At 42.4% G+C, this 103028-nt stretch overlaps 3 protein-coding genes across 7 annotated transcripts; 2 read left to right on the forward strand and 1 right to left on the reverse strand.

The window, feature by feature from the left end:
- Positions 1-18234: 18234 nt before the first annotated feature.
- Positions 18235-71375, forward strand: LOC142951478 (uncharacterized). Of its 3 annotated transcripts, none has more exons than XM_076093031.1 (48): positions 18235-18328; positions 20164-20258; positions 26635-27659; positions 29856-30054; positions 30152-30510; positions 31259-31384; positions 31466-31663; positions 32240-32380; positions 33756-34016; positions 34929-35109; positions 35222-35388; positions 35505-35648; positions 35795-35973; positions 37422-37594; positions 37765-37989; positions 38107-38216; positions 39788-40003; positions 42067-42190; positions 42270-42468; positions 42608-42755; positions 44235-44412; positions 46451-46628; positions 48379-48505; positions 48644-48763; positions 49290-49440; positions 49529-49641; positions 50299-50449; positions 50617-50859; positions 51496-51708; positions 52880-53061; positions 53226-53409; positions 55748-55890; positions 56957-57138; positions 59097-59356; positions 59470-59707; positions 59784-59964; positions 60981-61107; positions 61365-61451; positions 63297-63482; positions 63637-63920; positions 64119-64267; positions 65684-65768; positions 66647-66761; positions 68341-68472; positions 68565-68792; positions 70087-70219; positions 70343-70496; positions 70578-71375. In XM_076093031.1, the coding sequence occupies exons 3-48, from the start codon at positions 26646-26648 to the stop codon at positions 70989-70991; spliced, it is 9102 nt and encodes a 3033-aa protein (XP_075949146.1). In that variant the 5' UTR covers positions 18235-18328; positions 20164-20258; positions 26635-26645; the 3' UTR covers positions 70992-71375. The 3 variants fall into 3 exon arrangements, with proteins under 3 accessions (XP_075949146.1, XP_075949148.1, XP_075949147.1); XM_076093033.1 differs by having other exon boundaries at positions 30155-30510; XM_076093032.1 differs by lacking the exon at positions 18235-18328 and adding an exon at positions 19158-19459.
- A 136-nt stretch (positions 71376-71511) lies between these two features.
- Positions 71512-85241, forward strand: bsk146 (brain specific kinase 146). Its single transcript, XM_076093037.1, has 5 exons — positions 71512-73559; positions 82442-82707; positions 82822-83024; positions 83217-83408; positions 83489-85241. The coding sequence occupies exons 2-5, from the start codon at positions 82479-82481 to the stop codon at positions 84209-84211; spliced, it is 1347 nt and encodes a 448-aa protein (XP_075949152.1). The 5' UTR covers positions 71512-73559; positions 82442-82478; the 3' UTR covers positions 84212-85241.
- A 2810-nt stretch (positions 85242-88051) lies between these two features.
- Positions 88052-101719, reverse strand: LOC142951480 (uncharacterized). Of its 3 annotated transcripts, none has more exons than XM_076093036.1 (6): positions 101549-101719; positions 97810-100520; positions 94465-94558; positions 92945-92994; positions 92775-92842; positions 88052-90089 (listed from the first exon to the last, which is right to left on the reverse strand). In XM_076093036.1, the coding sequence occupies exons 2-5, from the start codon at positions 100513-100515 to the stop codon at positions 92795-92797; spliced, it is 2898 nt and encodes a 965-aa protein (XP_075949151.1). In that variant the 5' UTR covers positions 100516-100520; positions 101549-101719; the 3' UTR covers positions 88052-90089; positions 92775-92794. The 3 variants fall into 3 exon arrangements, with proteins under 3 accessions (XP_075949151.1, XP_075949149.1, XP_075949150.1); XM_076093034.1 differs by having other exon boundaries at positions 92945-92997; XM_076093035.1 differs by lacking the exon at positions 101549-101719 and adding an exon at positions 100914-101511 and having other exon boundaries at positions 92945-92997.
- Between the last annotated feature and the right edge of the window lie 1309 nt (positions 101720-103028).

Consider the following 103028-nt stretch of genomic DNA (forward strand, 5'->3'; position numbering starts at 1 on the left):
ATTATTTTTTCAAGACGACCATTGACACCTTGCACAAGGAGGGCAAGACACAAAAGGTCATTGCAAAAGAGGCTGGCTGTTCACAGAGCTCTGTGTCCAAGCACATTAATAGAGAGGCGAAGGGAAGGAAAAGATGTGGTAGAAAAAAGTGTACAAGCAATAGGGATAACCGCACCCTGGAGAGGATTGTGAAACAAAACCGATTCAAAAATGTGGGGGAGATTCAGAAAGAGTGGACTGCAGCTGGAGTCAGTGCTTCAAGAACCACTACGCACAGACGTATGCAAGACATGGGTTTCAGCTGTCGCATTCCTTGTGTCAAGCCACTCTTGAACAACAGACAGCGTCAGAAGCGTCTCGCCTGGGCTAAAGACAAAAAGGACTGGACTGCTGCTGAGTGGTCCAAAGTTATGTTCTCTGATGAAAGTCAATTTTGCATTTCCTTTGGAAATCAGGGTCCCAGAGTCTGGAGGAAGAGAGGAGAGACACACGTTTTTAAAATGCAAAAAGTGAAATAGTAATTGCAATTCTAAAAAAAGAGGCAAATTTACTGTATTGCCTGTGGAACAGTTTTACCTCAGCAATGTGACAGAAAGCAGGGCTCACATCATGATGTGTGTTATAATAAAAAGAAAATATGAGCAGGAGTGATGTTGACTACCCGCCAAATGTCCTAGAGCAGAAAGAGGGAGCAGTAATGAAACAGTAACGTAATCAACCAGGGTTTATCAGCATACTTGACTTTATTGAAAACGTTGCATGTTAAAGACTAACTGAACTTTGTACGCTCTGTAACAGCCCTGCAGCACCAGCATCATCCTAAGCAGTCAATCAAAATGCCCAGAGTGGAGGTAGAGTTCCTCTCCACTGAGCTTTTATAGGATGAGTAGAAAAAAAACAGTTTGTGCTGCAAATGTCTCTTAGGCATAATTTCTGAAGAACTTTATCTGGCTTGTTCTCATCTCTTTCAACTGCCCTGGAGTTGTATGTGTGTTTTGATCTGACAAATATCCACATGTAGTTTAAAAACTACTCTTGCAGATGTTTCCTGTTTCCTCATCTGCATCCTCACAAAAACTACACATGTAAAAGAAAAAAAGCCATTGACCGATTTGGCAAAGCTGAGTAATTATTCCAAATCAAAAATCCGCCAAAGGACAGACACAGATACCTTTTTGCAATTGACGAGCCACAAACAACTAAGTCAACAACAGAATGTCCAAAACACTCACACATCACTAATACACATGCTTACTCACTTAGAAATCTCTCCTCACTTCTCATGTAATGACAGTAGTTAAGGCAAATAATATCATATTAATGATAATATCATATATTATCATATTATCATATTTATCAATATGCAGACTAATCTCTGAAACAAATCTGACTGGAGCTGTCTGGAAGAGGTCAGTCAGAAAATAACCTGCTAATATTAAACCAAAGGCGGCAGCATCGCTGCATTGCAGTGTATTAATGCAGAGTTAGAACTTTAACCTTATGGACACACGCTGCATTTCTGCTGTAATAGACCATTGTTTGACAGCTATGTGTGTGACCTTAACACGTTTGCACACTTCATGTGTATGTTGAGGTGTATTAAGAGGGGTTGTGCATGGACAATCTGCTTAGAACATAACAAGGAACTTCTTGGGGCCAGATCACATTTGGTGATGTTAGTTGTTGATAACCTATATAGTATATATGTCCATAAATATATGTGTGTAATATGCATAAGCAGCATGTCCTGTATGTAAGGAGATAAATGGTTTTAGATGGTGCTTTTCCAGATCTTCACTTTGGTACTGCTGGTTAAGCAATGCAGCGCATTTCCAATGCAGTGATCCCGACAGAATCAGATGTGTTTGAAAGATGACTGGCGCCCTCTAGCAGTCAAATGAATGTGCACAGATACTGTGTGGGCATCCATGTTGTTAGAATTAGTCACTGTAACGACACACAGAAGGCCTATTTAGCAGGTGAGGTCTCTCTGCTGGCTGTGAGGGAGACACATCATCATCCCCCATTACATTCCTATTTCCTTGTCAAAGGCCTGGCATATGGCAGAGAAATCACTTTGAGCCATGAAGGGCTTCACTGAAGGAAATCCATGTAATCTGATGCGTCTTCCATTTAATCACAGGGCTTAATAAATCACGAAATTATTCAACATAGGTTGCAGTTTCAATAAGGTGTGGGGGTCACTGCTTATCAAGTGCCATTTAGATAAGAATTTTGAAATGATTACACATGGTCAAACCATAAATGAGGTAGAACACAACCGAAGAAGAGGGGGACATTTCTATTGCCCTGGCTTGTGTTATATTTCAGACTGCAAGCATTTTGTGGGCGACTGTGGCTAAGTGGAGAGCAGGGTTGTCCTTCAATCAGAGGGTCTGATAGGCAGTTGTCACTTAGCCCCTGTCATCAGTGTGTGAATGTGAATGGTGACAAGTATTGTGACAACGCTTTGAGTGGTTGGAAAGACTAGAAAAAGCGCCGTACGAGTACAGTCCATTGTTTCGATAAATATTTGCATGTCTTGACACATCATTAAGTAAACTTAATATGAATTTCAGTAGCTAACAATGCTTACACAGCCTCTCCAACCGAGCACAGTGAAGCTTCTCAAATGGAATAGTTTCTACTGTGTGTGTTTCACTTTCAGTTGCCCGACATTTTTATTTGATTATTAAACGATGCACTACATCCTCTCCTCATGAAGTAATGCTCAGTTGTATTGTTATGGTTGTGCATTGTTTGATACTGCAGGTCAATTCACCGCAGTGGGCCCCAAACCTTTCAACTTATAAAATAAATATCAGTCACCTGTTACGTCAAAGCTATTAAACCTTCTGATTTCACAACATTCGAACTTGACACAATGTTTTAAAACATCATTATTGTAACGGTTGTTGGATTTTTTTTTTTCTAATTAACTTTTTGCCACTTGTGCTTCATATGGGAAGCATTCTAACTCGTGTTTTTTGATAACATTTGCTAATTAGCACAAACCCAACGTACAGCTGAGGCTGAGGGGAATGTCATTAGTTTTGCAGGTGTTTGGTCATAAACTTAAGTATTGGACGAATTAAAATCTTGACCTGATGGTGGCGCTAGATGAAAAGGTAAGGGATCATCAAAGTTATTACAATTCATCCTGAGGGGAACATGAATGTCTGTATCAAATTCATGGCAAACCATCCAAAAGTTGTTAAGACATTTAATTTAAAACCCTAAATGTGAAACTCATGGTGGTGCTTGGAGAAAAGTTAGGGGATCACCAAAGTCATTTGAGAAATGTCTGGACAAAATGTCAACCATTTACCTCAAAACTATCTGAGAAGCTGTTTCAAAGGGGGCGGGGTCTTATGAACCAGCTGTCAATCAAACTCTTACTGAAGCCAGTCAGAGAAGAATGAAAACATGCTTTCCATCTAGAAAAGCCTTCAGTGTCGTTCTTTGCTCTTCTTTCAATAAAGACATACTCTCTAGTTCTGAGAGAAGTGTTGCTTTAGCAGCATCTATGCTAACCTCTTTATGTGCCGCCATTGCTTTAGATCAGGGGTCTTCAACGTTTTTCAGGCCAAGGACCCCCAAACTGATAGAGAGATGGAGCAGGGACCCCCGACTATATATATTGTATAAAATTGTGTTTTATATTGAACTGGGCCTAGTGCCATGTATAAACATACATCTTCATTGTGCATTCAATACTAAGCTATTCAAATAATACACAGGTTCATATATTCATGTTTTTATTTTAAACATGTGCAAGGTACAGTGAGTAGGGAGGCCGTGCCACTGCCATTTATAAACACACCTTGTCAGCTGATACCAATGCCAACATCAACATTGTCTGTCAATTGCATGATAATCATGCATACAAGCTATTGAAATTGACGTTTTCATTTTAAACATAAATGTGGAAATGAAAATGAGTGATGGCCTATTAGTGCCACTGCTATGCATAAACATACCTGTTATCTTACATACAATACTGAACTATTACAAATAATGGACAGATTCATGTTTGAAAAAAAAAATAAAAAATTGTCTAATCAACCACAAATTTCGCGGACCCCCTGTTGAAGACCTCTGCTCTAGAACAACCGTCAAACACACCCAAAGCACTCCCATAGCTGTCAGTAGCTCCTCAGTGTATGTCGACGATACCACTGAGGACATTGTAGACAAGTTATGCAGGTTGGTCCATAGGTTTATATATGGTCCACCTGTTAATTTAACATGGGCGTTAACCAAAAAGGAAAGGGAACGTGCTTTTTGTATTTCATTATGCAGTTTTGGTTAGTTTCCGGTTAATGGTGATGGGCTATCGAAAGCAACACGAAACTTACACAATCCGGACACAAACTTTCACTTGAAGCCTGACGTGATGAAACTTTGTGTGATCTTGTGACCCTGTGACTCTCGCGTGATGTCGCCATAGTCCCGCTGCCATGCCGGGAAATATGATTCCGGACGTCTTAACTATTTGGTTACAGCAGACTACAATATGTTCTGACCTTCTGAGCTCTATGAGCTTCCTGTCACCGCCCACAGTGAATGAAGCGGTTTGGTTTGGCTATAGGACCTCAATGTGGACAATTTTCACGAGTACTGTTTTTTCAGCTCCAATAGAAAACAGTGATTTTGGACAAGTGAGCCCTTCACATATTGTTAATGAACTTTCTACATATTGTGTAAGATGTATGCTGAGTCATAGACCGTGTCCACCTAAACTTGAGAGAACGGTATTTTGTTGTTCCCGCATGAATGAGTCTGTAGAACGTGGACTAGTGAAATTTACGCCGTATAGGCTACAATTGATTGCAGCATGTTGATATGAGATCCCCTGGTTGCCCACCAGATACAGTGACGTAGCTGAAGGGCGGGGCTGTTCACAGGTGAATACCGCACAGGTGGAAGTTGGAGAAATGTGCGTCCTGAAAAACAAGTTCTCCTCTCTCCTCCGGTATGGCCCACAGCTTCGTGGGGAACTGCGCGCCGTTATTCTTCCTCGCCGTTGTTTTTGATGCAGCCGGTCTGGTTGTACTTCTGGTCGGGATTTTCGGCAACCTGAACGTGGACGGCCGCTTCTATGGGGATTTCCTCATCTACACGGGCTCGCTCGTTATTTCCCTTAGTCTGATGTGGTGGGTTCTGTGGTACACGGGGAACGTTCAGCTGTACACGGAGGACAGGACAGGCTCACTGGAGATCAGCTTTACGCAGTGGGCCAGGAAACTGTCCGAGAGGCTCTCCAAAGGCGGCATGAAGCCTCTGGAAGCCCGGGAGGAAAATAAGAAGAAGTGCATGGGGAAGGAGTTGAACGGGACTGTGCGTGTTGTTGCCCCGTGTCGAATTACGTGGGAAGATGACTGCCGCAGTGGAGCCGTGTCGGGTCACGACAACAGAGGGTTTGATGGATGGACCGAAGGCAGGTCTCCAGCTGACAAAGACGTGGAGCTGGGGGTGTTGAAGAGATCCGACGTGGCTCTGCAGGCGGCGTATGGCAAAGCAGAGAGGCTTCTCTGACAAGAGATGGTGCGTATTTCTCCTCATCATCATCACCTAACCCGGGGCCCCCTCAGCATCCTCTCTGTCCACAGGCTGTCATTGTAACTTGCTCACCGCTGTTAAACCCACTCAATCTCCTGACTTTAACCTGTTACTGTCTCTAAAAGTTAAAGCAAGCCTCTGGAGAATGTATGATCCTCTGAAGGTCTGGGCCGGTGGAACCAGCAAACAATCATAGAAATCCATAAATATTCAGCACATTGCCCTGCCATCACCCTTTCTGCCAGTCTGCTGCTGTCATTAGCTGCTCACTGCCACAGCTGTAACTCTTTCATCATTGCTGTTGGCATCCTTGCACGTTTGCATGGCAGCCCTCCCTCTGCTCTCCCCCCAGACAATGTTCTTACATATCTCACATTATTGTCAGTGGTCAGATGACACCCACAATGAAGCCAGTCCTGAGGAACGGGCACCCTCTCACAAACAGGACCCGGCTTGCTCACTCTGCTCATGAATATACCTCTAATAATTTTTTTTCCTTTCTCTGGCTGCTGTGAAAAGATCTTCAGTAGCCCGTGGCAGCTTTTAATTAATGAGCCTGACCCTTTCTGCTCACCTTCACAGTTCTGCATTATTATAGCCGTCAGTTTGCTTGTAACCAAGTGGCCAGCCAGACCCCCTTTGGGCCAAAAGGCGCAATTGCATTTTAATGGAACTCAGCAGTGTGTATTGATCCAGTGGAATGGAGTGCAGTAGGTAGGTATGGCTAGGCCTCCTCTCTCAGCCACATAATGCAGGGATCATAAGTCTGCTTCATGCACACTCCTCCCATACACTAGTTCCAGATAGTTCACTTTAATGGGCCCACGCCTGATTCCCATATAATCTAAACTGGCTAGTGATCTTAAGATATGGAATTGTGTGAAATGACGTCGTCAAGAACAAACAGTGCGTCGTGAACAATGAGGCTGTGTTAAATGTGAGACAAAGACGCACTGAGAGCAAGGCTGTAGCTGCAATGGAGGCCACTCAGGTCAAGTCATGTTGTTTTTGAAGTCCTGAGACGGAGTTGACATTCTGTAATCACACATTTCAAATGCTGACTCTAAATGACATGTCTTTACATTTGACTGTTTTTATAAAAAATAAAAAAAGATTCATGGCTGTGTCCAAATTCGAGACATTCTATACTTAAACTAAACTTTATAGGCAATACTATTTTTGCAGGAAGAAATGAACATACTTTGGTCAGTTTACACAAATGATGAAAAGATACAGTATGTGTACCGTAGGATGTTAATCAGATGGCGACTTTAGAATAACATTAGGAACGAAATGTGGAGACCCAAACTCTTCCAAACATTGAATCTGTTTGTTTTTATTTGTTTTAAAAGGTTTTTCTGAAGATGTCTCGCTACACTCATTGTGTGTGGAGGGAGAATAGTGCACACCAACATCAAACTCCCAAACATGTTGGTTTTGTTTGTATGCATGCAGAATTGTTTCAGTATACTTAATTTTGTCTTACATCAAACCTGCTGATATTTGGTATGGATGGAGTTGGGACACGGATTGTTTTGGGTGGGTGGTCGAAAAAACGAAATAATTTGTTAGGAGGTGGGGCTAAACTGAGGAAACTGGATCTCCTGTGTTTGTAAAATCCTGGCTTCAACCCCGACTAAGAGCACATGATGTTGAGGGTTTTATTGCTGGACATTGCTCCAATGAACACATGCCTCCACCTAAGGACAACATTGCTCTTGTAGCAGCCACCTGCCTCTCTACATTATGAGTCACAAAGGGACATGTTAATCAATCCGATTTGAAAGTGGATAAGTAGCATGGAGAGAGATTAGGTCCTGGTTTAAGTGATGATTGCCTTATCTGCACATGCATTCATGTTGTTCTGGAATGTCAACATGAGGCTGTAAACTGGTAATGAAGGAGGGATTGTATTAATGTTTCACAGCAGTATTCAGCTTAAACCTGAAGCAGAAACGTGTCAGTAAAATGAACTTTTAGACTTATAAGCCTCTTTCAGAGAGTTAGATGAGAAGATTAATACTGCTCCCATGTCTGTTGATTGAATATTTATTTATGGTGGCAGAAGACGGGAAGCAGTGGGAAACCGATCACCAGTGCCTGTAAAGGTGCAATGTGTAAGATCTGGCAAAAACATTCCAAAAATCCATCACAGTTTCTTGATTGGATTAGATCCAAAGTGACAGAAATGAGAAACGGCCTCTCTCTCTCGCCTCGTCCTCTCTGCCGCCAGGAGGCTGCTTCACATTTATATTGATATTTTTGATGTCATTTGCTCATTGCAACCTGTACAAATACACAAAAACCCTTTCTGTCCTTCTTACAGGTGATGTCCGGCTGTCCTGGTGCTGCTTTCCAAAGACTCCAACAGACTGAAAACATTGAGTTTATGAACTAAAGTCACTTTTTTTTTCTTTTTTCTTTTTAAATGAGAAGACAATTTCTTAATCAGGGAAAAGCCACAGTAGGCAGAGGGGCTGTGCACAGAGTAAGAAAAGGTCTTTAACATGTACATAGTAAATTTCTAATCTAATGTGCTCATTTTGTAAATATTTTTTCCTGGGAATAAAGTTTACATGAAATCTGATGTAGTTGTTGTTCGAGGGTGTTTCTCAATACAGGTGACTGAATGAGCTTTGGTGCTAGATAAGAGCACAGTGACGCACGCACATACATGTTGCACAAGAGATAGTTTCTCATCTCTTCCTTGTCTGGGTTCTACCTTTTTATTGTTAAAACCTTAACCACACAGGAAGCTGTTTTTTCTCTCATTGACTTAACCACACAGGTTTGACTTTTTGAAATGTATAAACACCACCAGGTGCACAGGTGTTCTCTTTCTATTTTATTCCAAAGCATCAAGGCCAAAAATACAAGGCCAATATTTGTAGCTTTTCCAAATCCACCTAGGCTTGAGATAAGACCTGGATCAGTGGATGGGGGAATGTAACATGTTCATGAAATGAAGCCACATCCAATGATGTCGGAAATTCTCTTGACATCATTAAGGCAACATAATGCTCCTGTCAGACAGTGTCGTGAAAACAATGTGAGATGGAGAAAGGAATGTGACCTGAGCGTTGAAACTCTTCCTCCTCATCAGCTTCATCTCAGACTCACAGGCTCCCAAGATGTTTCACATGTCATACAGATAAACTGCTAAAGCTGTGAATGCTTGCAGCACCTGTAAGCGCAGTCACTTTCTCAGGATTATACCGGCTATCTGGTCCGCTGCCTGCTGCTTTTCTTCATCGCCGTTCTCCTGGATGCAGTAGGCCTCGTCCTCTTCTTCATCGGGGTCTTTGCTCCCCTCAGCTTCTGGGATTTTCTGACAACTGGTGCTGGAAAATGTAAACCAAGGGTACAGCTACAGATGCAGATCTCCTCATTCAAACCATTACACATTCAAGCTTGTTAAGTGAAGGATTTTCATTTAATAAAACTCTGTTCCTTTCTCCGTAGGGTCAAAATTCTTAACTTATGCTTGATCTGGCTGGTGAATGTTTGTGTATTTGCTTCAAAAGTGGAAAGGATAAACTCACCGGGACACGGTTTCAAAGGAGGGGGCACATTTGTAAAATGATATGAAAAGACTTTCATCTAAAACCCTGTTTATTGGCAATCTGTACATTGATAATAGATACATGATTTATTTATCATTCAGTGCAACAAATGAATATCAACTATATCAAAATAATATCAATAAATAGTTGATATTCGAAACTACATATAGTTTACAGCTGTGGTCTTTGTGATCGTCTTGCATTTCTATGGGGATTTTGACCTCTTTTTAATCGTTTTGTATCTCTTTGTAGCCAAGGGCTATTCTACATTCAATTTAAATTCAATTCAACTCAATTTATTTTGTATAGCCCAAAATCACAAATTGGCCTTAGAGGGCTTTCTGTACACATATGAAATCCTCTGTCCCAGGACCCTCACATTGGAACAGGAAAAACTCCCACAAAAAAAACTTTAACAGGGAGAAAAGAGGAAGAAACATAAGAGAGAGCCACAGAGGAGGGATCCCTCTATCAGCATGGACAAAGTGTGATAGATGTCATGTATACAGAATGAACAACATAACAGAGTTCTTTAGTTTCTTCCCTTGTCTCTTGTCTCTTGTTTGTCTTGTTGTTGAAGCTCTATCACTGTGGTCCGTGTTGTTAAACCTGAGGATTATTCTGGTGTTAAGATTAAATATCAGCCACACTGTAAATAGGTGTGTTTACTTTAACAGGGAAACAAGTTGTGCCACTTACTTGATGTAAAGATAATACAACAGCACATATCACAACTAAATCTGCATACACAACCTCCGACAGTTTGATTCCACTATACTTTTTATATGATGTTTCATAGACTGGAAAATGTTTTTCCCTTCCTCCTCACACAAACCCATTATTGTAAAATGAGAGCACTCCCTGTAGCTAATGGACCCAGTTTGACTGGTTTCTGTTGAATAGGTTGAGCGACCAATACTCAGATTTCACAACGGGAAATCACCACAATCAAACAAAATATTTGCAGCATGGACATCATGACCAGGCAGTCTGATCAGAGACAGGGTCAGAGTGAGAAGGTGATAGTCTTGCATATGACAGAACCACGGCAGGAGGCAAGACCAGGGTCCAGGTATAACCACTATCCATGGAAACCTGTGAGATGAGAAAGCACAGAGACTCTGGTGAAGGAGCAAAGTCAGTAATGTGCGTTAATGGTGTCGGTGACAGAAATAATAATGTTAATAATAAAAAAGAGTTACAAAATTAACCATTTCTTAGAAATAGGTTGACTTTTAATTGCTTTGGATTTGCTAAAACACACAATGTTTTGACATGTTTGAATCATCAAATCAATGGATTGGAAAATGTATTTGGGGAGTGGATAGCCTCCATTACTCTGCTCTTCATTCTCTTCTCAAAAGCTGCAGTGTTTTCAGGAGTAGGCACACACTGCAATTTAGCCTTGCACAACTCTTCATTACTAATTCATAACTGCACCCTAATGTCCCAAACAGCTCCAGGAGAATTACGGTCCACATGTGATTCTAAGGTGTCACAATCCCTCTGTCTGTCTGTCTGTCTGTCTGTCTCTTTGTCTGTCTCCAGGGCTTCAGGTTGCACCTCACACCTATTGTGCCTTTCCATTACTTGTTGCAAGCCTGCTGAACAGTGCATGTGTGCGCACACACAACCACTCCACACCTTCCCTGGGTCACGGGAACATGATACTGTTAAAGGGGACAAGGATTAAGTTAAGTGTAGTGTTTGCTCTTTGTGGCTCCTGCCAGCACTTCACACTGCAGCAGCACTGTGTTGGCATTTGATGTGATGGAGAGTCAAGTCCAGTGGTGGAAAAAGTATAGAGATTTTATGAATACATGAAATACCACAGTAAGCAAATAACTACGTTTAAGTCTTGCATTTAAAATCAACATTTAAAGTAAAAGTGCATAAAGTAAAGTAAAGGTTTTTCTGTATCCTTTATTTAACCTTAATTTAACAGAAAGATCCCATTGAGATGCAATATCTAAAGTAGTAAGTAAAAGTATACCCATGCAGAATTTTATAAATATATGCTATACGTATATATATATATTTTTTAAATAATGCTCATACTCACGTACTGTACTGTAGAAGTATTACTCTACCCTCTGAAATATTTATTTAAAAATTCTACCAAATTTTAATAATGGCCTTTTTTAGGGGTTACAATGATATTTGCACTCACAGTTAAATCATGTGTCTCAAAACTGTTTCTGTTCAATTAAACAGGAAATACAACCAAACTTTATGCTGCTAAATACCCCTAAAACTCTTACTCCTTGACACTGGTTTGCTTACAGGGATGATATCAGAGCTTTGTGAAAGTCTAAACAACAGACTCATTTTCTGAAATGTAACAGAAGTTGTTGTTTTTCTGCTCGGGTACCATGTTTCAGAGTTCTCCTTCCATTTCTCCGGAACAGGTCTAGAAACTTTTGAATGTGTAACAGATTCAAAGGGGGGGGGCACATTTGAGAAATGACTTAAAAATGTGTTAAGACTCACAACTAACTAAATAGTCTCACATTTGTCTGCTGACCACTCACTTTACACTACATGTCATCATTCAGCAGCAGCTAGCATAGCCACTTCCTTTTGCAAGCTCAGCTGCCGCGGAAAGTTGTGGCAGCTGCCACAAACAGTGGCAACTGCTGCGGCAAGTCGTAGCAGCTGAGCTTGCCACAGGAACTAAACTAAACACTAAACTAGTATATAGATGTTTGGGGTCTATATCTCTGATTGGTCATCTGTGGTTTACAATAGCTTTAATGATGTAGATCAAGCTTCATGTGATAAGGTTATTCTTATTGCCTCCCCTAAACTACTGTCCTATTGAGACAGACAGGACAAACAGAGAAAATAAGTTATATAAAAAATATACATATATACGCACGTATATACATATATACACACACACACACACACACATATATATACAGTATATATGTGTGTTTTGAGTCTTTTTGTAGTTAGTTGCATCTCCTTGTAGTTGTTTTGAATCACTTTGTGGTCGTTTTGAGTCATTTTGTAGTCGTTTTGCATATCTTTGTGGTCTTTTGATTGACGCAACCAATAGGCTAATGTTAACGTTCAAGTCACTTCATGATAGTGGAGTATCTATTAATATCGCATTCAACAGTTGATAATATGGAACGTGTAAATAAAATGACATAAATTCATTGGTTTTATATTAGATACCTAAATACCTCTACAAATACAGTACTGGTAACGGTCCAAAAGTAGTGGTTAGAGCTGATTGAAAGCTTCTGTATGACAATAACAAACAATAACAGCAGGTGGCAGCACTGGACTGATGTTTCACTGCAGCTGAGGTCAACTCAAGCACTACCATAGAGTCGCCTACTCCTACTACGAAGATTACTACTACTAATAATAATAATAATAATAACAATAGTAATAATAATAATAATAATAATAATAATAATAATAATAATAATAATAATAATTGTATAGAGAAAATGAAAAATTGGAACACATGTTAGGATCCCAGTATGTGGACATTTATGTGGAAAGGCTGAAGGCTCACAGCATGATAAACTTCACGAGCACCTATTCCAGGTGAAATATGTGACATGCTGCAGACACATCAGTTGAAAAGTTCTTTATGGTACACTCATGGATGTCAGTTTATCTTTTCATATAATAATAATAATAATAATAAATCAATTTTCGATAGCGCTTTTCAAAATACCCAAAGACGCTTTACAGGGCAAAGACAAACAGAACAAACAAACAACAAACAAAAAAGAAAGACAGAGGAGCAAACAAAACAAACAAACAGAACATTTTGGTAAAAAGAATAACTGGAGAAGCTGTGCTGAATGGGAGGGTAGGGTGCAGGGGTTAGCAGGTGAAGGCGAGGTTGAAGAGGTGGGTTTTGAGGGCTTGTTTGAATGATGATAGGGAGGGAGCCTCACGGATGTGGATGGGGAGGGCGTTCCAGATGGGAGGTGCAGCAGCTGAGAAGGCCCTGTCACCCCAGGTCCAGCGCTTGTAAATAAATCTTATAAATATGAGACGGTACCTTGAGACAAAGGTGATATATGAAGCTTAAACTTTATCAAACCAAAGGACCATCTGTTTAAATTATATGTATATTTTTAACATATTTTTAGAGATATATTATTTTATTAATAATCTTATTTGTTCGTATTTTTTGCAATGATTTATCTTTTTTTCATTTCTACAGTTATGTAAAAACTAAATATTATTTTTTTTTCTTCTTTTGGATTTTGTATACAATGTTAGAATACACGGGCACAATGGGGGCACAATTACAAATAGAAAACCGAACCAACACAGATTTGTTGCATCACGCTCTAGTTTATATATGTGCTATATCTATTTATGTATATTTGGTAATAATAATAATAACAGTAATAATAAGAAGTAGAATATATAAGAATATTACTCATGACGTGTTTTTCTGTTCACATCCATGAGTGAGACAAGCAAAGGGCGGGTTTCAATCAAACTGTACTGCGAGAGTAGCAATGTATGATAGTTGTGACGGAGGATTATATTTGAGAAGATAATGCTGTCTGAGGTGAAAATAGGATGGAATAATTACAAAGTGAGAGAATTTGCGACCATTAAGGTACTTCAAACCCCAGAGAATGAGACACACAGCACAACAATGTAAAGGGAAGCAACGGTGTGCAAAATGTGGAGGTCAACATGACCATGGCAAATGTGCTAAGGATGCCAAGTTGTGGAGGTGAGCACAGCGCTGCGTAAGCTGGATGTGTGGTACTGAAACAAGCAAAGAGAGTGCAGAGGTACAGGATTGTAGGGGAGAAAGAGAAAAAATAGGAAGAAACCTTAAGGAGAGCAACAGAGGAGGGATCCCTCTCCCAGGATGGACAGAAGTGTGATCGATGTCATGTGTACAGCATGAACAACATAACAGAGTTACAACACATTCAATGCTGACAGAAATTATTCATATAATGAGAGAAAATTATGACTACTAATGATAACAACAGAAGTGGATATAATAGAATAACAATGATAACAAAAGCATAAATAGTATCGGCAATAGCAAAGTGACTAATAATAATAATGATAGCAGACCAGGGTCCAGATATGGAAACCTGTGAGGAGGGAAAGCACAAAGACTCCGGTGAAGAAGTTAGTAATGTGCATTAATAGGACATTAATTCATACAGAAGGAGAGAGAGAAGAGGAGAGAGGAGCTCAGTGTATCCTAGGAAGTCCCCCGGCAGTCTAGGCATATAGCAGCACATCTAGGGGCTGGTCCAAGGCAAAACTGAGCCAGCCCTAACTATAAACCTGAGCCAGCCCTATATAAACCTGAGCCAGCCCTAACTATAAACCTGAGCCAGCCCTAACCATAAACCTGAGCCAGCCCTAACTATAAACCTGAGCCAGCCCTAGCTATAAACCTGAGCCAGCCCTAACTATAAACCTGAGCCAGCCCTAACTATAAACCTGAGCCAGCTCTAACCATAAACCTGAGCCAGCCCTAACTATAAACCTGAGCCAGCCCTATATAAACCTGAGCTGGCCCTAACTATAAACCTGAGCCAGCCCTATATAAACCTGAGCTGGCCCTAACTATAAACCTGAGCCAGCCCTAACTATAAACCTGAGCCAGCCCTAACCATAAACCTGAGCCAGCCCTAACCATAAACCTGAGCCAGCTCTAACCATAAACCTGAGCCAGCCCTAACTATAAACCTGAGCCGGCCCTAACCATAAACCTGAGCCAGCCCTAACCATAAACCTGAGCCAGCCCTAACTATAAACCTGAGCCAGCCCTAACCGTAAACCTGAGCCGGCCCTAACTGTAAACCTGAGCCAGCCCTAACCATAAACCTGAGCCAGCCCTAACCATAAACCTGAGCCAGCCCTAACTATAAACCTGAGCCAGCCCTAACTATAAACCTGAGCCAGCTCTAACCATAAACCTGAGCCAGCCCTAACTATAAACCTGAGCCAGCCCTATATAAACCTGAGCTGGCCCTAACTATAAACCTGAGCCAGCCCTATATAAACCTGAGCTGGCCCTAACTATAAACCTGAGCCAGCCCTAACTATAAACCTGAGCCAGCCCTATATAAACCTGAGCCAGCCCTAACTATAAACCTGAGCCAGCCCTAACTATAAACCTGAGCCAGCCCTAACTATAAACCTGAGCCAGCTCTAACCATAAACCTGAGCCAGCCCTAACTATAAACCTGAGCCAGCCCTAGCTTTAAACCTGAGCCAGCCCTAACTATAAACCTGAGCCAGCCCTAACTATAAACCTGAGCCAGCTCTAACCATAAACCTGAACCAGCCCTAACTATAAACCTGAGCCAGCCCTAACTATAAACCTGAGCCAGCCCTAGCTATAAACCTGAGCCAGCCCTAACTATAAACCTGAGCCAGCCCTAACTATAAACCTGAGCCAGCCCTAACCATAAACCTGAGCCAGCCCTAACTATAAACCTGAGCCAGCCCTAACCGTAAACCTGAGCCGGCCCTAACTGTAAACCTGAGCCAGCCCTAACCATAAACCTGAGCCAGCCCTAACCATAAACCTGAGCCAGCCCTAACTATAAACCTGAGCCAGCCCTAACTATAAACCTGAGCCAGCTCTAACCATAAACCTGAGCCAGCCCTAACTATAAACCTGAGCCAGCCCTATATAAACCTGAGCTGGCCCTAACTATAAACCTGAGCCAGCCCTATATAAACCTGAGCTGGCCCTAACTATAAACCTGAGCCAGCCCTAACTATAAACCTGAGCCAGCCCTATATAAACCTGAGCCAGCCCTAACTATAAACCTGAGCCAGCCCTAACTATAAACCTGAGCCAGCCCTAACTATAAACCTGAGCCAGCTCTAACCATAAACCTGAGCCAGCCCTAACTATAAACCTGAGCCAGCCCTAGCTTTAAACCTGAGCCAGCCCTAACTATAAACCTGAGCCAGCCCTAACTATAAACCTGAGCCAGCTCTAACCATAAACCTGAACCAGCCCTAACTATAAACCTGAGCCAGCCCTAACTATAAACCTGAGCCAGCCCTAGCTATAAACCTGAGCCAGCCCTAACTATAAACCTGAGCCAGCCCTAACTATAAACCTGAGCCAGCTCTAACCATAAACCTGAGCCAGCCCTAACTATAAACCTGAGCCAGCCCTATATAAACCTGAGCTGGCCCTAACTATAAACCTGAGCCAGCTCTATATAAACCTGAGCCAGCCCTAGCTATAAACCTGAGCCAGCCCTAACTATAAACCTGAGCCAGCCCTAACTATAAACCTGAGCCAGCTCTAACCATAAACCTGAGCCAGCCCTAACTATAAACCTGAGCCAGCCCTATATAAACCTGAGCTGGCCCTAACTATAAACCTGAGCCAGCCCTATATAAACCTGAGCTGGCCCTAGCTATAAACCTGAGCCAGCCCTAACTATAAACCTGAGCCAGCTCTAACCATAAACCTGAGCCAGCCCTAACTATAAACCTGAGCCAACCCTATATAAACCTGAGCTGGCCCTAACTATAAACCTGAGCCAGCCCTAACCATAAACCTGAGCCAGCCCTAACCATAAACCTGAGCCAGCCCTAACTATAAACCTGAGCCAGCCCTATATAAACCTGAGCTGGCCCTAACTATAAACCTGAGCCAGCCCTATATAAACCTGAGCTGGCCCTAACTATAAACCTGAGCCAACCCTAACTATAAACCTGAGCCAGCCCTAACCATAAACCTGAGCCAGCCCTAACCATAAACCTGAGCCAGCTCTAACCATAAACCTGAGCCAGCCCTAACTATAAACCTGAGCCGGCCCTAACCATAAACCTGAGCCAGCCCTAACCATAAACCTGAGCCAGCCCTAACTATAAACCTGAGCCGGCCCTAACCATAAACCTGAGCCAGCCCTAACTATAAACCTGAGCCAGCCCTAACTATAAACCTGAGCCAGCTCTAACCATAAACCTGAGCCAGCCCTAACTATAAACCTGAGCCAGCTCTAACCATAAACCTGAGCCAGCCCTAACTATAAACCTGAGCCAGCCCTATATAAACCTGAGCTGGCCCTAACTATAAACCTGAGCCAGCCCTATATAAACCTGAGCTGGCCCTAACTATAAACCTGAGCCAACCCTAACTATAAACCTGAGCCAGCCCTAACCATAAACCTGAGCCAGCCCTAACCATAAACCTGAGCCAGCTCTAACCATAAACCTGAGCCAGCCCTAACTATAAACCTGAGCCGGCCCTAACCATAAACCTGAGCCAGCCCTAACCATAAACCTGAGCCAGCCCTAACTATAAACCTGAGCCAGCCCTAACCATAAACCTGAGCGAGCCCTAACTATGAGAGTTATCTAAAAGGAAAGTCTTAAGCCTACTCTTAAATGTGGTGAGTGTGTCTGCCCCCTGGACTGAAACTGGAAGCTGGTTCCACAGAGGAGGAGCTTGATAACTGAAGGCTCTGGTTCCCATTCTAATTTTTAGGACTCTCGGAACCACAAGTAACTGAATTCAGAAGGTGCCAGGGTTACTTGTGGTTCATAGGCTATCATTGCCATAGCCTATGTTGTACTAGCCTTGCGTTACAAACTGGAGTAGCCTACTTGATGTTGTCTACGAAGACACAATGAAAGTATATAAATATAAATTGATGGGATTGAAATACTTTTAGGTTTGTGATGATGTGTAGACATAAGTGCCAGGAAAATAGAATATAAAAGACAGCAGGTGTTGGTTGTCTTGAGCAGATAATTCCTAATTGGTCAAAATGAGTTACCCTGCTTTCACTAGAATAAGCAGTTTGGGACCTTTTTTTGTTTGTGTCTCTGCAGATATCCTTTGACAAACAGACCTAAATGAATTAGTGCCTCAGACAAATAGATTAACCGTAGGTCATGAAAGACAGGCAGTATGCTGCTGCTTTGGATTGCATCATGTTTGCATCTTATTATTGCTTTGCCTGTGAGACAGGCATAACCATTTCCAGGAATATGAGAGTGTGGCTGTGGTCACAAAAAGCCATAGACTTGAATGAGCTTGCCGGATACTTTCAGTTTCATTTCTCTGTGGCTTGGCTCAGAACGAAACTCAGTAGGAAAGGAGGAGGTGGGAGGAGTTTAAAAGCTAAAACAAGAAGGTTGGTGGCTAAAACACAGCAGTTCAGCCTCTGGGAGCGATGCGCAACAGACCTAGTCATTTGAAAGTATAGGTAAGATCTGATCTCTCTCTTACTTTACATGCAGCTTTGTACTGTTGACTTTTATCCATGAGCTATATATTCTCATATTTCCTATATAATGTTCATGCCATGGTCTAACTTAATACGATTTTATTTTTGACAAGCTGGGGTGGTATGGGTTGGCAAGTGTAAACCTGTTCAACTTGATGGTATCAATGCAAACATTATGTCTGTCAGAATCAGCTTTATTGGCCATGTATGCATACGCATACATGGAATTTGACTCCGGTTTTGTCCGCTGTATAGTCATAAATAGACAACAATGATTCATTGGGTGTGCCTCTGTTGGAACAGAATATAATCCACCGTGACCAAGAGCTGTCCTCTCTTAGTCGATTAGTCGACTAATAAGTTGTTTTGGTATTAGTCCAATAAAATGTCTCCAGTAGGACAGATGTTCTTAATGCTTTTTTCATGCTGAAGGACTTATATCCAAGAAATGTATGAACACATCTCTGATAAACAGGACATTTAAAGTGGTGCTTTTGTGGAATTATTTTGTTTTACAGATCTCTCGATTATATCAAGTTATTGATAAGTCAATAACTTGACTTGACAGCAAATATTCGCGAACAAACTGACAAGACAAAACCCCAATCATCAAGAAGCAGAAAGCTGGGATAAACAATTCCTCTTGGCTGACGTAAATGATTATTGTTGAGCAATTTTTGTATATCAACAGTTTTTTTAGAGTAGAAAATTCGGATTTACTATCTTTGTCATAGAACTTGAATGCAGCACACGCTAGCTAGGTTGCCGGCTAACCCAGTAAGATAGTGAGCATCTTATGAGTTTCACTTCTTCATTTTAGACCATATTGCACTTAATTGCAGCTGTGTTAACATTGCGAGACTGTGACACTGGCTATTAACACTCGTTATTAATTGACTAATATGATTAATTTTGAGTTACATTACATCAGGACACTTCTGGTATTATTTGCTAACGTTAGCTGGCATAGCAGGTTCGCTAGCTGTAGTGAACATTGGATCTACATTGCCATGTTTATCTGCTTCAGCACAGACACGCAGGGTGTTGTATATAAACGAAGATGTCCACTCGTCAACTGCAACTAAAGGGAATTGTCTGGCACAATAACAGGTAGCTGGATAGTCAGTCAGTCGTGCTTAACCAGCCATTTCAGTTAGTGTTGCTGCTATTGAGTTTGCTTGAACATAGTTGGTGGTAACAGAAACTAACGTTACGTTTGTTTCTTTAGATGCATGCGCTTTCTACTAGGCGACGAGAAAATAGTAACTTCCATAACTCCCCCACATTTTACAATATATTAATGCAACCGCTAATGTCAGAAGTGGGACATTCTTACTAACATTACGCTGTCATCTTAGCTGTTAATGGAAGACAAATGGAATGAAATTGAGTTGTATTTTCCACATTTATTTTAGAGCAAATACAATCTTTCACGGCTATATATAATGCTTCATTCCGACTGCTAAGTACAGTTTTTATTCAACGTTACATGTGATATTGTTAAAGTTACATTTAGTGTGTGACTTTTCACCAGGAAGCATGGGAGACAGTAGGCATATAATACATGCCAAGCAAAATCATCACTGCCTGCTCTCACTGTAGGTGGGAAACGTCTGTGTGTGTGTGTGTGTGTGTGTGTGTGAAAGTAAAATATTCTTGGTCAGTGGGTGTCACAAGCCTGTGTTGTAGGAAGTTCAACATGTTATTGAACCTTGTGACCTAATATTTTGACTGATTAGTTGCATTACTGATTAAGGCCTTCTGTCAGTCACGTTCTCATCACTGTTCTCTCATGTTCTTGTCCTCGTTATCAGTTGCAGTGCTTTTCCCATGCTGAAAGCTGCAGCCCTAGCTGTGAGGAGAGAGGAGATGTGATGCACTGACCACATCTCAAACTGAACAACATACGGTATGTTGTCAGTGGCTGTTACCAGTGACCATAATCCTTCAAGATGGGGTTTTCTTAAATGCACACAGCTGTTTTCAGTGGACTATCTTTGTAACTCTGGATGATTTTGTCTTGAAGCAGAATAGTTAACCTCATTGTATGAAATCAGTGTTCAGAGACTGTGGGTCAGAGTTGCATGTAATACAAGAGAACACTGTGCAATGTGGAGTCAAAAAGAAGGTGGCTTTACTATTATAGCTATAATAATAATAATACATTTTATTTATATAGCGCTTTTCAGAGTACTCAAAGACACTTTACATTAAAATCATCATATATCAAAGCTATACACTAAAAACATAAAACACACAATAATGGTCACACATTAAAAGCAGTTTTGAAAAGGTGGGTTTTGATTTGGGATTCGAATATGGAAAGGTCAGTGCAGTCTCGAATGTGTTTGGGGAGAGAGTTCCAGAGGGAGGGGGCAGATATGGAGAAGGCTCTGTCACCCCATGTCCGGTGCTTGGTCCTGAGTGGAAGGGACAGGAGGTTGGCATCAGAGGAGCGGAGCCGACGGGATGGAGTGTGGTGGTGAAGCAGGTCGGTGAGGTAGGAGGGGGCCTGATTATGGAGGGCTTTGTGAGTGAGGAGAAGGATTTTGTATTCGATCCGTTGTGGGATGGGGAGCCAGTGGAGGTTCTGGAGAACAGGGGTGATGTGGTCACGGGAGCGGGAGTGGGTGATAGCTATACGATAACTATTGTGCTGTGAATTCCTCAGTGGTACAGAAGTCAGTCATTCTGCTCAGTTGGCAAGAAGGAACCAGCCAATTACCCAAATAACTGGAGTGGTAGATGTGCTCACATGTGACTGTTGTCACAACACAGTTATCCAGGGATTAGAAGTGCCAAAGTTACATTCTTAAGGTCTGTTTTGTTTCCTCAGGAAATTTGTTTTTACAAGTGACTGGGCAGTAACTGTATTTGCACACATGGTTTATTACACAGCAGTTGATGAATCAGCTGGGTCCAAGCATGTAATGTGAAACTCAAAGTTAGTTTCTTTCCCCTCCCTTTACCAGTCACATCACCCCCCAGGCTTCTCTTGTTTTGTTTTTCCTTCTATTTTGTCATTGATGTGCCCTTATAAACCAGTTTTACTTACTTTTAATTACCGTGTCTTCTGGTAAATATTTGATCAATAAGTTTGTGTCTCTGCAGATATCCTTTGACAAACAGACCTAAATGAATTAGTGCCTCAGACAAATAGATTAACCGTAGGTCATGAAAGACAGGCAGTATGCTGCTGCTTTGGATTACGTCATGTTTGCCTCTTATTATTGTTTTGCCTGTGAGATGAGGCATAACCATTTCCAGGAATATGAGAGTGTGGCTGTGGTCACAAAAAGCCATAGACTTGAATGAGCTTGCCGGATACTTTCAGTTTCATTTCTCTGTGGCTTGGCTCAGAACGAAACACAGTAGGAAAGGAGGAGGTGGGAGGAGTTTAAAAGCTAAAACAAGAAGGTTGGTGGCTAAAACACAGCAGTTCAGCCTCTGGGAGCGATGCGCAACAGTCATTTGAAAGTATAGGTAAGATAGAGCTGATCTCTCTCTTACTTTACATGCAACTTTGTGCTGTTGAAACCGACAACAATAGACAACAATGATTCATTGGGTGTGCCTCTGTTAGAACAGAATATAATCCACCGTGACCAAGAGCTGTCCTCTCTTAGTCGATTAGTCGACTAATAAGTTGTTTTGGTATTAGTCCAATAAAATGTCTCCAGTAGGATGGATGTTCTTAATGCTTTTTTCATGCTGAAGGACTTTCATCCATCCATCCATTTTCCTCCGCTTATCAGGGGTCGGGTCGCGGTGGCAACAGGCCAAGCAGGCCGACCCAGACTTCCCTCTCACCGGCAACATGTTCCAGCTCATTCTGGGGGATCCCGAGGCGTTCCCAGGCCAGCTGGGAGATGTAATCCCTCCAGCGTGTTCTGGGTCTTCCCCGGGGTCTCTTCCCAGTTGGACGTGCCTGGAAAACCTCCAGTGGGAGGCGTCCAGGAGGCATTCTAATTAGATGCCCGAACCACCTCAGCTGACTCCTTTCGATGCGAAGGAGTAGCGGCTCGACTCCAAGCTCCCTCCTGATGACCGAGCTCCTTACCCTATCTCTAAGGCTGAGCCCGGCCACCCTACGGAGGAAGCTCATTTCGGCCGCTTGTAGCCGCGACCTTGTCCTTTCGGTCACGACCCAGAGTTCGTGACCATAGGTGAGGGTAGGAACGTAGACCGAGTGGTAAATTGAGAGCTTTGCCTTCCGGCTCAGCTCCCTCTTCACCAAGGCGGTCCGGTGCAGCGCCTGCTTTACTGCTGCAGCCGCACCGATCCGCCTGTCGATCTCCTGCTCCATCTTACCCTCACCCGTGAACAAGACCCCGAGATACTTGAACTCCTTCGCTTGAGGTAGGCACTCCGTCCCCACCTGGAGGGAGCAATCCACCGGTTTCCGGCAGAGCACCATGGCCTCAGATTTGGAGGTGCTAACTCTCATCCCCGCCGCTTCACACTCTGCTGCAAACCGCCCCAGTGAATGCTGGAGGTCACGATCCGAGGAGGCTAACAGGACCACATCATCTGCAAACAGCAGAGAGGCGATCCCGAGACCCCCGAACCTGATGTTCTCCACCCCCAGGCTGCGCCTAGATATCCTGTCCATGAAAGTCACGAACAGGACCGGAGACAAAGGGCAGCCCTGGCGGAGGCCAACACCCACCGGGAACGTGTCTGACTTATTGCCGAGAATGCGGACACAGCTCCTACTGCAGTCGTACAGAGACCGGATCGCCCGTTGTAATGGGTCCGGCACCCCATACTCCCGCAGCACCCCCCACAAGAACCCCCGAGGGACCCGGTCGAAAGCCTTCTCCAAGTCCACAAAGCACATGTAGACTGGTTGGGCAAACTCCCAGAACCCCTCCAGTAGTCTTGCGAGGGTAAAGAGCTGGTCCACTGTTCCACGGCCGGGACGGAATCCGCATTGCTCCTCTTGAATCTGAGGTTCGACAAACGGTCGGAGCCTCCTTTCCAGCACCCTGGCATAAGCCTTCCCCGGGAGGCTGAGTAGTGTGATACCCCGGTAATTCGAGCACACTCTCCGGTCCCCCTTTTTGAAAATGGGAACCACCACCCCAGTCTGCCAGTCCATGGGCACTGATCCCGACTCCCATGCGACATTGAAGAGGCGTGTCAGCCAGGACAGCCCAACTATGTCCAGCGCTTTCAGCATCTCAGGGCGGATCTCATCCACCCCCGGCGCCTTGCCACCAAGGAGCTTTTTGACTACCTCAGCGGCCTCTGCCAGGGATATGGGTGAGCCTCCCCCTAGATCTTCAGGCACTGCCTCCTCTGCAGAGGACATGTTGGTCGGGTTTAGGAGTTCCTCAAAGTGCTCTTTCCACCGCCCGACGATGTCCCCTGTCTGGGTCAGCAGTCCCCCCCCCCCCCCCCCCTGCTGAGAACAGCCTGGGGTAAGCCCTGCTTTCCCTTCCTGAGCCATCGGATGGTTTGCCAGAACCTCCTTGAGGCCAACCGAAAGTCCTTCTCCATGGCCTCCCCGAACTCCTCCCATGCCCGAGTTTTAGCATTCGCGACCACCGCAGCTGCAGCCCTTCTGGCCTGCCGGTACCTGTCAGCTGCTTCGGGAGACCCCTGGGCCAACCAGGCCTTGAAGGTCTCCTTCTTCAGCTTGACGGCTTCCCTCACCTCCGGTGTCCACCACCGGGTTCTCGGGTTGCCGCCACGACAGGCACCGATGACCTTCCGGCCACAGCTCCTAGCGGCCGCGTCCACAATAGAGGCTTTGAACATGGTCCATTCGGATTCCATGTCCCCAACCTCCCTCGGGATGTGTGAGAAGTTCTTCCGGAGGTGGGAGTTAAAGACCTCCCAGACAGGGTCCTCCGCCAGACGTTCCCAGTTCACCCTCACTACACGTTTGGGCTTGCCGGGTCTTTCCAACCGGTTCCCCTGCCATCTGATCCAACTCACCACCAGGTGGTGATCAGTTGACAGCTCTGCTCCTCTCTTCACCCGAGTTTCCAAGACATACGGCCGCAAATCAAATGAAGGACTTATATCCAAGAAATGTATGAACACATCTCTGAAAAACAGGACATTTAAAGTGGTGCTTTTGTGGAATTATTTTGTTTTACAGCTCTCTCGATTATATCAAGTTATTGATAAGTCGACCAAATTCAATGAGTGGAAGCAGGGTAGGAAATTTACATATTTTTTGGGGGACAATTTTTGCCCCCACTGACTGAAATCCAGGGGCATTTTCAAAAAATTGGGGGCATTTTTTTAAACTTGTGAAATAATATTTAACCTTTGTTCAAAATAATAAATATACTTATTTAGGCTTACAGTATATGAGCAATTGTCATCAAATGGCAATAATAAGACTATTAGGCAGTAGTCTACAGATTCAAAGTGTTTTCTTAGATTTTTTTAACAAAAAACAAACGTAAATCAGACAATCATATTCAATTTTATTCTTATTTCTTTGTGGTTATTTATTGTTACTACTTGTTGGCATCTTATTCTGAAAACCGGATGTTCGTCTGAAGAAACCGGATGTTGTCTCACGTTAATCTTTCCGTTGACTTTCAAAGTCCTTCGCTCGCTCCCGATCTGTGCTGTTTGAATGAGTTTACCGTGAATTTCAGGATAAAGGTGCACTACAATTTAAGTGTCTGCTGAGTTGACCGCAGTCTCGCAGTCACAGGTCTGACACTGAAGCGCTCCATTTATTTATTCATTTAGAAAGTTCGGGGGCATTTTTTGCCCCTCTCCTAGTGATATCAGCGGCAAAATGATATTTCTTAGGGGCGGTTTTGCCCTTTGCCCTCGTGTATTTCCGATGCTGAGTGGAAGTCTACTAGAATTCTTTGGTGGAGGACTGCCCTAAACCAAGATACTGTATATACTGAGTGAGACATTTTGCAGTTGAAAAACAAAATTGGCAATGCTCGCTGGAGGTATGGTGCCACTGTTACTACAAACATATATTTACCATTGCTGTGCCATAATTTATTTTTACCGATCAGGTGGCATACAGTATATGCTAATATTGGCCGATATATAGGCCCAGACATTAGACTCTAAATGTCACCAGTACATTTCAAACAATACTTAGCCCATTCATATACAGTGTTTAGGTATCTGCCTCCTCTTCTTCTCTCTCTAACAGTAAGGATCATTCTCTGTTGAATTTGTGTGTGTTTTAAACACACTACTTAAACCCAGTGGCGGGCCGTGCATTTTATACCTGGGCCTTCTGTGCTGTCCTACTACAGTTGAATTACCTCCTAATAACCTCATTATGACGCAACAGCTACGGGTTATTATTTGTTTTGTGTAAAAGCCGCATATTCACATAACACTGCAACATTTGACAAGTGAAATAAAATGTTACATGAAGCTCAACACCTACAAAACACTAACTGCAGAGTGCAGATACATGAATACGTGCATGACAGGATGCTTCGTCATTAACGGACAATGCATAGTCAAAATCAACATAATTAACATAATGACAACAAACTCATAAGAACCAGTCACATATATTTATATGACAACAAAGCATGACACATCAATCCAGCAAACCTGCAGCGGATCCACGCATTCCACCACACAAGAGCACGAGACATTAATTATTATTCATAAAAACGACACGATAGACAAATGAACAGTAGTAACGTTACTGCAGATGTAAAAAAACAAACGCAGTTTGTCACTTACCGAATGCTGTTCACTGAAAGACAAAGTCCATCCTCCTTTCTTTGCTGACAAAGAGTTTAATCCTACGGTTGTACAGAACATCGTTTCAGTTCCAGTAAGAAGACCTTCTCGATTCATGGACAGTGACAGTCGAGCCTCCCCAGTTGTATTTCGCCGGTCTGCGGCGGCCGGTTCGATCCCGGCCGCGGCCGGTGAAATACAACTGGGGAGGCTCGACTCCAGCAGGCATCGGGCCTCTCTCCTTACATAGAGACATAGGGGCTGAATCTGATTGGATAAAAGCTCTCCTTAAAACAAGCTGCACTGGAAGCAGAGCAACTGAGGAAGACAGGAGCTGTGCAATGAGAAAATAAGCTAATGGGAAAAAAATTATAATACATGTAGTGTATTTGTGAAAAAATATTTAATTATAAAATAGCTATAACTTTGTGATTCTGTTTAGGCCAGCAGAGAAGGCTTAGCTGGCCCTGACGCCCACCACTGCTTAAACCACATGAATTGCATGGAGCTTCTTAGTAAGAGCACATGCTACTGGTATACTACTTTTTAGGGTTTTTCTGTAATTGATGGTCTCTTTTCTCCTTTGACAGCATCACACAAAATGGAGAAGGTTCTGGAGAATATAGTGGCCATGGTGAAGGAGCACCCAGCTGGGATCCCCCTTAAAAAGTTGGCTGTGTTTTACAGCCAGACATACCGCAAGAACCTGACTTTAACCTCCCTGGGCATCGACTCCATGGCTAGCTTGGTGGCCTCTCTGGACAGGGATCTGGTTGTGGAGGGGGAAGTGGTTCGTCACAAGACCCACTGCCGTTCAAGGCGGGCTGGAGCCGGGGCATCGACAAAAGCTACAGAAGACAGCAAGAATATGGAGAGCGTTTTGGAAGATATAGTGGCCATGGTGAAGCAGCACTCAGCTGGGATCACCCTGAAAAAGCTCTCTGTAACCTACAGCCAGACATACCACAAGAACCTGACTTTATCCTCATTGGGCTTCGACTCCATGGCTAGCCTGGTAGCCTCTCTGGACAGGGATCTGGTTGTGGAGGGGGAACTGGTGTTTTATAAGTACCGTCATCGTGATAGCTGTGCTGGCGTTGGAGCTGGAGCTGGGGCATCAGCAAAAGCTACAGAAGAGAAGATTGAGAAGGTTCTGGAAAATGTTGTGGCTATGATGACAGAACACCCAGATGGGATTCCTCTGAAGATGGTGGCTATAGTCTACAGTCAGAAATACGGCAGAAACCTGGCTGTAGCCTCTCTTGGCTTCAAAACGATTTCCTGCCTGGTAGCATCTTTAGAAGGAGATCTAGTTGTGAGGGAGGAAGTGGTGTTCCATAAGATCCACCAGCCTCAAAATCAGCCTGTAGCTGGGAAGCCAGCAAAAGCCACCGAGGACATCAGGCCCGCTACACCACAGAGAACTGAAACACTTATTGGGAAGACTAGCGCTACCCCAAGTGCTACAGTACCTCAGGTGGATACCAGCCCTTATTATGTGCCTCCCACCACCTCTTTATTCTCCACCCACTGTCTCCCGGTTAACCCACTCTTTACTGCGTCCAAGCCAGCGGAGAAGTTGACCCAGCAGCAGCTGTACCAGAGGGTCATAGAGGTCAGTTATGAAGACAAATATATGCACCACAGAGTATTTTTCTGTCAGGTTGTGTACTCTGTTAGCATTGGTTTCTAATGTATATCTGATCACATTTGACATGAAAGCAACAATAATGCAATAGCACTCATTTAACTTTAGCTAGTAATGACCCGGACAGCTCATGTTTCATCCGAATGTGTTGCTAAAAGTCGACATTTCACATTGGCTAGACATGGGGTCCAAGATGCTACTGAGGCTGGCGCTAGCTTGTTAGCAAGTCAAAGTCACAATCCAAATGGAAACCCCACAACCAAAAACCTTTAAGTCTTTAAAAGGGTCAATAATATATAGTTGAATTTGTTAAAAAGGCTCATTAATATCCCAAACAGCTGGGCACTAGTTTTAGAAAACATTACTCTGTAGGAAGTTGTGTATTTGTTCGGGCCTATTTTCAGTCGCAGATTAATACACATTTGGTGTATTAACCTTAAGTATTAGTATGTAGGACTGGATCAAAATAAACTCTTGAGAATTCAAAATTCTACCATCCTCATCCTATATCTAATGCCCAATAGCACGTTTCTGCCCTCGGCCCACTCTAGCAGGATAAGAGTGGGCCAAGGGCAAAAACGTGCTTTTGGGCCCCGACAGCGTCGGAAATACACGAGGGCAAAGGGCAAAAATGCCCCCATAATTTCCTCTAATAATAATGATAATTTAATGAACTTGTCAAAAACATCGTAGCCTATATGACCCAGTCCAGTTGCCATAGAATGGTTTTGATTTTCGCCTTGACTGATGTTGCGTGTGCGTGAAGAACCAAACTTTCTAAACAAATAAATAAATGGAGCGCTTCTTAATCAGACCTGTGACTGCGGTCAACTGAGCAGACACTTAAATTGTAGTGCACCTATATGCTGAAATTCACGGTAAACGCATTCAAACGGCGCAGATCGGGAGCGAGCGAAGCGAAGGACTTTGAAAAGCTAGCGGAAAGATTAACGTGAGACAACATCCGGTTTCTTCAGACGAATATCCGGTTTTCAGAATAAGATGCCAACAAAGTATACATATTGCATAATGGGAATTAGATTAAATGAATTATATTCACATAAAGTATAAAACATGCTACCTGCATCTCGTGAGTTAAAGGGAAAATACACCTAAATTGTGCGCAAAGTGTCTTTATTCTTTGATTTGAGGGTTGCTAATGAATAATACCTGACTGACAGTCAATTAAGATATTTTACTAAGTAAAAACTCTGAACTGAATTTGTACCTTCAAATGGCACATTTTTTTAATTTTTAAGGTGCTATAAAAATGTTTTTCTCAAAAATTCCACACAATGACTAATGCATATGTTCAGGACAAAAATGGGTAATATCACAATATTTGAGGTGCTACAAAAATATCTTTCTCAATAATTCCATACAATGACTGATGTATATGTAATCAAGGCATCGTTGACTTAATAATTGTTAATAGTTGTTTAAAAAATGTAATAATAACAATAAATAACCACAAAGAAATAAGTATAAAATTGAATATGATTGTCTGATTTATGTTTGTTTTTTGTTCAAAAAATCTAAGAAAACACTTTGAATCTGTAGACTACTGCCTAATACTCTTATTGCCATTTGATGACAATTGCTCATATACTGTAAGCCTAAATAAGTACATTTATTATTTTGAACAAAGGTTAAATGTTATTTCACAAGTTTCAAAAAGTGCCCCCAATTTTCTTTAAATGCCCCTGGATTTCAGTCAGTGGGGGCAAAAATTGCCCCCTAAAAAATATGTAAATTTACTACCCTAGGCCCCGATGCCTAAGAACCATTCACTGGTTTTCTGATAATGTTAATAATGTAATGTGGGTGACATAACATTTCCGCTACTTTGAAATGTTGTGGAACATTTTGAAACAAAAGCTTTAAATGTCTTAAGTCAAAGCAGTTCAGTTAGAAGTGGCAGACACAGACAGATTGCTAGAACCGGGGGCATGGTGTTAATACTTAAAAAGGTCAGAAAATTAAGATTTGAGAAAAAAAATATTAAGCTAATAACTTGTATATAGTGGATGTTTGAGCATATCTTTAACATACTCATCTAAAAACTGACCCTTGACATTTACAGCATGGAAAATAATTGCCACTGTCTACCTTTGTACTGTATGCAAACCAGCTGGCCAGTAAAAGTTTCTTTATGTGTTCCAGGTGATTAACAAGTACCAGTTGAGAGCTCCATCAATGGACCATTTACAAACCTGCTATTTACAGCTGTTTGATGCACAGCTTCCTATCACACAGTACATGTCTCTGTATGACAGCTTGGAAGCTTCTTGCTCTAAGAAGCTTCCCACTCAATCTGAACCAACAGCAGATCCCGAGGCTGTTGTATTGCAGTCAACTGCAGGTAGCCAATCATGACAACATTAACTTTCATGCATTAAAACAAAGATTGTCACTTCCGTACTTCTAAAACCAACATGTTTTGACATATCCTTCCACAGTAGCACAGGATCTTACGAGAGAGCCTGAAGTAGAAAACCTGCAACAGTCCATTGTGTCCAACTTCCTCTCTGGCTCTGACTTCCCAGTGCTGGGGGCAGATGTGAGCTCGACCAAAGAGAAGAAGAAGAAAATTAGAGATGTAACCAAGAGAGAGGGCAGTGCCGCCATCTTTAGAGAAGCCCATCATGCCCAGCTGAGAGAGGTCCATGGTGCTAATATGAGGGCAGTACAGGCTATGGAGGAGGATGAGCTCACAGGGAGGAGGAACAGAGTCCTGGATCAGGATTCGGTCAACAGTCTGATGGAAGATGTGATACGAGACATCGCCGCAGAGGGAGAGCTGGTCACCAAAGAGAAGGTGAGGGGGAAGAGGACACATCTACTGACTGCTAACGCTCTTCTGTCTGTATGTTAAATATGAAGCTAGAGCAAGCTTAGCTTAGCATAAGGAAGAAGCACGGGGAAACAGCAACCCTGGTTCTGTCCAAAGGTAAAAAATATATCAGCTCACCACCACTTCTAAAATTTAACTAATTTAGTTTAATTCATTCAACAACTCGTACAACAACTTAATCCTGATGTCTTTGTTGGTTGCCTGGCAACTTCATAGTGATGACAAGAAAGGAAGTCACTGCACCTGGCCAAGAGATAGTTCCAGCATGTTACTACAGCTTTTTATACTCGCCTCCTGTCTCTAGTGGTATCTATGAAAACGTGTATTGTTTACATCCATGATTGTTCACTAGCAGTCACCTCTTTCCTTTGCTGTTGTATTATAGCACCTAATACCGTCAGTGAAAACTGTCATTGCGTAGCTCATGTGCTCCTGCGCATATGTGTGTTCTTTTGCAATACAAACACTACAGTGACCCCCTCCCAAAAACATTGAGTGATAAAAAACTTCACATTGTACCGTTAAGTTCAAGTTAATAGCTACAAGACTAATGGTAGCTGATGGGCAGATTGGTGACTGTTCTGGGGATCTAACATGGGCCCTTTAGCTACTAAAAGGTAGCTCACGTATCCTATCTACTTATTTACTACTGAAGTGGCTAAACAAACTAATGCAATGTATCTAATTTCCTCATTGTCCTCGCTGTATCCAGGTGATATCCAGGGTGTGCAGGCTGATGCAGATTCCCTCTTTGGATGCAGGCAGGATCAAACCCTGGATGCTTCCGGCTTTAACAGATCTTCAATACGTCATGAGAGAGATCAACATGTTCATAGAGGTTGGCACACATGCATTTCCTAATACTTGTTTTGACATGGATGTTTGGTTGCTATTGAAGTATTCTCTCTCTTTCTGTCAGTCTAGTCTAGCAGTGACATCCATCTGTACCTTGTATGAGCTGGGCCAGTCACTGGCTGGACTGAAGGACAAGAAGCGTTATGAGGAGCTGAACCTGGGGCCCCTCTGCAAACTCCCCCTCATCCACCGCATGTTCAAGATAGACAGTAACACTAAGGATGATGACATCAACCAGATTGAGACGATTGACATCCTAAAGGTAGGACTCATATTTGATGAAACTGGTACTAAACATTCACCAACAAATATAGTGTAGATTATACTTTGTTAGAGCTTTGCATTCAAGCTTTACAGTTTTATATTACATAATCTGAGTCCCTTTTTGTGTTTGGACTATTAACTGTTGAACCAACAATGTTCTCTGCTGGAAAATGAAAACATGTTATTTATCACATGCACCAAATCAGTAATACCCAACAACTCAGAGAATAGGAAAATAAAGTATAAAAAAGGGCTGTGTTCCATACTTGGGTTAGTAGGCAGCACGGGCTCATTTCATTAAAGCAGCACAACAGTCTCAGAGGCTTTCCCCACACATGTTTCTAACCAAGTGTGCCATGATGAGTCCACAAGCACTCTTTTTACACCTCACAGAGGTATACAGTGTCTGTTCTGAGTATGTCCTCATGCCTCTGTGTGGATGGAGCCACTTCAAAGTCACGTTTGCAGGCCAGCTATCTCTGCATGGTGGAAAATTCGGGTCAAGCCCTAGTTCTATCTCGTCTGAACTTTTCATTCTTTTGCCTAATGTGTCTACTCTGTTTCCATTGTTTAGCAAATTCGTGTGTTTAGGAGGCAGCAGAACAAGCCAAAAGTAGACCTGGCTGAGTTTATGAAGTATCTGGCCGACCACTACAACTGTGACTCTCCCTACGAGCTGGGTGTCAGGATACACAGCATCGGGCTGCCCATTGCGGTAAGACACACAACCCACTGCAACCTTCCGGGGTAGTTTACTCCTGAGTTATGTAATTGTACCACAACAGTGTAACTGGTATCTTATTTCACCTTATGAGTCTGTGTGTGAGTGACAGAATGTGATCCTGGAGGTGTTTTTCTGTCTGTAGACAGATTTTGTCACCGTGACTGTATCACAACTGTGCTAGATACAGTTGAGACAATCAAAGGGGTGTAGTTGAGATCAAAACGATGCAGAGTTAGAAGATGTGTGTGGTCCAAGTGAGGGTGCTGGAAGGTAGGAAGTGGGGAAGGGGCTGAAGCAAAATGGTCTCTAATTCATCCATCCATCCATTTTCCACCGCTTATCCGGGGTCGGGTCGCGGTGGCAGCAGGCCAAGCAGGCCGACCCAGACCTCCCTCTCACCGGCAACATGTTCCAGCTCATTCTGGGGGATCCCGAGGTGTTCCCAGGCCAGCTGGGAGATGTAATCTCTCCAGCGTGTTCTGGGTCTTCCCCGGGGTCTCTTCCCAGTTGGACGTGCCTGGAAAACCTCCAGTGGGAGGCGTCCAGGAGGCATCCTAATTAGATGCCCGAACCACCTCAGCTGACTCCTTTCGATGCGAAGGAGTAGCGGCTCGACTCCAAGCTCCCTCCTGATGACCGAGCTCCTTACCCTATCTCTAAGGCTGAGCCCGGCCACCCTACGGAGGAAGCTCATTTCGGCCGCTTGTAGCCGCGACCTTGTCCTTTCGGTCACGACCCAGAGTTCGTGACCATGGGTGAGGGTAGGAATGTAGACTGAGTGGTAAATTGAGAGCTTTGCCTTCCGGCTCAGCTCCCTCTTCACCAAGAAAATTGATTTTTCTCGTTTTTTTTTTAAAACTCTGCAGTTATTTTCCTTTTCACTATATCTGATTGAGTAAATCCCTGCAACAGCAGTACTCTTATTCAGTTACATAAAAAAAATCACACAGTCACTTTAATCAGCAAGTGGCAAGGAAGACATGGGAACTTAGCTTGGGTCTTAAGGAGTTGCTGCATTTATTAACCAACCAATAGCCTGAACTGTACACACACAGCACTGCTACGTTCAAAGCTATAGTGTTATGCTAACTTCATTCTCACTGCCACACACAAGCTCTCGCTCTCTTGATCGCACACTCGCTAACATTACACACACAACCTGCGCACTGAGTTATTGCTTAAAGGAGTTTGATACTTCTACAACACATTTTGGTTCAAAAAACATAGAGACATTTTCCCAATGCTAAAGCCAGACAGGGAGTCCACTTAGGTACAGCGGGCCGCCGGGCTTTCAATAAACCCTGCTTTGTTTTTATAAAACTTGAAACTCTCAGCTTGTTTAACAATCCTTCTCTGTCCCCTTCAGACCATACTGAAGGTGAGTCGATGTGAACACTCCATCATGGAGCAAGCCAGGGAGCTCATCCAGAAAGAGCTGGAGGAGGAAACCTACGAGCGGCTGAGAAAGATAAAAAAGAGCGTGTTGGAGCCGGTGCAAGGAGCAGGTTCCTTCTCCTCCACAGGCAGCCTAGACCTCAGGAGACATTACGCCTCCATGCCGGCAGCCGAGGTGTCGCTGGCAGTCTTCTCAAACGCAGAGGGGGTGTTCAGTCCCAAGATGGCTAAGGTGGGTTCTACACACTGACAGGTGTATTCTGTTAATTTATCTGATGCTTGTTCAGCAGCATCAGACACGGTGGCTCAGTGGCAATGTGGGGTTTTTGTGTCGAGGCTTTTGGGAGCTCATTGGTTGGTTCTGTGTCCTTAAATTGCTACTTTAAGCTGCTGGGTGTTAATTCTGCTAAGCCTCCCACCATGAGCCTTGAGGGGATAACAAAGAATTACAGAGCTCCTCTCCAGTTCAACAACAAAATGTCATCCTTAACCCTGCTGCAGTAGTTCAGTCTGTGGGGACTTAGCTTGGGAACCAGAGGGTCACTGTCGAGGGCACTGAACCCTCCAACTGCCTGTCCAGCCCCCCCGCTCTGACATCTCCATTAATTCATCTGCATAGTTCTTGTTTGTGCATGTGTGTGTATTTCAACCCTGTGTGTGTGTGTGTGTGTGTATAATGTGTAAGTAAAAGTGAAAGTGATCGCCCTCGTGGATCAATAAAGTGTTTCTTCTTTCTTCTTAATCGTTAAGGAATTCAAATAAAAGGTTCATTTTATCTAATAAATTCTGGCTCGACATTAGATTTGTGGGTTAACTCTTTATGACAGTCGTCTACTTGTACATGTTCTGAAATTATCTTTATCCAACTTATCAAACATAGTAGGCATTTTTAATAATCATGAAGATGGATGGATGATGATCCATTCGTGTATCCCCCTATCTGGAGGTTACACCATCACGAGGAATCCAAATTGTCTTTGCTGACCTAGAAGAGTTTTGAACATAGCTAAATAATAAGAAAAGAGAAAATACAGAAATACAGACACCACTACACACTTCTAGTGGGTCAGATGTGATATTTTTCTCAAAAGTCATTTGTAATGCCATGTCTGTGACACATACCTTTGTTTAATTTCCAATCCAGCACGTCCAGAGCTTCCTTCTGCAGGTGTCAGGTAACCGGCTGGCAAAGGCTCTGTTTCAGCTAGCCATCTGTGGAGGCTCGCTGGCCGTCCCACTGGACCTGGTGCCCAAAGACAAGGCACCCAACACCACAGAACAAACTAAGAGTGAGGACAAACCCACCACCTCCCTCCCCAGTGAAGGTATTAATGCAGGATATAGTGTTTCTGCCCCACATATGAACTAATCTGATAATGTCCTCTTGATGTGTCTGGTCCAGACTATGATAGTCTATGATTTCTTTGTGTCTCTCAGCCAAAGTGAAGCAGTACCTTAAAGACAGCCTGTCCTCTCAGAACACAGCCATCACTTTGGCCCACATGGCCTCTTTGGAGAGAAAGTTGACCAAACACTTCCAGGTCAAAGATTTCCTCTCTTTAGAGCAGGGCAACTTTCTGGAGTTCCTGGTTAAACACGTTCAGGTACAAGTTTTTTCATCTCAAAAGCCTTTTATTTTGTTTACTGTCAGACTGTTAGATCTCCTGATTTTGTCCTCAGGGATATGATTCTAATTCATCCTGTCTGTGGTTGTGTGCAGCTGCTGCAGGACACACTGGGCTCTACTTTGCTTCTGGGCAGCGGCAGCATGGAACTTACTGGTAGTGGTTTCAGACCCACCAGACAAGATGTGTTTGAGTTCATCACACAGTGTGGGGACATAACATCCACTGATACAGATGAAGTGAGTCATTTAAAGGCACACACGCAGCTGTTAAAACATATACCTTTTAAGTACTACAACAAAGCTCTTCATTTTCTCTGTTTCCCAGTATAATAAATGTTCTAGCAGGTGACAGGAACATTAAACATTCACCTTCCTTTTCCCAGCTCTCCCACATTGAAACAGCACTGAGAGCCCACTACAGGGTCCGGGACAGTCGGGACCTCGGCTACGGCACTCTGCAAATGCTGGCTGGCCTGGTCCAGCGTCAGAGAGGGCTGGCTGGAGGAGGGCTGAGCCAGGTCTACTACGAGTCAGCCCTGTTTGCCAAACACAGCAAATTGAGGTTAGCAGTTTTTTATCAGACGGACAAAATAGGGAGGTACGCATGGGACGATTATCCTGGTTTAAATATTTGTGATTAACGATATTATCCCGATAATCATCAAAATATGTTGCTCTAAGACAAACAGCAATCGCTACACCTTACAATTTTCATTAAGGAACTAGTATTGTTATTGCATGTGATATATATCTTTTAGGAGTGAAAATCCTTTTTTTTGGAAAACAAACAATCTTAAAGGTGATTACAAGTCTCCATGAATAAATACAGGGTATATAAGAAATGCTGGGATTCAGTTTTTTCTTACATGATAATTCCTGTATTTTATACGATGCAGCATTTTCCTAAAAACAACAATATAGAGGTTCATACAAAATAATCCCTCTCAATCAATATCTCAATCTTATTTTGCTGTGTTGGTTTCTGGGCAGTGTGTATGACTCCAGCCAATAACAGCACATCTGAGGTCGGGACTTTATCAAAACGTAGCGATCAGGTCCTAAAGCTATTTTTTTATTGCGATCCACGATAAAACCGTATATAGTACCATCCCCAAGAGAGAACAATGATGAGTCTGAAATTTGTAATAAAGCGTAATGCACTCTGATGCACATGGTTTAAAAGCAGCATGATGATACAGAATATCTTCATGGTCAAGGACAGACATGAAGGTTGATGGACATCCTTTAATTCTATACTAGAAGCCTAGTTTGATTTTTACATGATGAGTCAAACGTTGAATATGAATCTTGAGTTTCTGCTGTCCAGCCAAATTCGAATGACTCAGCAAGAGTAATGTGAGTGCCATTTAGAGTTTTAATGGCAGGAAAGTCAGTGTCACTGGTGGAGGTGGAAAAAACAATGTTCTTTGTCAGTTCTGCATTTATAAGTAGTCTATGATTAAGGAGTGATAATTGGAAAGCATCAAAGTCAGACTGAAGATGAGTCAGGGCCTGGGCTACTTATGAATTTTTATTTATTTATTGTTGACAGACTGACTGAATGAATGTGTATCTCGTACACTGGAAGGTGGCTTTTATTTTGATGTCAGTTCTTACAGTCCCTCACAGTAATTCCTAGTATATACATGTACCGCAGAACAACGTGGGTCTAGTTTGACACTCTTTTTTTAAAGTAGAGACTGCCGTCTTCTATTCCTGTTTCCAAACTCAACGCGTAATCTCGGTTTGGCTCTTCACTCCTTTCGCTCTCTCTAGGCTCTTTCCCTGTTCCCTGCTCCAGATACAAAAACACACGCCTCATACGTCACACACTCGCCCACTTCTGTTGGCAGCTTAAAAGAAAATTCGTGAAAATTTGTATTTGAAGTTTCCTGGACCAGGCATACATCAAGAATATTCGATTTATCAGCCTCCCCAACATATAACTGAACATCCAAAGTTTTGTCCTCATCTATGTACTCCTGTCTCCCACATCCCCCCTGTGAACAGTGCAGAATGTGGGGGTGAGGCAGTGGGGCGCCTAGGGGAGATGTCCAAGGCCCAGGCCCTGGCCAGCTTGCTCTCCTGCCCTCTGCTGGAGGATTTAAGTGAGTGGAGTCAATGGGAGCTGATCTTCAAACCACTTCATGGCTCCCTCAGAGATTTCATCGAAAGAAATGCAGGTAGGATGTGGCTGGATCATTTCTAGATAAATGTACTACACCTCTTCCTGCGCTGTGAAATTTTAATTCTGCTCTGTGTTCCTCAAGCATGCCCATTTGATGGAAGAAAAATGTAGTAAATGTTTAATGTTTTTGTGGGGAAATATGGTTGTTTTTATTTACTAAAACAGCAAATACAGGCCTGGCAGCATTGGAGGTGACACCAGGTTTGCTCCTCAGGATCACCACACACACAGGTGACAAGCATTTCTCCAGTGCCACTGTGATCCTCGACCCCGTCGGCACAGCCGGCCACCTCCTGTCCATGGTAGTTGCTGATGGGATCGTCAATGCTCCCACTGCCCTCCTGGCCAATCACATGCAGAGCTCCCTGGCAGCAGCTGTGGCTAAAGAAGGTAGTGACGCATCAGGACTGATTTAAGTTCACCTTGTTTAAAGCTGGAATAATGCATTGTATTTTGAGTGCAGCATGTGTGTGTCATCATTACTGATATAATATTTGTGTTCCTTAGATTTGTCCCAGGCTGAAGAGGATGTGTCATGTTACACTAGAGTGGCCAAATTCCTCTTGGCATGTTTGACACGAATCCCCACTAGAACCTGCCAGGCGCTTCTCAAGCAGGTCAGTCACACTACACTGGAGAGTTCAGGATCTAATCACATAGCTTTTGTTTTACCATTTACCATGTTAAGTTAATCCCCTGGCTCCTTAAAGAAGGCTCAACAAGAAATAGTTTTTTTCTTTTTATATATGTCGATACTCAGAGTGTATAAGTAGGAAACATTCTTCAGCAAACAGATCTTTCTTCACTTTGTTTATTATTTTTCTCATTTAAGAAACATTATAGACAAGGTGTGTGTGGTAAATACATTTTATAGCAAATGAACAATACAACAAATTCACAGCTGCTCAAGTCTATATGTTATGAAAGGTTGCCATTCACTGCTTAGATTAGGTCCTCGTAGAGCAAATCTTACCTTCAGCTTCAAAAACTGTAGTGTATCTCTAATCCGAAGTTGAAAGGAGGAAGGGGTAGCCTGCTTTCAATTGCGTAAAATGAGTCTTCTGGCTAAAAGAGTGACATGAGCGATGCAATTTGACTGTTCCTCAGGAAGATGATCAACCAAAAATGGCTGTAAGAGGAGTTAGATCGATTGGTCTATCAAGTATCTTGGATAGGGCATCAGAAATGGAGGACCAGTCACCAGTCAGTTTTCTACATTTCTACATCTATTCATCAACCGGATACAGAGATTTCAGACTTCAGACAGATGAAGTCTGTGTGCCATCTTGAATTGAATCAGGCCATGTCTGGCATATACTGATGAGGAGAGTTTATCTGACCATCATCTGTAAATTGTACACTCAGATCAGCCTCTCTCCGATGCCGTCTGCTTACATGAATGTTTCATATATAAAACAGACATTGTGTCTTTGAGAGATGGAGCTGTTGGGAATAAATAATTTATAGGCTGCTTTTCAGGGATTGCAGGAAACGATCCTGTGTGGTTACGGGCCCGATCCAAAAGCAATTCAAAATATATATATATTTTAAATAGTGCTCTCTGCATATCAAATTTAGATCCTAGCTGATCAAATGAGGCAAAAACTTCTTCTGTGGGTACACCCACCTTCTGCTATTTGACGGTGTTTGTCTCATATTTGTATGCATTTTGAACACTGGATTAAATGAATTGACAATAAGCATGGGTTATTTAGGTGGGTACCCATTAGGTGGGTACAGATCCGTAAATTAGACAATACTCTTCTCATGCCAGACCTAGAGGGAGCCATTATGAAGCGAGGGGGGAAACTGATGATTTGCTACAATCTGGGCACAGAGCGAGCCAGCCCCCCAGCCAAAATGTTTCTATATACGTAGAGACTGACAGACTTGGTGGTGGAAGTGTGGTGCGAGATGGAGCACAGCTTTTAACAAACAAACACAAAACGAGTGGGCAGCTTTAGCCTGTCAATTTAATCTGCTCGCCTAAATTGCTGAGGTGGTTATCAGTCTTACGGTTGTCATGTCAACTGTTTTTTTACTTACTGCAGTTTGTGTTAAAACTCTCCTCTTTACATTAGACACAGGATTAAAGCTAACTCCTTTCACAACATAATTGTCGCTATTGCAATTATGACAACATACTTTCGGTAATCCTGATCTTTGACATGATTCCTGAAACTTCCAGGTGTTTCTGGAGCCTTTCTCTCGTGTCTTGGGCCAGGCCAAGACAAAACAGGTCCTGATCACTGTGGCCCAGTCAGACCCGAGGCACATGAACTGTCTGCATCGGCTGGGGATCCTCCTGGGCATCACGGACTGGGTCAAAGACTACCAGAAAAAGCTGAAACCACCACAGAGCCAAAATTGTACCACGTACACAGCACCTGTAGAACAGGCCAAGGTCAGAATACAAGTCAGAAAAAAAATTGAAAAACAGTACTTTTTATGCTTTTAATGAGTCACAATAAGTCTCCAATTAACGTTAACTCCATGAGTAGATTAACGATTTGCCAAAACGAAACTTGGCTGAAGTCTGGTTTATAGGGCTATCCACAAAAGAAATGTTAGTGGACTAAGACCAAAATGAGCATTTAGTGGATTTATGGACTTATCGGAGGCAGCCCTACTGGCTTGTGTGCTCCCTTTAGCTGGTGTCTATAGTCAGCCAAAGACACCACAGCACAACAACGAGTGGAATGTTTTGGGGTTCCCACAACACAGAGTGATACGTTAAAACAATCTTGGCATTCTTCCAGTACAACTTTCATTCATATCACACTAATAATTTAAGCTTATCGGATGAATAGTTCTGAATCAGGACCTAAGAGTATTTGGAGAAAGTTACTTGTGAAAAATCATGTGTGCCAAAGCCAATGGGCTACTGTCATTTCCATGTGCCAGATACTCAATCAACATTTCATATCCTCTGCCTCTTTAGCAAAACAAATGAGCTGAAGGTTGTGAACATTAATAAGGCCGCCACCGCAAACTAGTTCTGTCCTCTGGCCCTACATATTTCAGCTGAGTCTTAAGAGCTGTTATTTATAACTTTAATTTGTGTTCAAAATGCCTGGCAGAGCTTGCTGAGTTTGTCAAAAAGCTCCTTGACGGCAGGGTGCCGGGGGCATATGAGACTTGCCCTGAGATGCCTCTTCAGTGTGGCATGGAGGTCGGGGACAATGCCTGTGGATTGGCAGACCGGGGTGGTGGTTCCCATTTTTAAAAGAAGGGCCAGAGAGTGTGCTCCAATTATTGGGATATCACACTGCTCAGACTCCCAAAGCAAGTTTATTCTAAGGTGCCAGAAAGGAGGCTCCGATCCAGGAGGATTCTGTGCTGGTTGTGGAATAGTGGAACAGCTCTCTGCTCTTGCTGTGCTGTTGGAAGGGTGATGGGAGTTTGCCCACCCATTCTACATAGAGTTAGAGAAGGCTTACGACCTGTGTGTGGGGGTTACTGCGGGAATGTGGAGTACGGGGCGGGTTGTAGCTACGAGCCAAAGTGAGAGCTGGGTCCGTATACTCGGTTGTCTGGTTTGGGGACCTTAGATTTGTGTCTCTGCTCTTTTCAGATGATGTAGTTTAGTTAGCTCCTTCAGAACGTGACCTTCAGCACGCACTGGTGTGGCTTGCAGCTGAGTGTGAACCGGTCGGAATGAGAGTCAGGACCTCCAAGTGAGGCCATGGATCTCTGCCAGTAAAAAGCGGTGGATTGCGCCATCACTGCCCAAAGTAAGGGAGCTCAAGAATCTCAGGGTCTGGTTCACGAGTGAGGGTAAAATGTAGCGTATCGGACTGTTGTAAGGCCAAGCTGACTTACGAGACCATCTTCGTTCTGCCCCTCACCTATGGTCATGAGCTTTGGGTTGTGACCGAAAGAATGACATTGTGGATACAAGCGGACAAGATGACCTTCATTAGCAGAGTAGAGCTAGGGGTACGGGCATCTGATCAGGAGGCCTCCTAGACCCCTGTCTTTGGAGGCTCTCAGGGCACATCCAACTGGTAAGAGGCCCCTGGGTAGACTCAGAACATGCTGGAGAGATGTTGTATATGGGGGACCCAGGAAGAGCTGGAAAATGTTGCTGGGGAGATGGACGTCTGGAATAGCTTGCTAAGCCTGCTGCCCCCAAGACCAGGCCGTGGATAAGCGGAAGATAATGGATGGATGGTTTCTTCGAAAGTTGAACACTAAACCCAAATGGATTCAGTTTTAATAGGAAGATTTAATACTGAAATCAGATTCAGATTCTGTACTGGATTCAGATTGGAGACAAAGCCTAAGTGATTAAGGAAGCACTATGCATTCCTGTCCTTAGTCAGTAATCTTAAGTCATCAGGGATTTAATAGTTTGATCTGCTTGTCCCTGCATCTTGTGTACACTGTATGTTTAATGAAAAACAAAACAAACAGATGTTTTAATGTTATTGGCTTAGCTTCTAAATATTTTTTTTTGGACTTCAGTCTGATTTGATAGATTCTGAGAGCAGCAGTCTGTCAGCTCTGAATATGAGTGAAGAGGAGTATCTTGAGAATAACACAATGGACAGCTTTGCCTCCTCCCATCTCAACCAGAGCCTACAACAAGGTGAATTTTCATTTTAGACTGAATAAGGACCTTACTAGTTTTCCTTTGATTATTTTAATTACTAAATGTTTTCTTCTAGTTAATGGTGAGCAAGACGTAGTAGTTGAGGGAGAGGATGAAGAGGAGCTGTATGAGTTGTCTGCACTGCCTAACGGAGAGACATCAGACGTCAGCAGTGAAGCTGAAGGAGGCCAGGAAGAGGAGCTGTCAGAAATGTCTGATTCTACCAGCTGCCAATCCACATCAGATCTCCAAAGAGCCATAATTGAGGACATCAGGTTTGTTTTCATACCACCCTTTACAATGACCTACGCAATGTCCACTGAAGTTCTATGATTTAGTTTTGCTAAATATGGCACCTTCAAAGAATTGTTGATCTATACTTTCTTCTTCTGTCCCTTATTTGTTTCCTGACAGGAAGAGTGAGTTTGGTATTGGTGTGGAATTGACCGCTGAAGGCCAGAAGTTGATGCAGGTCCATCAGGACAGGCTGGGCCGCAGCTTAGACCGCCTCTCTACGGAACTCTACAGCAAAGACACACACTTTGTCCTGGAACTCATTCAGGTGAATCCTCTAATATTTACACCCATAAAGATGACTAAATCTTTATGCCTCTATGACCATTGGTGGCTGTGGGTAGAGCGTGTTGTCCATTGACAACACGGTTAGTGGTTCAAACATCGGCTCTTACTGTCTGCATGCAAGTGTCCTTAAGCAAGACACTAACCCCAAGTTGCACTTTACTGTACCTAATGATCCTAAAGGCTTAGGTTGGATAAATCACAAATTTGCTTCAGAGGGAATTACACTTTAAGTTCTTAAAACACTTTTAATAGACTGCAAACCATTTTATTAACCGCAGGAGTTTTCCTCATTCATTCTGGTCGGTATTTAGATATAAACTTTATTCATCCCCAGGGGGAAATTAGTTTGTAGCAGCAGTGATTTACAGAGTAAAAAATATTACGTATGGAAATGCACAATTTATACAGTACAATAAATAACAGAAGATATTGACTCTGTGCATAAACTTGACAATTACATTAAGTCTTTGACTCTTAAGAAATGCTTGTAATTATACTTCAGTATACCATAGTAACATCGGACAAAAAGATCTAAAAACACTGAAGCAGCAAACTTTGTGAAAACCAATACTTGTCATTCAACACTTTTGGACCACGGGTATACTCGCCAACTTGCCAATACACGATTCAGCATTTTATTGAAGGCATTGCCGATACTGCTATCGATATTGGAACAACACTCTAGTTTATAGCTTTGTTTAAAAGGCCAATTCACAGTTTCTGTACGGAATCTGTGTCGAATAATAGCACGGGGTTAGAAAAGAGGATGGTTGGTTGCATGCAAGACCTTGTGTCTATCTGAGGTCACAACAATAAAGCTCAGTGAATAGCATTAAACCAAATCAAACACTTATACTGTACAATGGCAAAGGTTAACTAGTGCTGTGCTTAGCCGTGTCCTGTTATGCTAAGCTAAGGCCGTGCTATGCTAGGCCCAGTTCCATGACATTAGGTTCATGGATGAAGAGGTTGGTTGTGGAAAAGTTGTGGTTCTTGTGTCAAATGATGTATTTTTTGTGGAGAAAACATGAAAGAACCTGCGGAAGTGTATTAAATGGCTCTGTAGCCATTTTGTGTGGGCTCCGGGCCTAAAAATGTTTTACTTACTGATTAAAGAATCAAGTTTTTGGAACGTTTTCATCCTTTATATTATGATCAGGTGTGATTCAATTCAATTTATTTTGTATTGCCCAAAATCACAAATTTGCCACAGAGGGCTTTACAATATGTACACATACAACATCCTCTGTCCCAGGACCCTCACATTGGTACAGGAAAACTCACCGCCAAAAAAACCATTAACGGGGAGAAGAAAAAAAATTAAAATTCTGTAAAAGTAAAAAGACACTTGAGATTTTTTATTTACTCTGAAGATGGCTCCCAAGAGTTTCATGTCTTATAGTTTAATTTGAAATATGTCTAATTCTGACCTTTTAACCTCTTTGTTTCCTTTTTTCAGAACGCTGATGACAACAGTTACCCATCAGAGGTTGGTGTCGTTCCAGCACTGGCCTTTGTGGTGGAGAGAGACAGCATCACTGTTCTCAACAATGAGACGGGCTTCCAGGAGAAGAACATCAGGGCCATCTGTGATGTGGGTTGCAGCACCAAGGGCAAACACAAATATGGCTACATAGGTAAGTATGTACATGATGCCTTCTAGGAGATTAGAAAATCTAAATCAAGGCTGAATGAAGGTTGTCCCTGGGATGAAAAAAATAGGAACGTGGGACAAATTTGGGTTGAGAATTAAAAGAAAAATACCTAGCTAACGTTGCAATGGTAACGTTAGCTAGGTAACGTGAGACTGTTTGATGTTAATGATAACGTTACAGGTAACTCTAGCTAACCAGTCAGCAGCTGACATTTACAGTGAGTGAGCTGACAATAACGTTTCGTTAACTACGAGTATTCAAAACAGTTCAAATCATGTTAACTACCTACTTTGTTACACTCTCCTTCCAATCTGCTGCAATGAGATCTCTGTATGGCAGTTTGTCCTCTGCAACATGCTCTGCCTCTCCCCATGACACGTGCATCTTGTCCAGCAGCTCCTCAACTTAGCTTAAAGATGCTCCAGCTAGCAGGGTTTTAGTGGGTCCTATGCAAAATCATTTACTCAAAAAATAATTGAAATTAGCTGCATTGTTAACATCAAAATGCAAATTATAAATTATTTTTAAATATTAAAAACAGTTTTTTATAAATTATAAACAAATAATTTTTGAAGTTTTATGCATGTTTAAGGTCACTTTGAATGATTTTAACTAATGATGGTGTAGGAAAACAAAGATATTAAAATTGGGACGTTCCACACTCATTTGGGGACAGTTTAGGTTGTTTCATAAAGGTTTTGAAAAAAGGATTGTGAAAAAAATGTATTCGAGAGCCCTAATCTGATTTAGATTAGCTCCATATAAGCCTCGCTTTCACTGTGCAATTTTGTCTGCCACCGAATACGATTTCTCGGGAAAGTGAAGGCTCCATTTAAATCACAAAGGAAGTGCGTCAGCTATTGCGCAATCAAACGGATAGCGCCTTTGTTTTCACCATCCCGGTCTGTCAGCGACGGGGGGCACTCCGGTGTGGAAAACAAAGGATTTCAGAATCTGGTTAAAGTGCTTGAGCAACGCTAAGAAATCCCCTCACGCACCCACTTCAGTATGAAGATCGTTCCTCTATGAAAAGGAAAAGACCGCTCACTTCATCACAATGTAGTGGGAGATTCATGGTGCAGGTACTGACAGAAGCAGCAGAGTGGAAGCTAGACAGGCCCAATAGTAATATCTCAGTCACCACAGAAAGGTCTACCCTCTCCCCAGACAATGGAGATATTCTCATCTTTTTTTAAAACAAATGTAAAGTTGTAGACTATTTCACAGTAATGGTAAATATTATTGCAGTGTATTTGAATGACATAACCTGACAGGAAGTAAACATAGACCCAAGCAGCAGAGTGGAAGCTAGACAGGCCCAATAGCAACATCCCATATCAACATACCTCATGTTGCACTTAAACTTAACAGAATTGAGTATTCTTGAATGTTTTATTTATTTATTTCATTTTGTTTTTATGTAAGACTATAGCCCAAAGTTCTTTGCTTTAAGTGTTCTTGAAGTTCTTTAATTAATGAGTGGAAAGCAAAATTATATTTGACTCCTCTCCTTTTCTTTGCTGATCCGAACCGTGATCTGAACCGAACCGTGAGGTTTGTGATCCGTTGCACCCCTAATTTCAATATAATATATTTGTTGATTTTTCCCTGATGGTCTGAATAAGTTGCTAGTAGAAAGCTCTGAGAAAATACTGAACGCAATCTGGTTGTCTTTGCGTCACCGACGGCAACAATAATACCACTTGGTAACACTAGTGGGGGAGTTGAAAAGTGATCTATTGCAACTTTAACGTGGTCTGGTAAAGGGAAAATATGCCACCTTTTATGAGGACTGGTGGAACAAAGACTTCCACCAGTTGGTATTTGCTCTCTGCCGCTCAGGTTCTGGAGGGTCCCCACTGCTCATATCCTACCCGCTGCAGCTGCAGCCTCAGGCAGCCTCTCTGGCTGAATACGGTTCAATATCCGAGTCAGCCAAAACCCTCTAAAAATCCTTGTCCATGCCATGAAAATGGGCAAATTTTCCAATTAATGATCCTGGTTGCTCTACTCATCATAGGTCAAAAGGGCATCGGCTTCAAATCCGTGTTTAAAGTGACAGACTGTCCTGAGATCCACTCCAATGGTTTCCACTTGCGTTTCGACAAGACCTGCGGCCCCATGGGATACATCCTCCCCCACTGGAACGAAGATGAGAGGCCTCTGGACACGCAGCTGAAGGAAATACATCAGCACAGGTTGGGTGATAAAGAAACAGTAGGCAGTAGTATTAGACATTTTGATTGGCCATAGTAGGACAAGCATGTGTTTCTAATAAATGATTGATGACTGTTGTATAGACCTAATCACAATGTTTGTTTACAATCACTTCCGGGTAAAAAAAAAAACAACCTGCGCTCACACATACAATAAAACGGCACTGTGCAAGCGGTGATGAGGAACAACAGATACTCTCAGCTGAAGGGACTCATCTAAAGTGCATGTGTGATGCTTTCATAGCTCATTGATAACAACATTTACCTAACAGACCAAAGAAAATGACAGCTGGAGTTTACCAAAAACTAGCAGTTAGTCAGACCAGCGGTGAGATGTTGAGTCGATTTGGTTTATCAAAGACGCCAGCAAAGCAACGCGGTACATGAAGTAAGCGCCTTGTTTAACTGATTATCTTTAAATGTTACAGCTATGCTGGAAATCACATAAACAACAGAAATGGACAAGTTAGACAATTTCACATACCTCCACAAAAAACTTTGGCCAGTTGTCTTCCCATAAGTGATTGTTGATAGAGCGATGTCTGGGTGATTCAGTCTCTTCAAGTGTCCCAGTAAGCTGTGACAGTGTGAACCAGCATGCACAACACCGGGACCCTAAAACTGAAGCAGCTACATTAAATGGAATTCAGTCATCATTCATTTTATTATTTACTTCTGTGATTTTCCTATTGTGACATGTCAAAATGTCTTCTCTGAAATAGGGCTATTCAACTCAAACACACTTTAATATTGTTCAATTGGGAGTTCATATACATAAAGATGCAATCCATATTCCAAATCTATCCAACTCTTACTGTTTAATTCTGGTTGTAAATGTACTTCAAATATAAAGTACATTGCCAAGTAAATTGGCTTTTATTAATGCTAATGAATTTAATTCAACAGAAAAAATATTTTAGAAATATTTAGCAGATGTTATATTACATAAACATTTGAAAGCGTGTCTCTTCCATCACAGCAAAATTAATGCATTCTATTGGAGCGTTTACATTTATCTTTCAGCGTCTGATGGAATACATAATTAAATGCATTTGTCATAAAGAAGAGTGACATCACCTTATAAAGCTGATGTGTAATTCGGTAAGGAGTTGCCTAATTAGCAGACATGAAGCAGCATTCATTATTTGTCATGTTTCTGTAGTGACCAAGTACAATATTCACTTTTGTTTTAGGTCTGTTTTGGCTCCACTCGCCAAATTTCTGATCTGTTTAGCTGCTAAATGCTCCGCTAGGTTCACAAGCTAGTCGCTAACTCTGTCTCATTGTCACTTGGTGCTGTGCAGGTAGAGTACAGTGGGTTTAAAGCTTTTTGGCTGTAAACTGGTTGTTGAGAGGAGTGAGAGTGAATCAAAACTGTGTTAAGCTGTGGGCCATTAAACCAAAACAATGAGCTGAAAAATACTAAAATGCACTCCTTTTTGTTTGGTATTGATTGGTGCTGCTTTAAAATTATAATAATAGTATAGTATATTACTAGCTGAGCTGCACACTGCCAATATGCAGAATACTAACTTTATTCACCAAGAGTCACCTTCAACTGGGCAGCTAAAATGACCAGTGATCCCTCCCACTCAGCCCACCACCTCTTTCGATCCTCCCCTCTGAAAAGCGCTACAGGTCCATTTTGACCACTACCACTCGGTTCAAAGACAGCAGTCCGAACACTTAATTCAAACTACTGGTTTTCTAAATACCTCTGTTCTCTTTACAGCTGGACCACTAAGATCTGCCTTCCTCTGCGCTCAGAGAGCCATCAGACCAGAAACCTGTTTCATGACGTGCACCCCTCCCTGCTGCTCTTTCTGCACCGCCTGCGCTCCATCTCCATCTACAATCAGGTAGGTCTTGCACTTCTACATTTGCTCACATTCATGCAAACATACATAGTTTACATCATTGATTTAATCATAATACAAGCCATGAAAACTCACCTGTTCTCCATACCTCCACCACCTGCTGTGTCCGTCTCCCTGCAGAGTGAGAAGCGTCTTGTGACCATGACTCGAAAAGACCTGAGTCACAATGTGTTAGAGGTGGAGCACACAGAGGGCATCGAGCGCTGGCTCGTAGTCAAAACTACGGTGCAGCCCAAGAAGGTAATGCAGACACACTAACATTCAAATCTCATTCTGTTGCTTCATTTTCAGGCAAATGAATCATATCTGGATTTCAGAACAAGAAGTTGACGTCTGTTCCATCCTTTCGGCGGAATAAATAAAATTCACTAAAGCTTTCCCTTCAGAACTGTTCCTCGTTCTGCTCCGTAGAAGTCTTTTCCTTTCTGCATCTTGCCAAATGTCGTGAGAACTCACTTATTAGGCAGACTTTTTGTTCCCCCATCAAACAGAAATATATGACAAAAAAAATCCAGACACAGCACATCAACGCTACCAAACAGATTTAAATGTTGTGTCAGTCTGAAATTACGCTATAGTCTGTACTACTCTCTTCCTCCATTTCCCAGAGGCAGCTACCCCCTTACATGCAGTCAGGTTCCAAAAGAGAAGAAATAGACACTGTTTGCCAGCAGCCATTTAACCGGCACCAATATCCATTTCTGTAAAAAGTCAGCTTGTTGTAAGCTGTTGCATATAATTTGACATTGATCTGTTTCTCCTTCAGATCAAAGGGGATGTTGAGTCCACCGAGCTTGCCCTGGCATTCCAGCTCGACGACAACATCACAGAAAGCGACATTGTCTGCCAGCCACAGAAACAACCTGTGTTTGCTTACCTCCCCCTTCGCAGTTTTGGCTTCCGTTTCATCATCCAAGGTTAGAATGGAGTTTAGAATTATCGAACTATCCCAACATGGACCCAGTTGGTGTAATGAAGCATACTATTCTTCTTCTTCTTCTTCAGGTGACTTCGACATCCCTTCCTCTCGTGAAGATGTTGACAGAGACAGCTCATGGAACCAGTGGCTTCGATCTGAGATAGCACAACTCTTCCTCCAGGCCATGGATGTCTTCACTGTAAGACTCTTTTGTATCAGCAGAGCCGTCTGAAAACTGTTACTAAAGGAAATGTTACTCTAGTGATCCCTGCTAGGAAACCGGCTCATTTGCCAATACAAAAATAATGCAGTATAGAAGCAAACAGGTGGTATAAAGCTTTCAACTGGGACAAAGCGAGGAAGTAGAATGTATTACTGAAAGTACAACATATGGATAAAAAGTCAAAAACATTGTGAAGGGTGGAAATTAGCTGGGATGTAATTCCAGTGGCTGTTTTTTCAAGTGATTAAGTTATCATTGATGGAGCCCAACACAAGTTAAAATGTTAAGAGGGATTATGCCCCTTTACACCACTAAAATTACTAAAGGCCCTGAAAACCTGGTTTCAGATATTAAGCTTTTCTCTGTAACATTGAATATTCATGACTGAATAAGCAACGATCAAAGTAAAAAAAAGTAAAGAAAAAAACACGTTTAGATAATATCTATTAAGAGTTTATTACACAAAAATAAATAAACATCAGGATTGCTTGGACGTTTTTGGCCACTATTTGAGAATATGGGGAAGTCTAATATTATGTCTAAAACATACTACAGTGATAACACTAATATCACTGATTAGTCCTTGGCTATTGTCTGTCTTTAGACCAGTGTCCTGTTCTCTCCTTATTCCAGGCTCACCCAGAGTTCAAGGGGCTGAAGGGCCTCTGCAAGTTTCTGCCATTTGTCCCCCTGCCTGACGAGGTGTTGGACTTCTTCAAGCCTGTTGCCGGGCAGATTATTCAGATGCTCAAGGGCAAGGCGTTCCTGCCTACACTCAGCTCAGGTATTACTCACACATGTAGGTTTTGAAATTTTAAAATCACAAACGAAAACAAAATAAACAAAAATCTTTCTAGTCTACCGGTGCTGTGAGCTCAGCTTTGGTATACCAGCAATACAGAGCATTGAATCTAACCCTGTAAATGTTCCTCTCCATGCTTTCTCTACCAGATGGTAAGGTTGTGTACAAGCTGCCTTCCCAAGTGGCCATCTGTCAGGACGCTGTGATCCGCGACGTGATTGGCAGCGATGAGCTAGAAAAGCATCTGTCTCTGTCTTATCTCCATCCGGGTTTCAGCCCTGCCCCACCCACCTCCCTGCTCACCCACCTAGGAGTTCGATACTTACGGGGATCTGATGTTACCACGGTGACCACAGCCATGGCCAAGGAGCTGGTGGAAGGCATCCTTTCAGGTGTGTGTGGATGGGAAGAAGAAGGAGAGGGGGAAATCTGATGTAAAGTCCAACCATGTCACTTTAAATTATGGCGGAGCACAATGCATTATTCATTACGGCTGACAGAATAATAGATAGACATTTTATTCTAAGCACAATAACACAAGAGACAATCAACGATAGAAACTTTGCATTCCTATATATCTATGATAGCGTCAGATGTTTTAAGATGTGGGGAGATTTAAATCCTTTGCTGTAAACCATCCCCTATTAAACACATGTTATGACACCTATGTAATATGTGAAAACAAAGTATGGCCGTGTTCAATTATTTGTTAATAATGCACTGCTGTAATTGGCTTCATTATTGACCTAGTTGGTATAGCAGGGTCTGATTAAAGTATTATGGTGGGATAATTGTATAACTGTAGTTCAACCCCCTCTTGGTCCTACTTATAATTGTTCAAATTAATTATGAAAGTAAGATAGATCTTCATCAGTCATTCTTTAAAAAAAGCTCAAATTAACATGCTCATATCGGTGTGCTCATTGGGTACACGTGCCTATGTAATCCGTGTGTAATCTGAAAATTTAACTAATTTCCATGTAATTTCAAACTCAGTAAATTTTTGACACCAACCCACTGTCTTCTAGATGACGGCCTGCGTCAGCTGGCCAAGCTGCTGGTTTGCAACTTCCGAGCTCTGGAGCATGGCTACGGAGAGGCGGACTCCATCTTGCAAACCCTCCGGGATCTACCCATAATCCCACTGGCTGACGGACGCGTCGTGGCACTAAACGGGGAAGGAGTGTTCTTTCCAATGGAGGAAACCAAGACCAACAAAAAGAAAGCTCAAGCTCAGAAAGGTAATTTCACGTCAGTGTAGACTCTACTGCAATTATAATGACTGATGCTTGGTGTTTTCATTGCAAACTGAGTCTTTGAGCATCTCCAACTGACGAGGGCAAGTAATTGCCTCCCAAATAATTATTATAATTATTTCTGAATTGATTAAGATATACAAGCTGTATATTTTTTAATGACATGATGGTAATTCTGCTGTCTGGTTCCCAGTACTTTTTTCTTCATGACAACATTTACACAGTCTGCCTAAGGTAAAGGTGACAGTGTGAGTACACTTGTAAATACTTTACATTTGAAGGTTTTTCTTTGCCCATCTTGGGACATACGTTTTCTAATCAAATTAATTGCTGAGATCTCCGAACACTGCAGGACAGTATGGAGGACACAGATAATAGTGGCAGTGCAGCAATGGGCAGAGTCAGTTCTGCAGGTTTTCAGGATCTTAAACCTGAAGAACCACAAAGCAACAGAAAACATAGCTCAGTCCAGAGCTCTATCACAAACCTACACAAACTAAACTATTTCAGGCGGGCCGCTAGCCGACTTACCTGTCTTAGTTCTCTCCCCCCTGGAGATCTTAGGGAGGGGCGACCCTACTCCTCCTGCAGCATGTTCTCCCCTGAACAGCTTGCCTGCTTCACATTTCTTCATCTCCCTGAAGAGGAGATGAGCTCCAGGTGTGTCTTTCCCCACACCTGATCCCAATGCTCTCCTGAGGGAGTGGGTGGAGCCTGGACCCTAGACCTCTGCTCCTTACAATATTTATTCCAAAGAATCTGCTAAGAAGAAATAAAAAAAAATGCATGAAATTCAGAATGAATTGTACATTTCCCACATTCAAGTCAAAATGAGTACATCAGTACTAAAAATGTTTTCAACAAAATAGTAAAACAGCCTTCTTCTGCTTCTCTTAACTTGTGCCTATAAAGGGGATATAAATTATGAACTGGACTGGAATAACTGAAACAATATTTCGTATCACAAGGCTTGGAAACTCAACATTGAAACTAAAATATTCACCCAAATATATGAATGTCAATTGGGTTATATACAATCCAATACTATTCAGTACAACTGCACTGTAACAAAAATTGTCATTAGAAAGTTAAAAATGTCACTCTGGCAGGGAAGTGATAGTATTTAGCTTTCCTCTCATTCATTGTCTTTTCATAGGCCCTCTGTCTGCATTGTACAAGGATGTAAATGTAGTTCAGCCCTCTCTGCTGAGCTGTGTGGATCCTCTGGAAAGTCAACAGATTCGGGAGCTGCTGAGAAGACTGGGAGTTCATGAACTGGAGCCTCAAGAGCTACTGGAGCAGCACATCTACCCGTCAATACAGAACAACAAATGGAAGGTACCAATCTGGATCTACTGTCACAAATATGATTTAATGCTCATTTTACAAAAACAAGTCTTATGCTTTACAAAAGTATTGCTCATCATATTTGGCATAAATATCTCTCTCTCTCTCGTCTCCCCCTGTTTCCTTCCTATCTCCCTCACTAATTCCACCACCAGTTAAAGCCTGAGGCAGTGGTGGTGAGTTACTTGGTTTTCATCAAGCTGCATTCCTCCTCCAGCCAGGAGTACTCCAACACTGCAGTACCCGTCCTCACCAGTAGGGGTCTACTGTGCCCGGCTAATGAAAGGGTGCACTTCTCTGAAGAATACAGCAACATCAACCTGCCGGAGAAGCTACCTGGTAAGTAGAAACCCACAGTTCTTACTGACAGACATGCACACGCACTGTGTTTGTAAAAAGGTTGAGGCAACTGAACATGAACCTTGTGCTCCTCCAGCCATCGTTCTGTGTCCATGTTGACCCCATGAAGCTAGAGAAAATATCCAAAACAATCACCAGTGCTGACCAAAGTGTATGACCAAAAATGTGTACCACGGTATTTTTTAAGATTCTGGCGGTTTCACGGTATATCACGGTATTTCTTTTTTTCCTTGACTGTGTTTTTATATAGGTTTATAGTGGCTTACTCTACTGTCAGAAGTACATAGAATATAAAAACATTTGAATGTCATCATGTATAAAGGCTTTGCTTAATATAGGGTTTGTTCGTATAAAGTTGGGATAGCAGTTTGGCTGAAGTATTGTCGTATTGAAGTATTGTCGTAAGACATACCTTGAATCCGGTGTTTTAATCATTGCTCTGAGTCTTTCTCGACCATGTCTTTGCATAGCTGGATCATTATTGCGTTCGTAATGTCGCTCCACCGCTTGCTTTTCTTGTCATATGCAGTGCTTCAAGCAAATGCCTCTTCAAGCGATGTGTGACCCTTTGGCTTCACTGTTTCACTCGCGCTAACGTTACCGGTTGACGCCCGAAATCACACTCTTGGGATTCCAACTCATGTTTTCTGCTGAGGTGATGGAGAAAGTTGCTTGTGTTACCAGTACCACCATCGTCAACAACAGTGGCTCGACACACTTTGCAATATATAGTCTTTTGGACGTTGGACTTTTTAAAACCAAAACACTTCCAAACAGCAGACCCAGCTCCTCTCTTGGGCACAGACTATATCGGTGCATCTCCGGTCTGTCTTTGTTCATCCTGCATCGCTCTTTTCTGTTCACTAATGTAACTTTACTGTAGTGACGGAGCCTCTCCCAGCTGTTAGCAGACTGTTGTGCTAGCTGGCTAGCTAGCGAGCTGTACCCAGCATGCCGTTCGGTGGTGTAATTTTATAAATGTACAAATATACCGCCCAGCACTACACCAGCCCTTCTCTTCTGGGGAAATTTGGACATTTTTGTGTGCGTGTGTGTGTGTGTGTGTCTGTGTCCATTTAAACACAATTGGGAGCACTTTCAGCCTGTCGTATTGCTAAATTATTGAGCAGACTTGCCATTGTGCTCTAGTAGCAGTGTAATTGTTAACTAGGGACATCCTGATAATGTTTTTGTTCCCCTGGTCAAGATCTGAAGCCAATAACACAATTGTGCATTGCACAGGTAAAGCACAATAAATATAATGACATCAATCCGATTTTGAAAAGTGATGACAGCCCTGCATTACACAAATAGTCACCTTCACAGATTTCTGTTATTGATTTTAAACTTCTAAAATAAACAAACTATAAAACATGCCATAAATAGCCCTTACATATATACAATTCTGCTCCGTTTTATATATAAGAATAAGAACATTATGTTTGAATCTTCTTTCTTAAAATCGTTTTAACTATTGAATATCTATTTTTGAGCATTCTGTCCATGACACCGTGTCCTGACACAGCACTGCACAGCACGCCGTTTTGAGCTGGGCTTTTGTCGGACGCCCTGTTTCTATTTATTCCTAAAGATAGCAAGTACTACTCCCCCATCTTTAAATGATTCCGTCTCCAGTCTCATTGTTTACATAACGGAACACAACCCTTGCTGTTAGGACACAGTGCCTTTCTCTCGAAAGCCGAGTTCTCTGACATCATTACGGTTGTTGTTAAATTATTCCTCGCTTGTTCATACATTACGTTGCATCTCATTTTCAATCAATGAAAGCGACGTTCGTGACTCCATCATGCACTAAATGCAGTGTATTCAGTGCATTGAGTACACGCGAGGAAGCCAGGGTAGTGCTGCTTTTTTTCATAATCCGATATTCACTTCCGTATTTTTATATTTTTTAAATATTCTATTAAATATATATTTGAATTGACAATAATCGTTGACAGCCCTACTGTATATGCTTGAACACACCTAATGCTCCACTTAAAACTTCATATTTAGTCTTTTAAAAGATGTCTACTTTCATTTTCCATCTTGTGTAAACAAACAGCAGACATTTTAGGTGCTTGTTGATAACATATAGTGTATGACTGCTGATCTAGGATTTTACCTTTTGGTCGTAACGCAGTGCAGCAAATTAAACTAATTACACTAATCATTAACTGATATGAAAAAGTCAACATTGCACTGTAATCATCTCTGTTCTATCTCAATCTCCTCAGCCATGTTGATGTGTCTGATACAATATTTCTTTATTGGTCCTCCTGTAAACACTTGTCCTGTCTACGTCTTCTACCACCAGGCTGTGATTGGGTCTTGCTAAGTCCCTGCTATGTGCAGACAGATGGTGATGTAGCAGGATGGAAAGCACTGTTCAGCAGCCTGGGAGTCAGAGACGGTCTCATCATCCGCAAAGAGAGACAAACACTCACTGCTCAAGAACTGGTGAGGAGGACATCCCTGAACTGTTACCTCAGCTATTTAGGAATCACACTCCACTCATGCTGCAAAAAAAGCAAATAAGATAAGATAAGATATTCTTGATTGTCCCACAAGAAAATTTGTCTTGGGCTCCAAGCCGCAGCATCACACAATACACTTACCACAATCCACATGCACGCAAGAACATAGATCATACATACACTCATGCATAAACATGCTTGAGTACATATGTCAACAATAGTTAAGAATTATTAAATACCATATTACCAGGTGTGATCAACACCTGGTAATGATCCAGTGTGTGATCCAGGTGTGATCAACACAGATGATAAGTATTCAAGTCACAATATATTATTCCCAATAAAATCATATCATGTAATATGTAATACTAGTTTTTGCTATTTAATAATTTGATGGAGGATGAAATGAATGTATTTTTGTACTGACTCAGCCTGCAGATTGGCATTCTGAACCGTCTGCCTGATGGCAGCTGGGAATTCTGGGTTCAGAATATGTGTTTTCAACATATGTGCTCCCTGAGCACAGATTTTTCATACAAGGGCTGCAATTACACTTACACAAAAAGACCAGAGCGAGGTCGTGACAGCCCCACCAGTGAGCCCTCATGATGAAGGGCTATGGATGTGTTGTGTAAGGACACAATATTTACTGGTTGCATGGACACTAGAGGCCGAACACAATCTTCCTGAAGCACGTTGCATTAAAAACAAACTGACACTCATGATGAGGAATACGGGAGTGATTAAAGGATGAAGATAGCAACCATTGTGAGTCACACTAGGACTAGAGAGACAATAGCTGCTTTGAGGATCAGCAGAAAAAGCAGGTGACAGATGGGACCCGTCAGATATTCCTGATGCCAGATTTAGCCTGGGCTTCAGCAAGCAGGGATAGTATGTTGATATGTCACGATCACGCCTTCATGTTATATGGGAAAGATTGTACTGACATTATTCCGGAATCAGATGCAGATACTTGAGAATTATCTGTAATAATTCATATTAATTGCAAATGAACCAAATCGACTCTCGTCCTTCTTCTCCCCCAGGCCTCCAGTCCCTGGTCAGTGGAAACTGCAATGTGGAACCAAAATCCTGGAGGGGGCTTTGTGCTAGATGACTACCCCTGTGAGGAGTTCCATGCCCTGGCCACAGCCCAGCTTCCTGGACACCTCCTCCTTCAGCAGAGGACGGCTTTGCTGGAGCTTCTGACAACAAACTGGGATACAGGGTAACACACACACACACACACACACACACACACACACACAGACGGACACACCCTCACTTACATATCTCTGCTCCCATGTCATGTTCTGTCGAGTGAAGATTGTCCTATTTGAGAAGCAGGTGCATTCACCTGCTTCCTAACATCCTGTTATGTTAGGAAGACCTCATGGCAGAGATAATGGCTGGGTTAATGGATTTGGGGATTGTCATGGTCAGCTAGTAATCCCTATCATTTCTACTGTGGCCAGTAAGTGATTACTGAGGTCAAGTGGGGGACATTGTGTGACAATTAAATGTTATTTTCTGCCTGAGAGAAAAGCAGTGAAACATCAGAGGTTTGTTTGGGTTTGATGTCCACAGAGAGATCAGTCTGGGCATTAATATATCTGAGTTTAGTTGTCTGTAGCTCTGCCCCGTGTGCTGACTTTTGTGTTGTAGATGTGTGTGGGTAGAAGACAGTTGTCCAGGTAAGGAGGTCAGCAGAGCTCACAAACTCACACAGTGAACACTACCAGAGCAGTATAGAAGTTAAAGGTTGAATAAGGTTGTGTGGGACCCTTCCCACCAGCCACTCTGTTATATCACAGTTGGATGAATACTCATCGCATCACACTGTCGCGTTTGCATAATTTATTAATTCTACTTAACACAAATGCAAACCATTTTCCAAAGCATGCCATCAAGTTTTCTACTACAGATATCCACATTATATTATTAGTTTATGAATGCAATCCTGATCAGCCACAGTGTTCTACAGTATAGTGGTGCCCCAAATACACCGTACTGGCATATGATTCAAATCAGTTGACAGTTTCATCTGTCTCACCATGCTGCAATCACATAACAGAATAACAAAGAAATAGCCATCATTTTCACATTATGGATTATTATCTCAAGCAAGATTTTCATATATTAAAAGGAATAGAAACCATTGGCGATTTGATGCACGTCTGGAAAGCAATGGAGCGCAAAACAATTAGCTCTACTGCTAAACTTGAAATATTATTTTAAAGTAAAGACACTTTTAGAACGCAAGAGTGCATTTATTCTGCAATAGAAAGGTTGAAAGTGAGGAAATATTGATCAATGATAATGTCATCAGCAATACAAAATTATGTTTTTGCTAAAAACCTTTTGACTAGATTAAGGCAGGAAGCAGGAAGGTAAAACTTTGTGGAAAAATAAGAGGCTGCTCCATTGTGGTGCTGAACAGAGACTTTGGTGCGACCCAGTTTGTGAAAAATCAATTATTCGTAAATATCCCTCAACATGTGTTTTTTTTTCTTTTTGGAAGAAAAGCAATGACTTAAAGTAACATATGTAGGGCTCTAAGGAGAGACATAATCTGTAACAACACTATAACTTAGAAACCTTTCTTACATTTCTATGATCTTGCATTGTAACAAATAAAATCTATACATCCATCATTTGTATACCTACTCTTACTTACAGGGTAATACAGTAGACTGAAGGCAAGAAACACTGAAACAGGTTGCCTGTTAATCATAGGGCAAAAACAAAATCTTGTGTTTTCTTTAAACACAAGATTTACTCCACATGTGGAGTATATATTACACTATATTATTATATTATATTATATATTGTATATTACACTATGTTACACTGGTCAGTTTGACACAGGTAGATTTCTCTTCAGAGCGTAGATGAGAATTTCTCAGTGCATTTAACTCTGAGCATTAAGCATGTGCAGTCCTGCTGAGGGCTGTATATTGTGCAGAAGAATTCAGGTCACATAGTTCTGCTACTTTGTTGAGCACCAAGATCACTGAACTACAACTGAAGAGGATGTAATCCATGCATTGTAGTCATAGTGAAGTTACATGATCATATATTACATGTATCCTGTCAACCACATGACATTGTTATTGTTTGCTCAGAGGCCTTTGAAAGTTGACCTAATCCAAACATTATTTATTATCACCTTTCCCATTCTTCCAGACACCGCTACTCTCAGTACCTCACAGCTCAGGTGATTGACAGTGATGGACAACCAATCAAAAGCACCAAGTCCTCCTTCAGCCACTTCTTGAGTTGTCTTGAATGGGTGCCGGCCTATCGCCCACTGAAAGGAGAACAGCGAGAGAGAAAGTACCTCCGTCCAAACTCGGTCTACCTGACCTCACCTGAGGTCACCAGCCTCCTGGGGACTCATGTCTGTTATGTGGACATAGACCCCAGCGAGTTTAGCAAAGCTCTAGGTAAAATGTGCATGCTATAGTGTAGATCTCTGTTGTCCATAGCTCGTGTTTGGTTATCCTTTAATGACCCTAAAACAGACAACCTGTGAGTCACTGCCTTTTTCCTCTTTTAGGAATGAGAGAAAGTATCTCAGTGAATGCTCTGATAGACTACCTGAAGGAGTGGTGTGTCAAACCACAAGCAGATGACCAGGAGCAGAGACTACCCGAGGATGAGTTAGAGGGGGCCAATTTCACTTCCACAGTTGAGCACATCCACAACATCTACAACTATCTTGATATGAACTGTCCCCAGAGCAGTCTGAGGGAGCTGTTTCATCATACCCCTGCTGTATTCATAGAGTACAACAGGTAGGTCCTCAGCTGTATCAGCATACCTTTTCTGGTTAATGTCTACATTTTTTCACAAATCAATTTTTTACCCCAGGCGAGATGAGTGGTGTTCAGGACGATTCTACCACCTGAAGGAGGTGTGCTGGAGTGACCCGACGGCGGTGTTCCAACGCTACAGACAGCTGACTCAGGCACCAGACAGCTCTGTCCAGCAGCCCATAGTTCTGTTTCCCTTCTACAACCCGCTGGATGGCATGAAAGCCTTCTTCACCAGAGTAAACTATATGATAATATACTATTATTTCCCTACACATAGAAAGTTTCTTGACATGTTGTTTCATAGCCTGTTACGCAGAGAAACATATTTGAAATGTTAAACTATATAATATTTAATATTATAGATATAATTACATTGTATAGGCACTCTTTCTGTCTCTCTGTCTCTTTCTCTCTTTCTCTCTCGCTCTCTGTCTCTCTCTCTCTCTGTCTCTCTCTCTCTTATGTAATAATTTCCAAAATTCACAACATGTTTTTATCTAACAAAATATTCCACTTTAATCCAAATTTGTTGAAAAACAACATTTTCACTGCAGTGAAAAAGCTGCCTGCTGTCCCGCACACATCTGTATCAATGGGGGTCATTCAGAAACCTCCATCTGCATGTTGTGTAGCAACATACGCCTCCTAAAAAAGGGTCCTGGGACAGAAGATGTTGTATGTTGTACAGATTGTAAAGCCCTCTGAGGCAAATTTGTGATATTGAGCTATACAAATCAATTCAATCACATTTGAATTGCATAAATCTGAACCCAGAATGCTGTCAAAAGCTGCATTTATATTTGACAACGCAGCCTTCATAATTCTGGACCAAGGAAAGAGGCAGAAAACAAAAAAACGTCCGAAAAAAATACGACCCCAGTCAGGTAGCGATTAGTACAAGACCAATATCTTCACATGACCTGTGTTTGGCAAAATGTAGTAAATTATTTGTGGTAAAATGTTTACTTGACAAATTCCGGACATGGTAGATTAAGATCACAGACAACCTCGGCAGTTATTACAAATGACTAGATATTCATTCGTTTAACCCCACAAACTAGTGTAGTTAGTTATGGATGTGCTCCTTGGTTACTTCTAATAATGTAGTGTTGAGGACATAGTATCTTGTCTGTCACCTGTTATTAGTCTTACTATGAAAGCTCTTCTGCTGTTTTACTTAACTGACACCATAGACTACACCATAACTAATGTAAACTATGAATGCATCTGTGATTACATATCTTGTGTGTAGCTGCTGAATGTGGATCTCAGACCCAATATGAAGCAGTATGTCGGCTTGTTGGAAGTGATCTGTTCATCATCTCCCTTACCAACTGCTGAAGTGCTACAGGATGTGTCGGTGCTCTATGCCGTACTCGGTAAGGACATTTAGATTTACAGTCTTTAGCTTCATCGAGTGTCTCACATTCAGTGACGCACACATTTCCATGTTCTGTATGTCCCATCTGTTTGCACCTCATTAACTCTCTGCTCAACAACTGTTATGTTTCCTTCTTGACAAGCTTGATTTGTTACATCTTCCCTCTGACTTGAGGTGCTATGCTATGCTATGTTATGTTATTCTATGCGATGCTATTATATTTCATATTACAGCATACATTTCTGTTTTCAACAGCTCAAAAGTGTAAAACTAAAGTATCTGGTGACCAGGAAAACATCCCTCACGCCAAGCTCAATCCCAGCTACTGTTCCACCTTGAAGGGTAAGTAATGCATATACATTACCTCTTCAATCTTTGTGTCTGTTCAACTTCCTATTGGCCTGACTATTTACTGCAAAGTATTTGCAATAAACAAGCATCATCAACACCTGTCAGTGCAGCACATGATTGGGATTTGTTGCTGCAGTCTGGAATTACTTTACACCAGAGACTGATAGCAGTAATATAGCTTACTGCACTGTCTGCAGTGTAAGTGCTCATAGGTGTGGCAGCAGCACAGGGAACTACAGTACTAATGTTAATTCCTCCTGATAAGCAGGTGGCACCTTGTATGGCAGCCTCTGGCATCAGTGTATGCCAGAGGCATTCACTGATGCTGAGTGTGTGTGAATGTGTGAATGCTGGCTTGTGTTGTTAAGTGCTTTGAGTGGTTTCTAAGACTAGAAAAGCATTATATTATGCTGTTTATGGAACAGTTACTTCAGGAAACCTCTGAAAATGTAGGAGTTCTCACCGATGAAAGTCCTCAAGAGGTCTGCCGCTAAGCAGCAAACATAGGTTTTTAAGTGACTTCTAACGGCTGACCAGTTTCTACCAATAGGGGAAAAAATGTAGTTTTAACAACGAGATCCTCCTTTGCAAAGAAAACAGTGAGATGTACATCATGGTAACGGTGCTTGGTAATGCCCTCTGCCCTGGCATAAAATGTGCACAGGAAAGTTAAAAGTGGGGACACAGAGGGGAGACGTGAGGCAGAGATACTGCGTGAGGTGAAAGGGACAGGTGCATGCAAGTGTTGTGAAAACAAAGGGAAGTTATTGTAGTTTGGCTGCTGATTTGTCCTACTTACCAACATGGTCGTTGACTGGAGGATATGGCACTTTAAATCACTAAGCACCTGATTGCCACTGCATCATAATGCATCAAATCTTAGCACACAGACATGATACACATGTTTTTTACCCTTTCCAATATGTCATTGTCTCCAATGTACGATTAAAAGTCCATATATCTGTTAAGAAATCATAAAAAGATGCTCCTTTTTACTTAACATCAATGGGTACATTGCAAAACAAAAACTGCAAACATCTAAGTTGGTATACTTTTAATGGTGCCCTTTAGCTAAAACAATTGGGCAGGAGCTGTAGGTCACAGCGTAAAACTTTGCAGCACAAACTGACCGATATTGTACTTTTTGTTATGCCAATCCCAACACCAATTATTAAGAGTTTAAAAAGTTGATATTCCTTTTTCAACATAAAAGCAAAACCTAAACATCTTTGATGATGACCCCATCAATTTGGTTATAAAGAGCTGAGACCAACAAGTTAGCACCTTACTGGTGAACAACCATGTAATGGCAGCACTGATTTAGATTGAGCTCTAAATCACCTTTAACAAATCTTTGACATTTCTGTTTCTTTCTTCTTTTACAACAACAGAGCTTTTGGGTGGCTTTGTGAATTTGATTTAGATAAATGATCAATTTGATCTGTACATAATTATTATTGGGTGCTGAGAAAGGTGATTATGTTTTTAGGGGAACAGCTTTAGAATAGGGAAGAATCTGTCCTTTAATGGTCTGCCTCTTAATGGCACCCTGTAGCGTTTCTGACCAGTAGTAAGGCTATGGAGCAACATGTGCAATACAATGTTTTTACAAAGCAGGATTTAAGATATTTCAAACATTGGAAAACTAAATGTCATTAGGAAATACATACAGTGTTGGTCAGTGACAAGGACAGCCACAGTGTGGTTTGGTAATAAACAGTGAATAAAAAGATAACTTTGTTAACAGGAAAACTAGACAGGTCACTCTCTATGATCAAGCATCAGTAGATTAAGGGCCTTCACTGACCCTGGCTGTCCTTTTTGCCTCGTGTTCAGGTATGGTGTCTGATAAGAGGGTCTTCCCCACCAAGGATAACAGCTGGGTGACTCTGGCACACAAACCCATGATTGCTGACAACAAAGAGGTGGAAAAGATCTTTAAACCTCACAAGCAGATCTGTCTGCTCAACCTGCCACCAGCAGAGAAGAAGACTGCTCCCAGGAGCAAGACTGGGAACTTTGGTACGCTGCTGCTACTGTATTTAAATATGTTGTCAATGTTAGATTTGTTAGAGATTACTCTTCACAGTACACAATGAGAATTATGCCCCAAACTACACAAATAGAACCCAAGTTAAAATGAAGATTCTGACTATCGTTGTGTAATTGCCTGCAGGTCAGACCGTGCCGGGAGAACGATCCAACACTGTACTTGCCTTCAACGAGATGGACCGATCTTTGTTTCTGGAGATCTGCGGGATCCGTCCTCTGTCCCAGTGTGTCAAGACTGAGCCTCTGACTGAGAGCCTGAGACCCTGTCTGTCCATGCAGGCCATGGTGCACTCTGTGATACCCTACATCCAGAGGTTCCTGTACCACCACGACGAGCTGGCTGAAGTCTATACAGAGCTGATTGACAACAACATTGGAGAGAAAATCAAGCGACTTCACTTCGGACAGGTCAGAAGATCACATCTAGTTGGTTGAGAGCAGTTTAAAACCTGGAGAAAGTCCATTATTTGGTTGTTTTACTAAAAGCATACTGATTAGACTGAAGCCTCGTTGAGGGAGAATCTCTTACCTTAATCACACCCATCTAAAGGAAATATTTATACTGAGCCATTTTCAACATTCTCCCTTCTACATACCTGTTTACAGGTGGGTAAGCTGTACATTCGCTACCAGCTGGACCTTGCTGATAGTGAGGATGCATTGGTGGAGGTGCAGGATGTTATCTGTCTGCTGAAGGATGAGAAGGAGCTCTACATTCAGAAAGATCACCTCCCAGCCAAGCTGGACATCTGCAGGTTTGTATATGATGGATTGAGTGCCAACACTCACTTTCGTCCTTTATTTCCTCCAAAATCATCATCTTCCTATTTGTTTAACCTCCATTAAATCTATAAATATTGACGGCAAACATGAGCCTTTTCTCACAATGCTTTAACACATTCAGACCACACAGACTGGCCAAAGTCAGTATGAAGTTTTTGGTAATATCTAATATAATATTCACTGTGTGACAGATTAAAACTTGTTTTAATTCCAAAGTGGGACAGTTGTTGTGTTGTAAGTTTAATAATAGGAAACCAACGGCAGGTTTTTTAATACATCTTCAGTTCTTATCTTTAGGACTAACTAGTGGGTAACAGGATTTTTTATTGGTAGAGGATAGTGTGTGTGTTTGTGTTCAGTTGCACCGAGTATCAAAAACTGGCAAGTACACAGAGTGTCAGGTGCTCATTACAAAATTCAAAGCATATCTATTGCCTCTCGTCGACTCTCAATGGCAACTTCTGAGCCGGTGGGTTGCAGCTAACATTGCTAAAATGTTATCAGCACTAACAGTGTAAAACACAGCAACAGTGCTAACAGCACTAACAGTGTAAAACACAGCAACAATGCTAACAGCACTAACAGTGTAAAACACAGCAACAATGCTAACAGCACTAACAGTGTAAAACACAGCAACAATGCTAACAGCACTAACAGTGTAAAACACAGCAACAATGCTAACAGCACTAACAGTGTAAAACACAGCAACAATGCTAACAGCACTAACAGTGTAAAACACAGCAACAATGCTAACAGCACTAACAGTGTAAAACACAGCAACAATGCTAACAGCACTAACAGTGTAAAACACAGCAACAATGCTAACAGCACTAACAGTGTAAATCACAGCAACAGTGCTATCAGCACTAACAGTGTAAAACACAGCAACAATGCTAACAGCACTAACAGTGTAAAACACAGCAACAATGCTAACAGCACTAACAGTGTAAATCACAGCAACAGTGCTATCAGCACTAACAGTGTAAAACACAGCAACAATGCTAACAGCACTAACAGTGTAAAACACAGCAACAGTGCTAACAGCACTAACAGTGTAAAACACAGCAACAGTGCTAACAGCACTAACAGTATCTGGAGAGGGACTTCACTCTCTGCTCAGGTAGACATTACTCTACTACTCTTTACATAGATGGTAGTTGTTAGCTGCTCTATTAATATTCAGAAAGTTGTATAGAACCTTTTAAATGGTACCTCTTCTTATAACTGATATGGTCCTATCAACAAGAAATCAAACATCATAAATCATGAGCAAAGGACCTGTGATCAAATCCATTTGATGCTTACTGCTATATAATGTGTGCATTATCTGTATGTACACAACTTATCTTGTTATAACTTGTAATCTTGTGTGTATGTGTGTGTTTCAGGGAGCTGGTGAAACTCTTCTGCACAGAGAGCAGCCACAGAAAAGAGCTGATGCATTTCCTGAGCGGCCTCATAACCTCTCTCAACGTAAGTGGTATCTGATCCTTCAAACATTGATCCACATCCAGTGATCCTGGTCTTTGCTCGCTCTCTGTCTTTCATCCCGTGACTCTCTCTGTCTTTTCAGTCACACATACACACTGACTGCTACCACCACAGAGCTGACCGTAGCTAGAACTAATAGGCATTTTCCCTGGAGGGAGTCACGTTTACATTACATGGCAACTTGCTCTCATCTCTGTAGAGCAGTACAGCAGCCCGAACAGACACTCTGCAAAGCTCACATCAAGCTTCAACTTTGATACCCTCTCTGTTGAATATCTTATCTTTGAGACATGCAGCAGAACTAGGCTGCATTATATAATCAATATTGAAATCTAAATAAGACAGTTTGATTAAGTTCTATGTCAGGATTTGCCAAAGTAAATAAATGGGATTTCTTGTCTGTTTGATTAAAGGGTTTTAGTGATGTGATTCTGAAGCGTTTAATACACTCAGCCAGATGCAGATATGAGAGGCTTAGGAGAAATTGTGTGATCTGCCTCTCAACTTATTATGCCCGCTTATTACTTTAACTTTTATATTATTCCAGGGAATTGATCAAGTACATATTAATTAGGTCATTACCATTTAAACAAGATGAGACTCTCTGAAGAAACAAGGTTGGGAACATCTGCCACTTCCTCTGTTGGCAACAGAATCTGAAAGGAGAAACCGCAAATCTACTCAGCTCTGGTCTTCATGCATTCAGTAGTTATTTTTGTTAATCCTGACTGCATGTCAATCCTCAGTTGTGGAGTACTTCAATTCACTATCAAAGCATTGGAAAGTCTTTAATATAATAAACAGATCTTTTTCTTTGCTGCATAATGTCACCACAGTTATAACTCTGTTTGTGTCTGCAGGACCAAGGGTCTCTGAAGAGATTCTTAGGCAAGGAGGACATCAGAGACCTGCCCAGTGAGGAGGAGCTGTGGGAGGTCCCAGAGCCTCCCAAACCAGAGATGAACCTGGAGAGAGGTAAAGATGGCCTATACACAAAGTTAGCACATTAGCCATCAGTGCACCTAAAGCATGTTACAAAAGAAAAAGCTAACACTGTGCCTCATAAGGAAACATGTTTCCTTCTCGTGGTCTCATTTCAAACTTTCATCTCATGACTATGCCAATAAAGCTGATTCTGATTCTAATTAATGGAACTGAGTCCAGAGAATGAAAGAACATGAAGGAAACTGTTCTTGTACCGTAATTCACTGATCATCCTGTAATTGCCACTTGCAATAGTTACATAGTGTCTCTGAAAACCCTTGCCCAAGGCGGGTGTTATTCATTTCTTCCATTATTAACAAATTAAATAAAAAAATTGTTAGTCTATACTTTCCCACTTCTCTACCCCATCGGTTTGTTTCTCCTGAAGACATACTTCTCATACGTCTCAAAAGTTTAGTAACATTTTTTTTAAAGGATCAGTCATTTCCTCAAGAAGCTAGGCACTGTAGCTTTTAGCAAACATTACTCAAGCAGGAGAAAATGGTGCATGTAGTGGGGACTATTTTATGTAGCGGAGTGCTTAAAATAAAAGTGCTTAAATCACGTGTTTGATTAATACATTGATTATTGTTTTGGTGGAGCTGCACCATCCTCATTAACATTGTTAAAGTGTCCTCAATGTTTGGAAAATAGACTGGATAATACATAGTCGCAGTTTGATGCAGAACATCAGTATGCACCTCTCTCATGTTAAAGCGCTGCTTTCTCTGCGTCTGTGTTTGTGACTTCTCACATCTATACTTTCTCCAATTCTCTCTGTGACTCTTGCCTCGATTTCCATTATCATTTCATACCAAGTGTTTTTCCTCTCAGTCCCTGCACACACACACACAGTTTATTTTTTACCAAATATAGATATCCATCCATCCATTATCCAAACCGCTTATCCTGTTGAGGGTCGCGGGGCGCTGGAGCCGATCCCAGCTAACATTGGGCGAAGGCAGGGTACACCCTGGACAGGTCGCCAGTTCATCGCAGGGCACATATAGAGACAGACAAACATTCACGCTCACATTCACACCTACGGGCAATTTCGAGTCTCCAAATAACCTAAGCTGCATGTCTTTGGACTGTGGGAGGAAGCCGGAGAACCCGGAGGGAACCCACGCTGCAACGGGGAGAACGTGCAAACTCCACACAGAAGGACCACCCGGGATCGGGGGTCGAACCCGGGTCCCTCTTGCTGTGAGGTGACAGTGCTAGCCACTACACCACCGTGCAGCCCCAAATATAGATATATTATATATAAAGACATAGATAACTGGTGTATGTCTTTATGCTAATTCAGGTTTGTTCACTGTTGTGTGTGGAAACATAAAAGAGCAGCTGTTGCTGGGGCTTAAAGAGCAGATTCCTCACTGCAGCAGAGAGCGCACTCACACAAACACATACAGGGATTAATATGATCAAAAGACATTTTCATTACAAATCTGTTTTTATGGCATAACTGCGCTGAATGAGGCGCAGTTATGATTGGTGCTTTACAACTTTGATCCAATCTTTTCTTCTTCTTCTTTGGTTTTAACTCCTTGAAAACGTTGAACTTCAGGGCTATCAAGGAGTTACTCCTCCATCAGCTCCCCAGAGGAGCCGTCTCGCCCTGCACAAGAAGATGGGGAGCAGACGCTGGTTTGCTGGCCTCCTCGAGCATCTATAATGAATACAGGACCCGGTCGCACTGGTCAGTGAGAAGGATATGGTTGTTTCTGCATGGTAACGCTTCACTGTGGAAAACTACATTTCTCATTCCCCACAACTTCTATGGACCAACAGGTCAGGCAGGTAGCAGTGTGGTAGAAGCCGTAATGAAGCTGTGGCCACCTCCAGCTGGGCCTAAAGACAGAGACCCAGAAAATGATGCTGTCCCCAGAGGAAGCAGCCATGCCATCCCCAAGAGTCACAGCAGCAGCTACGAGGAAAACCAGCCACTCGGGAGCAGCAGGAGACCTGCAGACCAGTCTCACCCTGCTGCTGTGACCGCCAACACACCACCACTTTCAGGTGACACATTCAGCAAACCTCTGTCTCCTACTGCCATTCTTCATACTGGTATCCAGATACTTAGGAAATCCTGTAGTTGTAATAGTTGCAAGCATAATATTGAATTTAAAGCTGCACTAATCAATATGTTTATCAATTCTAGTTGTATTTAGAATGGATCAAATCACTGTCTTTTTTAAGAGGGCACTTGTAGGGATCAGGGGTGTGATTTTTCTGGACTAATCCAGATTTCCGCAGTGTCTGACTTGAAAACATGAAACACGTGAATCGGGTAGATCCGTTAAAAAACAACATTATTTGGCATGTAAACACACAAATTATGTCTCCCCTCCTACTATTCAGTCTTGTTTGTGATTGTGTAAAAGAAAAAACCTGGGAGAGTGATGGGCTTTTGTCAAATCAGATGTTGTTGTCCACGATCTATAAAACTCTGCAGCCAATCGGATCCTTTTGATAATAAGCTCAGTACTCGCTCATAACAGACCACTGTAGTATATCACAACACTGCTCCATATATTTTCACTTTACTTCAGCTGCAGTTGTTCTCAGTGCTGATTCAAGGCTTTTAAGAAACTGCCAGGCCAATGAAGACATGTGGAAGATAGCTATCTAGTTTTAAAAAGTATGTTGCTTTTTGGACAGTTAAATGCCTTAATGACAGATCCACAGAGTGATAGATCCACAGAGTGACAGATCCACAGAGTGACGGATCCACAGAGTGACTGATCCACACAGTGAAGGAAGCCTCACAGTGATGGATCCACAGAGCCTCACAGTGATGGATCCACAGAGTGATAGATCCACACAGTGATGGATCCACACAGTGATGAATCCACAGTGTGATGGATCCACACAGTTATGGATCCACAGTGTGATCAATCTAGAGAGTGATGGATCCACACAGTGATGAATCCACAGTGTGATGGAGCCACACAGTGATGAATCCACAGTGTGATGGATCCACACAGTTATGGATCCACATTGTGATGGATCTAGAGAGTGATGGATCCACACAGTGATGGATCCACAGAGTGATAGATCCACACAGTGATGAATCCACAGTATGATGGAGCCACACAGTGATGGATCCACAGTGTGATCAATCTAGAGAGTGATGGATCCACAGTGTGATGGAGCCACACAGTGATGGATCCACAGTGTGATGGATCCAGAGAGTGATGGATCCACACGGTGATGGCCATGATCACACAAGAAATCTGCACATTTTGGCTTAATTTTGTAATATTCAGAACATCCCTTGTTAAATTTTTCCTTTTGGTCTTATCTCTGACAGAGCGCAGACAACAGAGTGAGAGCACCAAGTGTGACAGAGCTCCGAATGGAGAGGAAAGCCTCACAGCTCCCAGACCAACACAGAGTCTTCCATCTGCACAGCCTGCGGAGACACAATCCGCTCCAAACAGCCTGTAGGCTTCTTCTCCTCATCCACAAAAATCTGAAAGATTTATGTAGAAAACTAATGTTGACTTTTACTGCTCCTCAATACATAATCCCCAATTCATCTACCTTTTCCTCTCTTTTGTCATCAGCGTCCCTGAGGCCGTGGTGCTTTCCAGTATGTTTCAGGGGGGTGCAGAGACCCAGCGTCCTCCTCTCAACCTGGACTTTCCTCCCTGGAACAAAGTGCAGCCTCCACTGGCCACACTGGAAGACATGGAGCTCACCTGCCAGAGACCCACCACAGTGAGTACATAGAAAACATGGGATGTTTTCTCAGGGGTTGATCTTTGCCAAAATTTGCTAAATTGTACTATGCTTGTGTAGGTGGTGTTATCTGACGACCCGATGGACGTGGCAGTGATTGGTGAGTGGGGGGAGCAGCTGGTCAATTCCTTCCTGTGCCACTGGAGAGACAGTGGCGACCTCGGACGACCCGCACACATCCTGTGGTGCAATCAGAGCGGAGAGAGCGGCCAGCCCTACGATTTTAAGCTCACTTTTGGACCTGCAGGAGGGCCGGTGGTAGTGTACGTGGAAGTGAAGTCAACAATAAAGAAGGAGAAGTCATTCATCCACCTCTCTGCCAACGAGCTGGACTTTGCACTGAAAGAGAAGGAGCGCTATCACATATTCAGAGTGTACAGTGCTGGAGACGCCCACAACGTCCGCCTGTGTCGCATTCAGAACCTGGCGCAGCATCTCCACACCAAAGACCTGGCACTTTATCTGTTTGTATAAGTCCCTTATACTTTTGTGGAGATATTTGCACTATACTAACTCACACCACAATGAGTTAGTATGAAACACTAAAAGTGTTTCATATATAAGTTTATTTTAACTGCACTGATTTAAGTTGTTTTAAATGTACTACTGAGTGTATCTCCCGTCACCCCTCCCCATTTATTGTTCTTGCTAATCAGAAAAAAATGACATTCCTTTTTAATTGATCTGTTCAGAATATTTTTATTGCCACACGTAGGTGTGTGTTTTCTAGTATGTGTACAATTTTAAAGTGGTCAGTGGACATACTGAATATTTCTTAACCTTTTATAATTCCCCTACCTCACCTTTACTCTAGCATTCCTTCTGAATAAAACCCTTCTGTAAGTTGAATGAATTTGACTCATGGTAGTGACACGCCCTGTTTTTATTTCTTAAATAATCTTGCAGACGGTTCGAGTACATCATTAGTAATGAGGGATTCTGTCACCTTAACTTCACTGACGGATGAAGTGATTATAGCTGAGGGTTAAGTTAAATCAAGTGGAAGCGGAGCTGACTGGACAGGTCCCTCACAGGCTCCCATCATTCCTGGTAACTACTCTGTCACAGTGAACACATACACACACATCTATTGGATGCTCACACAGAGCAACGAATCTTGAACCACTTACAAGGCTCTTCCTGATACAATTATTACTCTTGCAAGAAAAGGCCATCTGACATTGTGCCCAGTTACACACTGAAACGCAGAAAGCTCCCAAATCTGAAATAAGGTAAAAAGGCAATATGTGGAACTTTAACAATGCAGAGAAAGCAATCCAGCATCATCTTTTTTTCCGTCATACTGTGTGGGAAAAAAAATGATACTTCTTATTTGTCTGGCCCCTGGTGGTCCCTGAAACACTATTAGAGCCACAGTCTATGGACGTGCTGTTTGATGGCTTCTTACTCATGTGATGAGTGTTGGTGGAGGGATCAGAAACTGCCTCTGAGGACAGCACCTCCCTATGTTCATCCTGTGAGGCAACCTCTTGGTAACCAGAGGGCTGCTTTTTCTTAACGGGTAATAGGTTTAGGTTTTTACACAAAAAACACATCTGTATTAGATGTGGGACTATTTTTGCATTGCATAGGAGCCTCTTCTGGATTTATGAGGCATTCATGTACAGCTTGTAAACTCCATCTTCAGAGCTTTTCAGCCGTAGATATGATTTTGGATTGGAACAACAACAAAACAAAACCTTTGAGTTGAGTTGGAATATTAACACATTTGTATTTATTTTTATCAAATTTGTTGTCTCATTGAGGTTGGAAGCTCCTTTTGCAAGGGAGTCCTGGCCAAGACCGCTGCATACAAAGCTGCAGACAAAACATAATAAAATCAGATGACAGACAAAATAGATCATGATTCTAAGATGAGGTTTATAGGATTAGAGTCCAAATGGACTCTGTAATTGTCTTGAACTGCCGGAGAAGTAATTCCCCACTTTAAATGTATTTTGCAGATGACTGTTCCGTGTTGCTTAAAATAAAATGACTCATCAAGGTAAAAACTTCTATTTAGGTATTTATAATAGGCAACAACTCCTATTATCCTCCTCTAAGCTGTAACAATGTCCACTATGTCTATTGGCTCATTCCTAGGATTAGAAAAATCTGTTTATCTGCATTCAGCTATACGATGCTCTGTCATCTGCATGACTATTAGTTCCACAAACACATTACTTATTTATAGGGAATACAAGTGGCAACTCTTGAAGCATGAACATTTAACAGGTCATTTCTTTGGGGGGGAAAAGGGTACGAAGAGGATGTCATATAATAACATAATGAAAAATCCCCATTTCTTCAGGTTTACCAACAATAGTCTGTAGTTCACTGTCCAATTCACTGTGTAAGCATCACAACTCAGCAATTCAGAATGAATTTCCTACTTTGCCATAGAGACAAATGGTTACAAGGAATTGCAGTTCCTAAGCCTTAAATGCATAGTCTGATTTTGTAATTTGGAGCATTATGAGCAAACATTTATGAATTTCAAATCTGGTTTTCAGAAATCAAGTCACAATCACTGAATGTTGAACAGTTGTGGTTGATAATGGCAGGAAAAGAATGTCATATGGCCTGACAGTGAAGCATAAATTAACTGCCAACCTCTGCATCACTTTGATATTTCCGACTACCCCTGAATGCAGCATAGTCTGTACGGAGACAGCGAGCAGCGGCAGCTCCCGGCGGAGCAGTGCTGCGATTGGCCAGAGCGGAGGGGGGCAGAGGGGGGGGGCTCACTACTGGCGCTCCTCTCCTTTGCTGTTTCCTTCTCCTCCTCTCTCCTCCCATCTTAGAGGACAGAGCGATGCGGAGACAATAGGACGCAGAGCCCGAGGAGTCTGCAGGATGATCGGCGCCACATCCACCGTCACACGGCTGCAAAGAGGCTTCTCACAGGACACCGAGATCAGGCGTTTCTCCCGGCTCACCTGGCCTTAGTATGCGCTTAGATCATCTCGCCCAGGTATATAACCCAGCAGCCTCGGTCGACAGGGCGGACTCCACGGCCTCCATATGGAAACCAATTGAAGGGTGAGTAGCGGAATAAAGCCGGATTGACACTTCATCTATGCTCACCTGCACCCTGACTAACCCGCATCTGACTCACAAAATGATAGTCTACAGCAGATACTGTAATAACTGGGATATATAACACCGTGTGTTCTTGTATTTAGTGCATGGTGGATTAGGCCTATTATGTGCAGCAGCATACAGTGAACACTGCTGTGGTCCTTGATGGTGGGTGGTGTGTTCTCCCATTGATCTCCAGCAAACAACAAAATGCTGTAATTGAGATTGTTCACAATATTCCTATAAAGTGGCATTTATGTTATTGATCACAACACAGCCTCACCCACCTATACATGCGTCCTGTGTATTGGGGGACAAGACAGTTATCTGCAGCAGCTTGTGTGCGTGCGTGCGTTTTGTGTTTGTTTGCCTGTCACTCAGCTCTAAAGGAAGTTATACTAAGTGACAGTGATTTTTCTCAGAGTCAGTGCAGTCTGAGGACAGACTGCAGGTGGGAAGTGAACCAACATGACGCAGCCCGACAGAACGCTGAAGCTGAGGATGTCTGGAGAAAGAATCATATTGTTTACATCCTCACTGCCTCTGTCCACATGCTAGTGTCAGTGCTTGCTGGGCCAAAGCACAGTGCCTTCCTAATGACAATTAAAGGTTGAGAGAAAGTGTTTGCACCCAGTAAGTTACATTATAATCACCCAGAAAACATACTACTAATGAAATTCTCACATAATGTATGAGTGAACCACCTTGTAATTAATTCCTCTTTTACGGTAATCCTCTATTGCTTTATGTTTTCTGAGCCACTGTGGGAGGATGTGTGAGTGTGTGTGTGTGTGTGTGTGTGTGTGTGTGTGTCTGTCTGTCTGTCTGTCTGTCTGTGAAGTCCGAGACACAGCTGATCAAAAGTGGTTTTAAACTCCTTGATGTCACGTAAAAGCAGACGCACACACGCAAGATACACTCCAGCATGATGAGTCACAGATCACAATGTAGGTCACATAGCCAGCGGGCATCTCACTGGCAGCGGTGGGAACTTCAGCTGGTAGGAAATTGGGATATGCGCTGATGAGCAAATTAATTTGAATGTGGGTGCAGTGATGCACTGTTCCACTTGTATGTGGTAGACTACATGACTCCAAACTCTTCATACATGTAAAAGAAAACCTGCAACAATTCATTCCTTATGTACTTTTTTATTAGAGCTTGCTCGGTGGCAAAAATGTGTAGACATGCCTTCTATTGGATTATTGAGCAGCTCTACATTTTGTGACCTTTGTTCGCTTTCTGGCTGAGAGCTATATGAGAAGATCAACACCACTCTCATATCTGTAGGCTAAACATGAAGCGCCAGAAGGCAATTAGCTTAGCTTAGCAGCCTGGCGTGATGAAAGTTAAAAACTTCAGCTACTAACACCTAAATATCACAAATTAACACTGTGGATCTTGTTTAATTAATCTGTGCACCATCGAAATGTAAAAGTGATGCGAGTGTTTTCAGACTTAGTTGCTTGTAATTCCGGTCCAAAGGATGCGGCGTGAATACCCTAGAAGAGGTTATATTTGGGCGGGCTTACTGTGATTGACAGGTTGCTGCCGCTACCAGAGCCGTATACAGCGTCTCTACGTCACTTCTCCACATTCCAAATATGGTAACTTCTGTTCATCGGTTGCAAAAAACAACAACATGGCGACGGCTGTAATCCAAGATGGGGAAGGCAAAATCGCCGAACTCGAGGCTACAAAACAGCAGTCCACAAACCATGTCCAGATGACTACGTCCACTTCTTATATACAGTCTGTGGTGCAGAGTAGCAGACGGGGGTTGGAGATGCACTGAGCTGTGTTATCACCTACCTTCCAGGGGTCGATTAAGAGCAGTGAGTGAGGAGTCAGCAGGCAGTCAATGGAAGTATAAAACAGCCAATAAAAGGTGATTTGAGAAAGAGTGAGTCACTGCAGCCTTCAGCATGCAGCCATAACTGGGTACCCAAAATGTTATGCAGTTTGCTGTAGCAGAATGTGAGATTTGCTGTGGACAGACAATGAGGTACACAGTCACTCAATCACATGATTCTCCTGAACACAAATTAAATGTAAAAGTGATTAGAGACATAGACATTACTTGGGTGGGCTGCCACATTAACAGCCGCCCTATTTTTGCCGACCCATTTTATCTTATTTTATTAATATTCTATTTATTTGTCCGAGAGAACAACACCATCCGCCATCACTTAAATAGTGGACTAGTGGCAGGACGATGTTCCCAACATACTGTAACATACTGTAACATACATCCCCTCGTCGGACTGACACATTACACATGAGGTTCATTCCCATCCAGACCGCAGTGATGGTTCTTGAGAAATCTTGTAAGTCTTTGTTTTACTGCATCATTTTTCGTTATTTTCTTTATTTGCCAAGAGGCTGATGGCAGTTAACAGGGCGAATGCCGGCCGATACAGATGTTTTGAGCAATATTCAAATAAGATTAAGAAAAACTCTTGACTTATATAATATGATCTTTCAATAGACCCTCCCTGGCTGGTAAACACTCATGTCTTTCAGACTCAATCCTCCAACTTGTAATGCAGGTTTTATGTTACAAACCTCTTGTTTCCAAGTCCAAGATGAGATAACCCTGATGACATCATCGTGACTTTAAGGGGTTATTTTCTGGGGTCATAAAATACATTATTCACCTGAAAATTGCTGGAGGGCCCCCTTAAAGCCAGAATGTGGGGTTGACAACTTGTTCATGAGCAGGGTTTGAATGTGATTTTAGGCTGTAAAAGATTCCTAATTACAATAAGGTCAGATTCAGGGGTCAGTTACAGAGGGAGGAAGTCTGAATAATTGTTTTTCTGACCTTTAAACTAAGCTCTTAATGGTCATCTGCTACACCGGGGATTTGAGTTGCTATAATGTCAGCTGTTGGCTAAGCCACCACGCACACACAGACACACCTGCTGGTACTGTGCTACTCAGCGGGGGGTGTTGAAAGGAACATCGTGTATTTTGTGTTTCCAGTACGTTGCATTTGAAGGCATGTGGGAGTGTACAGGTGCAGTCCAGAGAAGGAAAGAATGAGTATTATAAATCGGCAAATCATTGCAACATGTATTTTAGACTGTGGTTCAGTGGAGAGCAGGGTCATTCTTCAATCAGAGGTTCGATCCCCGGCTCCACTAGTCCATGTGTCCTTGGGCAAGACACTTAACCCCAACTTGCTCCCGCAGGACTATGAATGGTTATGAATGTTAGAGTTCTGATGGGCAGGTAGCCCCTGTCATCAGTGTATGAATGGATGTGAATGAGTGAATGATGACATGTAAAAAAAAAAAGCACTTTGAGTGGTCAGAAGACTAGAAAAGAGATATACAAGTACAGTCCATTAACTATTACCATTTTTGCTAAGGTTTGTAACCAAGTTATTTTTGTCATCAATTAATCTATTGATTGATTTTTGGATTGATCAGTTATATTTGCTTAGTCTATAGAATGTCCATAATAGTGAAAAATGCCAATCACAACTGACCATAGCACACGTTAACGTCTTCAAAATGCTTGTGTCCAAAACCCGAAAATATAAAATTTACAGTAGAAACAGAATAAAAGCAGTTTCTCACTAGTTTGATGTGAAATCGCAGTGCAGAAATACAGAAAATCTACTCTGCACAAAGGTTCCGAGCAAGTTGCTGTTACCGTGTTCCATTTTCTCTGTGTCCACTCCACAAAAACACTATTCGGACCCCAAATTTGATGGTAATGCAAATGTTAGCTGTTGTGGCTAGCCCCAGCATAACGTTGGCAAGTGCATATCAGCTACTTTACCATCTTCATCGAATCCCAGCTGGTGGGTGAACTAACGCCATGTATTTTCCTTTATTTGGTTGTTGAGGTAAGAAAGTGTTAGTTGTACATTATTGGATGTTGAGAGGGGGACATTGTTCTGAAAGCCTATTATTTTTGGAACACCAAGGCTGCATTCAAAACGGCGTACGTACGGATTTGGCCCAAATATAGCAACGCAAAATCTACAGTATACCAAAAACAGATGTCATACTCATTCGGAAAAAAATCTCCAGTATGTATCAGACCACTCTACCTTGCCTACTGTATCCCACAATGCAAAGCGCTGGAACGGCACAGACTATGGTCATAACTACAGTGGCCAAAAAGTGTTTTACAATTTCCGTATGCTATTGCATCACTAAATTCACTTCTGAGAATTTTTGAGGTGAGAAATCAACTATGTAGATTTCGAATTGTTGGCAGTTTCATGAAAATTGATGGCGAATCAAAAATTGGCTCCAATGTTGTCAGTGTCTCCACCAACAGTTAGCGCCTACCGGGGCCGCTAGCTCGATCCCCGCAGATCTCATTATATAATGTACTGGGATCTGCGTTTTTGAAAATCTCGACAAACTCCACAAGCGCCTTCCAGTGTATCCCGTTCTACAGAGCAGGCAGTGGTGAGGGAAACCATGCAATATTTTAAACAGACATTGGTCATAAACAAAGCTCAATAAGTTGCAGTTTTCCATAATATTTTAATATTGGTATGTGTTAGTTTTTTGTCCAGTGCTTTAAGAGCTCTTGTAAAGGCTACACTGCAAAACAATTTAACAGTTTCATACTGCGTATTACTGACAAACTGTTGGAGGCGCTTCTGAATACAGCCCAATAGTCAGAAAAACATCCTGCTTTAAAGCAGTAACAAATAACTCACTGGGAAATAGTGTACTTTTTTACTTCACTACATTTTTTAAATAACTGAAGTTACAGATTCAGAGTATCATTACGCTGTAGTATTGCTACTTTTACTGAGTACTTCATCCACCTCTGTATGTTAACATTAGTTTAATGACATTGTGACAAGGACCCTCTCCATTGCAGGCATTTGTGGACTGTTCAATCAGACAATAAGAGACTCACACACAGAGTTGAATGTTTATTGTACAGTTCTGATATGGTCTCAGGAGTAATTATTGAAGGTCGGGCCTGTAGACACAAACATATTAGTGGTTTAGTTATCTTTAACTAAAATGATTGAATATATTAATAGTGCTGTCAAATAACCTGCATGTTCAAAGCACTTACCTCTGCCGTGTCTCCTCTCCAGGGTGTTCGTTCTAAAAGAGTCCCCAGGGTACAAGAGCACCATTTTATAGTTCCGAGAAGGTACCATGTGGTAATTACTAGAGGGGTGGTAGGAAAATTGAATCCTCTATTCGGGCTGGATATGATCTCTATGGTGATGTCTTACCACAATAGAGATCATATAGATAATTGACCTTAGAATGTTAGGCATACATTTCAATGTACTTATTGTAGATTAGGGGATTGTGTTGTAGAGTAAGGGGCAGAGTCACCTATCTTACAGTGATGTGGAGGTCCTCGTTAGTGGCAGACTATATAAGGCTGCCACAATTACATCTAGTGCTGTCGCTACCAGGACCACATGCTGCCTGTGGTCCTTGAAAGACCACGGGCAGTGTTGTCGGTGAAATAAACACCTGGTTGGTTTACACGTACTCTCTGTGTCTGTCCTCCTGCTTCCGAAGTCCGACCGCTGCGTGCCAGCCTAACAGACATATTAAAAAGGGTTTTCCTTGACACACAATGTTCAGATACAGTTGATGCAGTGTCTGACACACAGATAGGCAGAAGATGATAGACAGATAGGCAGACGCCTGTGTGTCTGACTCTGTGTGTGTCCACTGTGACTTTATGAGTTTTGACCTAAAATGAGCCATTAATCGTTGGTTTTGGAGCCACGCTATAAGGTAATGTTATACAACGTGAGGTTTGTAAAATAAAACGGCACCTACAATCATGACAGAAATATGTGTCATGGTATGAATAAAATCATATAGGTTAACTTCATACCCTTCCTTTTCTTGAACATGGACTGACTCCGCGGATGTGAAATACAGCTAGTTGTGCATTGAGTTACTGCTATTGTTAACACTGAGCATGGACGACATGGACGCAGCACACACACACACACACACACACACACACACAGAGTGGGATGGCAGACTTCCTCTCCACATGGAGACATTTGTCCTGACCTGATGACTCATTCAGCTATGAGTCCAATGCTGCCGCTATATAAACACAGAAGCAGCTTTCTTTGTGGTAAACACAGGCTGACACATAGATGTTCTGACTGGATAACAGAGCTGAGAGCAGAAAGACAGGTAAGGAGAGAGTGTGTGATGTATGCTGGGAGTGTCTGTTCTACACACACACACACACCCTGAGTCCTTCACATAGATCAGTCTACAGGCCATAACAGACAGTCGGGGACGGTGGTAAAACGATTGTGTCAAAAGTTTCACATTGAACCTTTATCCTAGAATTTGATCTCTGTTTGAGTGTGCATCTCTGGTTTAGGAATTCATTCCTATTTGAGTTTGTTTTGTTTTGTTTATTTGTTTTACATCACTTTGTGATGTGCATGTGGTTTGCCTTGACCAATGTATAGCTACTGACTTTGGCTAATCATTAATAGCCAAAGTAATCATGTGTCATTCCCTCTATGATAGGGAGCAACAGTCACAGCAAGCAGAGAGATGTTGTTTTTTTCCTCCACTTGCTGTATTGTTAATAATCCCCGGCAGCACTAGAAACTCGTAGCGGTTGCTACAGTGTAACCCGAAGCATACATCTGGCTCATGGCTTTTAACAGTCCACAGGATACAGTAATGTGATGTGTGTGCACCTAAACATGCTGACTAAGAGAGAGATCACAGGATATTTGTCGTCTGCGCAGGGCATCAGAAAAATGAAACTCGGCAATACAATTCTTGTGACAGGACTAACATTGAAGCTACTAGATAGTTCACAACAAACATGTTCATGAAGTCCAAGAAGATGCTCAGGATGGTCATTTAACGGTTTCCCTCTGCAGGACCAACACACACAGTCACACATGCTGCATTTATCCTGCAGTGTCGCAGGATGGACGCAGTATTCTGGACAGAAACAAATGGCCTTCTCTGTTTACAGCCCCCGCCCCCCTCCTGTGCATGTATGTGTGTTTAGCGCGTGTGTCCGAGAGAGAGAGGTACAGTACATCCTCTCTGCGCTGCCATTTATCACCCGAACTGACTCATCCCTCCGCACCTGCTGATGTCAACTACTCTTCCTGGCCGCTTCACACAACAAATATCACACTCACACAGACGGACACAGAGGCCTGTGGAGGGGAGGCCAAGCTACTTTCACTAGTGTGTGTGCGCGTGCGTGTATTTAGTCACATGGTGACTTAGCGTGATGAAGCAGGTTATGACAGCTGCTCAGCACATATAAGAATTATTTTCTGCATCTCAAAACTAGATGGTGAAAAGAGATGGCACTTGTTGAAGGATTTGGGAAGAATATCAGATAAACGTAATTTGTGTATAGATTGGTAATGTTGATGATAAAGAAGGTGCTTTAAATATGACAGCAGTCCAAGTACAGCTGGTTTTCCTGAGATTGTTAGGAGAGCAGATTCACAAGAGTCAGGGATGGAGAGAGGCTGCTATACAGTGATGGCAGGAAGAAAAAGAGAAAGCAATCACTAAGAATAATCACTGCAGCAAAGACTGGATTCGCTAGAAAGGACTGTGTGTGTGTGTGTGTGTGTGTGTGTGTGTGTGTGTGTGTGTGTGAGAGAGAGAGACTCAGCTCACAGCTTAGCTCTGGCATTGCACTTGGCGAGTAGCATTTAGAATTACTTCTACTGCAGATAATTAGTATTTTCCAGCGACTGAGCTCTGTGACTGTGAGCTCTGTGAGCTGTGTGACTGTGAGCTCAGTGACTGTGAGCTGTGTGACTGTGAGCTCTGAAGCTCTGTGACTGTGAGCTCTGAAGCTCGTGACTGTGAGCTCTGTGACTGTGAGCTATGTGACTGTGAGCTCTGTGAGCTGTGTGACTGTGAGCTCAGTGACTGAGCTGTGTGACTGTGAGCTCTGAAGCTCTGTGACTGTGAGCTCTGAAGCTCGTGACTGTGAGCTCTGTGACTGTGAGCTATGTGAGCCGACTGTGAGCTCTGTGAGCTCTGTGACTGTGAGCTATGTGAGCCGACTGTGAGCTCTGTAAGCACTGTGACTGTGAGCTCTGTGACTGTGAGCTCTGTGACTGTGAGCTATGTGAGCCGACTGTGAGCTCTGTAAGCACTGTGACTGAGCTCTGTGACTGTGAGCTCTGTGAGCTCTGTGACTGTGAGCTCTGTGAGCTGAGTGAGCTGACTGTGAGCTCTGTAATCTCTGTGACTGTGAGCTCTGTGAGCTCTGTGACTGTGAGCTGCAACATGGAAGGCTTGTTGTCCATCGTTGACCAACAGCAGCATCTCAAACACACTCGTTTACATCCCAAAACAGCTAGTGTGTAAGTTGTGTGTTTCCATGTGTCCGTCCCTCACAAACTGCTCTCCACACACCTGGACACAGTGACAGTGAATGTGACTTGTAAAATGGTTTTCCACATAATGAACATGAAAGCTGTTTTAAATATAATACATGTACATCAAATCTATACATTTAATTGTATTTATTAATTTAGTAGCATTTTATATATCTTTTCGATTTTTTAACCTTTGTGATGAATACAGCAATTTCTAATAATTAAAATGATGATTATTTATAATTATATTGTGTTATTATAATATGGTTCTTATGTTTTATGTCATTGTAGGTTTATTGCATATAAATTACATGAAGATATATATTAATCTGTCATTTATTGGAAAATTATTCTAATCCACTGCAATTCTAATGCAACAATAATACTATTACTAATTATAAAAATAATAAGAATAGAAATAAGGATAAGAATAAAAATGACCTTTTATAAACCAATTTAAAAATGTGTTTCCTTTCTCATTTGTGTACAGTGACACCAGCTGTTAGCTGCTGCTGTTCTTGTCCCACATGAGCGTCCGTTCCCAAGCTTTTTCTTCCGGTCCCTCCCCTAAAACAGTCCCTAACATGAGTTCCTCTCCACTGGTGTCTCGAGCCAACATGGACATCCTGGACGAGCTGCAGCTAATCGCAGCGCAGAACCTGGAGAGGCTGGAGGTCAACAAGTACTACGAGGTGATCAGGGAGCTGGGCAAGGGCACCTATGGCAAGGTGGACTTGGTCATCCACAAGATCCGAGGTGAGGAGACACGTACACACACATACACACAAGCAATATCCTGCCGCTCTAAATAGTAAAAAATAAAAAACACAAATGTCTATGAGGTTATTTTTCTTCCTTTTTGCCCATAAGGTACAAAAATGGCACTGAAGTTCCTGAAGAAGAAGACAACCAAGCTCAAGTCGTTCCTGCGAGAGTACAGCATCTCACTCTACCTGTCGCCCTGTCCTTTCATCATCAACATGTTCGGCATCGCCTTCGAGACAGACGACTACTATGTGTTTGCACAGGAGTATGCTCTGGCAGGGGACCTCTTCGATATAATTCCTCCACAGGTGCTGCTCCATCCTACTTTATTCTGGTCGTTGCTTCTTTGCATCATTGCTTTTGGGTCTAGGACTTAAAATACTATTTCAGCAATTTGAGTGTTAATTTACATCAGTGGAGTTCAGCACAGTGATGCATGTTGTATTGGTAAATATGCCGTCTGTGTGTTAACTCGGATCTCCCTCTATCCGTCCCTTCAGGTCGGTCTTTCTGAGGCGGTGGCAAAGCGCTGTGTGCACCAAGTAGCCATTGCTCTGGACTACCTGCACTGTAAGAAGCTGGTCCACAGGGACATCAAGCCTGAAAACATCCTTATTTTTGACCGAGAGTGCCGCAAGGTCAAGCTGTCAGATTTCGGCATGACCCGCCGAGCTGGCTCACCTGTGAAAAGAGTGAGTAACGTTTCTGTCTATGACGTCTAAACTCTGTGTGGTTTGGATCACAATGTTGACCTAAAGAGTTTCCCCTGCAGGTGAGTGGCACCATCCCCTACACGGCCCCAGAGCTCTGCGACGTGTCCCGCCACGAGGGATTCTGCGTGGACTACAGCACTGACGTCTGGGCTTTCGGTGTGCTGCTCTTCTGCATGCTGACCGGCAACTTCCCCTGGGAGAAGGCGCTGCCCTCCGACTCCTTCTACCAGGAGTTCATTCGCTGGCAGAGGAGGAGGACGAACACGGTGCCGTCCCAGTGGAGGCGCTTCACTGAGCAGGCCCTACGCATGTTCCGCCGGCTGCTCTCTGTGGAACAGGACCGCCGCTGCTCCGTCAAAGAGGTCTTCGGTTACTTCAGCCACTCCTGGATGCTGGACGCAGAGAACAACAACAACAACGGCAACAGCGGAGGTGGTGGAGAGAGGGTTGGCGGTGGAGGAGGAGGGGTGCGGGGAGAGGTGGACGGAACTATCTCGTCATCTTCATCCGGGGAGGAAGACGAGGAGCTTCTTGTGGAGAGGATGAAGCAGCAGACTTTATCTCCTCTCTCTCCCATGTCTCCTGTGGCCGTGGAGAGGGGAAGCGGGGGTGGGGGTGGGGCTAAGGGCGGGATGATGGAACCAGGCAGCGGCCACCATTTTGTGTCCGTCTCCACCAACAGCTCCGTGTCGTCCACCAACAGTTACGATCGAATGCCGCGAGAGAACAGTTCACCAGGTGGCCGCATGCTGGTGGCCACGCCCATTGAAATCTGCGTCTGAGTTGGTCAGATCGTTAACGTAGTTAACGTCGTCACGGACTGGTACACACTTTATACCTCTCATCTAACCACGTAGATGTGTATGCATGGAAAAATAAACAAAAACAGACAATGAGTACTAACGCGTATCCTGCTCCAAACGTCTTTGGGGAGAAAGAGCAAACACGGTACACATAACAGAAAGTATTTGTACAATACATTCCTCATGAAGTAGGATTTTTGGTCAAAGTGAGGAGCCCCATTTACACTTTGATTTGAGGGACGTGCAAATGCAGCTTCATGAAACCCAGAGGAAAAGTAAAAAATTGCTTCCATTAGAGATTCTGTCACTAAAACTATCCGAAAGACCAAATTGTATTTCTTAAAGCAATACTTCCAGCAAAAAAGCAAATAGAGGCACACATGTGGCAGAGTGTTGTGTGATTTCTTCTCTGTGACCAGGTGTCATTTCTGAGTGAAGACAAAGGATTTGTATTTTTGAAAAAGACTAAAACAGAGCTCAAGAAGACAACTTGTAAGACACAAACGAGCAAACGGTGGTTTTAAATGTTTCATGTTTAACAAAAATGTGAAAGTGTGAGTGTGTTTGTTTGTATTAGTGTTCTGTGTGTTTGAGTCCAAAAGAGGTGGATTTATTTTCCTTTGAGAGTTTTATTATTTATTTGAATCAAAAATAGACTACACACTATTCTTTCTATTGTTTCTCGTACAGCAGCTTTCTTCGTTATCCTTGGACTGCACATTGTGTTTTGGTGTTCTGGCGTAGCTGTGCCAAATCCATGGCTGTACATGTTGTATGAACAGTTGTATATCATGTATGAGGTTTGACCAAAGGTTTTCAGAAGGAATATTAGACCACTGTGTGTAGTCAGTATACCAGTGTGTCCATGAGCTGAGACAAGGCTTATGATGTCTCTGTTCTTCATGTCAAACATGAACACTTCATAGATGGAAGACGATTTTCTACTCTCCAAATTCAGTTTGTACAGCTTGATTTCTTTGAAAAGTTTTCTTAAAAAATTCAGTTTGTATTGCTTATGTTTTCTTCAAAACTTTTAGCAAAATGTATTGTCTGAAAACAAAAGAGAAAAAAATCACTCAGCCTTTTAGTCCAATCTGAAGAAGAAGAAAAATCACAGAAGATTTGAAAGAGTCACCTTTTATAAATTGCATGAGTCGCTAAAATTGTCTTTTCAAATAATTTGAACAGGCTTTACAAAACAATACTGAGGAAAAAGGATAAAAAGAAAAGTCAAGTGTATTGATGTGGACTTTTTTCCGTAGCAACACGACGTTGTCCCTGAGTGAATATTGCCATAATATGATCTTTTGAGACATCCTAGGGCTAAAACATTAGTTAGTTAGTTAGTTTCGAATAGTGTGTTGTATTTGTATTGCTAATAATGCCGTGTACTCATTTCACCACCTCCAGGAACAGAAAAGAAGCAAAGCATGAAGACACAGAGTGAGAGGCTTGAATTTAAACCACAGGTAGGGAATTAGTTCATGTCATTTTTGCTTCTAAATTTTATCTATCAAGTTCAAATGAACAGAAAAAAAACAATCCATTCCTTTCTTTGACTTGATATTATCGAATCAGTTTGAAGAAAAAAATGTATAGGAATGGGCATTTTGTATGTTGCTTTCCAGACATGAACCCGCATGAACTTGTATGTGCTAAAGCTCTGTTGTGAAAACCTGCTCAGTGTTTCTCCCGTCACGAGCTGTAGAGAAATAACTTCAAATAACATGTTCCTTCATCTTGTGAGAGTCAGCAGCTTCAGCTGCCTGACTGAGGATTAGCTAAACTCCGTTCAACACGTACAGAATCCCTCTGGATCATGTTCATCAAAGCTGCTCCCGATCATCGAGCAAGTATGCAAATGACTACATCTTGTGACAACCTCATTGGAAGCCTTCTGACTCAGAACAAAGGACGGTCCTGATACAGACACTGGAGCCGGTTGCTCCCCAAGCAGCAGTGGCTCTGCAGTATTTACTATGAAATCTCCAGCACATCACATGACTGTATGAAGAGAGGACACAGGGCTGTACATTACCTCATCATGGCACTCTTGGTTTCCCCCTAAAACCGCCCTCTTACTTCTCCTTAGCTCTTCCCAGATGTATCCTCAGTGAATCAAACGTCTATCTTAACTATTTAGTCTCCTTAAAGGTGAAACATTCTGTAAATCTGGCTGTTACTCAGACAAGGAGAGGACAGTGATGGCCTCTAGGGCTGCCACCTTTTGAAAAAAAAAAAAGTGAATCAACATGTAATTTGTTTAAATGATATGGAACACAATCCACATAGTATAATCACAAAACACGCACACATTCTGTTCACTGTTTCTGCAGTAAACAACTTTACCTCTATCTAAGATTTTTCCATCTATGGTGTCATATCCAAAATCTTTCCACACATGACTTCTCTCATTGTTTGCTGTCATGGTTCTGTGATCTGTTGAGCACAGCTCCTGGTTTCCTCCATTTTGCATTAGTGTAGATAACTGTGTAGTTTACTGATAAGGAAACAGGGCAGGCAATAGATCAGTGAGTGTATTTCTGCCTTTTTACGCTTTTACACAGATCATTTTGAATTCAGTTAATTCATTCTTATTCATCCTTATTGAATAGTATTTATTTTATGGTGTTCAAATGGTAAGAGTTAAAAAGCTGCAGCCCTACTGGGCAGAATAGAGACTAAAGCCTGATCTTCCCATTGGCCATCACCTTTCTGATCATCCTTTGGTTTTTGTTCTTTTGTGGGACCTTTCCTGCAAATTGCTAAATTAGCCAACCAACTTTTTCATGTTAATATGGAGTCCCTTTCCCTTTTAAGATAAGATAGACTTTATTGTCCCGAAGGAAATTTGTCTTGGAAACATACATACAGTGTCTGCTGTTAAAACAGCTGTTTTCTTCCATCGGTCGCTGCTACCTCCTCACCTCATCCATAACGTAATGTGTTGTAACGGAGTTCCAGTGTCTTTCTGTACAGTGACTCATTTCAAAGCATCCTGTTTTTGGTGGCGTTTTAGTGATTAGATGACCACAGCACTAGAACTCGTATCCGGTTCTGTCTTTGCAATACAAGTCTTCCTGTAAACTGAGATTTAGTCATTAAAATGAGAATTCTTGTTGCAGTGATCTTTGATAGTGTTGTTTCTCCAGTCTTCTGTGACGCATTAGGACATAGATGGAGTTAATAGTTCATATGTACAGTACAGTGTTTAAGTTTGTAGTATCCCAGGAGATACAGTATTACAATATATTGAATTTGTGGTGGCATGTTCACATCAGATCCATATAGAAACTGGATATTTAATATTGTATCTTTATTTCTCGTCTTTGAATTTTGTAAGACAAAAAGTAAAGAAAGCCAGATTCAATATTAATTTATTAAATGTTTAAAAGATGATTAAATAAATAAGACTTTATGAGTCATGTTACACATATGAATACTTTATACTAGAAGTTTGTAGAAATGTTCTTTTGATGTATTTTTTTCATAACAGCATTTTTAATTGGCGTCACCAAGCCCCGCCAATCACACGGCCCCAGCCTGTTCGACGCCTGCTAGCTCTCGTTAGACAGAACCACGACGACGTCACAGGCCTGAGTCACTGCACAGACATCAGAGCTAACTTCAGCTCACTACCTCGCCCTTGTGAGCTTGGATTATTACTTGGCATCTAATTGAAGAAGCCAGTGATAGCAGCAGCAGCAGCTACCTGGTTCATTCTCAAGATGTTTCTCAGACAGTCTGTGAAAAGAAACATGGATAATAAACCTTGTCTTGGTTGCACCAAAACACAGATCTATTACAGAAAACCACAACTTTGAACAAAATATTTATTTTTGACAATGGCATGACCTCTGATGCTTCAAGAGGTGAGCAAGACGGTACAAAAAGATGCCATAAAATAAAGACCATGAAAAAGTGACATGAGTTGGCAGTTCTAGTCCCATGTTAAACCTAAAGTCACCACAGCACTGACAGACACACCGAGGGGTTGGAATGTGATGAGCTGTGCATCCTGATACATGTAGCATTGCTCCAGTCAATGTGGGGTTAACACAACGAGCTCACAAAACACTATTCAAATTAGAATATCTGAGATCCAGCCCTGAGATTACCACACCTTTTTTTTTTTTTATCCAAACATTTTTATAATAAAACACTCCAAAATCAGTTTGCCCGTAATTTTTCAACAATTGCAGTGAAAATTTCACCGCACCAACATATAAAATACACAAAACAAATGGATGGCACAAATGAAATAGATGTGCTGTTCCATGATAAGGACATTGTGTGTGTGTGAGGATGTGTTACCATGTGCTGGATGGGCCTCACTGGCCTCAACCAGCACAACTCTGCCCCCAGTGGAGAAAGTACACAGAGACTTCTCTCTAAAACAAAGGCAGGCTGACACCAGCACCTGATGAACACAAGTACTAATACAAATATCAGTACATGGTTAACACAAGTGTGTACCTGTGTGGTCGAAAGTTCATTGCCCCGAGTTTAACAACAACATAGCCTACAGCAGAAAAGTGCATTCAAGATGCTTCAGTCATCAAGATGTCCAAAGAAAGGTGATGCACATCCACTGATTTGTTGTTGCACCAAAGGCTAGTGAAAACTAACTGTATTTAACAGAAAAGGCTTTTTCAGAAAGGTTCTGGTGTAAGTTTACCATTTAGGCCCAAGTCAAGAGAAGAAATCCCAGTAGACAATCAGGGGTCTTTATACCAGCATGGCAGATTCCTACTGAAATTAAGATAGAAGTAAACCAAAGATTCTCAATGTCAGCACAGAAATCTGAAAACACATATCCTTCTTAAACTTCAGTGACACAGGTGAAGCGGAGTGGTACTTTCATTTAATTTGAAAGTAATGTGCTGCAAAACTCAAAATGAAACTGAACAGTAAGATTTTTTTGCAGTTGTGAGAAATCCAAGTGAAAAGCATTGAATTGAAAGGAATCCCTTTACTTATAGGGAAACAACTAAGCCTGCTTTAATTTATGATCCCCTCTCTATAAATCCTCTTGAAATTCCATGAAGGTACCAACTGATTTATGGGTCGTGCAGACAAACACACAGCACACTTAAATTCACAAGCTCTCATCCTGATGGTTGGATAACCTGTGAACCTCAAAGAGGAGGGGGGGGGGGAGAGACACAACACACGACATGTTTGTGTCACTCTAAAGTGCTTTCTGCAACAAAACTCACATGGGGAGACACAAGGTTCAGTCCCCTCGATAACATCAACTGGGCCCAACATTGAATGTCAATGAGTGTCCGGCTGTATTTCAGGCAACGTTTTACTGTGAAACCCTGTTGTGTTGACAGCGTCCAATCAGGTGCCTTGTTCAGTGAGTGTCATAGCTCCACCAACCAGCATCTTCTTGACTGGCTTGATATTTTAACTTTCAACTGCTTTACCAATAACTTATAACCAATAACAACTAATAAGAAAACTCCAGGAATAAATAAACCAAATATAATCAAATACTTACAAAATCTTTTTTTTTAAATTAAATATCTTTGATTGTTATTCATATTTAATCCAGGAATAAAAATTCCATATAAATAACTACAGAGTGAAAACACAAATGAGGAATTCAGCACATGACTTTAGGTCCCAGTCTGCGGAGGTTATTGGCGTCTTGAGTTGCGTCAGACTGGACTGAGTGAGGTTTGGTGACTGGGCGCCTCCAGCCACAGGGCTAACAGTGCAGGTGAAGAGCAGAGGGTGAAGTTAAGGTTTACGAGTGCTAGCTGTCAGTCAGAGGAACCCTGGTCCACAGTTGCCATGGATACCAGCAAACGGGGAAGGAGAGCCCCTGCCGGATGTTGAATGTGAATGTCTGGATGAATAAAAACAAAAACATATTTCAAAGTGATTAACTCAACTGAACACATTTCTGTTTGTTCTGGAGAATAATCGCTGCCTTCACTGGAATACTGACTAATATTACTGCCTCCATCTATGTCTGTCTAAAATGTTATCACATCATTTTATCCCATCAGTGAAATGGCTAAAAACGTGTTTTGCGAGGTCACATTGACCTTTGACTTCCTATGAAGACAAGTTTATTTTGAAAAGAAAATGCATGTAAAACGCATGCATTTTACGGGTACGTAGAGTGTCATAATTTGAGGGTTAGGGACCAAGCTGCGTATGTGATGCATCGGTGTGAGAATCTGTTGCCATGACTACATCACCTTGACATTATCTAGTGAAGTGCCCATTCAAACCCTACCTGTTCAGAACGGGCTTAATACTTGGCCTTTGATTCTCGAGAACAACTTCACACTCAACACTGTGCTTCCTTGGGTCCTAAGCAACACAGCTGTTATGACCACAGACTGTCTATAAGAAGTGGACGTAGTCATGGGGTACATCTCGTCTCTTAATTGTCATTTCCTCGCTTGAACCGGAAGTTGTTCTGCTCCGCCATATTGACGCCATATCGCAAAGCTCTTATTTAGCTCGGAGGAGCGATGATCGAGGAGGGATCTCCAAGGAGCCATGAGTGAGGACGCACGAGAACAGCCTTCCAGGAAGTGTTTTAACAGCCGACACGCCATTGTTCATCAGTTATGTGATTGGACGCTGCAGCTGATCGGACTGATACCATTTTTTTCAACATGTAAACAGTGAAGACATCACAGATCACAGATTAAACTCTAGTTTTATATTTGATTAGTTTTCTGATTCAACATCTGGTTTAAATAAATGTTCATTGTAGTCTGAACAACAAAAGGACCACAAACAACTTTCTTCATTTATTAGAAAGATTTGTCTTTTCTTGATCTGATATTTCCCTCAATAACTTTTATTATGGATACAATTAAAGTCAGAGAGAGCTGGAGAGACTAAACACTTTTTACATCATTTATCATCATTTCATTCAGTCACGTGAGGCTGATCATTCCTGAGAGACTGGTTTGATGAGTTATATCATTTAAGAGAAACCATAATCATATTCTGGGTTATTTAATAATCACGTCACAATCTGAGTTTCAAAACATACAGACGCCAATAATTCATAAATATGACAAACACATTCCGTCGGTAGAAATCGATCCTGCGCTTATAAACAGGAGTTTGTTAAAGTGGTAACAGACTACAGAGAGAAATCACCTCTACAGTGATGATTACTGTGTCGTTATTAGTATTATTACTTACTATTATTAAGTACAGTGATCATGTGCACAGACCAAAAACTTATCAAAAGTCTCTCCAGCTGTTAAAGCCGGACTGACAGCTGTGATCAGAGCCGCCGTCATCAGAAACAGACGTCTCTTCACGTGACGCAACTGAGGAAAGGACGTCTCATATCTCTTAAAAAACATTTCCTCGTTTCCTCTCTCCTCGCATGGTGTCCTTGGATCTCTCCATGCATCCCTAGTGGGAGGGACTAAGACGCAAGGAAAGGACGCAAGTGAGGGAAACGGGGATGCAATTAAGAGACTTGGGATGTACCACTAACCAATGGGTCCACTAACTCATTGGTTAGTGGACTGCCGTCGCCATCTTGGATCACGGCCGTTGCCATGTTTTTTTCGCAACCAATGAACAGAGGTTACCATATTTTGAATGCAGAGGAGTGACTTATACGACCTGTCAATCACAGGAAGCCTGCCTTAAAGCATACCCTGCTTTATGGTCTATTTGACTCTAAATGGACCATCATGCTGTATTAAAGAAGACTTGAAACTAGAGATCATAAACTCATGTTTACAATGTTTACTGAGGTAATAAATGTTTTTTTCTTTTGGAGCCTGCTGGCCATGAGACAGAATGAAAGTTTTAAGATCACTGGCTTCACTCGGCAGAACTGGAGGTTGCCGCCCGACCGCTAGCAGTGTTCACCTGAGGGGGAACCAGAGGGGTGGGTTGCTACACTTCAACGATGACAGTTATCAGCTGTAAGCGCTGTATGAGAGCAGTGCAGAGTGGCGGTTGTTCGCTAACCAGTGGGGCACGCTCACATGCACTAAAATGCACTGAAAGCATGCGTGGCCGGCCCGGCTATGGCAACAAATCAAGGAGAAGCTCTGATATCAACACACAGATGGAGAGAGACTTCACTCTCTGCTCAGGTAGACATTACTCCTCTATAGCTTTACATACACACCTAATAGTTGTTTGCTGCTAAATTAATGCTCTGAATATCAAATTTAGCACCTTTAATACCATCAATTCTGGCCCTGTTATTGTGCATGCTGTGACACACTAAATAGAATGAGACCACAAAAACTTTTATCAATTACACCTGTGTTGACCCTGCTATGACATGTCAAAATGGATGCTGTGGAAAAAGGCCTATAGCAAGTTAGTATTGCATGCCCATAAAATTGGAGAACTTGCAAGATAAAACAACATTGACACAGTAGAGGCTGGGAAATCCAGACTTTTAGTCCCTAGTAGAGCTCCAAAAACCTCCTACACTTTCAATAACGAATCTTCATTGGATTCCCAAAACCCCAAAATAACTTCCTCCAGAGCCGCAGATCACACCAAAGCGCAGCAGGTGGTTACTAACCTCATGAGGTTTCTACTTTGTCACCTGTCCTCCCATCGGTTCCCTGGAGGGGCTTTGAATGTCTTGTTCTGGGGATGGATGAAGAATCACTCTATATGTAGCTAATAATTCATTATATCTTTCAAACAGAACCACACCCATTACCTACATTTTATAATATTTGTGCTCACCTTGTGCTTTTTACACTTCATGGAAAAATTTTCTTCTATGAGTACACAGTCTGCTAGAACAAGAACAGAACAGGAGTTAAAGATGCCACACTGAATCATCCCACATGTGCAGGTTCGAGCTTAGTGGAAGTGATAGCCAGCCACACTTCACAATAGAGCATTCACAGACCAATTCACATGAACTCACACAAAGCACTGGTCGTGGGTCAGGGTAGGAAATTTACATATTTTTTTGGGGGCAATTTTTGCCCCCACTGACTGAAATCCAGGGGCATTTTCAAAAAATTGGGGGCACTTTTTGAAACTTGTGAAATAACATTTAACCTTTGTTCAAAATAATAAATATACTTATTTAGGCTTACAGTATATGAGCAATTGTCATCAAATGGCAATAATAAGACTATTAGCAGTAGTCTACAAATTCAAAGTGTTTTCTTAGAACAAACAAATCAGACAATCATATTCAATTTTATTCTTATTTCTTTGTGGTTATTTATTGTTATTATTAAATTTATAATATTTTAAACAACTATTAACAATTATTAAGTCAACGATGCCTTGATTACATATACATCAGTCATTGTATGGAATTATTGAGAAAGATATTTTTGTAGCACCTCAAATATTGTGATATTACCCATTTTTGTCCTGAACATATGCATTAGTCATTGTGTGGAATTTTTGAGAAAAACATTTTTATAGCACCTTCAAAATATAATAAATGTGCCATTTGAAGGTACAAATTCAGTTCAGAGTTTTTACTTAGTAAAATATCTTAATTGACTGTCAGTCAGGTATTATTCATTTCCAGCAACCCTCAAATCAAAGAATAAAGACACTTTACGCACAATTTAGGTGTATTTTACCTTTAACTCACGAGATGCAGGTAGCATGTTTTATACTTAATGTGAATATAATTCATTTAATCTAATTTCCATTATGCAATATGTATACTTTGTTGACATCTTATTCTGAAAACCGGATGTTGGTCTGAAGAAACCGGATGTTGTCTCACGTTAATCTTTCCGTTAACTTTCAAAGTCCTTCGCTCGCTGTTTGAATGAGTTTACCGTGAATTTCAGGATATAGGTGCACTAAAATTTAAGTGTCTGCTGAATTGACCGCAGTCTCGCAGTCACAGGTCTGATTAAGAAGCGCTCCATTTTTTTTATTCGTTTAGAAAGTTCGGGGGCATTTTTTGCCCCTCTCCTAGTGATATCAGGGGCAAAATGATATTTCTGAGGGGCAGTTTTGCCCTTTGCCCTCGTGTATTTCCGACGCTGTCGTGGGTGTATAACATTTTCACAGATACAATGTTGAGATATCAGAATCTAAACCTGGGCAAATAAAACCAGACACAATTGCATGGCTAGATGCCAATCAAAATTAATTGGGTGAACTAACCCTTTAACATTAAAGACGAACCAGTTCAAAATAGCACGCTGCCCCTGTAAACATTCACACGGATAAGTGACATCCTGTGTGATGTGTGGGGATGGAGGGCCAAGAGCAGCACTTACCTGACTCCAGAGCACACCTGTAGTGGTACTTGTTGGCGCAGCCTTTGATGAAGCAGCCCAGTGTAGCACCATGGTCACTGCACACTGAGCACTTCTAAACACAGCAGAGAAAGGAGCGAAGGAAGACATGATGTATGTGTCTGCTAACAGCATGCATGGATACTAGACAGACAATGTGATATCGCTTTTAAAGCTTTGGCAAAGGCCACATAGCTACGGCGATGCAAAATGTGTCATACTGTACAAACACTGACTCAGCAGTAGAGGGGGTGGTCCTTCAATCAGAGGATCGGCGGTTCGATCTAGTCCATGTCCCCTTGGGCAAGACACTTAACCCTAAATTGCTCCCGTAGCTGTGCCTATGGTGTATGAATGGGTTTTTTCCCTCTCTATTTTTTTAGGCACCCCTCTACCGTGAGATCATATGACATATTTGTAGGGCCCGAGCACCGACGTAGTCGGAGCGGAGGACCTATTGTTATTCTAATGTTTATTAGGGCCCAAGCACCGACGAATAGGGCGAAATCCCTATTGAAATCCAAAGAATTATTAGTATTACGTTGCAACGCATTCTTCACCATGAAAAAACGAAGGTGTTTTTGAGGGGCTAAAATTAATCAAACTTGTCACACACATTTACTACTCATGAATGTAGTTATCTGATGTGATTTAAATGCTTCAGAGTGGCAAGTCGGCTCGATAGCGCCCCCTACAATATTTCGACGATACAGCCCTCGCAGTACATTTCACCTAGATGTATGAAATTTGGTAAGCAGATTTATCACATGTAGACTTAAAAAAAGTCTAAGGGGTCCATGCTCTAAACCAGGCATGGGCAAACTACGGCCCGCGGGCCGGATACGGCCCGTTGGGCGTTTTAATCCGGCCCGTCAAATATTGGTACAAAATTGTCCATATTATAATTAAGACTAGGGCTGGGTGGTATACCGGTTTTAGTTTCCCGTATGATATGAATTCTTCACACACCATTATACTGGTGCATATCCGAAACAACTGCTGTCTGCTTTCAACAGGCAGCTAAATGTATTCTTTGCCGCGGTCAGCGCTAGTTGTCTTATATGTATTGAGAGGGAACCCAAGTCATGGTCATAACTTTATAACACAACAATTAACAACCCACAACTAACGCTCTTTAACAGAGAAAAACACAACAGCACACAACAGTCTGTGACACAAACAATTTGTAACACTAATAATTGTACATTTATAAAATTTCACCGCCGAACTGCATGCTGGGTACAGCTCGCGAGCGAGCCTGCTTGCTAGCACAACAGTCTGCTGGGAGAGGCTCGTCGCTCCACTTACGTTACATTAAAGAACCGGAGATGCACCGATAGAGTTTGACACATATGCAACGCTGATTACCGTGTAATATGTGTGGTATTTGTTGTAAATGTACATTGGTGCAAAGAGGGTGATAATAAGCTGTACATGGAGGGGCTTAGGACCCAGGGGAATGTAGGTGAAGGAAACAGGAAGAGACGGAAGACACGCCACACAAACAGCTGTTCACCGCTCGTCACGATCCTGTAGACCAGTGATTCTCAACTGGTGGTTCGTCGCGGACCCGTTTTCAGTGGGTCGCGGGACTTTGCTTTATGCAGCGGAGTTATTCACGCTCCTTTCCAGCATTTACGGCACTTGTTCAGCGGTGCAGGAAAAACACCGACCAATGCGTTGTAAATCACGTCACGTGATGCAGTTTAGCCAATAAAATAAGGGTATTCTGATACGTTTCCTGACTGCAGTGAGATGCACCCACACCGTGATACAGGGGGGAGAGACAAGGAAAGACATCACAGAGCAGAACTCTGATAATGTTAGATGTGACAGTCAAACATTTGTATGATCCGGTCAAAGATTCAAACTGCTAAAAAGACCACAGTCATTAACCTTTACACTAAAAACACTGTGTCGAAAATGAGTGCATGATAAAATATGCATTAATGCGATAAAAAAATAAATACCGTGTAAGATCCCAGCTAACTGTTGAACACCTCAGATCTGATCTGAGAATTGCCACAACCAAACTGACACCAAACGTTGACGCACTGGTTAAAAAGGGTGACCAACAACACTGTTCCCACTGAAATTAAATTGTACTTGTAATTTATATTAGTTCACACAAACACTCCATTCATCTGCTACTGGCCCGGCCCGTCTGTCAAATTTTAAAACTCAATGTGGCCCCCGAGCCAAAAAGGTTGCCCACCCCTGCTCTAAACCCAACCGGAAGTCAGCCATTTTGAATTGTGTATGAATTTCTCGTGTTTTTTTTCCATTTCCAGGTGCTGTACTACGAACTCCTCCTAGGGAATTAATCCGATCAGCTTAGAATTTGGTCAGAACAATCTAAAGACCTTAGCCATTAAAAGTTACTAAACGCTTGAGGTTTCATTGAACAACATGGACTTGGTGTGGCGGCCATTTTACATGGTTCGCCATCATCCATCAAGCTGTTGTAACTCGACTGTACTTTGTCAAAACTGTCCCAAACTTGACATGCTTGATTACTGTCATGATTTTAGGACTTCTGCATGCAAATATTAACTCATAGTCATAGCGCCACCTACTGATAAGCACAGACGTAAGCAGGATTCTATAATTACAGCGGCCCAAACACTGAACTTATTAAAAAGGGTTTGTGGGCACACTATGAGAAAAGACTTCTCTGATCTAAATATGTGCAAACTAAGATGCTTGGAGAGCAAAAGTGGTTCTCAAACCATGTCAGTGTGCATTAGTATAAATGATCTGTCCAGAGCTTCTTCATGAGAATCAGGTTAAATGTTATAATGAATGCTTTACACTACAATCTAAAGTTACAGAAGAGCTTAAAATGAAAACGGTGTTAAATTAAAGTATTCAAGTAAAAGCAAATGACACTACTGTTCTGTTAACTTTCATGTAAGTCCAAATACAATCAGCAGGACACTGCAGGGAGTTGAACCCCATCCCAGTAAACTGACAGTCTGTTATGTTACAAACACTGAAGTACATTCACACACATTCATTTTCTTAATTATCTTAACAGGCTTACATTTATGATTGTATCAGAGGTACACTCAAAACATTTGAGGCTTAACACCTGGCAACATGATCTTGCTACGCTGCTGGACGCAGGAAATATCATGTAACTCATGCATGATGGTCACAGAAATGCATGGCCGCGTCACCCTGAGTCCTTTCAGTACCCTCGACGTGCGTGAAGTTGCGAGAACCCGATCAATGCTGCTTGCAGCTTTAATGTTAATATTTCTAATAACCTTGTGTGTGAATATACTTGTACATTGTACACACACACACGCACGCACAAGTGCTTACCATCTCCTGGGCCACCTTGACAGCCTCCTCCAATCCGTAGACTTTGCCCTTCACCAGGAACACGCTTGCAGACCAGATGCCGCAGTCTTCGTGGAGCCAGTATTCACAGGGCTCCAGAGGCAGCACAGGGGGACTGTACCAGTCCTCCACATCAGCAGAGTCGCCGCCTGACCGAGCCAGCTTAGCAGCAGGGCTGCCAGTGTTGTTAGCTGTCCACCTGTAGCTCTCCAGGCCCTTCTGCTTCAGCTGAGCTGCTGGCATGAGGGGCCGTGATGCAGGTGGAATGGCACACTTCCTCCCCCTGCCTATGACACTGCAGGACGAAGAGTCTGTGTCGCTGTAGTCGTCTTCATCCTCTTTGAGGCCAGACATGCTGGCTGGTCTTTTGGTGCTTGACTGGTACCCTTCTGGGTAATAAGGGCCATGGAGGTCCCCTAAGTCCATGGTGTTGGCCGCCTGTCCACACAGGCAGCAGACGAGAGCGCGCTGCTGCTGGCTGAGCGTCGATGCCCGGCCCAGCTGCACACAGGAAGTGCTGGGTACGACCGCAGAAATGAAGCCACAGGGGTGAGCCTGCTGCTGGCCTCTCTTGTGTTTTGTCCTTACCTCCTCGGGGTAGTTGATTATAGTACAGAGTGATGACGCTGACTGCTGACGCTCCACACGGATGAATGGAGAGAAACTGTCCAATCTATAGTCCCTTTTCTCCTCCTTGTAGTTGACGTACTTCAACTTGATCTCTGGCTCCTTCGGGGAGAAAATGGAGGAATACTGGCTCCATGCGAGTTTATTTTGCCTTCTCTTGCGGGTACCAGCCCCCTTGGTCTTGGCAGTGGGACATGGTTTGCTACCTGTGGCCTTGCCTTTGCCTTGGTTTGTCTTTGGAGATTTTGATGATGGTGGTGGGGAACATCTAGCAGTATGAATTTCCACTGAGGGGTCAGGGTGGGATAGATGATCTGGCTCCTTTGAGTTTTCCTGCACATCAAACTGAGGACTTGAGTGTGATGAGGGTATCCTCTTTGACCTCACAGGGCTGGGTTGTGGTTCATGTGCAGGATGGGAAACATCTTCTAGCCCTCTCTTTAACTTCTTGTGCACAGAAAACAGAGGGCTTTTTGGAGATGTGCTGCCATTACATGTTTTAGAATGATTGATTTCAGAATCAGAGGTAGAGTCTTTGTAACTGGCAGTGCTCATGTTATTAGTTTTACCCTTTTTCATTGAAGTTACTGCTTTTTGTTTCCTCGTTTTCACTGAGAAAGGCGCTTTCACTCGGTTTCTCCTTTTTCCTGCTGACTGGGTGTCATTCCTCTTAGGACCGGATAACTTAGAATCACCAGCTGGCGACTGGGAAGTTTTTGCTTTGTTATTGGTACGTATGCATCCTGACGCTTTATACCGGCTGGAATTTATGTTCATAACTATAGCGTCTAACCGTGTACCTCTGCCGGACCGCATGGGCAGTTTCCTTTCTTTTAAAGTTCTCTTTAGTGCCTTAGCATTCCCGTTCATGTGAGGAGTGACAGTCTCGGGTTTGTTTTCGGAAACTTCTGACACACAAACATCATCTGTCAAGTCAATCAAAGGCTCCAACACTGCCTTTCGTCTACCGACAGGCTGCTTATTTTCAGTGCTTGAAGCTGACCTTATGTTGCTATCACTGATGCCACAGCCCGGCTGAATGGCCCCCTCTGTCCTCAAGTCATCCCACGCAACCTCATCAAATGTCTCTAGATAAGAGTTATCACCGCTGGGTGAGCTAGAGGCCTGAGGCAGGACGAACACATCCTCCACATTGTCCAGTGAGGTAGCGGAGGGGGAGACGGGGTCCTCCAGAGGACTGATGTACTCCCTGCTTCGTGAGCACAGGTCTCTAGCACCCATGACACCCGCAACGACTGTTGGGTCCTGTTTCTCAGACGTGAGAATGAGTGCCTCAGAGCTGCCCCTCTCCTCATCCTCCCCTGCGACAGAGGTGAGCGTCTCTGGTGAGGATTCAGCACATACTCCTGAACTGGAGTAGCTATCACCCTGTCCATTTTCCAAACCCCCACTCTTTTCCAGAGGAAGGCCGTAATCCTCTTTGCCTTTTCCATGCTTGTCCATGTCTCTGCCGCTGGAAATGACTCTACTGTTGAACTCCTGATGCTCCTGCGTTAGACATACTCCCCCATCGTTCTCTGGTGCCACCTGAGCCTGAGTCAATGACTGAAAAAGGAGTGTCTGATTGGCAAGGTCCATGGTCCCATCAACTTGCTCCAAGTAGTGCTGGTTCAGTGCAAAGCCAGTCTCCTCAAGCCCTTTATCCAAGTCACAAGGAGAGTGGAGGGACAACTTGCTAATAGGCGGCACACCATACAGGGGCGAATGCCGAGAAAGGGAATTGTTAGAGGAGAAGACGTGAGATCTGCTCACGTAGGAGAGGGTCACTGTAGTGTGGGAGAAGGCATTGTCTGGTTGAATTGGATCCCCTGCTTGGAGAGTGGTCTCTGAGGAGCCGGTGTCCGAGAAGGATAATCCGGGGTTGCTGGCCCCCGAGTTTGGGTACCAGCTGGGGTTCTTGACCATACGCAGAGCAGCGAGGGATGGACTGTTGAGGACACAGTCCTCGCCTTTCCTGGTCAGGTCAATCACAGCGGGGATGCTGGATGTGGAGAGGTCTTGAGGCTGTAGATCATCTAAGCTCCCAGGTGGCTGCTCCATCACAACTGCAGTGGATGGAGAGGAGAAAATAATGTGGTGCCAGTAATTTGAATGAGTTATGTCTAGGAAGATGCACATGTTGCATTTAATTAAGATTACTCTTTTTTATGGTGGTCAATAGAGAAGTTATTTTGACCACTAAGCTACATCACTTTGAATTGTCAATTTGTTATTCAACCCGTTTTTATCCTTTACAGCTAAAGTCCTAACGCTGACATCAGCTAGGAAACTGGCGTGTGCATGGATTTCGTTAGAGAACATAGCATTGATTGACAATTTACGATTTGGCTCATTTACAGTTTACATTCATATTTTTTAATATTCATAATATCAGGTTGCTGGGTTAAATAAATAACGTTAATGCTTTCCAGACAACAGGTGACCGGCTGACTTCTTACCACCAACGTTGACAGGTCAGGGTTGCTAAGAGTTAGCTTAGCCTATCCACAGCTAACACTAGCTAACTAGGCCCGTCTTCACTCCGGTAACGTTGCTGTACGTCGAACTACATACAGTACCTGGCAACTTAAAGTGATCATCATTAAAGACAGAAAGTCACGCGCCACAGAACTGCCTTTACATCCTGTACTGATAGATAGCGGTCACTCTTCATTTCGGCTAGGTCTACTCACCGAAGAAGCTCATTATTACTATAACATGCCAACTTGTATAGCTTAGTGGTGCACATTGTTCGCCCACTAACGTTACGACTCTTCCTAACTTTGTTGCGAGTACGACGGCCAAACCAATTTTAAAATCATTAATGTTGCTTTAAAGGGCGTTCTTTGGCGTAGATGCACACCGAATTGAAGAGTGAATCTCAGCGGTTCAAGGAATAATGTTTTGCTTTCTAATATATCCCAGAATTGAACGAAATGCAAGGTATTATTTAATTGTGGAACACTTTTCGTGGAGTTTGGCAACACGTTCTCTGTATTTCCGAGAACGGTGCGCATCGGGGCAAGGCCCGGCTTGGTGAAACAAAGACAGAGTGAAGGTTATGCGCTGCGCTGTGCTGCTTAGCAAAACTTACCCGGATGGGAGATATCGTTTTAAAACGTCCAGCTAAGAATGGGTCTGACCCTGCATCTCTCTCAACAACACATGTACTCTAACTAATCCTTCTAACTCTGAAGACACCGGCAGCTCCCAATTAAACAAAGATCCACACTTTCCAGGAACACACTTCTCTGATAGTAGCAGTGTCAAGTTGATTGTGTATAATCTTAAACTTCCGGATTCCCCTTCATAATAAAATGATTATTGATGCGTTTCACTGTTTTTCTTTTAAATTGAAGTAATAATCATAACAAGTACAATTAAACCATATATCGCGAACGCATTATTCCTCTAAATGTTGCAGGGGATCAGCCTATTGTTCACTTCAATCCTTTCCCCTTGACCCAGACTGTTAGTGTCACAGCTTCAGAAAACAGGCCGGCCAACCCGGGATCTTTTTTCTTGGGGTGATAATTGTGCATACTAATTAAGTGGTATAGCCTGTTACAATTCAATTTATTTAAATATTTTGGGGTCATTTTCTAATATATTTTATTTAACTAACCTCTAAAATCCTACATTTTGACTAGTTGGTTGTTGCTGTTCCAAACAAATTTACTTTAATTTACATTTTAGCTAACGTTATTTCATACACTGGTAAGTGGTGAATAATAAAATATAAAATAAAGATGAACATTAGAGGAATTTTGGATTTTTTTAATCATAAGGGTCCCAAATTAGTTTAAAGGGGTATTCCAGCAATTTAATATTTCAATTAAATTAGGGTACTTGCAAGATACATGTTAGGAAAAAAAGGATGATAAAAGCAGCCAAGCCTGAGATATCCTAATTTTTTGTTCCTATGGGCCAAGCTCCAAAAATAGTGGATCCTACCTCCCATAATGCAACTTGACGCTTTTTTCGTTACCAATTCCCTGCTAGGTAAATACCAACATCTTTCAAAATCCCAGTTCCCAGTTCATATCTTTCTGTCAGTATCCAAACTTTAAGCAAAATAACTCGACCCGATGGCTGTGGCGCAGGAGAAAGAGAAGATCAGGGATTCAATCCCCGGCAAATGTTGGACTGCTCTTGAGCAAGAGTCACTCAACCCCACATTGCTCCTAAAGGCTGTGCCATCGGTCTGTGAGAATGTGCGCTAAGTTTCTCCCCTGATGAGCAGGTTGGCACCTTATATGGAAGCCTGTCATCAGTGTGTTAGTGGGTGAACTTTTGCTTCGAGTGGCCAGAACACTAGAAATTATCAGGGTTACTTTTCAAACTTTTAAAAGCACTTTTATGAGCAATGGAAGATATCGCAACAGTTTTTTACAAGCTGACTATCTCAATGGTCATTCAGATGGTTCTGTTGACACGCAAGCTCAGTATCTGTCAGAAGACCACATATGGTTGAAAGCTCTGGAAAAAGCAAGTAGTGGGGTATGTGACTTCTTTCATTTCAATTCTCTCTAGCAAAGGTTTCATTTTCATCTTGTGTGTTCATTCTTCAACAT

This window comes from Anarhichas minor, unplaced genomic scaffold, assembly GCF_050575085.1.
Source record: "Anarhichas minor isolate MPS153535 unplaced genomic scaffold, ASM5057508v1 ptg000017l, whole genome shotgun sequence".
NCBI classification, from domain to species: Eukaryota; Metazoa; Chordata; class Actinopteri; order Perciformes; family Anarhichadidae; genus Anarhichas; species Anarhichas minor.

Bases quoted from the DNA above. Each gene is read 5' to 3' on its own strand.
- LOC142951480 (XM_076093034.1), bottom strand. From the start codon at position 100,515: ATGGAGCAGCCACCTGGGAGCTTAGATGATCTACAGCCTCAAGACCTC. The intron at 92,998-94,464 runs GTAAGTGCTGCT...TTCTTGTTCTAG, and splicing joins CAGGTGTGCTCTGGAGTCAG to CAGACTGTGTACTCATAGAA. The intron at 92,843-92,944 runs GTGAGCACAAAT...ATCCATCCCCAG, and splicing joins TGAAGTGTAAAAAGCACAAG to AACAAGACATTCAAAGCCCC.
- LOC142951478 (XM_076093031.1), top strand. From the start codon at position 26,646: ATGGAGAAGGTTCTGGAGAATATAGTGGCCATGGTGAAGGAGCACCCA. The intron at 48,764-49,289 runs GTAATGCAGACA...TTTCTCCTTCAG, and splicing joins CTACGGTGCAGCCCAAGAAG to ATCAAAGGGGATGTTGAGTC. The intron at 61,452-63,296 runs GTAAGTAATGCA...CCTCGTGTTCAG, and splicing joins CTACTGTTCCACCTTGAAGG to GTATGGTGTCTGATAAGAGG.
- bsk146 (XM_076093037.1), top strand. From the start codon at position 82,479: ATGAGCGTCCGTTCCCAAGCTTTTTCTTCCGGTCCCTCCCCTAAAACA. The intron at 83,025-83,216 runs GTGCTGCTCCAT...CCGTCCCTTCAG, and splicing joins TCGATATAATTCCTCCACAG to GTCGGTCTTTCTGAGGCGGT. The intron at 83,409-83,488 runs GTGAGTAACGTT...TTTCCCCTGCAG, and splicing joins CTGGCTCACCTGTGAAAAGA to GTGAGTGGCACCATCCCCTA.